This window comes from Falco rusticolus, chromosome 3, assembly GCF_015220075.1.
Source record: "Falco rusticolus isolate bFalRus1 chromosome 3, bFalRus1.pri, whole genome shotgun sequence".
Taxonomy (NCBI): Eukaryota; Metazoa; Chordata; class Aves; order Falconiformes; family Falconidae; genus Falco; species Falco rusticolus.
Window position 1 is genome coordinate 98965003 of NC_051189.1, and position 120893 is coordinate 99085895.

At 45.2% G+C, this 120893-nt stretch overlaps 1 protein-coding gene and 2 long non-coding RNA genes across 7 annotated transcripts; 1 reads left to right on the forward strand and 2 right to left on the reverse strand.

The window, feature by feature from the left end:
• Positions 1-37395: 37395 nt before the first annotated feature.
• MBOAT1 (membrane bound O-acyltransferase domain containing 1) lies at positions 37396-95414 on the reverse strand. 4 transcript variants are annotated; one of them, XM_037381209.1, is made up of 14 exons: positions 95272-95410; positions 70922-71067; positions 70284-70361; positions 66394-66489; positions 63350-63361; positions 56761-56816; positions 54493-54547; positions 51562-51745; positions 49742-49934; positions 46601-46704; positions 43759-43823; positions 42239-42371; positions 40955-41106; positions 37396-39230 (listed from the first exon to the last, which is right to left on the reverse strand). In XM_037381209.1, the coding sequence occupies exons 1-14, from the start codon at positions 95359-95361 to the stop codon at positions 39098-39100; spliced, it is 1497 nt and encodes a 498-aa protein (XP_037237106.1). In that variant the 5' UTR covers positions 95362-95410; the 3' UTR covers positions 37396-39097. The 4 variants fall into 4 exon arrangements, with proteins under 4 accessions (XP_037237106.1, XP_037237108.1, XP_037237107.1 ...); XM_037381211.1 differs by lacking the exon at positions 70284-70361 and having other exon boundaries at positions 95272-95412; XM_037381210.1 differs by lacking the exon at positions 63350-63361.
• A 157-nt stretch (positions 95415-95571) lies between these two features.
• On the forward strand, positions 95572-102423 carry LOC119145105. Its single transcript, XR_005103301.1, has 2 exons — positions 95572-99411; positions 99647-102423. It is a non-coding gene; the product is annotated as an uncharacterized LOC119145105 (long non-coding RNA).
• Positions 100101-116785, reverse strand: LOC119145106. Of its 2 annotated transcripts, XR_005103302.1 has the most exons (3): positions 115118-116785; positions 110817-111169; positions 100101-101008 (listed from the first exon to the last, which is right to left on the reverse strand). It is a non-coding gene; the product is annotated as an uncharacterized LOC119145106 (long non-coding RNA). The 2 variants fall into 2 exon arrangements; XR_005103303.1 differs by lacking the exons at positions 110817-111169; positions 115118-116785 and adding an exon at positions 113101-114325.
• Positions 116786-120893: the final 4108 nt, after the last annotated feature.

Consider the following 120893-nt stretch of genomic DNA (forward strand, 5'->3'; position numbering starts at 1 on the left):
CAAGGTAAGGACAGCTGTAAACAGGGCATCTTAAACATCACAGGGCAATGGGAAGCATAAGAAAAGTTTATCTTCTGGTATTGCATGTTAAGCAGTAACAGTATTTGATAATAATAGTTTTTAGTCTTCTCTTTAATATTCCCCATTGCATCTGGCAAAGGACACTTTTCATTCTAACAGTTTTTATTTGCCAAACATAGATGTCTCCTATCTATAAGACCACATGCACTTAACCATATATAACCAAACATTAAAAATCCACTTGCATGCATACACATCTGACTGCAGCATCCGTGCACTGGTGACACTAAGGACACCGAAATCCTTGGGTCATGTCCTTTTGCAAAGATCTCAGTAAGCAGTGCTGCGGCTTGTGGTGCAACAGGACCAGTGCAGTGACACATCCCTTGCATTCTGTTTCCAGCAGTAATGATGCTCACCCCTTTCAAAAATAATGAAGAGTTGGGTGGCATGAAACACAGGCACCTTCTCAAGCACAAACATATATATATATACATGTATCCTCCCCATTAAGTGCTTTGGTTTTGGATACTTTAGTCTGCTCCCTGACTGGTTTAAGGCAGAACAATGGCTTTCTCAGCTGGGGAACGGGCATGTTAAAAGCAAGGATCAGATGAGACCTCACCCAAGGCAACGAGTTTCACCAGGGCATTCGAAATAAATCTACACTACAGAAATCATCACTACATTTAGGATCCCACAAAACACTGTGCCTTAGGAATGGAGTATTTCGGAAAGTAGTTGAACAGTGCCAGTAATTCAACATCAACAGCCAGGAAAAAGAAACCTCAGTTCAGTGCATTGCTAAGTGAATGCAGCTGATGGCTCCCTTGCAAGCAGTGACGATTCAAATTCCTCAAAAATTGTAGCAACTTCCATTAATGTTTTCCTTTGACAGCTCTGGGACAAACTTTTTCATTCATTCACTGTTTTCTCTGAAGATTTATGTCAAAATTAGGGGCGAGTAAAGCCTGCTTCTTTCCGTGCTTGCTTTTGTTTTCCCCACTTGCTCTGCTTTATTCCTTACTGGAAAAACAAGTTGAAGTGAAAGAAGAAGCAACGACAACAGAAAACAAAACTATCAAAGCAAGTCTCAGTAAAATCACAATGGAAAAATTTGACAGCAAAAGATGATTTTTCCCCTCCATTTTGTAAAAGAACTATTTTTTCCACAGGCTGGGGAAGAGCAGAAACCTCTCTGCAATCTACCTAGATATTGCTGTCTGGATGCATATTCATATTTCAGATACTGTAATGACAGATGTGAGAAAAGTGAGATTTTTTACAGCAATTGGATGAGAAAAATGACGGGAGTGAATCAAATTTTCTTTCTTTGGGTGTGCAGATATGGCAATGTAGCATGCATTTATACTATTATCTCTTCATATATTATTCATACGATAATGTGTTTTGATTTGCTGCAAATTATAGGAGACTTAAAATACTAATTTTAAAAAACTTTCCCTGCTTGCCTGCCACTCTCTTTCTCACACACACGTCTCCTTTCTATACAATAACTCTGCTTTCCAGTGATCATCAGAAGAATATACTGCCAGAGCTAGGAAGCCTGAGATGATGCACTCAAGGGTCACTCCTGCACCTACTTCTACCAGGGTCATACAGGGGTTGATAGCAACATTTTTGTGGGGTTTTGTTTGGGGTTTTTTTCTAGCTTTATGCTTTTCTTTGTGCTGCCTTTAAGGCAACAGACTCAGGGTGAAATCTAGAAACCACAGATTTGTCTATGTCCATAGTAAAAAAATACACCGTGGACATTTCTTCACATGTACCATATAGGAGCCAGAAGCCACGACTCTAAATTAATTCAGTATCACTGTTTTATTCATGTCAGATCAAAAGTTTGAGAAATAGTATCTGGATAATGGAAGTTCATTGTTGTTATGATACAAACCAACAACCACATTAAGTCTAAAATCAGTTTAGCACAAAGCAAACTGCCCATCTCCCAAGCATCCTGCTATGAACAAATTAAAAATGCTCAGATCTGAGGTTCAGCATGAAAATTGAGGTGTTTGGAAGTTAAACCAAATGAAATCTTGTTTCATTAATTCAAGTCTGCCATAGAATTTTCTCTGCTAATGTCTACAATTTAGTCAAAGACTACTTTTGGCATTTCTATGAGTAGTGAACAGGCAACAGTAGTCTCCTCACCTACTTTATGAGAAGGAAAAGTTTTGGAGGGAGCAAGGATTCATAATTTGGACTCAGAACGGCACAAAGGTAGATTTTTGGCAGGCAGAGCAACAACCAGGGTTATTGGTCTTACAAAATGCCCAGACAACATCTGAACGCTCTTGAGAAGCACCCCTCAAAACATTTGCTCTGCACTAGTTCTGCATATCCAAACGCTCTCTTTACAAGGCAAATAAAGGGTTGTTGTGGGACTCCGTGGAGAAGCAAGATGCCACAGGGAGCCATGAGATATGGGAAAGGAAACTGCCGTAAGGACAGCGCCTGGGCAGGGGATGGGTCGGAGGGGTGCTGGGCCACTGGCACAGGCTGAAGGGGAAAGGCGAAGAAGATGGGTGCTGAAGGGAACACCTGGGAGTTCCTCAGCTAGGAGCTGGCTTGAGACTGGGATGCTCCAGAGATGCTGTGTTTCTGAAAAGGACAGGAGTAAGAATGCAAACGAGACCCACCAAAGGAGTAGGTGAGCCTGGGGAAAGTCTTGGGACAGCTACAGCCAGGCATGAAGCTCATACTAACCCCATGGTCACTGGGGTTGTGTTCTCTCAGGAAGTGTGTGTGCTTCCACACAGGACAGACCTGGCATGCCCTGCTGCCCCACACCCTGGTCACAACCAACGTGACCCTCCGCAGTGTCATCAAACAGCATGGCCAGCACTGCTCCATGGGGCTGCCACAGCATGTGGCAGCCTCGTGGGGGTTAAGAAAGGCAAAAGGCTGAGGTAGTGCTCGGTTTGCTTAGCCTGATCCTGCTGCCAGGAAAAGAAGAGGCAGAACAACCATGGGTGAGTTTATCAGAAACAAGAGATGATTTATTAAGAAAGTGTTCAACAATTACTTCTTTGAAGCAAGTTGGCACCTCGCCCCTTCAGCGGGGCTGCTTGCCATCAGCTCCAAAATTAGGTAAGCAAATCCCTCCTGGCCTTTTCCCACCAGGAAGAGTGTCATGTCTCCATCCGTGTACCCTGAACCCCGAGTACTTGATATAAACTGATAGTCAATAGCATTGTCAGACCCGTTCACCAAAGCTAATTGCACAACAGGACACATCCTGCTTCAGTTCATCGTTGTGTAATTCAGGGCCGCATAATGAGATGTGAGGAAAGTTTCCATAGGAAGAGAGATGGAGAACAGGACTTGTAGTTTAGAGAAGTAAGGAAAACAGGGTCTTGCAAGCCTGTGACACAAAAAAACCCTACATTTCTGTTATCTCCTGTTTCTCATAATGAAAGAACAAGAAAGCGCTAAAAAAAATTGAAAAGCATTCAATTGAAAACAGATAAAAGGATTTATTCATTTGTATACAACATGCAAGTAACTTCTGGAGTTAACTGTCAGCAGATAACGACTGAAGCAAAAAAAATAATCAGTAGGATTAGCCATTTATCTGGATATTAAGAATATGTATCATTACAAAAGTAACTTGCCGAGCTGTGCTATTTCCTCCTGAAGTTAGTAAACACAGGCAACAACTTTCTTGAAAATTCCTGGAGGATTCGGAGGTAGTCAACCTGAAGATTTAAAGGGACTCACTGGAAATCGTGGAAAAATGACAACTGCACCCCACTTGCTGTGTCATAATTCTACCTTACTGACAATCCAAATCAAATAAGTAGCTGATAAACAAAACAGGCTGGGAAAACAATTTTTTGACAAGTGCTGTAATGTTCAGTTTGCTCTCACAGTTCATGAGCACAGCAACACCTTGGTGCCATAAGAAAATCCAAATTTTTGTTTTCGCATTTTGAAAAAGTATTTTATTTTTTTAAAAAATATACTTACCTAACAAGCGTAGAACTCCTCAGACATCTCACATCACTTTGCACTGTAGATTTGCTCTAGGTACAAAGCACTACTTGGACCCTCTGAAAGCTGGGCCAGGCTCAAATGATCCTGACATCCCGTCTCGTCTGGGTTACCTAAAAGTGTGGACTGGCACTCTCCTCCCTGTGGGCAAAGACTTTAGCCTGAGTTTTCTGAGATGTAGTTCATTCTAGTGAGTAAACACCAGGTATTGCCTGCTCATAGGAAAAGTGACGGGATTAAGTTTCAACAGAGAAGTGTGAAGGTCCTGGTCTACCTTGCTGCCACCAGACATCAGAAGAACCCCAATGCATTCAGCATTACAATTACACAGGCTCCTGACTCCAGTGCCACTTAGTTTAGGATGTCCCAGCAGAGTTTAACTTTTTTAACAGAGTTTAACTTTCTCACAAGATGCTCAGCTGATGGGTCCTACGGTTTCACCTTTGTAAATGTATGCCAAACGCATCTTCCAGCCTTGAAGTGACTTCTTGCAAAACGCACGAGGTGAGCTACTGCATGTCTAACTGATTTAAATTCAAAGTCAACAGAATGTATCTTCTGCAATCTGCATCTTATTTACGGCTCATGCTTCCATAACATGACAACTTTGAGACATAGGCTAAAAATGGATGAAGGATTGCAAAATAGGTACTGCAGCTCATTTTACATGCCCAGGCCTGTGAAACACCTTCACTAATCTACGCCATACTTTCCTTCAAACATTCCTACCGGATTTATTAAAAGACAGATTGCAAATTTTAGGTAGAAAGGAGATTTTTCAGGAAATTGAACATAAAGGGTATCAAAAAAAGATTTGATTGTAAAAAGGCATTCATTCAACTGCAATGGGTTCATAATTCAGAGTATTAGACTAATGCTTTATGAGCACATTGTCTACAAGTTAATGTAAATGCTGTAACAAACTGAAATTCGGAGATAGAGACTATTCGCAGATTTGGCTTGGACCCTGTCCACAGAGGCTTTTTTAATCCACGCAGAAAGTTTAGTCTAACCTTTGCCAGTTAGTTCAAGGTAGCGGAGCTTCCTGAAAGATGACAGAAATGTCTTTCCTCCTTGCAGACATCTGGCAGCTGCCCCTGCTCTAGCCATAGGGCTACCTCAGACCTTGCCACATCACCTCATCGTTGCTGATGTGCTAGACCACCCGAGCCATGACCGAGGCACGGCTGCCCAGCAGAAAAGCAGTCTGTATTTGTCACATGGAAAGAACCCATGCCACAGCTCTGTGTCGCTGGCAGTGCCCCCAAAGCACTGCAAACCATACATACACTTCACAACGTGACAGCAGAGGTGTTTCAGTCCCTTGCCTTGCCTTCTGCCCCAGCCCAAGTCCACTGTATTCCCACCCCGCGTCCTTTTGCTTTTGTGTAGTCCAGCACACACAAGAAGAACAGCTGAATCAGGAACAAGCAGAGAATTGCTTTTTTTGCAGCATTACAAATGTTAACCTAAACAAACCAACAAACCCGGCACAGCAGTAATAGTGATGAAGCCACGGCACTTCATCATAATCCCATCTAGCGAGACAAGGAATTTTTGTCAATATGTTTCACGCTCAGAAAATGTACTGCTCAGCACTTAGACACTGCGCTAGCCACATGCATTCTCTTTTATTGGGGAAAGGTTCTTGCATATAGAAACACATGGTGGATCCAGATCCATGCCCTCCTATATTAAATGGGGGGGGGTGGCTGTGCCCACGTGAACACCTTGCACCAGGAGAAGGTACCAACCACACAGGCAGAAGTCCTTGAGACAATTTTCAAGGATGTTTATGTGACAGGCTATTAGGAACCTTTTTTAAGGAATTTATTCACTGGGAACCCTCAGAGGTCTGGCACAGAGACAAGTAATTATATCCCATAACAGATAAGCAGTGGAGGCAACCATCAGGCAAGTGACCAGTAGGAGCAGTCCCAGTAAGGAGGCAAAAAAATGTATAATACACAGTTATGAAATAACTTACCCACTTGAAAAATGTCTTCTGAAGCTAGACAGTGGGCTCTGAGATATGCCATGGAGCATTAGGGTTTATACCACTGATAGACTAAATCATCTCTAATACTGTGCAGAGTGCAGCGCTCCTTCCCCTTTAGGCATCCTCCAGGTCACCCACCGCTCTGAGCACCTTACAAGTCTCTGCTCTGCTCTAGATTTCATGCATTTTCCCTTCACTATCCAAGGTTATCTTTCCATATCTCTAACAACTTCCATAGCTGACTTCAGTCCTTTCATATTGCAGATCCTTTCATCATCTCAAGCTTTTTTTTTTCTTTTTCTTTTCTTTTCTTTTTTTTTTTTTAATTAGATGAACTGAAAAGTTGTACAAAGCAGACTAACTTTCCTTCTCTGGATGAAGACACTATAATTACACAAGGGAGGTTGATAATTTTAATGTCATAGACTCTAACACATTATTTACATTGGGTTTTTTTCTGGAGACTGCACTAGCACCTGTGATTTATTCAAACTGTTTCCATGGATGTCCTTCATCTTTTTGCACTATTTGTATTTGGTTTTGAGCAACCTACCCACCTGAATTTACCAAGTTACTCTGCAGTTGTAGGGCCGGATTGGACGGGGCTTGGAGCAACCTGGTCTAGTGGAAGGTGTCCCTGCCCATGGCAGGAGGTTGGAACCAGATGCTCTTGAAGGTCCCTTCCAACCTGAACCATTCTATGGTTCCATGGTTCTAAGTTCCTCACAGTCTTCAGGAGCTTTGAATAACCTACATTTTTTCGCATCAGCTCAAATATTGTTGGGTGATTAATGCAAATGTTAAGTATCAGCTCTCAAGAAAAGATCATTAAACAACACATTCTCATGGATTAAGCACCCACAAGAGTTAAAAGGCAGCAAAACCTGCAGTCAGCCTCAAGCCAAGTTTAGTCGTGGCAAAGCAGGCTTACCACCCACTTTCAGTTTTCTTCCATTATCTACAGCTCCTGTAAACGCGTCTAGCAATATTGTTCTATCGGTTGCCAGTAAGTAATAATTTTACCTCTAATGAAAGTTATTTGGCTGTTCTCTTTTACTGAACTTGAAGCTCTTTCACCCTCCAATGGCTCAAATGAGCAGAAAGGCTTTGCTGTGCAGGGAGGCACTGGGATGGCCGGGTTTGGGCCAAAGGGTGCAAAGAGCTGAGACCATGGAATTTACTTAGCAATAAAGCAAGATGATCTCTCAAGCAATCAGCATTAGCTCCCGGGAGATGACTTGATACCCTCCTGAGAGCGCTGTGGGACCGCAAGGGTGAAGCCCTGCAGACTGAGCTGCTGCTGCCTGCCCACGCCAGCAGCCTTCAGCTTGGCTAGCAGCCTGCCACAGAAATACTTACGTGAGGTCACCATCGCCTTTAAAATTGGGTAAGAAAGAAAGGAAACAGTGTAAAACGTCACATCCAGACAAGAGAAGAAAACAAAGGGATTTTTTTTTTCCCTTACAGCAGGAAAAAAGTACTCACAGGAGCTTCTTATCCTTTCCTCCATCATTTTTTTTTTTATCCTTCTCAGGTTTCTTTCATGCAGGGAAATAATTCTCTCCTTGTTGACACCTATGCAACCACAGATGTGTCAGCATGAGCTGACTGGGTAGAAAAGAAAAAAATATTTACCCCCAGCATTTCTGCGATCTGCTGCATTGCCTTTACTGCCATGATTTATCGGGGCCTGTTACATATTTTAGCTTAAGCTTCTCAGTCACACAAATGATTTCCTTTCAACAAATGAGAAATACCAGTGAGCTGCACAAGTTTGCGGGAAAGAAGGTGAAGGGGGAAACAAGCAAAGTTTCCCCCCTCCCCCTCAAAAAAAAAATCTGCCTCAAAAATGGGAGTAATACAGCGGGGGCCAACACCCAGAGATGGGTGCTGAGAGATGCTGGGGAGTGGCGGGTACCCCAGGAGCATGAAGCACCTCCACCTCCTCTCCTGGCCCCTCATACCAGCAGCTCCCTAGCAGGACCCCGGAGCCCCCTTCTCCCCGCTGCTAACAGAGGGCAGGCGGGGGGGGGTGGGGGGTGTAAGGGGTTGGGGGTGGGTGGGAGGGGGGGCGACGGCTGCAGAAATGCAGCATCAGCACGGAGATTAGGCTGTCAGCCTCCAGAGCACTTCCCTGCAAGGGAGCAGATAAGAGGGAAAAGGTGAATGGGAACACTTGTCACAGCAGATGGCGGCTTTGATTTGCAGAAGAAAGCGGGGAGGGGGCAGGAGGGGGATAGGGAAGGGGAGGCTGCCCCTGCCCACCTGGGCCCCGGGGCCCCCCTGAGCCCCCCCAGGATGCTGCACCCCCGGCCAGCCACCCTGCCACTGCACCCACAGTACTTGTTGACCTTCCCTGCAGACTTTGTAAGACGAAGTGTGGGGTTTCGGCAACCCTGGCCGCATTAGACGCTTTATTAACGTTATGCTAATTAGCTGGAAAGCCACACATTGATTTTCTTGAAAGGATTCAAGGATCAAATATCCGTGAATAGAGCTGGCAAAACCTAATCTACTAATGGATTTAACTTAAGAGAAATAAAAAGCTCAAATAAAAACATGATTATTTGGGGGCTACTTAACTAACACTTATCTTTAGAATACTTTTACAGAATTTCCATATTCCATAGAGGTGGAAAAAATGTAGTTATATTTTAAAAACATATTTGGCCAATAGCTCCAAACAATGCCTTTTGTTTTCCCTTCTCTTCTCTTCTCTTCTCTTCTCTTCTCTTCTCTTCTCTTCTCTTCTCTTCTCTTCTCTTCTCTTCTCTTCTCTTCTCTTCTCTCTTCTCTCCTTGTCTCTTCTCATCTCTTCTCGTCTCTCCTCTTCTCTTCTTGTCTCTCCTTGTCTCACCTCTCCCAGTCCCATCTCTCCTCGTCTCGTCTCTCCTCATCTCGTCTCTCCTCATCTCGTCTCTTCTCACCTCATCTCCTTTCCCTCTCCCTCTTCCTTTCCCCATGTCTGACTCGGTACGAGCTGCTCTTGACAGCCCTGAGTCCAGGGTGGCAGGGTCAGACCAGAAGAACAGACACCCCACAGCATTCCTCCACCTGCAGAGGGGTTCATTTTCTGCCGGCCTGCTGTGGCTGCACACCCATTAGCTGGGATGGCATTTTACCTTTTTGCATTGGGGAAAGACTTGACCCTGCACCTTTTTGTGCTGCAGCATAGTGTTTCCTCACTGCAAAAACCCCTCCAAATTTTGCAGATTGCACCTTGAATTCATAGGGCTGGACTCCAGGGATAGTGGCAGGAGGGTGCACAGCCATGCCAGGAGATTGAGGAACACATGTCCCACACTAACCAGGGCTAGCAACAGGCAACACAGGGACCCTCCTCTCGCTCAGCAGTATATCTCCGCCTGATATAGACCACCGTTGTGTCCAAGAGCCCAAGAGCCCTTGCCACAGGCAAGGCTGGCATGTGCTGTATAAGCACAGCAGAAGAAACTGGTCTAAACTAAAAAGAAGTGAGGCTTAGTGGGAGACAGAAGACCCCAGGCAAATGCAGACAGGAAGGAAATACAAAGAAATAACAGGAAAATAGTAGTCAGCTGGACAGGCAGTCACTCCAGCACAACCACAAGCCATTGTCCAGCCCTTTATAGATACCATTATAAAGGATAGTTTCAAGGCGTGTTGGACAGCAATGATAAGGCAAGTTTGGATTTGGCTGCAGGGGATGCATCCTGAGCACAAAAGGCAGCAGGAAAGAAAACAGAGAGACACTTGTTTGAAACTTTAACAAGGCAACAGGGAAGAAAACACAGAGTGCCTTGTTTGAAAATTTAACAAATGAGCAATAGAGAGCAGAAAGTTGTCTGGCTGGAGGTGGAAGTAGACATTTCATGAGTATGCAAGAGATGGTGGTGACCCAGTGAAGTGTTGGCTAGAGAATGAGGCCTTGAAAATGAAGATATGTAACTGATGTTCAGTGCAGCATGGGAAGACAAGCAAGCGGAAGGAATCCATTGAGACAGACTGGCGCACGGTCAGTGCAACAAGCCATAGAAAATTTGGATCATGATGGTCAAGTGATTTGATGTGTTGGAATGTCTGGGTAGGTAGGTGACCTGGTAGGCAGCACACCCCCAAAGTTTCAGAAGGTCACACAGCTCCAAAACAGAATTTTTTAAGTCAAGACTACCAAAGTCATTATGCAATGACACTGGTGCTATTGCATTGGTCTCTTCTTAGGCATAAATACAAACTAGCGGATCTGCACCAAGGGGCACTTTGTGCTAGGAACAAAATCAAAGCTGGACAAAATCAAAGCTGGTATCAAGTGAGCAGAAATCTCCCTCTCCATTGAACTAGACAAGGCACTGTGCAGGCTGCCTCCTGGAGCTTCTCCATGCTGTTTTCTTTCAGTGACTCAAGATCAAATGTGCACAGTTCGCTAGTAAAAAGACCATTATTTTAACTGTCAGCAACAGCCTCAGCCTGTGCTGCCCTTCTGCCTTACACACCACTAACAACCAAAGCCGTCCAATGTGAAATTAGCTGCCAGTCCTCAGGACGCTGGGTGTATCAGAACAAAATCAAGCAGGGTATCCCACGTTGGGCTGGTTATTCAGCGCTTGCTGAACAAAAAGAGGTATACCCTTAACTTCAGTTAACACAGTGAGCAAATATAACTTTAAGCCAAACCTTTCACACCTGGGTGGTGTAATACGGTGGATTTCTATATTACCGCTCCTGACATACAATCATTCTTGAAAACCTGGAGCCTGCTCCCCATGTGAATTTGTCTGATTTTCTTCATGTTTGTTGTTTTATTGATAAAACCCCTTTTAGCTAATGAAAGGCTGCCTTTAGATTACATTGTTGTCTAAACTCTGAGGTGTAGTGATTTTACTTAGTCACCCCCAGAAACGAGATTACTCTCTGCCGCTCAAGAAATGACACCGGCTGCACTGTCACACAGCTCCAGGGCAGCGTGTTGCTCCAGGATGCTTCAGCAGAGAGAATTAATTTCAGAAGAGTTACACCAGCCTAAAACCCAAGCAATGCAGGGGCAGGTCAGACCCATTGGGTTCATGACAATGAAGTTGTCACTTTGCAACCTAATCAGTCTATTTGGCATCCCTTCCATACGTCAAGCACTCATGGCAGGGTATTCTTGGGCTCTCGGACTGGCACCAACTCTCGGCCAATAGTAAAGCTCCAGCCCCAGCTTCTACTTAAAGCCAATGTTTTCCTCCCCAAAATTCCCTTAGAAAAAACTCTGCATTCTTCCTGGCTTTGATACCTTAGGCTAAAATTCACCACACTTGGGAATGCTGGATTTGACAACCCTAGCAGGCTTCAAATAGGTTTTGTTCACTGCAGCAAGTGAACCACCACCACCTTTGAGGCAAACTTTCGAGAGACAATATTCCGTGACAGGGCTTATGCCTCACAGTACTTACATTCTGAACCCACCTAGTTTATGGTCAAGATCTGGCACGTGAATAAAAAATTGCATGTCTTTTGTGTTATTAGAGGGTTATTTTGCTGCTTTCTCTACAGATGGCTTGTGATACTCACAAAGGAACCATCACAGTGCTAGAAAACAACATCATCAAAATGCTCATGATGTTCAGCTCTGTGACTCCTATTTCATGGGACTTCAGGTTTTGCAGACATTTGGCTTTCTCAGGCTCAATCCAAATCCAGGTTTTGGAAGACAAGAGCTGACTGCACATGAAATCAAAATGATAATGGTGGCAGGAAATAATTGGGGGAGATGGCAAAAGTGATGCTCGCCGTCTGGATGGAGGGAAGCCTTGCCCTTTGTTGCCCGGCTGGAGAAGGCCTCCTGGATTTCCAGATGCTTTTGAATGTTCCAGCAGCAGCAGGAGCTATGAGTGTTTATTTCCCCTTCTCCTATCTGCTTGGTGAGGAGATTTCAACCTCTTGTCCTGTTGGACTGTGTCGCCATTGTCTGTGCTTTTCTCATCTCCAGACTGGATCGCTGCCATGTGGTCTGCTCAGCACTACGTCTGAGGACCACTCAGAAACTTCAGCTAATTGCAGCATGCAGCTGCCTGCTTACATATCCACATTTCAGACACAAACCATAGAGCGCAGATGGCACACAGGCTGCGCCAATTTTCAGTTCATTTCCAGGTGCAATTCAGGCCTGAGTTTCTAAATCTCCTTGTGATTTGAACCTGCCTGTCCCCCCGAGACTACCTCTGCCTGCGAATGCTAGGGCCACCACTGCGATGAGCCGAGGCATCCGAGCTGACTATCCCCGGAGCAGTGCCTTTGGAAATGGCTTTTTTTCTCCACAGAAGAAGGCCCACAGCTCTTGAATTTTCTCCCTTGTGTGGTGAACCTCCAGGGCGTGTTATGAAACTTGTCCCTGTTGTTAAGCTTTAGTTTAATATATTGGGATGGGCTAAGAAGGGAGGTTTTGATGAGGACACTTTTGCTTTCATTGTTGTCATGGCAGTATAATTCAGCAGGGGATATGAGTTTTGATTTGTTTTTATTTTAACTGTAGCTAATGCAATCTAAGATGGTGCACAGCATAAATGAAATCAAATAAATAATTACAATTGCTTCAGGCCAGTGCTGTTTACTGGAGAGCCAGGGAAGGAAAGACAAGAGTAGAGTACTGTTGCACTGGAAAGAATTAAGTAGGTATGGCCAAACGAAAGGGAGCAAGCCAGGTTACCTCCTATAGCTCATGCTATGGGATGCCACTAATTAGTTTCCTTGCAAGGGGGTTCTTGGGGCATGACCTGTCCTTCAAGCTCATATTCAGAGTTCACAGCAATGTGTGATGGCTGCTGGTCTGGGGAGGCAAGGACAGAGATACTGACCAAGGCACGCTGTCAAAAAAAAAAAAAAAAAAAAGAGAAAGAAAAAAAAGAAAGAATAACCAGTAACAAAGTATGGAGTACAATAACAAACCACAACAGCATTAGATCCCAAAGCCTTCTTTGTCAAAGAATTATCCCACCTTCCTTTTTCTTCTGATTTTTGTCGTGTCCCCCCCCTGCTTCCTTTGTGTGGCTGTCTCTGCTCATTTTCTCAGGTTCTTTTCAGCTGGGTTCGTACATTGCAGATTTGAACTGAGCTGTCAAACTGAATAATGCTTCTGGAGAAGAAATGAAAACACCTAGAAAGAAGAGAGGCAGATTGCTGAAAATAACCAAAGGTCTGAGATGATATAGCTGATTCTGTCTAAAGGCACATGTATGTACATATATACGCACATAGGTAAATAGATCATGATTGCAAAAAGCATTTCTTTGTGTATATCCACAGTCTGGAAACACATCTACTCCTTGTATGGGCAATTATATCCCTCCTAGCTAGAGATCTGCGGATCTTTCCATTTAATAAAGCAGCCACAATGCATGGTGGCTGTTGGGTACGCAATGATCACTGCAGCCCTTCCGTTTCTGTAGCCACATGTGGCAGGGAAGGCTTCTTGCCTAGAGCTCATAGGAAAAAAAACTATAGACAAAACCCACTGCAGAACTCACCCCAAGAACCAGGAAAGGGGAGAAACCCAGCTCCCCAGAGCATCTACCCAGGAAAGGGCAGATGTCAGCCCTTTGGAACTGTCATTTCTTTACCTGTAGAAAAGCTTTGGTGAGGGAGTTTTGCTCTCCGGTGGTGCAGAGGGGACCAAAAGCTATCTCAAACATGCAGCGAAGGGCTTTTGTTTCCTTCCTAGGATGGGGGTTGGCATAGTGCTGGAAGAAACAGTTTTATACCATCTGCTTCCCCCTCTGGTTCAGAGGAGAGGCAAAGGACAAGAATGCCATGCACCACTCTCAGCAGCACGATTTACAGCACATCAATTTAAACTCCTGCCAGTAAAGCATCAATACTGCTAGATCATCATGTCTTCTATCACCATGTCCATGACTACGTCTGTAATCACACGGATGCAGTAAGGTAAAGGTTCGTATCCGTAGGCTCACATGTTTGTGTTCCAGGCCTTTCTAATTTTGGAGGGGTTGAGTAACACCATTTTATTATGATTACTTATGGGTTAGTTGGGCTTTTCTTATTGATTTTCTTGTTAGCTCTTTTTAAATACTGAAGAATTTCTCAGTGACATGAACTCCACAGCTTTCACAACATGCACATAGTCTTTGCCTAGCCTTCAGTTGTACAGAGATGTCTTAAAAGGACTTTAAAAATCCACGTCTGGCTCTCAGTCTCATTTAAAACTCTGTCTCATGACACGTCTGTAACTGAATCCCCATCCCAGACTACATCTGTTCCTTTCTTCATGAAAGACTTTTCCCACCATGACCATAAGCCTATGGGAAATGTATGGGTACGTACATACATTGGAAGTACCCCCAGCTCACCTACACCATATCAATGGGGCTGGCATATGCGTGCAGCGCACACCTCAAGATGAGCTATGAGTGCGATGAACTTGCTGGGCACATAATCCATTGCCACTGTCATAAAGTAGTCAGCAATAATCTCAATGTCTTCAACAAGTCCTTCCTTAAAGACAGCTTCAAAGTTGGTTTGCTCTTCAAACTCCAGAACGAGAGGTCTGGTCTTATAACCTTGTTTCTATAGGTGCAGCTCTCAGCCCTGTGGGGCCAATGTGATGCCACTAACTCAAACTCACTCATTCGTGAGCTCACGTCCTACAAGTCCAGAGCTCAACGGGAGGAAAGGAAGCAAAAAACACTGCAAGCTCGACTGGTTATGTCAAGAGCAAGAAACCAGGTCTACATTTTGCAGCCAGAGATCATCTTGCCCCTACGAGCTCCTGTGAAGACCTCCATAGCAAAACCCACCTCAGGCAAGTCCTGCACCAACAGGGTCAGCATCTGACAACGCTGAGGGCGATAGCCTACCTGACATGGTCCTACCTGACAAAGTCATTTTGGGTGCTACTTGGGTCAACCTCATTAGCAAAGCTTAATTGGAGAGGCAATGAACAATGCCAGAAGAGGAGAGAGGCTGTGGTTTGAGAGAGACTCTCAAAGTGGCGTTGGGTCTCACTAGCTGCCAGGAGAGCTCAGGGCAGGTTAGGACCCGGGACTTGCCTGGGCAGCAGAGGATGCTGTTTGTGGAGCCAGCATCCCCATGCAGCTAGGCTTGTCAGAGCTGTATTCCTGCACCACAGACCCTGGCCACCGCACCAAGCCAGAACAAACACGGACTTCCCCTGGTGAGAGTATTATAGCCTTGGCAGGAGAGGACCTTGTCTGGAGGTTGGTATGAGTCAATTGTCAGGGGCTTTTGTGTGCGTGCACGTACGCGTGTGTGTGCGTGCGGGTGTGTGCATTAACAGAGTATGCTGCCAGGGACTGATTTTCAATGATGCAAGTCTCCTCTAACTGATAACACTCTAAATAACAGGTGAGTGACTCCTGGCAAGAAGGAGATTGTCTGACCTCATTGTTTGCCTTTTTTCCCCCCTCTTTGTTCTTCACAAATAAAGGTTTTTTAATAAACTGAAAGGTCCTCCGCTCCTGCCTGATGATAAAATGAAAGGAACCAGTGAGGTATGGTACAACGTGGCAGCAAAAAAAGAGAAGCTCATCAGAAAATAACAAAGGTGCAAGTTAAAGATAAGGCAGCTGTCAGAGATTAATCCTGCTGGCCTGATTGTTTTCTTTAATACCAAGGCCTGCAATAGCAAGCGATAAGTTTGCTGAGTAATTTGGTTTTTGGTGAGGAAATAAAATTCAGGTAGGCCTCATAATTGATTTCCTTTTCTTTAGTTTTCTAAACATTAAACAAAACAAAACAAAAAAAATCATACCGCCCACTTCTGCTTTGACTACACTTTCCTTTTTTCAAATTTGCTCCAAGGCTGTGAGCTTTCCCTCAAGCCAGGTCTATGGGAAGAGGGCAAAACTCGGAGGGCAAAAGCACCCTCTCCTTCTCCAGCATCCTCCTGAGAATACTTTTTTTCATCCTAAACACTATCTGCAGCTCATGCTGAACGTGATTAATTCTGCCTGTGGTTGGCTTCATTTTACTGCCTGAAAGTGGGCAAAACATGAGCTGGTAGAAAAAGCAAATCTCCAAAGAAAGTCGGTTCTGCCTGTCACCCGTGGGTAATAGCGGTACCTGGCCATGCTTGGTCACCACTTGTGGAGGGAGCAGTGCAGAAGGATGCTGCGGTCCTCATCAGGCTGGAGAAGAATCACTGCTGGCAGGCTCTGGAGGGGGTCACTGCCTGGGGTGCACCCCCAGCAGCATGCCAGGGCTCCCGTCTGGTCCCTGCCCCTGGACCGGGAAGGGGGAAGAGTAGCCAGCAGGAGGGGTGCTGGTGAAAATCCACTCCCCACCCAAACCTTCTTTTGGGGGTGCATGCTGCCAGCTGGGGGCAGCCAGGGCACTCCACAGGCAGCAGCTGTGGGAGGAAGCATGGGAGAACAGAGGCTGAGGGAGGAAAACCTTTCTACATCAGGGAGTCTGCAGCAGTGAGGCAGAGCTGCTCTCCAGTGAGGGGATGGTCCTGAGAGACGGTGTGAGTGTGAGTGTGCCTCTGAGTGTGTGTGCCCATGCATGTGCAGTGCATGCACACAGGAGGCAGCAGCAGCAGAGCCTTATTTACTGTGACAAAATGAACAGCCCCCAGGATGCTCATCCAGCAGCTAATTTCTCATCTTATCTATTATGTGAATGAGATGGGAAAACAGTTTCCTGTTTTTCACAGATATCACTAACATGAAAGATACCAAATGAATTCCCTTGAAGGCCATGCAGCCAGATCTAGCCACAGACTCATTTGTTTCAATGGAAGGAATTAATGCAGTCAGGGCTGCCCATTGATGGGAAACAAGTCTATAAAGCTCTCTATAGAAGCAAAAGTGCTGCCACCACCTCCAAAACAGATTAAGAGCTTGGCGGACACTTTCTCCCTGTCCATTGACAGCACACATGCAGGCACAGGCTTGTGCACCACACAAGCATGTGCATTTAAACCTCGTCATTTCCCTTATTCACAACAGATATTTCTAGTGCTATAATGCAGCACCGGTGCTAAATGAAAAGGGCAATCTGGACCATGGGGCTACCCCCGGTGAAGGAATCCTTTGCCTCATAGGAGCTTCTAAGGGTCTCACACCAAGTGCAAGAGCCAGAAGTGATGGGTATGCTGAGCCACCGGTCCCCAGCACCCTGAGGTTTGGGTTGGGCTTTGGAAAAAGTCCCGTGGTGGGGGCAAACAGAGGGGCTGGACAAGCTATATTAAAGCTAAGATGTCATCTCTTTTAGAGCACAGGCTCACGCAAAAGCCTACTAAAACCCCAGGCCTGCCCGTATATGTCCACAGGCAGTCAGTGGCCATGACCTTGCTGCAGCGACGGCTACGCAGGTGTGGGACATGACAGAGTGACAAGCGGAATAGCGCGTTAGTGTTTTTCAGGCCATTTCTGCCGATTTTATGTTGGTTTTCAGCTCTTTACTTTTCCCAGCAGAGGGAGCACGGGGGCTTGGATGAAAGTGAAGGGAGGCGGTACCAGTCCCGTGGCACAAATCAGGCAAAACCCCTAAGCCTGAGCACCATATCACCAGAGTTGTCCTCTTCCCTGAAAACAAGTCCCACAGCCCTGGCACCCAGCCCGGTGCTGTCAGGGGCGGGGGGGGACGACGGACTCCACAGCCCAACGGGAGGCATGTGGGGCTGACCCACCACCCATGGGGTGGGAACAGCAGCCTCGCAGGCATGGGAAGGGGGAGATGGCGGCACTGCCATCGCGGCCGTGGCAGTCACGCCGCTGGGGATGGGCTGCCTGCATGGGGTGGGCTCCTCTGTGCTTGCTGCCCTGTTGCAGCTCATGCTCACATCACGGTGCCTACTGCCACAAAAGCTGTGTCCCCACGACCTCCGTGGCCCTCGCCTGGGGAGGCCAGAGCTCTGAGAGGCAGCGACCCTTAAAAGGCAGCTTAAGAAGTTTATTTTGCTCCTTTTCCTCTTTCAGAGGCACAAACGGAGGAAGGGGGAAGGGGAGGACCCAGCCTCCTCACCCACAGGACGAGCCCTCAGAAGGCAGCCCCGTCCCAGCCCCTGGCTGGAGGGAGAAGGGGGATGGACATGAAGTACCATTTTTGACGGTATCAGGGTAGGATACACCCTGCTGCATCACACTGTGCACAGATTCACCTCTCTTAGCCACAGGCAATGGGCCATGACCTCCCCCCACAGTATCCCTACCTGCTTCCCTCCTTTTTAAATTCTGGCTCTTGCCCCTCCCACCTTTTTTTATTCCTGGCCCAAAGGCAGTGGGAGTTTTCTGCCCTGCCTCAGCCGACAGCACCTCTTACCCCGTGCAGGCTCAAGTGGATCCTCTGACCTGCTATAGCTGGTCCTTTCCCCTGCAGTAAGATTGAGGTTTGACCCACAGACCATGTACTGAGCACAGCCAGCATCCCTGCCTGCTGCCTGTTCGTTGCTAGCAGCCGATGAATCGGGATGATGCCCAGCATCAGAGGCTGGGTGACAGTGGATAAACAACTTGCAGAAGGGAGAGTGAGAAGGAGAAGTGGGAAGAGGAGGAAAAGAAAACAGAAGAAGGTTAAATGAAATGAGAAGAGACAACTCTGGTACTTTAGTACACTAAAAAGAGATGCTTCAGTCACACTGCAGCAAGGCACTAGGGTAGGAGAAATGAAAATAAATTCAGCCTACAATCCTAATGAAGTAAATTCCAGAGTGGGCTGAGACCTTAACTGATATAAATGAGGATCATTATCTTCACTCTGCTATTCTGCTCAGCACGGGGCAAGGAGTGCCGAGGTAGGAGGGGACAACCAGGGTTGTGACAGTGTGACATACAGCCCTGCCACCCTGGTGCTGTCCTGTGACAAGGACATTCAGCAAAGGGCCAGAGACAGCTCTCTCTGCAAGCCGTGTGGGCCACCTGCAAGCCTCAGCCATCCCAGGGTTTACCCCAGCTGCCGCCCAGTCAGGAGAAGGGTTTCTGGATGCCACGCTGGCAGGAGGAACGGTGGGTCTCTGAGGGATGGCTCTGAGTTGTTCCCTTGTGTGTCCCCCCAGGGCACTGGCAGCATCAGCCACCTGCTGTCTCCTCTGCCAGCAATGCCTGCTCGGGCTGTTGGGGTCGGTCCTCACCACCCTGGACACTGGGTTGAGCACTGGGAGATAAAATACAGCAGGTACAAAGCAAGGCACTTCTCACTTGCCTGCGATGGCTCATTGCTTACCCCAGGGTGAGTGAAGCAGGCGTGGTTTCGATGCATCTTGCTGTCATACAAAAAGAAATAAATGAAGCTATACATTGGCGCGAAGCAGAGCAGTGCATGGGCTCAGCAAGGTGTGGCGCTGGGAACAAACCTCCGCCCTCGTCCCAGTAGTGGGGCACAAACTGGGTGCAGGCAGAGCAGGTTTCAGTCACCCAAGGCCACCTCTCCCACCAGCCAGCCACGGCCTCCTGACACAGCGCCTGGCCGCTCACCCACACCCGTGTGATTTACAAGGCTGGGAACTCACCACCACCAGAAAGTGAAATGACCTCAAGATTCATCGTATTCAACATTAAGCCCAGAGGCTTGCTGCCCTGGCTGCTAACCTTGTCCGAGACCTCCTGCAGCTCTTTTCATGCTTCTCTCAGAAGGAGTGATGACAAGGACATGGCAATACGGCAGGACCCCTCTCTTGGTCCTCTCCATCACCATATCTACATATTAATATCTTATATCATATTTGAAATCAACAACATAAATCCCTCTTTGCTTGGATCAGGCAAGTATGACAGATAAGCAGGCAGTGACTTACACAGTTTCTGAACATTTACCCCAAATAAGAAGAGCTGGAACCCAGACAGGTCTGAAAAAATAAAGACACAATAAAAAAAATTCACTGTGGTGTTATGTAGAGGAATGAAGCTGGGTTAATTAACAATATATAGCTGTGGGCTGGCTTCAGGGGCAGTGGGCTGGCTGCCGTGGATAAGGTGCAGCTGTGGCTGGTTCCTGCCGAGTAGTTAAATAGCTCTAAGGGGGAGGGAAGAAGAGCAGTCAATGAAGAAAGACCTGGAAGAAGCAGAGGGAGGAGAGAGAGTGCCCTGGAGGTAGGAGAGACAAGGAGAAGGATGCAGTAGAGGCAAGAAGCAGAGGGACTGGCCTGAAAAGGATGAAGAAACAGCCCAGACAGTAGATGAACTGTTGAAACCTTGTGGGGGATTGGTGGCTGTGCCAGGGCAAGGTGTGGGAGCTACTTATTGAAGTTAACCTGGTATGGGGTGGTAAAAGCCTTGTTGCAGCTTGATAGTTTTAAAAGTGCTGTAACAGCATTAAATCAAACTCTTAACAGGATGCTGCCTTGGACACTTCTCTGAGACCCAAGCAAAAGCCTCTTGTCTGGGCTCAGTGGAGACATGTACCTCGTATAAGCAGCTCTGCTGCAGGTACAGGGCAGTGGCAACAAAATTTCAGACCAGATTTCTAATGAAAAACTGAATGCTTTAACCGAATTAATCTTTTTAGTAATGATCCCACTAAAAGCCTGATTTAAAAGACACTGAGTTCAGCTTTTTCAGCCTGGAATGTGTGGGTATTGTGAGGTCAGATTCCAGAGTTTTGAAATGAAATTTGAGAATCTAATGTCAAAACATTTTTAGGTGGTTCATTTTGAGTTTTGTACCATTTGTATTACTTTACCAATTACATCAGGATAGTTCTGATAACTGACATCAAGGAATACCGTAAAATTGTAATAATTAGCTCCCAAATTAAACATATCTCCAAGTGAACTGGTTCTGAAATGCTACAAGGCACACTTCCAGAAGTGAAATTTCAGAGAAAATATTTAAACAAACATATTTCTGGTTCAAACAGGGTAGAAATAACACACCCAGTCAACTGAAAATTCAGTTTCAGCCATCTGTGGTGGAAGCTTGCCTCTGAGCACTGCTCCCGAGCAGGCAGGCAGCACACTCGCTTTGCTGAGGATGCAGGCTGGCCCACGCTGGGGTACAAGGTCCTCTCCTTCACCTCTCCCAGTTTGCTCCATGGGGCTGTAGGGTGAAGGAAGATGGATAAGAGCTCTAGCAATCCACTTGTTAAAATGGTCAGCGTTTCATCCTACTTCAGCATGCAAGACTGCAGTGTGGCTTTTTACATGACAGAAACCCAATCCAGATGCTCATCTTCACCATCGTGCCACAGCAAATGACTCATCTGCAATCCCAGCCAGACCTGGGGACAAGAGTTAGGCCAGAGTTCACACGAGGTTTTGGATATCTTTGCTTTTCTTGGTAAGGCCAGACCCGAGAGAATTGGATTTGTGTGGCGTTCTTCTAATTCACACATTTGTGAAGCTGTAATGTGGTTCCTCGATTGCTTCACAGCAAGGGTAGCAACATTTGGACAAGCACAGTGAAATCCATCTCAGGCTACCATGTCAAATGAACTGACCTTGCCTTGAAAAAATTTTTCCTTATCCTGCTTTGAGAAAAAACTGTCCATAGTATCCTGGTGGAGGTGTATGATCCAAAGGGGTCATGATGGAGGTGCCAAACCCTTCTTGACATGAAGTATGCCTTGCATCAGGAGCACAAGCCATGCAGCTGTGGTGGTACCTCCTCCCTTCCAAAAGCAGCAGCAGCTGCTTTCACTGGGAGCACTCAGCTCCTTAGCATGTGCACTAAGCCCTACCGAGCACGTTTCGCAAGAAATTTGCTGAAAGTGCTTGCAAGACACCAGCACTTTCTAGACCAGTTAACAGCCTTCAGGGAAAAGCCCCACAAGCTCCAGGATAGCTGGTATCAAAGTAATCCAAAGTATCAGCTTGGGAAAGACCCTATATGTACTACATCTCCATCACCCAGTCCAGGGAGGACCAGAGTTACCAGTTATCCCCAGAGCTCTGCCCTGAGGGCCTCAGGCCACTTCACAAGCCATCCCAAAATGAGCCTTGTCTGGCAGGTGCCCCTGCAGCAGCCCCCACAGTGCTGTGTCCTCAAGTCCCTGCCACCGTCGGGGAAGCATCCTGACTTATCCCAGCTGAAGGTCTGACTCCTGGGACCCAATTTCACTACTGAGGAGGTTTTGGTGCCTGAGGTGCCCGAACCAAAAAAGCTGAAGAAACAAAGGACATCACAAAGATGGATCTCACCCCTTTGAATGGGATTTGGTTCTCTGAATACAATTCTCTTTTGTTTTAAAATCTAGGATGAAGATGGCTTCAACCCAAGCAGTGTGCCTAACCAACATCAAGAAGAGAAGGAAAGATTAGGAATGGCTGGATAAAACCAGAAGGACCCAGCCCTGATATTTTATTTATTAAAATCTGCACAATTTTAAGGGGGATGTGGTAGCTTACAAATGTGAGAAGACCAGAACTCTGCCCTGAGGAGCTGGTTTACATTAAATTAAGGCAGACCAAGCATAAACAGGCCTGGGTAACAAGAACACCTAGAATTTAAATAGTAAACATTAAAAAAAATACTAAAAAAGTAGCACTCGAGGCCATAAGTCATCCTTGAATTGACAGCAGTTCAAAGGAAGCTTTTCCAGGGGCAAGCCATTTCATAACTGCCTGCTGTGGGTTTCTTCTCCATCCCCCTGAAACATCTGGCAACTGCTGGTGCTAGGACTCGGAGCTCGGTGAGCCGGCCACCAAGCCACCCCCTCGGGCATCTGACCTCTCCTTCAGCCACCTCCTCTCAGGTCTGACGGCAAAGGAGGTGGGTCCCCAAAAGGTGGTGTGAAATGGGAGGGAAAACCAGAGGAAGAGTCCACCCAACTGCAAAGGGTCAAGGTGGGAAAGCCTCAGCCAGTCATGAGTCAGGCCCTGGACAAGGATGCTAAAAATCTGGATTTCATCCCAGCCTTGACCTTGGACAAGTTCCTCTGCCTCCATTTGCCTATTTCCACTCCCACATGTAGTCTGCCTTCGTTATGTTGATTATAAAACTGTTTAGGGCAGCAACTGGCTCTTGCTATGCACTTGTGCAACACTGCTCACAACAGGATCCTAATTCTCGCTCAAGTCTGCTGGCACAGCTGTAATGCAAAAAAAAAAAGAAAAAAAAAGAAGAAAGAAATAAAAAGGTGTAAGCACTTCAAAATCTGGAAAAATGTTAAAAGACAGGCAACTGCAGGGAGTTCAAATGAATTTCAGCTAAAGCCCTGATTTCCAGTGTCGTTACTAATTATTACATGCAAAAGAAAAAAAAAAAAGCAAAAAAAAAGCTTAGCAAGCCCAAACCTGCCTTTGAATCATCTTTCAATAAAGGCTGGGACACATTTTCACCTGCAAACAATAGAGAAATTTTGCATTAAGCACATTTTAGTTGGAAAAAATCAAACTTTTCAGGATTATCCCTCCTTTTTGCAAAAAAAATGACATCATTTTTACAAAATTAGCACGAAAGTTGTTACTGAGTGGGTTTGGTCTCTGAAAAAAATATTTACTTTTAGTAAATTAAATATCTCAGGAGCTTTTCTGCTAACAAATTTCATTAAAGGATGCTGTGGCCTGTTTCACAAGAAATAAAAAAGACTATTCTGATCCCTGCACAATGAAAATAACTTTGAAAGTTCAAAATTTGATGAAGCTATTTTCCCGACTCGAGGCCTGCTGTATTTTTCACGCGGTGTTGACAAGAGCTAAATGAGAAAGAAATTCTTTTTCCATCATCTATTCAATCTCTGCCCTCTCTAATGATTAGCAAGATCACCTGTGTCACTGGTGTTTTCTTGTTAAATAGAAACTCATCCCTTAGAAACACAACTTGAAACTATCAAATCACTCCTCAGCCGATGGTAACAGCTATCTATCTACGCAGCCCTCAGCTGGTTTTAGCCAGCGACGTGGAGGTAAGAAATGCTGTGTGACCATCCAACTCCAGATGTCTCATCCATCCTTTAAGATCTCCTCTCCGAGATAAAGGCACAAAACAGCTGTGATCACACAAACCCACCGGTAAAGCCAGCTTACACCTGATGCTTTGCTCTGCCTTGCAATTAACTTTTAAATTAGGAAATATATTTTTTAAAAAATGTTTTCAAGGGAAACGGAATTCTCTGTTTATGGCTCCCCCTAACTGAATTACCCAGCACTCAGAAAAAGCTGAAAAGCAATAGGAGAAAGTTCAAAGGCTCGATATAATTTTTGAAACTCAGATGAAGCTGTTCCCCGCCACAGGGAAAATTTCTCAGCATTACCTTGTTGGTTTATAAAATAATTTCTTTCAAAGCCAACAAGCCAGGAAGGCTGAGGGGCACGGTAATGAGCAAGACTAGGTGGGAAGTCATCACCTCTGCTAGCACCACGTTACGGTCTCAGCCTGGCCAGCTGCTGACCAACACCGCTGCTCTAATTGCCACTCAAGAGCCTCTTTGGAAGCAGTTCATGGCCTTGGTCTAATGCCTGGGATGGGTAACGTTAGCTAACGCCCACACTGGCAGCCTCAAAATAGCAATCCCAGCTTATCCCAAGGGATGGACCATATGAAAATCTTGCATGCTGGTCTGGGGTGCCTCTGAATGCAAGCGGTGCATGCGCTGCCCCAGCTGCTGCGCTGGCTGTGGGCACCAAGGGCTCCCCCCTGCCAGGCGCCCCGTCCCACCGCTGCGGGCACCCCCAGGCCACAGGGCAAGGAAAATACTCAGTGCAAGCTGGAGGCTAGCTGGCCATGGACCTTCTCCCTCATGGATGTTTGGCCTCTTCAGGAAAATCTCCAGCGGACTTTGGGTGCCGCTTTCAAACGGCTTGAGAGAAAAGGCAATGCTTGCAAACGCTCCTCACTAGCATTTTGGGGTCAGAAATACAACCAGCTACAAAACCCAGGCAACATTAACAAGCACCCTGCCAGCACCCAACCCCTTCAGCACCTCACCCGTACTTGCAGAACAGCACCCAAAAAGTTTGAATTCAGGAAACTTCCATATCAACTCCTCTAAAAATGCCCTTTCGAGACACTAAGATGTTGGAGTTCCTGCTGGGAAGCTGTGGCCTGCAGGGAGGGGTTGTGTGCAGCACTCCTATGTGTCTTTATCCAGATAATTTTTCTTGTGAGGGGTTTTTTCTGCCTCATTGAAATGCCTGCACCATACCCCTGCCCTTAGCGTAACCCTTGGGGCACTAACAAAGAGCGAACACTGAAGAGCCCATAATGTCGTGGAAATAAAAGATGAAAACACCACTTACGAGAAAGGGAGAAAACAAACAAACAAACAAAAAAACCCAAACCCCCAGAACCTGAGGTTTTACAAAAAGCTGCATAACTTGTCTTTGGGGCTGGAGGAGAAGCAAATGCATTTGACTCATTAAGGAGAACTAAATCCATCTACATGGAAGCTGCAGTATTTTTGCCATCAGTACCTTTTCACTCATACAAATTATAATTTAGCGATTGTATATCATTGACAGCTGGTGATGCTGAAAATACATATGTGCCTTCTTATATTGAAGCTGCTGGTCTGCTCATGTTTGCTTTGAGGTACAGAAAGGAAATCTTCCGGGTTTATTTCACACACGCTGGAAAGATTAATTCTTCTACGTTTACCTGTGAAAAAGCAGGGGAAATGGGGGGAAGGGTCCCGGCGCTCTGCCCTCATTTTCATTTGGTTTTGCAACTGCAGCTGCCAGGTGGCTGGTGCTGGGTCCGGGCTTTGTAACGCCGGTTCCCAAATCCTTGGGGGAGCACTGCCACCTGCCGGCCCCGCCGCCCGCGCACCGCACTGCCCGGCCGCGCAGCGCCCGCGCACCCCACCGCACCGCACTGCCCGGCCGCGCAGAGCCCGCGCATCCCACCGCACCGCCCTGCCGCGCAGCGCCCGCGCATCCCACCGCACCGCACAGAACGGCACCGCACCGCACCGCCGCGCACTGCTCGCGCATCCCGCCACACGGAATAGAACCGCACCGCCCTGCCGCGCAGCGCCCGCGCATCCCACCGCAACACACAGAACCGCACCACATCGCCGCGCACTGCCCGCGCATCCCACTGCACGGAACAGAACGGCACCGCACCGCAGTGCCTGCGCATCCCACCGCACTGAACAGAACCACACCGCCACGCACCACCTGCACATCCCCCGCGCATCCAGCCGCATCCCACCGCACAGAACCACACCGCACTGCCCGCGCATCACACCGCACCACTCCGCAGGCCAGTGTGGAGGCAGCCGGACCACCTGTCCCCCCGGCCCTGCGCCACTCCAGCCCTCCCACTGCATCCCTGCATTAAGCTGGGGCGGTCCGGCACGGGGGTCTGCACGGCAGCTGGGGACTCCCCTTTGGGCCAGGTGAAGGAGCAGGGCTTGCAGAAGGGTTCGCAGCCCCGGAGCAAATGCAGTGGAGGGGGTCAGGGAAGGGGCTGCTCAGCTTTTCGGCACATCAGCCCTGTTCGCTCACCGTTTGCTTCCCTTCACCACAATATCACACTTGGCGCTTGAACACTTAGTGGGACTTGGATTTATTAATTTATTTTAATTACAGCAACCCACGGGTGCCTGGCTAGTTCCCACACCACTGGGTTGATGCTCCCCTCTTCAGCCCCGAGCTGGGCACCCAGCTTTCCTGCTGGTGAGTGAAATCCTTAGGGCAGTGGGGTGGGAGGCGGTGGTACTCCTGGCTGTACACCCATGGGTGATGTCCTCCAGTGGCTGCCCGAGGAGGTGGCCAAAATCCTGTCACCAGCCATGACAGCCTGGTCAGGTACTGGAGGCCTGGACCAGGAGCTGTAAAGAACAAGCTCTGGGAAAAAAAAAAAAACCAAACCAAAACCCACAAACTGTTTTCCTCTGAGTGTTTGTGTGTAATTTCCATAATAATTGTGTCTGTTGTCTGCAGACATGAATTCATTACAGCGGGAGGTAAGAGAACAGCCAGCATCAATATATGTTTCAAATTCCTTGCTACAGCCTTGATTTATAAGGCACAACCTGCAACACTGACTAGCTGGTTGCCTTTCAGTGAACTGAATTTAGCATGATAGCTGAGAGGACTGAAAAACAAATGGACAAATTTTGGTTTTGAAGCACACTCTCCCTCCGTATTTTTCATTTTTAAGAGTTACTAGCTGTGTTCTGGCTATCCCCCTGCTCCCCCCACTCCATCCCCCTCCTTCCTCCTGTGCATGCTCCATTGGCACTTGCATTAATCCAGGCCCGAAAGTACTAAATTGTTTCCCAGTAATGTGGGTACCCAGGGGCAGAATATTCAAGGAACAACTGAATTAACCATCTGCGAGCCTCCACGCCAACCCATATAAAAGCCCCCTGCCCAGAGCAGTGGCGGTGATGGGCACAGCCCGGTCCCTCAGCAGACCATGCAGCACCAGGTCCCGTGGGAAGCATCCGTCCTCCGCAGGCACCGAGGGCCACGTGCGGGGAGGCTGCCGGGCACACACCCACGGGAGGTGGGCTGTGGGCTCCCACGAGCGGTCTCTGAAGAACACCAGTATATAGACAGAGGTGTAATAAGAAGAAGGAGGTCTGCACAAAGGAGGAGGTCTGCAGTCATTATAAATGGACCTTCACAGCAACAACAACAAGGAAAAGAAAGAAAAAAAAAAGCTTTCAGGGAGAAACAGAAAATAATGTTTTGCAATTACAGTCCACAGCTGCCGCAGCTCCAGCACGCATGCTATACACAGGTGCAGCTATTATAGCAATGAATAGCACACACTAAAGGTGCCATCCATATGGGTAATAATATGAGGGCTGAAAAGGTATTATCATTTGCAGCCTGATGCTAGAGAAAAAAAAAAAAAAAAGTAGGTTGTCTCAGTCATCCAGGTCTCAGCTTTAGCTGAGGCTGTGGAGTACTGGGTGAGCAAGTGGGTGCTGGCAGGGAAGCTCCTTTCACCAGCGGGCTGGGGAAAGCCTCCTGAGACACCAGGTAATGTCTGAGACAAGACCACGGTAGGAAAACTGGCAGCTTTTTCCCTGTCTTTGTTGTAAATAGCAAGTTTTTAGAAGTTTCTTCCCTTCCTGTTGTTTAAAACAGCTGAACTGTGAAAAGTACTTGGGAGCAGAGGAAAGGCAGGATCTCTCCTCCAGCCTCTTCCACCCAACATCCATGCTCGGGAAGTGCCACTTTGCCCACTCAGCAGCAGGGCCCCTTACTGGTGTGAACAAGGGAGACCTAGACACAGAACGACAGCTGTGGGACCCATTCATCAATATTTTGCCCTTCCCCACCCCCATCCCTACATCAGCCCCACGCAACACCAAGGGGGTCTGGACCATCCAGAGGTTCCCCCCAGCCCCAGTTACACCGCTTCTGTCACCTGTCCCCAGCCCAAAGCGGCTGTGTGCTGTTTGGCTCCATGGTGACTTACTGCAGCTTGCGGCCCCCCTCCCCTGGCATAGACCTGTGACTCCAGAGGCACAGGACGGTCGTTTCTCTGCAGCCAGGTTGCCCCCCCCCCCCAAGTCCTGTCACCATGAGATAGCTTTTAGGAAGGCAGAGGGTGCAACTCTCATTTGCAGAGTTAGCAACCCACTGCAAGCAAGGCAAGACGCCTTCCAGACTGTTCTACCACACACATCCTTTCTTTCATTGGGAAGGGGAGCTGTTACAGACAGTTAGAAGAGAGCTAAGCAAAAAGCAGAAAAGGGGTTACCCAGTGCAATCTGGCATCCTGGCCCATGGTGAGTGGGTTTTTTTATTTCTCCTATCTGTAAAACACTAAACATTTTTCCACTGGCAGTGAAGATGCCTCAGTTGCAAATGTAAGGCTAACAGCAGGTTTGCCTTTTCCTCACAGAGTTCTGGGCAGTTGCCCACAGACCCACAAGCATTCACAAATCATAGACCCCTGACTTAGCATGCAACACGGACAGCTTCCACGGGTACAAAGATGTCCTCATCCCCCCTCGCCTCTGCCAGCTCTGAGCCCATGCCAAGGTCCCTGTTGCCACCGAGCCAGCTGATTTAAAGCTAACGTAAATAAATCCACACAAGCGGCATCCTTTTGACTTGCAGTCCAAACACAGACCAAACCCTTTATTAATTATTTTTTTTTGACCTTGCATAGGAAAACTACATTGCTTGTCACTTCAGCCTCAGTGCTCCCCCCCCGCCCCCTCAGCTTCAACTGAGCTTTTGCAGAACGACCCCTGCTCCAACAAGCCAGGCGGTGGGCACAGGGCACTGGGGACTGCCCGACCTAGCAGCATGGGGCAGAGGTGTGATATGCCCAGCGCAGCTCCATCCTCTGACCCAGAGGGATGCCAGGGAAGAGTCCAGGTGTTTCTAGACTGGTAGTGCCAGGAACCCGCTGAACGCAGGTGGGGGAAGTGGTTGTCCCCAGCACCAAGGCAAAAGCATCCTCTGGATTCCTGAACAGGCCCCAGTTCACCAAGGTAGGCAGAACCAAGGCCTTTTTATAGGCCTTTAAATTGGAGGGAGGCGTTAAAATTAATTTGAAAACTTTGCAGGAAGCTGGCATAATGAAAACAAAAGTGGATTGATGCACTGGCTGGCATACCCTCGTCCTGGGAAAGAGCTCAGGCAGCCGCTTCCAGAAAAGCTGGAGCCTGCTGGAAGGGAGCACAAAATAGAAAACATTGCTCAAAGGAAGCTTGCAGACAAAGTGGCCATGTGGAAGAAATTATAATGATTAGTACAGTACCTGAAGTGTGCAGGGGACTACAGAAGACTGAAAAAAAGACCCAGAGATTTGATTTTCCACTGCCTTTCATCATCAGCGGTCACTTCATACTGGTGCAAAGCAGGAGCGCAATCTTCACGGCAGAGAACAAGTGCACTTTACGTTGTCTTTCTCTCTGTTTTCCTGCTGCAAAGATCTCACAGAAAGTGGCAATCAAGACTATTTGTTCCTGAGCACTGGGTCTTGGAGCCTAAGCTACGACATAGTCCATAAACAAGAGATAGAGGGAGAGGGAAGCCACTGAGAAGGGCTGCCACATTTATCTCTGGCAAGGCCGGAAGAGGGAATAGGAATAAATGGGACAACATCCAGTGACCGGCTGCAGAAAAAGCACAGAGTTACAGAAAAGAAAAACCTGTTTCTTCTCTTAATTTGACTAGACTCAACAATTTTCCACAATCAATCTCTTCTAATATCAAACTCAATTACAGCCTTAGATAATAAAATTTTAAGGCTGTAATTCAGACTCAGCCAACTCCCTATATTCACCATAACAGGTCAGCAGCAATAAATAATAAATATAGATTGCTAGACAGACAGGCAAAACAGATATGAAATGCTACCAAGCCCAACCAGCAGCTTCTGGTGGTATCAGCAGCTTCTGGTGGTGGCACCAGCTCTCAGCAGCCGGCAACACCTACGGGTGTGCTGGGGCTGCCCTGTGACAGTGCCACCGCGTTTCAGGCACTGCGGTTTCTCTGGAGTGAGGAGGGTTAAGATTTCACTTCTCGTTTTCTGCTCCCTGAAAAGCTGTGGTTTGAATTAAAAGGCTTCTCACTCGGATTTGCCATGGAGGGGAAGGTGTTTCTGCCAGGTCTCACTGCAGGTCCTCGGTGCAGGCGAGCACCAAACTCCTGATGAGATTTTCCTTACTAATAAACTAAGCAACTTTAAAAAGATCTAGATGACCTTTAGGGTTACAATAATGGCAGAAGGGGCATGTCAGGCATAGGTTTCCCTCAGTAAATTAAAAATACATACCTTCATCTGCAATTTATTTGCTGCATCAAATGCAGAGCGGCTCAGATTTGCATGGTGTGCTTCACTGCACCACGCAGCCACAGCCAGCGGTTTGAACAGATACAATAAATCGGAACTGGTGGATACAGGGATGACAAAAACTCCAGATGTGCTGAAGAAAAGCAGTGACTGAGCCTGACCCCTGCCCAACGCACACAGGTATTCCTTGCTTCTGCTTTGCAGCTCATACAGCGGCGTTACGATACAGCTAAGTGTCTCCCATGGGCTGTACCTCTGTGACAAAGGAAGTATGTTCAGTCTCTCTAAAGTCTGGCTTTATAAGGCTTCATAAAGACATCGGGATGTAAAGTAGTTCTATCTGAATGTGTATTTATGTTCTGTGATAATGTTTGAACCAAGCTTCTAACAGAGGGGAAAAAAGACAGAAAGGGGCAATGTTCAAAGGAATCGGCTACTTCCACCTAAAACAAAAAGCAAGCAAACAAAACCAGAATAAACCAGAATAGATCTTTTAATTTGTTGTTTTTAAAACAGAAGAGGAACATTTTGTATCTGGATATCCAGAATATTCTTCAAGCTCAGAAATATTTATCATCTGACTTACGTGCTCTTGCAGGAGTCTCTGAATTCCTTTGAGTCATTAAAAGGATTTTGTCCTCAAGTCATTCCTGTTAGGGGAATATTCCGTTTAGAAACTTGCCTCCTGCTCAAAGGTCACATGTGGAGTTCACAGTTAAGGTCCCTTCTCACGGAGTTTCAGGTCACTGCCCTACCCACTGAAGAAACAGAGATCTTTAACAATTAAATAGTTCCCTAGGCTATGTCCATACCAGGCAGTCCAGGAGTGCTCCCAGCCTGGGATGTACGTGCCATGACTGGTTTTGCTCCGGGAAGGTCTCACCCCACCTCTCCCTTTCCCATGGGAAGGGAAATTCCCTGCAAGGGTCAGGAGGGACACACCGTGCCCTCCCAGTCCCCAGGACAGCAGCTGGGGTCTCTGGCCACAGAGCCAGCCCTGCAGCCTGGGGCGGCTGGATGCTGCCGAAGGGCTGGGAATGAGCCCCCGAATGATCTCGTGTGTATGTACCCGGTGTAAATCTGTCCACCGCTTCAGGCTTTAGCACCCAAGAATCAGGAGCGACCTGAACGATGGGAGGAGTAAGGGCATTTCTTTGCCTGTTCAAAGATGACACAGTTCTGCTTGTAGAAAGCAGGTTATTTTTCCATTCTCAGGCTTTTGATATTAAGAATTAGCTATCCACTTTCTAGAAAACAGGGAATTAGTCTTTCCAGACGATGTGTTTAACAGAGAAGAAATGAATCTTCATGAGCTCAAGACATATTCCCTCTTCTTCTCTTAGCCCCTCACCCCCTGCCTCATATCTCTTCTATGCAGTTTTTCAAATAGTTTAATAATATTCACAGGGACATTAGATTAATTGGATTTTAATTCCAAATGACTGTGAAAGCAGAGAAGTGAGTCACCAGTCCATGCTAATGAGAAGATCTATTAAGGACCCTTCTCTGATAGACACATAGAGTAGGGTTATAAATATTTCATATTCAATTAATTGAATTTTGCCCCCTGTTATATGATGCTGCCCTGGAATGTTAATCAACTGGGACCAGAGAGAGAGAGAGAGGAAGAAAGAGGGAAGGAAAAAAATGTTAAAGAGAGGCTTTAAACAACATCAGAGCCATTCCCATCCCCAAATCCTCCCAGTTCACACAGCACCCGCACATCAGAGCTGAGGCTTTCGTACCAACTGCATCTGGTTCCACACACTGGATAAATTAATGTTAATTAATCAGACAGTCACTTTATGAAGAACTGTGCGCAAAAGGTTATTCGAGCCCTGCTGCAAATAGATTTATAGGTATAATTGCCATGTTGAATGACCCTCTGAACATAGGCTCATTAAACTGGCCATTAGTCAAGAAGTCTAATTGAGGCAGGCCAATAGCACGCTGCTGGGACCGTGTGGCTGGCTGCAAACACCGCTGCCAGCTCTCTGAGTGCCACCGATAATGCCGCTCCCCGTCCTTCGTCCTTCGGGCAGGCTCTGCCGCTGCGGCTGCTGCCAGCTGAAACCCTGGGCGGGAAGGAGCGGGCAGAGAGGGGAGCTGCCATGCCCGGCATGGCTCCCGGCCTCGGTGCAGCTTTGCATCATTCGCAAAACGCATCAGGGGACGGGGCGCAGCGTGGCAGCAGTGTTACAGACAGGTGCCGTTCCCAAAAGCCTTCCTGGCCTTCGCAGCTGGGAACAGCTTGAACATGCAGGCTTCAAAGGCGCCGAGATCAGAAGGTGAATGCAAAGACACTAAAGATTCTTGATGACGTTGCATATTTTAAGAGCATCTCTCGATTTCATTGGGGTGGGGGGAAGCACGGGAGGCTCCAGCCCAGGACTCGGAACACCCCGGACCAGCACTCAGGCAGGCACGTACACCCGGAGAGCCAGGCAGCCGTGGAGGCTGCAGTCCCCTCCGGTCCTGCGGTGACAGTGGGGGGGCTGCGGCCAGCCCCACGGTGCTGGCTCCAGCAGACTCCCCCAAAAGCAGCAGGCAAACCTCACCACCATCTTGGGCAGCAGAGACTTGAAGCCAGAGGCTGGCACTTCAGAAACCCGCCTCGTGCTCCTTGTGGCACAAGCTGCCTGCTCAAGGTCCCTTGCCACAATCTCTCTGTCCCTCCAGCCCCACCTACGCAATTATCCCTGCCCTCTGCTGCCTAAAGCGATCCGTCTTTCTGCTCACGATTTGTGTGAGGATCATCTCTTGTTTCATGCACCTGAGGGGCCCTGCCTCCCAGTTTGCACATCAAGGGCTGAAGTTGCAAGCAGCCCCTCTGACAGACACATGCATGCCATGGATCACACGCGTGTGCACAGTGTGGGAGAGGGAAGCAGCATCCCAAGCAACCCTGAAGCATCCCGGGCATCCCCTCACCTGGCTGCCCTGGAGGAGGTGTGGACCAGGCCAGCTAGGGGGGGGGTCTGTGGATGTCAGAAAATGGCTTTTTTGTCCAAGCTGCTTCCTGAGACACCTCCATGGGAAACCTGCACCATCAAGATGTCATTTAATAAGATTTGGGCAAAAAAGTCCACATCACCCACAGACAGGTAAATCAATGAACAGACTTAGAACGTGTTCACATTATCTGTTCCTATACCCACATTATTCACCACACCCTTTGAGGCTGCCTTTGGTTGTGTATCTCCCTGATCAGATATAAAACAGCCACGTAACATGATCTTTCTCAAACACAAATAAAACATTTAAAGCAGAAAAACTAAGGTGCACTCATACAGAAGCCATCAAGGCAAGAATAAATAGGAACAAAGAGAAATCCATGTGACAATGTCACCATCTGAAGATGTTTCTGATACAGAGAGTTACCAGGTTCCATCCCTGGACAAGGCAAGGGCTGCTTAGCTCGTCTGGGTCCTGGCAGTGTTTCCCTTCACCCTGTCCCACCATGACTGGTTTGGTCTCGGCAGGCTCCAAACTCTTTTCCTCGCATTGATGGGCACGGTATGTACCTGTACAGCACCTGATGGAGGGATGGGGAAAACCAGCTGTGTGCATGGCACGCTCCTGGACCTGCTGCCCACTAGCCCAGCCGGGACATCACAGGCAAGCTGCACAGCCCCCCCGCAGGGAGCAGGGACCCACACTGCGTGGGAAAGCCTCCAGGCAAACCCAGGGTCTCACTTTCAGAGCTGCTCCATGGAGGGACAATAAATCAGGCCTGAGGGCAGTCTCTGGGCACTTGTCAGCACTCATTTTCCCCCATCCTGTGGTTCCCTTCCACAGACCATATTTGAGTCACTTAAGCAGCAGTGTACCCCAAGTTGTCAGGGCAATTAAGCACCATCTTTCCAACCAACAAAGCAGCATTTCCTCCCGTAATATTTTTTTCTAATCCACCTAGCTCCGCAGTTTCTCCTGCTCTCCTGCCCCAAAGCAAACCCCATTTGTTACCACACAGGTGAAAAGCACCAGCCGTCCTGCCGGCTGCCCTGCTGCAGAACCCTCTGCCCCTGCAGCATCCCCCACTCAGCACACCGGAGAAGCTTCACCGAGCATTGGCTGCAGAGCCCAGCGAGCCACAGAGGGCACGGCTCAGAAACATCACCCAGCCAGCACGCGGCCCCGCATGTCACACCAGCAGCCGGGAGCCCGCAGCTTCCACCCTTCACGCATGTTATTACTGTCATCTCTAAGAACAGGAGCAGCAGGCTGATGCTGCACAAAAGAATCTGCTTTTAAAGCGCAGACTGTGTATTTGTACTCCCACCGAGATGCCAGGCACGGCTTCCCGCTTTGTGTCGCAGTGGAATGCCTCTAGTCACCGAGAGCTGGAGTACATCGGTTCAGTGATGTAAGGAAAGGCAATGGTACCTCCAAGGATATTTGGTATTTCGAGATGCATCCGTGTGTGTCACTTCATCTTGGGCAAGGACAAGGAGACACGTGCTCTTCCTCTGCCCACAACATGTGCACTACAGGCATTCCTCCTAACAGACTCTGCAATCTTACAGCTTCCATTTCGTCCTTTTACTACTGCAGCCAGCAGAATATGTTTCTAAAGAGCCCAGCTCAGGGATAAGGAGGTAAAGGCTTTAAATATTAGAGACACTGACCTTACTGACAGGAATTTTACCACTAGAATTCCTTGGGTGCTGTGTTTTCAACCTGTATTTCCAAGAATACAGAGCTAGTTTGCTGAGCCTGCTTTTACACATGCCGAGAGGTAAGAGCAGGTTTATACAAACACCTACCAACAGACTAAAAATCTGTGGCCGCCTCATCCACCTACATCATTTTAAGTGATGCAAAAATTCCAGCTATGTGCAACGTATGCATGCAGAACAGAGCAGCCAAAAAGGGAGGAAGAATATCTGCCCACCTTGTATCCCACCTCTGTGCTGCCTCCATTGCTTGGCATGCTCCAAGGGGACACGAAGGAATGTACTGAAGGAGGGGGACAGCTTACAGGACAGTAAAGTACTTTGTGCTTCCAGTCCACTGGGGAAATTGCTGAGCTGTTGCTTCTTTAAATATCAGACCCATAGTTAAGCTGAAATGAAGTTTTAGTCTCCATTCAGCCCTCTCTCCTAAGTGTGTCTCAACTTCTTGTTTAGTTTTAATGCAGCTAAATGTGCTAAAAAATAGCAGCTAGAATTTGCCTTCACTCCAAAGGGGTGATGCTGCTGGTGTCTTTTTGGTATTCCTATATTTAAAATCACAACTTTGTCAATCCAGTGCAATCTACCTTTTTCACTTCTGCCTGATAGTCCCACACTTCTCTCTTACAAACCGCCAAGACTGGGTTTGTCCTCAGAATCTCTCTAGAAGCTTCAGCTCCTAGCTTTTTGCAGCACAAGGAAAGCAGAGAGGGATTATAAACTAATAACATGTTGGTAATCACAGTAACATATTTTTGTCACTAAAGCACACCCTCAAATCACAGTATTCCAAGGAGAGACCAAGTAATGCAAGACCAGTGCTCAAGTTCCCAACATCACACTTACAGAATCTGACTTTCTGCCTTGGCTCTGAGTTACACATTCCCAGGCAAAGCAGATACACGCTACTAGCATGGCTCTCCTCTAAATAACAGTGTCTGTCTGCAGTCTTCCCATAAACCCCAATTCTCTCCCGCTGAGAAGAAAAAGAGAGGAAGACTCACACAGTGGATTGAGACAGGTAGCACCAACGCCAGCAGCCTTTTTACAAAGGACAGTTTTACAGCGATGTAAACCCCTCCGTGTTAGCTTTGCAGAGCTGCCAGGTTTGGCTGCACAAGCTGCCTAGTCTGCAGTAACACAGTACAGCAAAGATTTTAGATAATTTCCTGCCCCCCTAACCCCCAACTTTAATACAACCGGCAGGTTTCCCTGCAATGCAACGTTTCAAAAAGACCGTTTCAGTTTTAATTCACTTAACATACGAAATCCACATGAGCAGCCCTCGGGGAAGCCCAGGGTTCCTGTTTTCAGGGGGAGGTTCAGGCTGAGACAACGTGGTGGGAGAACAAGGGTTTGCTCATGAGCCCTGAGTAATCCATCATGTTGTGGAAGCTGAAACTACAACAGAAGTCGATGGCATTAGAGTGAAGCAAGTTCCACTTAAGTGAAACACTAGAAAAGAAACCCCGTGGATAATATCTGGTCTTTCTTGAAGGTACAGTTTGGGAAGGGTGGCAGAGCATGGGCTGTAACGGGCAGATCTCCGGGCACAGAACAGCAGATACAAACCTACAACCCATTTCGAGTGCATTTGTTTTCCTAAAGTCAACCTGCTGGAAACATCTGCCTTCTGCTGGCCACAGCCTGGCCTGGCTGTGCATTATGGGCGTTACGCCAGCACTGCCGGCACTCGCGGTGAGTCATTCCAGTTTCTGGGAAGTGAACGCTAGCTGTCTTCAGCCCACGGGACCCCACGGCCAGCAGCGCCCAAGCCCCTGTCCTCCCTAGGGATGCACCCTGGTGCCCTCCCACCAGAAACAGGCTGGCACAGCCAGACCTGCAGGGAAACCTTAGATGGCCAAGATGCGCCTGAGGCTGGTGCCACACGGAGAACAGGTGCATGAGGACAGGTAAAGACTGGCCAAATTAAGGATGAAGTTGCCAGCAAAATGACCAGGGGTCGTCTTTCCTCCGTTTCAGCAGGAGCAGGCTGTAAAGCCCAGCAGCTCTGTAAAATCCAGCAGTCCCAAACATCTCCCCTCACACCCATCTCACATCCATTAGACATTTCCAATTAATAATGCCAGGCAGTGACACAAAGCAATTTGTTTATTCAGATCAACCTTTTAATCCCATCTCGCCTTCAAAATAAATTACCAAATAAACTCTTCCACGAACTATGCTCTAAATCAGGAGGTGGTCATAGGAGAAAAGCTTCCCACCGGAGAAAAGAAATTTTTAAAAATTAAACTTTTTTTGGGAACTTGTTTTAGTTTGACTGATTTGTTCCTTCCCAAAATGTTAGGATTCTGCAACATTTTAACCTGACAAAAAAATCAGAATACAGTAACAGCAGATTCTTTGCTCAATCATACATCAGTCAAATGATCATAAAACAGTACCAATACAAGGGAATTGCTTCTACAAAATCCTGAAATAAACATTCCTGGAAAACAGTCATTTTTTAAAATTTATTTGGTTTTGATGTGTCGTACCGGCCTGTTTTACTGGGGTAAGTGGATTTTAAAAAATAGTTAAATAAAAAAAACTGACACAGCATTTTGCAGCAGGTTATCTCAATGCACAACAAGCTCTTAGAAATTAAGCCTCAAAATATCTCTGTAAGCCAAGAACTTTACAAGCAGGGAAACTTGTATCAACAGGCTAAGTAAAAAGTCAAGATCATACAAGAACTTGCTCTTGACTCTTGTGACGATCATATCACATCACAATATTTTGTAGAGAATGATTTATGATGACTGTTTCATGTTAGTGTTATCCTGCTGGAAAGTAACCCCTCCGTAAGATGGGATGGTTTTGAGTAGAACAGTCTGATCCATTACAAACCTTTTTCAGATTTAACCTGCTAACTGTGAGCTTTCAAACACTAAACCCACGTGGATCCTCAGTTATTTTCATACCAAAATGCAAGTGCTGTATCACGCTAAAACTGCACAGTAAGGCTGATGTAGCAATGAGCACCAGCTGCGTCATTAGAGAAGTGCAACTCTACAGATCACAGGGTGTTTGTACCATCTTTTACTGTAGGTTGGGTTCCCCATCCCCACTTTTTTTTTTTTTTTTTTTTTTGCTTTTACTTGGCTTTAGATTTTGGCTTAGCCAGTTGCCAGTGCTCCCAGGCACCTACTCTCAAGGGACTTGTCTTGCCCTCATTACCAGCAGGTGTCACGTTGAAGGATGTGAAATATCCTTGCTGCCAAGCTCAGGCTGCAGCCCCTGCTCTGGGGATTGCTGGGGAAAGCCCCGCTCCCTCTTTGCCCTGCCAGGGCAGAAGTCAGTGCCAGCACCTTGAGCAACCCCATGTCCACAAGTTTCCTACTTGCACCGTCTCTCTCCACAGTGCAAAGCTCCCCCTGCCAGCTGCCCGCAGCGCCAGGCTATCAGGCAGCTGGTCTAACTCCTCCCTTAGCGGCACCCTGCCCCTCTGACCACAAGATTATTTGTTGATTAATAGTCGTCTATTTCTGTAAAAGAGCAAAAACGCCTCTCCGTGTGAAAAAGTTTAAATATATAAAAACACTTCATAAAAATATTTATTAAAAAAATCAAAATGCCCCATGAGCCTGTAAACATTGCCTGTAAAAGCTCTGTTAGCTGGAATATTTGGAAATATTTGGAAAGAGTCATTCAGGCTCTTTTCTGCCCTGTCCAGTAAGATTTTAAGATAACCAATACAAATGCCACTTGTCTTGTACTGCGACCCTCATCCCACCCGTTCTTCTTCCTCCTCCTTTTTTTCTGCTGTAGCAGTTCCAGTCCCAATGCTGGCATTTTCTTTCGAGGCATCATTTGTCTTTGCTTTTAACAGAGTTCAGCACGGCCTGATTCTGAGCCTTTCTTGTGGGGTGGCTTTGAGGTCTGATTGGTAACACGAGCAATACCAGGATGCTTAGGATGTGCATGTGAAAATACATAGACCTGGGAACAAAAGCAGAAAGAGAATATTACATTTTTATTGGTAATAACATTAACTGCAACCTCAGTAAGCCCATGCAGAATTTATTGCTAAGGGGTGAATGCGGCAGGTATGAACCTCACCTAGAAAGCACAAAAACACAGCCTTGAATTTTACACAGCCTATGCCTGTAGTATGCTGGCCTTGATGATAATTTTGCCGTGGATGTTAATAAGGTAAGGAATCAATGGCAAACTCCGGAATCCACAGCTCAGATAAACACATGTAATTCAACTCCAGACTTACTCAGCACATCTCTCTTTTGATGTTGAGAGTGTAGAAGGCTACATCCTGAAGAAACAAATTTCATGCTTAGGACATCCAACTTGTACAAGTTTTAAAAAAATAAAAGTGACAGAAAGAAAAAATAAATTCATTCCAAGTGCTGAGATCTGAAATAAATCAAAACACCTAACTTTTAACTGGGGAAGGTCAGGTAATGATGTTTACAGAAGGGTTGTGGTTTTGAAGGCAACTACTCGGAGATATCTTTATTTGGGATCTTTATTTGTATCTTTTTATTCAATAAAAATGTAAAATATTTTTATTTCCAATGATTCAGTATACACAAGATTGAACTGATATAAAAAATACTTAAACCAATTACACAGAGCTCTGGCAGCTTGGGAAGGATGACATTTGGGAACAGTGCAGTCCAGCTCTTAACCCTGGGATGCACCTTTCTAGGAGCTCCTTTATGCTTCTTACCATAGTTCTTAATATCGTTGCAAGGTGCTTAAGACCACTGCTAGGTGTGCAGTGCTCCAAAAATTCACGCCCTGGGCAAAGGCCTACAATTTCCTTGCTTAACAGTCTTTAAGATTAAATGATAACTCTGTTCAAAGTCACTACAGCAAAAAACATTAAGGAATGAAACTAAGATTTGGAGCCACTTTCATATTGTAAGTTTTCTGTGTTGAAATCAACTGTTTTAAGAAACAGGAACAGAAAATGCCAAAATTCAACCCCCTTCAAACAGACTTACTGACAGCAGCTATCTTGACTACCAATTCTATGTCTTTTATGTTAGAGGGAATTGGCTTTCTTCATAACCAAAACCTGTTAAGTCTATGTTGACGGTTCGCTGTAGAGTGAAAGAGAAGCAAAGCAACACAGTCCAGTCTCCCTTTTCAAATTACTTTCTCTATTTCAAGGTATTTTTATTAGAGTATATCCCATATACTCTGTGACACCAGTGTTTTCTTATTTTTAAGGAACCTAGGGAAGTAGTCACTTCTTACGGAAGTATTCAAAAAGAAAAGCATACTCGTTTCAAGAAGTACTGCACTACCAGGCACCCTCCCTATCTCCTGCTGAGCGGTCACATCTCCTGCTGGAAACCTGCTCCTTTCTCATCCAGTCCTTCCTACCACCAGCTCACGTCATTCCTAGCCCGTCCAGCCCTGGCCATTGTCAATGGTTGAGACTCGACTGCTTTGAAAAAGGAAACTGAGTCACACAAGGACACAGAAAGACTGAGAGGTACAAGTGAAGTGCTCTGCCTTGGCATTACCATCATCTTATGAAGTTACAGGAACACAAAATCACCCCTTAACACATTATTAAGCATCCTGTTGGAACTCCTGTTGCATGTGATGAAATGCCAACTGCTCTTCCGTGTGGTTTGGGTTATTTAACAAAAGCCTGCGACAGTCTGGAGAATAACAGTCAAGAGGAGAGGACTCACTTGTAAAACTTAATGGTGGGCTCAACAGCCAGCATAACAAATGGTGCAACAGTATAGCACACAGCCAGCTGAGTGACAACCCAGGTGACGGCATCATAGGCTATCTTGAGAGGCACTGAAGAGAGGAAGTAACGTCTGCAATTGTTTCTTATCTGCAGGTCAGGGAAAAGTAAACAGAAAATTACAGAAGTTCATTTCTTCAGCAAAGTCACGCGGATGCATTGTAGTGTGTGATTCTCCATGTATCATCAGCATTAACATTACAGAAATGTTCATACACCAGTTGGAAAGCACTGAGGGCAGGGGACAGACGCGTATTAACTAGCATATCCCAGATCCCACAGTCAGCCAGCGGCAAGCAGAGAAGCATCCCCAGCCTCCTGTCCACAAATCATGGGAGCAGACCCTCCTCCTGGGTTATCTGCTCAGACCCTCCTCCTGGGCATCTGCTACAGGATCTTTGGGGAGGGGGATCGTTACGATTCGATCCTTCTCCCTCCTGGTTTTGAGTTATCACTGGTTATAAATGGTGAAAGAAAGTTACTTTAAATGAACAAATAGGTGTTTACACCTGCAAGTGTGTGCTGTTCCCTAGAGATTTTGGGTTAGCTTCACGTCTACGAAATCCTCATAAATGAAAGGCTGAAAGATCAGCAGTGATAAATTTAACAATGTTGCCTGTTCTGTCTTTGGTGACTCTACCCAAGATGAAGCCCATAAACAGAGAGACCAGTTCACTGCATCAATTGCATCCACACGAAAGAGTTTCAGTTTGGGCTGGTGCTCAACCTGTAACAGCTTCTTGTGGAAGACTGGGCCCAGGGCCGAGTCATGCCAGCATGTAGGCAACATGACCTAGGAGAAGTCTGGACTCTGCCATGAACTAGGAGGAGTCTGGAGACTTCACCATGACCTAGGAGAAGTCCAGACTCCGCCATGAGCTAGAAGTTTGGACTCCAACATGACCTTGAATCCCAAGCTAATCTGACTGCATGGACATAGCTGGTGGCACTACCAACTGTACACCCACAAGCAACGTACCCTGTGACAAGCCAGCGACAACATCGCAGCACATGCAGAACCGGTGCAGGTTATAACTGCTGGGGGTACTGCGTAATTAGCATCAATACAGAACAAAGTTTTGGTGAACATCAAGCCTGCAAAGGCACAGAAGAGGGCTCAAAGCAGGGACAACCTGCTTGACCATGCCAGGGTGGTCCCTGCAACTGGCAACTGGAGAGTATCTAGCATGGGCCTTAGGAGAGAACAACGAAAGGTACATACTGCTCTGGCTGCGAGTGTGATAAGGATTCCAGTGAGAAACGTAAAATAATATCCAGGATAGATACCATGCCACAGGGCCGACAGGATGAATGTTAAAGCCGTAGGGTACCAGGGAGCTCTGTCATAGCAGACACTGCAAAAACAAAAACAAAACAAGATGAGGCTGAATACAGCTGGACAATGGACACTGCACTTCAAATCATCTCTGTTTTTAAGGTCTGTTTTAGTCTGTTTTCTTAATGGTCTTATATTGCCTCCGTTGCAGACCAGGGTGAAGCACTCTCCATTTAGACGGTGGCTTAGATGGAAAGAGGAAGGGTGTTTTTATGCACTGAGTATCCAAAGAGTGCCTATACAAATATTCCCAGTGCTCACAGCGTTTAAATAAATAATGGGGCAAAGGCCAGGCAAGGCTTCATTTGCCTTTATTCCTCTATCTGGAACCAGACACTACCCTTCAAAACTCTGATGGCAGATGAAGAGCGAGCTGAAAGACAAAGAGACGCGACCTCAGCCTTCAATGGTGAGCAGAGGTATTTTTAAGCACTGTTATTTGGCAGATGCTGGGGACAACAGGGAGAGCCATAAGCCATTGCAAAGCAGAGCATTCCTGCTAAATTTAGCAGCCCAAAACCTCACTCTAAAGACACAAGCAAATGATACCAGTTCAAAAACACACCAACCAGTCTATGAACTCTCTGAAGTTTGACTGAAATGCTGTGATCCAACGAAACGAGTCAAGATAACGCACTTGTTACCAGGAAGATCATTTGAATCATGAAAAATAGTAGACATTGACTTTTAAGATGTATATATTTAACAAGAAAAATAGTTATGACACCTACAATAAATCTGCGTCTGCATTTCAGACACCACATAGAGTGTAGGTTGAGCTTTAATCATGTCCAAAAGTGTAACAAGTAACATGAGACAGCTCAACCTACAAAATTTGGACTTATGCTTGTATTTATATGTGCCTTAACAGTCACGGGTTAAAATCAGATCCTCCCAGTGCTATCAGAAGTCTCCTCCATATCCTAACCAGGGGCTCGCTGGCAAACATCTTCTGGTAACTCCGAACCAGACCACACTGGGGCTCTGAAGATTCCCACCGCTTTCCAGTTACAGTTGAACTGGATCCCAGTGACACAGCAAGGCTCACTTCCAGTAGCAGCACACACGGGAAACATACCACAGCAAAGTGAAACAGTACAGCAGGAACAACCAAGGGAAACGGCAGCCTAAAAGATGCCATCAGAATGCTATTACTTTTTATTAGGGAAGATCTGAACCGTTCATTTATGACTGTGCTGCTCATATATAAAATGTGGGCGGTTTACATCTGCAGCAATAAAACTTTACAGCACTAAACACCCTTGTATTCCACCAACTGTTACAGACGCAGGGAACAAAAGAAAGAACAAGAGGCTCTACATTTATGAGATACCCCAGTCAGTGGTGTTCTAGGCCAGCTAGAGGTTTTGGGTCTCACAAGCATGTCACTGTCTCATTCCCCTTACCGTTTTAGCCAAGCAGCTGTCTGAATGTTCCAGTTCTCAATGTACATTTTAAAACTCGTCGCCGTCTAAGAAAGAAGTTCACATGAAACGTTAGCACTGAAACCTGTAAATTAATACTTGCATTTTAAATTAAAGAGGAGATACATGGAAAATATTAATTCTAGTGGCTAACTGTTGTGAAAACTGTGCCACAGTCCGTCGTTACGCTAATATGTTTTGGGAGAGACATTAACTAGGCTGATTGCTCACCGCTAACACTTGGCACTTGCTGTAAAATCTCACTTTGTTTTGTAAAATTAAATACAGTGTTTGGTTATTTTTAAAATTATGGGAAAACTGAAAAGCCTTCTTGTTCTAAATGCTTGGTCTTCCCTTCAGCTCATAAACAGCTTCATTTTTGGAAGAGGTAAGTTACCACCCTTAATGCAGTCTGGACTGCCCTAGAGTGCTATTAAAACAAAGTGTCATAAAAATGAAAAGAAAAGCATTATTATTTGGAGAATGAAGGGGGAAGACTGAAAAACACGGGACAAATAATTTTAGGACTAAATTTAAAAGCCATTTCTCAGCCCAGTGCCCAGCTTGAGAAACAAGAGCCGGGGTCCTGGGAGCACAACCTGTACCTCCTCACAGCACCAGTTTCCCCAGCTTTCGAGGATTGCTGGACTCCATTCAGCATCAGTTCCCCTAGTTCTGGTTAACTTCACCTCTGGTGGTTTCCATCCCCGCTCCCCTTCATTCCTCTCCCACCGACAGAAGCCTCCAAGGACCCTCCTCACCGAGCAGGGGCACGAGCCAGTGACACCACACTATTTTCCAGTATGGGCTGAAGGCAAGGGCACACTGAAAAGATGGATTAAAGGCAAAGGTTCCGGGGGGAATCTATTTTGCACTTCCACACAGAATCCTGAAGGCTGGTACTTCGTCCACTGTGTTTAAAGAGTTAATATTAGCAATTCCAATGCAGTACTGCCACATTTTAACTGTGTTACTGCAACAAGAGAAGCCAAGGAAAATATAATTTCTCTTCCAACTAATATTGTCGCTCTCTTTTGGCCTCCTTTAAGCTCCCTTGTTACATTACCAAGAGAGAAAGTAGTCACTGGCTGTCAAAATATGTGTGCTGCCAAGGCTTGCAAGTCTCCCACAAGCCCATCACATTTTAATGCCCTCACCACCTCTGCCATGTGCTTATCTTCACTAGGATCAGGCCATTTCTTAGCCACATTTAGCACTCAAGTTCCCAGCTGTTAAGCAATTTTGCATATGCAGGTGGCTGTACCTGCTGAAATGCACTGTAGGCATAAACTTCAACTCCCAGAATCGTCATCAGTGCATAAAGTGGCAGTTCAAGGCTTACCCAAAATAATGGTCCCTGTAACCTCTTTCAGTCATTGCACACATGATAAAATTAATGGAGAGCACTGTTTTATGCTCCTGGAAATCATTTCTTCACCCTCATCTCCATTGCCCACGTGACCAGCAAAGGAACTGAGTTTTGAGGAGCCTACAGTTCAGTGGGGAGAGAGGAGCAAAGGCTCCTGTTTCCTTAATTTGTCTTGTCTAAAGGTTAGTGTTGCCTGCACTTCGCTTTCCTCCTTCAAGCAGAAACTACCTCAGCCCATCAGGACCCATCTCCTGCCCCAAAACTCAATCGGATACTGATTCAAGATCTCAGTGTGGTACCCAAGGGTGTTGCCATCATCAGGGACTGCACAGTGTCTCTGGGCTGTGTATTTGTACAGTTCAAGGAGAGCTGTACACTGAGGATTAATTAAAGTAAATAATAATAATAATTAAAAAAAGACAGAGAAAGGATGTTGAGAAAGAGAGAATGAAAGAGATACTTCCAGTTGTGGCATCTTGCAGTGAAGAATTACAGGGGCTCTTTCATTTTTGACAAGAGCTATTAAAGCACATTTGCTCAGTCAGTCACAGATCATTCAGCAATAAAACAGTCAACTTATTTTGATCTGCTTTTCCTTTTAAAATCGTAACTAAGGAATTACAGGGGGTAGCTCCTCCTATTTCTAAAGAAAAGAAGCCTTGAGAAAGCAGTCTCCCACACATAAGCATTTTCACATCTCACAAGCATTCACAAAATCTTCTTCGGGGCAAATAAATGACATCGGCCATCTTTTGCGTTAGAGAAACAAACATAAACAGCTTACAAAAGGCTGATGGACGTTAAAAGCGTACTGCAGCCACAAGAAACGTGTGACAGCTGTTTTGAGAAACAGTGCTGTTTGCTGGCTGGAGTTCTAGGTCAGCAGCCACCCAAGCGTCACAGAGCCCTGCCAGTCCCATCCAGGCTGCTCAGCTCGTACCTGGTCCCCCCTCAACCCCTGCTTTCCTCCACCTGCAAGAGGCACTCCAGGCACGTGCAGGGACCGAGCCCTTGCAAGCGTTTGTGCGATGCCTGCTCGTGGCTGCCCCTTTCACTACCACCACCCGTCTCAACTGGGTGACGAAAGTTTAGGACCGTTAGAAGTAAATAAACAGAACACACCACAGACAGTGGAGAATCATCGCTGTGAGCAATTCACTGACCTGCTGAACCCAGCCGCAACCTACAGTGATTGACTGCTCATTCATTAAACATCTGATATAATAATTTATTAGCCCTCTATAAACTACTCAGAAATAAAACCTGAATACAGAGTGTGATGAAGCCTGCATGACAGATGCTACTTCTCTGCCCAACAGATAAAATACAAAACCTTCTCCTGTTAAAGACGGGCAGCCTGGTGGCACGGACTCATTTTCCTCCCAGCAAAGCTCTCCGCCATCATCATGCCCATTTTGCTGGAATTACGCCAGTGCAGCCACTAGTTTAACTCACTTCAATGTTCCAGATATTCAAATTGGACAACAGGTCCCAGCGGAAAGAGCCTCTCTCATCGACTCCACTGAATCCATAGCCAGCTGCATTGTTGACTGCATCTGCTGCAATGTCAAAGCAAAACAGGTCAAATCAGACTGCTGGAGGAGCCGAGTCCTCTTCCAAGTCAGTATGGCACTAAACACATGTTCAAGCCAGCTTTGTGGCAACCAGCATCCTTCTTTCAAAGGGAAGCTTCCTCTTGGCAAAGGGACATTGCTATAAGGCAACACAAGAGCCATTTCTTCAAGAGTAAAGACTAGCTACTCCCTAGGCAGAAGAAAAAAAAATGATAAAATAACAATGGCGAGAAATCACTTTTCCTATTATTTCACCTTTATTATCCATCTGAGGCAGATATACAAAACTTGCCATAAAATGAATGAGCATTTTCCTCAAAAGGGTACCTGGATATCACAGCCTTTTCCAGAATTCAGAAAACCTGCAGTGTCTCGAAGACACACTTACCATTTCTATTAAGGCTTCCAACACGGTTGTTTTAATTAAGCCTTTCATTCAGACTTCCACAGACAAATCCTTTTGTTAATCCTGTTGCTCAGTGCCTCACTGAAGTACCTCACACCATCTCCACAAATCAAATATTGAGTAACTTCAATTACAGGCTTAACTACTTTAAGTGCAAATAAAAGCTTGGGTAACGGCCGCGTTCCACATGCTGCGCTCCTGCTCCTTCCCAGGAGCCACCTCACCACCGGGTCTCAGGGTTCTGCTCTTAACGTGCCTATCCCAGAAATCCTCTCTCGGAATACTAAGGATTCATTATCTCCAAATCACAAGGTGCAGCCAGCACTGAGGATTATTGGAAGAAAAAGGAAAGTGAAAATACAGGTAAGGCTTTTCCCTTTAGATCATTTACAAAATACAAGCCTGGTTAAGTTATGCTCTAAGTAAAGTCAGCATCTCTTTCCCAAGAGTGAAAACTGATTTTGCTTTGCAGATGCGATGAGTACAGACACAAGCTCATGGACAAGCACTAATGCCCAAACCAGGGAAAGAACCTAATTAAAATCAACAAGACTAACAACAAATAAGTGAGAAACCTTCCCTAACCCAAAACTTTCCATTTTATTTTCCACTTTACTAAATAAGCTAGATTTAAACTGATGGGAAGAAAGGTCTCCAAGAGTTTTCCATTTTCTCTCTGTTTCAAAAAAAAAACGGCACCCAAACAACAGACCTGCCTGAAACTGGTCCTGCCCAAGCTCAGAGACTGGAGCTGCACGGAACTGTCACCCCAGAGCAGGGGCACTCTTGGGTTTGCTCCAGGGGTGCCAGGGACCACTTACAGCATTTCTTTGCCAAAAGCAAGAAACCAGAAATCCAGGGACCTAATAATACAGCAGGCCCACCAGCCTCTGGCTTCCCGAGCTGCTGCCTGCAAGCAAGGCATGAAGCACAGAAGAATTGCAGTTGCCCCCACTCAAACTGCTCACAACCCCCTGAGCTCTGCACAGCCCGGCAGAGGTTTCCCGGCTGCCTTGAGCAGCTCTGGCACATCGCTTGCACGGCTCCTCGGATGCAGGCGCTCAGACCCAGATCAGTTTTATCGACAGCTCGGAGTTAGGTTTGCAGCCATGGTCCCATGGCTATGGCTAACGCAGCAAGAAGCTGGATTTTCCGTCTTTCCATGGATCTGGAGGAACTGAGCCATGCCACTCTCGCACAACAGCGTGCCTGTCCTTTTCTGAGGACCACGCCACCAGGAGCTAAACTGCAAATGGATAAAGTGTCTCTGTTCTGCTGCCTGGATCTGCAACGTGAATAATAAAGGCTGCACCCTCCAGTATGCAATGCATGCTTTTCCTGAACCACCTCATTTTTAAGATATTTCTACGGCCTCTTATTATGGCTCAGTCACGTTACAAATCCAAGTTCAGTTCACTTCTTTGATAATGGACTTTTAGTTAACTGATAATGCCAGAAAAAAAATGGAGGCAACGATTTAACATTGGATCCCACAAAAATAAGTTTCTGAGCAAGCAATTCTTTATCCCAAAGCCTTTCCCATCCCAGACACGCCAGCCCTGGCTGTCTTCCCTCAATCTGTCAGTTATATTCCCAGCAGTTTAATCACAGCCTCACGATAAATTTTCTGGCTCTTTCCATCCCATCTCAATGACACTTTCAGCTTCAGGTACATGCATTGCTGGCGGGGCTTTCAGGATCAACCCTACACACATGGTCTTGTAATAGCAGCAGAAAAAATTCAGCCTCTCAATTTTTAGCCTGGCCTAGAAGGATCTGACTCCTCACACATGGATGGGAAAGGTGGCATCTAAAATAGGAAGAAGGTAAAACATAAAAAGATTATTTTGACCACCAGTCTAGCTGGTTCCCAATAAAAACAGTTTGCTTCTCTCTAGAATAAGGCCCCTTCGTTCTCTTTTTCCCTGCAGAGATTCTTGGGTCCTTCCCATCTTCTCCTTTGTTCCCCGCCTTCCCCATAGTTCTCCAGTCCTTCTTCTTGACAACTCCAAGCTGATGTGTATACCGGACCCCACAGTGCCTTAGGGGCAAAGCCTGACTTCAGCCCCCCAGCATGCACCACCGTTTTCTATCACAGGTGCCTGAGCTAAAGATGCCTCCAAAAGAAAAAGAGAGGTCTGTCTGCACCGCGACGGGCTAGCAAAGCCTGAGCCAGCGTGACACATTTTAACCTCCCAGCCCCACTGACCTAATTGGCAAATTATGAATAAAACACAAAAATCAAGGTTCAGAGGAAGCAAATATTTTTTTTTTCCTAAGACAACCTGTAAAAATTATTCTGGTACAATAACAAAGCTTTAAGCAAGAGGGAATTGTTACATTGACTTTACTGGCAAGAAGCTGAAAAGCAGACTGGTCTCCAGAGGCAGAGGGTGTCAGACAAGCTGGAGGAAATTTTATGCATGTTTTTCAAAACTTCTGACATCTTCCCACTTCAGTGGGGTCCACTGCCTGCAGGAACACATGTACATCTCCCATGTGAACTACAGGTCTAGGGACTAATCTATTTTTTTTCCGTCAAGTGTTTCAGACCCCCTTCTCCTATATATGAACTTCTTTGTTACCCAGAAAAATAAGTGATACAGCCAGACTTACCTAACGTCCATGCGAAGTAATACTTTGGTTTTGCTGCCTGTGTTACAACATACAGGTAACCAAGTCTTGATAAGAAGGGTGTTTTATCAAGAAATTCATTATCAATAATATATGCCATAGGAAAGCTCTTGGTAAGCGTCAGGAATAAGATGAGAGATACTAGTGTGATACACAGCTTGTACATCACTGCTCCCTAAAAAGCACAAACAAAAATGAAACATTCATTAGAAACATTTGCTTACAAGGAAAACAAAAAGGCAGTGCTCTTGACATACACAACCAAGGTACTTCGTGAACCAATAAAGTTAGCAGTGACAAACGATAATAATTAAAAGGGGTAACAAAGAAAAGGCCACAGTCAAAGCTTTGGTTGGTTTACTGGATAGGTAGGAAGGATAATTAGAAGTCAAAATTGGTGATGAACTTCACAAGAGACTCCTACATCAGCTAGCGGAGGTCCTAAATTGAGAAAGGAAGCAAACAAAAAACCCTACAATGGAAAGCAGAAATCTTCTCTATATGTACTGTCACGTCCTGGGACTGAAGACTGGATTCTTCCTGGAAGCCAAAAATATTGATATTCTGAAAAAAAAAAAATATTTAAAAAAATCAGTAGGTCTTTCTGCCCCACTACCAGAGGTCTTGCTAAAAATCACTTGTCCAAAAAGTGTATGTCTTATACAGCATGCGTACCCTCCTATGATATAGGGTACTGCTACTCCATGGTGTTTGCTGTTACAGCTCCCCAGCTTCTATACACTGTTACTGACCATCATGTCAATAGTTTGAAGCTCAATTTCAAATACGCACCAGGAGTAAACTCTCCTTGATTCAGTCATAATTAAAAAGGTAAATCTGGCACTTGGGTACCATGCAAAAATTGATTCATGTTCTTAAAAGGCTAATAAAAATGCAATATACTATCGAAATGACAATGCCTTTTTTGATCCCAAACACTCTTTATATGTTCTCCATATTCTAGAATAAACCAATGTGCAGTTATCTTTAATGCAAATTTTAATATTCTCTGGGGACTTGCATCTAACACAAATATAGGCCTTGTTCTGACCTCAGTTAGACCAATGCAAATTAGAAGTAACGGCCCTGAAGTCAGCAGACACAGCTGTGTGCAACAGGGATCACGTACGCACAGGCACGTACTCGGCTTCGGAGCAGCCGTGCTGCATGCAAACTGCACCCTCACTGTCACCTCCAGATAGGAGAGAGCAAGCTGGTCCTCATGACGTGTTATCCGTCTTACAAGAAGATCATTGTATAAGAAGGTTTTAAGTACTATTTAAAAAAATATTAAAAAAATTACTGTTAATAGTATGTGAAAAATGACCTCCAAGTCATGTAAAATTGGGAGATTCTCTTGCACAGCACGTGGAGAAGCTACAGTGTCTGCCCAGCTGTGACTCGTGTACGTCGAGTATCTCCTGCACTACGGGTGAGATCTGACTTGGGGTTTTTTTCCTGACCTTGGCTCCTCTGCCTGGAGCTGAACTGCAGCTCATCGTTGTCAGAACCTTTTGTCAGACCGTTCCCACTGCTGCACAAAGGACACCCTTCACCAGTGACCCATTCTGCAAGCCAAACGCACTGGGGAATTCAAGAGGAAGACCCTAGCCCCTTCACCCCGACCCTGTCATAACACCAGCAGCCACGTCACAGTAAAAAACCACTGTATTGTTTACTGGTTTACATTAGATGTAAAAAAAAAAAAAAGGTTTTTCTTCTTAGCTTTTAATTATGAGAATGATGTGCGAAGCTCTGCTCTCCCGCCCTTCACAATAAATCTTTGTCATTTTAAAACTTACAGTTGGAGAAGGATCGGGAAGTCTGTCATAACCCTTCTGCTTCCAGTTCACTTCTAACAGTTTCATGTGCACGTGCCTTCCTTCAATGAAGGCTATATAATCCTTGTAATTGCTGCAAGGTCCAGCGATGATGCTCATAAAATTGAGGAGATAGCTTAAATACTCCAGTAAAGAAGGTCTTGACCTGTGAAAACCATCCACACCCACCAAAACAACAGGGAACCAAATGAAAACAAGGTCAAACACAGCAAAGGCTTCCACGAACGCTTTTTGTTGCACCACCTGCCTCAGCCCCAGCTCCATCCTGCCATCCTCCCTCCAGCTGAAAGCTCACTAGGTCTTTTGGAGCAGATCCAGCACCGGGTCTCGTGTCCCGGTGATGCCTGGCAGGTGGCAGTCAGACCAAGGGTAACGTGGATGAGCTTCAGCCACAGGTAACCAAATGTTACTGATTTGAAAAGTTATAATCTCATTACTAGGAACATCTTAGCTAAAACCAGTCATACATACCCACTCTCTAACAAACTGACTTGCGCATTTTGAACGGGCTAGCAGTAGCAGGAGTGAGAAGCTGGTAACTGGTTTGGGACATCTGTCCAGTATGTCAGGGACCAGTAACAGCTGGCAGACCACAAGCTGGGGGACGCTGGTCTCACCAAGCTGTGGAAGGCAGTACCTTGCCTGGTTATGCAAACCCCAGGGCAGGGAGTGTTTAAGACCAGGGCTTTCAGGCCTGAGAGGAGCTCCCACCCACCCTTCAGTCCAGCCTTTTGAAAAATGGGAAGTGTGCTGTGAGACACAGAGGAAGAGAATGAAGAGGCATCTGTCCTCCTCTGCAAATAAAGGAAGTAATTGCCCCTATTGCATCATGAACAGGAAAAGGAACTCATGGGAAAAAAACACATAAATCAAAAGACAGCTGAAGATGAAAGTCAAAGAAAGTGCATCGTGCTCGTTATTTCCATTTTGCAAGTTCCTTTGGGGTTTCTACATTAGATGTACAATGAAGACAACCCACTGCCCTTGCTACAGAGCAGTAGGATGGAAAAGGAAGATGCAGAGGCCTCTCCCCCCTACTGTAATTTGTAAATTGTCAAGCTACTTGTATTTATGTGATGGAATCACCAATGTCTAAACTCTGAACTGATACAAAGTGCTCTCCACAAATGTGCTAACAGTCACCATCCAAGCAAACGAGGAGCCCCCAGCTGAGGGCAGCAAGCAGGGCACAGTGCTGCCGGGTTCTCCTGGCCAAGACACAGAGGGACACACATAAAGCAAAATCCACTTAAAATCATTTCGGACCAAACCATAAATTTCTAGCAGAAAAACTATGCAACAGTTAAACATTTGCCGTTGCCTACTTCTATGCTGAAGCAGAATTAGTTTGAATAAACAGTTAGCTTAGCCAGGATTTTCTGCGTTCACTCTACTGGTTATTGTAGATGTTAGTGACTGAACGACATGTTCTCTGGTGGAAGCGTTTCACAGAAAGATGCAGCAAACAATCGGGAGTAAGGCTCATCTTTCTGTCCTGCAACACTGGGTCCGTGATTTGGGCTTCCGAGCTCTACAGTAGGATTAAAAATAAAGTCATTAGTTTCAACTTAGATTCTGCACATGGTTGGGTGGAGAGACATGAGCAATGCATGAAGGAATGTACAGAGGATGAGTGAGAAACAAAAACAGACCAAGAGCAGGAGGGAAGACAAAAGGCTGTATTACCAAAGGGGATTTAAAACTCTTCAGTTACAACTTGTCTGCCACTGACACTTGAGCTATTGGCATGTACTTTTCTATTATGAGCTCATCTACTGTACGAGAGGGGGAAAAAAAAAAAAAAAGCCTGTTTGGTGAGAATTTGACTAGAATTAATCATACGGTCACAAGGGCCCAGTGCCATTAAACATTATGCTATGAGCTTTAGAAATAGACACAAAGCTATGGGTCACAGCAAAAGTTACACAGGATTTTTGCTTTTCAAGAAATTATTCCTTCCTTACTTTTAGAAGCTCATAGGCGGGCTTTCTGATGGCTGAAGCTTCTGCCTTGGAAATGAATGGAATTTCCTCGGCCCTAAACAAACGCTTCATGCTGAAAAGTAGGTATGGTTCTACGACTAGTTCTGTAACGCTAGTCCTTCTAAAAAAAAAAAATTCACCTGCATCCTGCACTTGAATTGAGAGACAAACTAGAATAAAAAGGGCACTCAAAGATGTGATTTCTGTGCAGTTTCCCTCTGAAAACTGAAAAGACTAGATACATAACGTGAAGGACTAGAAGTATTAATGTTACAGAGGGAGATAGGAAAAATAAAATTTCAGTGTCCAAAAGTTATGGCAAAGCAAAGCAGTACTTCAAACCAAAACGGATTTTTACTATGCAGCAGTTTGCTGACGGAGGAGGAGTGTTCTGTTTGGAAAAATAACATTATCACAGATAGGATGAAGACAACAGCCAAAAAGTCCATGTAGTACAGTCTTAGCCTGAATGTAAGAGCTGATTCAGTGAAGACTGGTTTGGTTGCATGTGGAATATATATTTAAGTCAATGGGATGTTGCCAAGCACCTCAGTGCTTTATCACAGGGTGATGAAGGCAGGAGTCCTGCGTTGAATCAAGGAACATAGCAGAGAAGCTATGTTTGTGTAAGGAGGGCACTGACAGCAGCATTGCAAAACCAAAACTGCTCAAGCAAATAGAAGTAGGTAGAACTTTCGGCTTATCATGGACTGGAAAGAAGAAGGGAAGATTTTCATGGCTGGGCCACTAAGTTGGTCTTGACATTGCAAAGGAAAAAAAACACCCAAAAATCAAAAACCAACCAACCAATCCCTCAAAAAAAACCTGAAACCCCAAACCCCCACAACGTGAACACTGAACTTCTTTGCATGAAACTGAACAGAAATCACTAGGGGAATTAAACTCTTACTTTACGGCAAGGCGATTTTGCTCAGCAGTGAGTTCCTCAGCTTGTCGCCCTATTCCTTGAGAGAAAGAAAAGTCACATTAGATCTTTCCGAAAGCCAACCAGCAAAAGCTATCCCCAAAGCCTTATGTTTGCATCCCACACTTAACTTTCTAAAGCCATAAATGTCAAGCTTTTCTTTGTCACAGGCAGTCATAATACAGTTCGATTCCTAACCTGTAGGTCTAGTATATTATGTTCTACCCTACCTCTTTACCCATTCCTTTACCTCATTCCGCCCCTCCCACCCTTGCTACGCTTCCCAGAGAAGCGGCCACAGTATTCCCACATGCACAACACAGCCCCCAATGCCACCAACTGGCAGCAACCCCCAGCAGCCTCTACCAACCGTCCCAGGCTGGAAAAACCTCCGTTCCCAGAAGCCGCTGGCTCATTTAAGCTCAAGCATCCTGCTGGCTCCTTGGTGAGAAATGGAGCATTTCACAGCAGGAGGAGCGGGCAGGGGCAGAGAAACAGGCTCTCAGGGAACAGAAGCTCCACTGCTGTGAACGAGCTGCCTGGCTGCTGCTGGTGTGAGCCTGAACACACACACCAGTCATAATCTGGAATTGTACAAGGTCCAGACTGGAAGGGCAGCCTCCTGTTGAGTGCACAAGACCTTTGGGGCCAGAGGTAGAGCACAGACTCACTGTCCCAGGGAAGTGATGGAAAAATCTTGTATGATGGCTGGTGTGTAAACAGATGTTGCTCATAGAAAATATCTCAAAACCTTCACTCCGAAGCTTTAGCTGTGCAGTCTGTGAGGAATCCCACCAGCTTCAGCAGAACTCACTACGAGATGAGTCACTCACTTGATGCTGAGCAGGCAGATCTACAGCTTCACCAGACCAGGGGCTGGGCATCAATTAACACTGCTGTCCTAAACGTACTGCCCATAATCACCAACACACACACAGGACCCATTTCCTAAAAATACTGCTGCTAAGCTGCTTATTTCCATTCTCCCTCCACTATTTCAGTTTGTAAATACTACTGGGGAGGGTGTGAGTTCCAGGGAAACAATTAAACGCCTGATTACTTAAGGGGCTGGGTATTTTGTTTGTCTGCTCCCATTTATGGGCAGCTGCGTTAAATTTTTACAAATAGAAATTTGTCACTGGTGCCCGGACTGCAAGCTGCTCCCATTCGATCAACCACTCCATGTATGAACGCTCACAACATCGTGAGCCTTTTCCACCACCACTAATCTGTAGGATTTCTGGTTTGCTTGCAATTCTCCTGCCTCTGCTGTTATCTTTTCCTTTCTGTCTGTTGGTTTACCTTCGATATCCTAGGTGTGCACTGAGGCTGCACACCGCCGTGGCACAGAGCGATACCTGAGCCAGCTAGCTTAAATAACGAACCCAAGAAGTCCCAGCAACATGAATCAACAACAAGGTTAATTAGCCGAGCTTCAGGCTGCACCCATTATAGCCAGCTAAAAGCATTACACCCACTTGTGTAAACTTGGCTGGCAAACAGTGCCAGCGCCTGCAGGCTGTGGCATGGCCATCAGCTAAATCCTAAATCGTAACAACTCAGTGCAGGCTTTAGTCACCCAGAGCTCACAAAGCAGTGGAGCTTGGACCGTCAGAAATTCACGCTGCAGCATCAGAAGACAGGAGCAATAACGGTACCTGACAACAACCGACATTTCTAGTCTTTGCACTGTACTGGACACAGGCATTTCATTGGGAAATAATAGCGCTCTTTGTCGTAGCGCAGCACAAGACTGAAGACAATGCTATTTTCCTTGCAACTGTGCTTCTCCCTGCCCTGGGAAAAAGCTATTGAATTCCATCTCTTACAGCTCGTGGAGTATATTGTCACTGAATAGAACAGTGACAGCACGTTTTTGCCACATTAACATTAATGACTCAACCTATGTGCAAAACACAACTCTAGATTTTTGAGAACCAAGCACAGCTTCAGAGAGCTGAATGGAGATGCACTGTATCATCTAAACAGCAGATACTGGTACCAGCTAAAATCCAAATTGGGCCCCAGGGAAGCAGAGCACCCAAAGGGGAACAGAGTTGTCTTCGTTACTGCAAAGACAGTTTGATCCTAGAGAACTGAACAAAACTGGAAGTTTCTCATTTTCTTCCACAAAGCATTTGTCTTCTTCATTTGGAGCAACTCACTGAACTACATTCATCCACTCTGTAACTCCAGAGCACACTGGCATAAAAAGGCTGTCTTCAGGACATGGCAAGAGATTCCTTTTCTTACCATCATGTAACTGGCACGCAAGTGTTGTGATCTTCTGTGTAATTATCATCAGCGGACTATAACAAAGACAGAAAAAACAGTTACATGTCTTGTAATACCAGTTCTTCCCGACCTCCTTACTGAATGCCTTTACCCCTTTAAAAGGCATCACTGTATTAGCAACAAGTGGAAAACATCCAATTAAAACTGAAGGAGGAACTCAGGCATAAGACAATTGCCTGGGTTCAAAACAACACCACAGTAACTTGCACAGGAATTTTTAATTGGTAAGCGCGCACAAAGCCTTACTTTGTGTCTCCCCATCCTGCAGCGGTGCAAATTGTAATTCAGAAGCAATCACACCCTAGGAAACACCAGCCCCTGCAGCCCGCCAGGCTTCCTTTCAGGCAAAGGCCAAATTCAAGCTCCACGTGATGCAACGCCAGAGTACAGCAACGCTCCGTAATAGAACCTTGGCTCCTGTTGCTGTTACTCTCCTGTTGTTCATCTCCCCAGCGCCCTAAAAAAAAGTCAGCCCTGCAGATACACATGCCTATTTCCCCGCATGAACAGCCCTACCAATTCGGACTGCATGCAATTATCAGCGTAGGTGTCAGCACAGCAGTTTCCCACTAGCTGCTTGGCCGTGCAAGTGCCTGTGGACAGCCTGCCCGAGGTGTACCATCCAGCTGGGAGTGTCTGGGGTCAGGAGCCTCACAAAAATGTGTGCTAGCTGCACTTGAGCCACACTCACAGGCTACAAGCACCCAGCAGCTTTGGTGCAGCCAAAGCAGCCGCGCAGGAACAGCTGCTGCATTCAGCAGTTCAGCAGGCTGCTTACACTGCCCGCATCCACCTTCGCAGAGCTGCTCAGCACTGCAGGCAAGCGCGAGCTGCTGCAGCTAAGGGATAGGAGAAGGCGGCAAAATTCAGCTTGGTGGCACCAGGAGCTGGTTCCCATGAGGATAAAGGACACAGCCAGGAGCATTCAGAAGAAAGAAGATGAGGGGAAAACCATGGGGACAACTAACCAGTCCCCCACTGCAGGGGCTGGAGGGGTAACTCATCCATACGCAGCTTCTACGGGCTGTGGAGCCCCAAACACAAAACCCAGCGCTGAACATCTGGCATCTGGAAGGACCCACGGTCGGCAAAGCGAGGGATGAGCACCTGCTAAACGCTGCCTGTCCCCACGTCCCCGCTGCTGGGGACAGCAGCACAGGGTGCCCAGAGCCCATACTGCCTACGAGACCTTCACAACGCCATGGCCAGGCGGCTGTCACGGGCGGTGAGAGTACACCACTGTTTTAAAAAGCATGAAGAGTGGCGAGTATATGTAAAACCAGTTCTGTGGAATATATTGGTCTCTGCTGAGGATTAATACAACAGACTTTTGCTCAGCTTGGTGATAAGTCACCAACACAAACCGCACAGAGGTTTCTCCTTGAGCACAGATGATGTCTTCAACATGGAAATTCAAACCTGAATTTGTGCTTGTGCAATTTACAGAGTATGACCGATATATGGAACTTTTTAAAGATATGTAGATGAATATTATGTATATTTAGATGAATATTATGGCTATTTATTTTAATTATAATATATTTTCTGGAATTCCATTAAATAAAAAAAGCTGAAGGCTTTGTTTTAGTTTGAGGACTGTATTTTCCCCACCCATTCCTCAAGGGAAGGAGAAAAAAAAAGCAAAAGTTACATTCAATGATATCTCTGTCTAAAATAACACCAAATATTCGTGTTCTGCGGAGATTTTCAAGAGGTTCTGAATCATCCTCAGCTAAATGGACCTACTGTTTACAATCAAATGTAAACCCGATGGCTAAGATAAACTGCAATCTACTTATCCCACTATGATAAACCAAACTGATTTTCAAGATAATTCGTTTGCTGAGCATGGTAAACACAAGAATACTGGAAAAAGACATTCTTTCATCATAAGTGGTCTTTTTTTTTTTTTTTTTTTTAAATACTAAATACGGCTGGTCTTTTCCGAGAGTCCACAGGTAATTCTGCATGGGTAATTTGCATTTTCCATCCCAAAACAGAGAACATATGATATCAGCCAATTTCTTAATCAGAAACTATTTTTATTGTTTCAGCAGCTTCTGTGTGAAATGTCAGTAAAAAAGCTTGCTCATAAAATCCAAAACAAGCTTAAATATATGCAGATCAGGAATAGAACCGAAACACCAGGTTTGTACAGCAGCTCTCCTTGGGTCACTAGAGCATCGATGGCAGCTGCAGAATGGACTAATTCAGCAATGACTTTTCACCCTTCAGACAACTCCAATATTGTGAAAGCGTCATTCTAATTTTTATTCCAATTCAACTTTCAAGAAAAGCTATTTGTAAGCTGTTTTCACCATTACCTTCAACACCCTATTTTTCAAAGTAGATTTTCCCATTCAGACAAAATCTAGCTTTGCTTTCAAAGACACCTAAATCCCAATCCTTTAAGCATATGAAAAAGCAGGGCTTTTTAATCCTGAAGAGATAGAGGCTGTCAGTGAACCAGCAGTTCTACTCCAATAAACACAGATTTTTATTTTGTCAGTGTTTGACCTTTTAGCTTTACGGGTGAACACTAACACTTGTTTCAAACTGGTTCAATTTGTTGCATATGTTTCTTATGGCAAGCGCTTCATGCCAATATTGAACAGGGTAACTTTACACCTCAGGCTCAGAGCCAAACCCGTATGCCTGTAAGAGCCTACGTTTAGACACTTGTCTTAGAAAATTGGGCCCCCCACTGTAAGCCAGAGAGAACCAAAATGCAAACAATCCTGATGTGCTGAGGAGCTGAGGGAAGCAGAAGCACAGCCTGCACTGAAGTTGTACAATGTATAAACACGGGGGAGAGAGAGGTTTTCTTCACCTATATTAGGAATTCATCAGCTCATTGACAGCATGCTGTAACCCAGCAGAATAAGTCAGCCTTTAGTGCACTTTAATCAGAAAAGACAGTTTGCCTCCCTCAAACCCCAGCTGCAAAGGAGCCAAGCGGGCGCAAAAGAGATGCTGCTGCAGGTGGGAGGAAGACCCACAAAGTGTACTTGAGATACCTTCAGCCTTCAATCCCGCCACCATCGTATTACACGTTTATGTATCTCTTCCATACCCTACTCAGTATCTCCTCCACACCTTACTCAATCTCTCTTCCATACCCTACTCAGTATCTCCTCCACACCCTACTCAATCTCTCTTCCATACCCTATTCAATCTCTCTTCCACACCCGACTCAGGAAGATGGAAACCTGCTGTACAGTGGCAACGGTATGACACTCTCTAATCTTTCACAAGACCAGTATCAGGTATTATTAAATGCCTCACAGAAAGGGTAAGCAAGGTTTCGGGTGAACAGGGAGCATCTTCCTCCCCGCTCAGCTGTCCACTGTCCCCCCACTGACTTGATCCCACAGGAGGACCAAGCCTTCGCTGCAAGAAAGGGTAGAGCGCAACAGAGCTATGGCAGTGCCAGAGCTCTCCCTTCTTCTGGCACCCCTTTGGGGTGCGGAGACCCCCCCACTTCCACACACACGCACCTGTCCCACTGCTCCCTGGGGACTTTCTAACCCCTCCTCATCACACAACAAGTCTGGTTTTGTTTCTTCAGAATGAAAAATAGTCCTTTCCCCCAGATTTGCAGAGCAATGCACGAGGATGTAAGTCTTGAAATAACATTGAAAATTAGATAAGAAAAATATATTTAATTTAGGGGGGAAAAATAACATAATCATTTCCTAAATACACACGTGAGTTTTGATTATTAAAACTTAGCAATGCCAGAGTATTGAATCGGCATGTCTATTCACCCTTTCAGGCAAGCTCTGATTTTAAACAGCAATAAAATGCTGAGCAAGTTAATATATAAAACAAAGCATCATATCACATATAGTCAATTGGTTCTGACATGGTAATATTTTAAACCTTAGACTCTACTGGACAAAGTCAGTAGCGCTACAAACAAGAAGGGAAGTTAATGAAACGATAAAACTTCCAATAACCCTTCTTTCTCCCAAATTTTGAGAGATGCACAGGTTATCGGAGTGGGGCAAATCACTAGGTTGCATTGAAAAAGAAAATCTACCTGCTACATTTGCATTTACAGATGAAGAGTGAAGACCTACCCCTGGGAAGGAAGCGTTTGAAATAAAGCACATTTTAAAAGCCTGAACGATGAACTCCATCGTACTTCAACACCTTCTGATCACTTTGCAGCCACGTGCAAAGCACTGATTCCACACCCTCTCCTCTTTGCCTGTCCTGCTAAGCACCACAGTTACAAACTAGCACAGTTTTTCATTTACACGTGGTGTGACTTCCCCCCAGCTCCATGTTTTATATATTGGCTAAGGGTTTACTCTCTGGTTGTAGCTGTATTGTACCTCCTACGCAAAAAACATAGTGGCCAACTTTTAATAAAAAAAATAATACAATAATCATCAATAACTTGTCCCAGGGAGTCAGTATGAAATAGGAAATTTCAACAAATAAAATAAATAAAAACCCCTGTCTTTACCCTATATTAGATGCCTTGAAAGATAAACATAAGACAAAGATGCAACAGTTTTCACAGAATGCTCAATAGAGGGTTTTACCCCAAATTAAACCTTCCAAATGAAAACATGCCAGTTAATGTTTTTTAAACATTATTTTTAAGATAAAGAGATAAAAAAAAATTAAATGTGGCTTGCCCCAGTGTAATAAATTTGCCCAGCAGCACAGGCCAGTGGAACTAAAGCTGTTAGTGTCTGTTTGCAGGCTATTGTGCGGATCCTCCCTGTATCCCAGGCTGGCTTCTGCACCGAGCCAGCTCCAATGCTGGCGAGAGACAAGACATTTGCCGAGCAGAGCCTGCCTGACCTTAGGTAATCCCGCGGAGGAGTCTGGCACCCGCTCACTAGAAATAGTTTCCACTGACCTGATTTCACTAAGCGAGGAGGTGGAGTCAAAAGGCTTATTGCCGACAAGACTCCAAACCAGCAAACATTTATTTCAGGTTTATCTCTTCAGCCCTGAAACACCGACGAGAAGTTCACCCGGTCACCCTCTGCTATGACATCAACGGTGCTGCTGAGGGCATCGCCAAGCCAGACACCACAACGGCTTCACTGGCAGTGGGCTTTTACTTCTGCTTTCCACAGCAAAATGAAGAAGTGCTGAAGCACATCGAGGTACAACACCGCTCTGAACACACTCGTGCCTCTAAAGCAACTTCGAATTTGCTTCATGGTGAAAGCTCCCGAACAGCACTGCCAACGCCCTCACAATCAAAGCATTTTACTTCACTTCTGAGGAAGCATCCTGGGATGCACTAGATATGTGGAACTCTCTAGTAGCAACTGCCTGCTTGAATTGTGGCTAATTCCCACATTGCGAAAATCTTGCAGGGCTTCTGTGTAAGTGATCTCCGTGCAGTTTCCAGCAGACAGACGGCCAGCGGAGCAGCCAAGCAGCGAGTGGGCACAGCAAACAGACTGGCCCCCCTTAACCATCCTCACCTACGCTGCTCTGCTGCCTCTGGGGACTCGCTGCGGACCAAAGTTACCCGGAGCTGCTGGAACACACACTGCAACAACATGTTGCACTCCATATATTTAAAAGACAAGAAAATAAAAACAACCAACTGAACCCACAGGTCCAGTTAGTATTTCTGCGCTGTGTTTTATTACGGTAACAGAGCAGATCTGTGTTTGTTTCCATCAGTAAAAGTATTTCCTTTGTGAAAAACAGCTGTTGGACCTTTGTTCCTTTCTTTTATGGTTGATAATAAGCCACTGAGAGGGGAAAAACCAGCCACAAAGCACTAACCACCCCACAAAAATTCACTGCCTGGAGTGACACTTGTTGCTGAAGCATCTGCCTATATGGCCTCTCGAGAGGGCTCCTGCAAGGACCATCCCTCTCCAAGTGGATTGCTGAGAACGCTGCTGCTGATCTGCAGTTGGGATAGAGAGAACACATAAAGGTGTCCGTCCTTTCTGCAGGGTGATGTCCACCCAAACACTCCTGTAAGAGGTTCAGATTTGACATCTGCAGGGACGAAAACTGCTCAAGTCTCCCTCTCCCTATGACCACCAGAAGACTGAAAGCAATGCCAGGGCACAAGGTGGTTGTCACAAACCCAGTTCCTTTTCCGTCAGGAATGGCACCAAGAAACTCACATATGCAGGATCACTCCCTGACATTCACCAAATGAGCTGCAACATTAGGAAATTTTGCTGAGACACTGCAAGAATTCAAAGAGGAAACCAAAAAGCCCTCTGGTCTTAAATCAGCAAAGGATTAAAGCAGACACAACGTGATACAGATGAGGAGCTCCGCTGAATTCCATCCAGATGTTCATATGCATGTGGCATTTGCTCATGTAGCTTGCTAGATTGAAACCATATCTATTGCTAGTTTCCAAAAGTCAAGATCCTTTGGTTTATTTTAAACTAATATTTCCCTAAAGCCATAATATTACTATACTTAGTCTGAGCCTGCAATACAAAAAAAAAAACCAAACCCACAAACAAAAAACCAAACACAAGACAAACTGTATGTTAGTATTACCATTTTTATAAAGTTGTATAGAAACCAGGCAACTTACCAGCATAATCCTCTTAGCATAAAGAAGAAGAAATAAGAGAGAGAAAAAGAGAGATAAAGAGTTAGGACTTAGTTTTCCCAGGTACAATGTATAAATGCCATGGCAAACCAAGCAAAATAAAATATGCACGTCTCTCAAAGATTGACTTGAATTAAGGGGGAAAGCACAGCGTTGCAGTATTTTACAATTAGTGTTCAAAAATGAATAGCTTTCTTTGAGAAACTAGTCAAGAGAAAATTCCTAAACTATGTCACCACATTTTTGTGAAATAATATAAATGAAAGAACTTTGATAAAAATCTATGTAATTTTAATATTATTTTCTTTAAATGTAATGTGTAGCAAACTGGAACTGGTTTTCATTAAAACCTGGCATGTAGTTAAAAAAAAAAAAACACCAAACAACATGAAAATGGAGATTTCACCGAAGTACTATGCATTATATAAAATCCTCTTAAATCAAGAAATTGCTGCAAACAGCTTGAGTACAGTTTTGATGTGGAAGTCAGTAACGAAACCCACCCTTTGCATGAGTTAGAGGAATTAACTAGTCACCAGCACGGAACAAGTGTCCTTAACACTGAAGTGACGAGTCACAGTTTCATCTTCCATTTTCCAGTTTGCTTAAGACATGACTCCAAAGTTAGTTACTCTCTCCACCTCTACCTGTGTTTTACAAGCTGTGTTCTCAAAACGGGGAGACTCCAAGCAAATGGCACAACCATCTATTACTAAAGAACCAACCAAAGGCATCTGCAAGCACGCATGAGAAGGGTTATGCATGCAAGCTGTTAGGTGCACAAAGCAGGTCAAGAGAGCAAACGAGGTATGCCAGCTTGCAGCACCAACACTGGGAAACACTCCTGTAATGTCTGGCTCGTCACCGTAGGGAACTGACATGGCAAGCTGATGGCACCAGGACCAGTAACGTGCCTATTTGATGTGGATTAAAACATCCCCTTTGCATTCGGATAGCACCAGAGACTTAGGGGATACCAAACACAAGTCAGCAGATAACAGGCTTTTTGCTCCCTCTAAGATTCCCTGAAATGCGGTATTTTGCCTTCTCAGCACATATCCCCGGGCACACTGGCCCAAAAGGGTGGGAGGCTGGAGGGAGATGGGCATCACTCTGTGGATTCTGTCTTGGTTGTTTCTGAAGTCCTGAGGGAGAACGTCGAGGCCATCCCTCTGGCCAGGAGCCTGTTTCAATGCTTCCCTATTACCACATGCAAGAGATGAGGAACCATCAAACACGGGAAAAGGAGCAACAGGAGGTTCAGCTGCTGCTCATACATGGAAAAAATGTGATCAGGGAGGATATTTTGTCTCTCTGGGTCATCACATCTGTTTAGGCATGTGCACGAAGCCTCAGTGGGCACATAGCAATTACAGCTGAAGAAAAGGGGTTTTAAGACAGATTTATGATGCTGACCTGGCTTTTAGCACTTTGGATTGCAAGTTTTTATTAATACCACTACAATATTTTTATTTATTCTTAGCTTTTAAAATATGCCATGAAGATGTAGTTCATATCCATACTACATTTGGCAGTTCTTTACTACCTGGTAGTTTGATGTTTGACGGAATTTTAGAAATTGTTTTATATCTTGAAGCATCAGAACAAAATCAAATAACAGATTCAGTTCAGGTGTTAGTCTTTCAGTACCATTTTTATCCTCAAGCTCGTCATTAGATAAGACTAGCTCCTTTCTCATCAAGAGAGCAGAAAAATGCTACCTAGTCCATAATACAAACAACCACCACTCCTCTTCTCCTCCCCCCCAGTCTCTGCTGGATCTGTATTTCGTGCCTTCAGAGACAGCCAGCTAACACACTCACTCAGCACATCCAGGAGAGCTCGCTCACGTTTCTGTCTCACACACACAGAGCCACAGCATTCTGATCCCATTCACCGGCTTTTTGGTATGTCATGCTCTTTCAGAATGTGCTTTTGTGTATTAAAAGAACTGCAGAAAAAAATGATAGAACTAAACGGATCTAAATGAGCAAGTTCCCATTTCTGCCCCCTGCTCGAATAAAAAACCCTCAAAAGTCTCAGAGGAGCTTTCCCCCTATCTCCTGAAATTTCACTAAATGCTTAAACCCACCAGCTCACACAGAGACACATGCACACAGGCAGCAAAAACCTCGATGCCTGCAAGAAGACAGAGGCCTGGAAGAGGCATCTACAATTTACTGTGCTGGTTTACAGAAATGTTTCATAGTACGTTCCTAATTTCTCTGTATTCAGATGTTCAATTAAGCGAGTAGAATACAGATTAGCACATTGTTTTTAAATCATAAAAAAGCATCCCCTCCTCTCATAAACAACATATACAGGGTTAGCTGTCTGTACTTTTGCAAAGCATCCTCTACTGCTTCAACAAAACCAGAGATACATGAAAAATGCCACTCCACAGAATGCAGGGCATGTAAAAAGTTGTGCTATTTAAACAGCAGCAGCAGCCACAAGCTGCCCCCGTGAGAGAACCCATATGACTGGCACTGACAGCAAAAGCTGATCTCGTGTCCCTCTGCCCAGGCTACCCACCTCCCAGCTCCCCCCACCACTCACCCCTCCCGCTGGCTGGAGTGCCCAGCGTGGGAAACACCTTCCCAGCTGGGGCAGCATCATCAGTCAGAACCAGGGAAAGGGTGACCCGGAGCCACCAGCTGTGCCTAGGAAGGCGGGAGGAGGGCAGCCCACCAGGGACCAGAGCACCCACTGTGCTGCTCACCAGGGCTGTAAGCACCCCTCCAGCTCCAGAGAGCCACTGTGCCCACCCACCCACTCCCAGGCTGCCCTAGAAAAGCAAGCTCTACCTTCCCAACTAGATAGTGCCTAGCAAGAAAACAGCAGAAACAATGAGTCAATGCAAAAATCTTGCAGTGTTTATTCCTTCCTTAAAAAAAAAAAAAAAAAAAGGCTTAAAGGAAACAAAATTGCAGGTGCTCCACAGATAACACACAAAATTATTCTTAAAACGTACTGAATTCAACTAATATTAATTGACACAGGACCCAGCTTGCAGACTCACTCACCCGGAAAAATCTGTAGTGAGAATACCGTAATGAAATATGTATATTCGGCTTATGTGGCACAACGTGAGGTATCCCATAGCTACGACAAAGGAGTACCTAAAAACATAACACACAGAACACATCGTTACCAACACAAGTACCAACAAGAACTAGAATCCCTCAAATTGGGATCGAGCTTGTTTAGGAATGGAGTTCGATTTTTGCAAATTAGGTTCTTCACAAGTCTGAAGCTATGTTACACGATCTGGCAGAAATTTTCAGAGAGGACTGATGATTTTGTGTGTCCAGCTGAAACGTTACGGGGTGTCTCCTCACCCTGGGGCTGGGGGGCAAGAAAAGAAATAGGATCACTTCAAGTTGGGCGTTTCAGTTTCAGAGGTCCCACCCTCACATAATACTTCGAAATTTCTGACTCAAGTATTTGAAGCCAGATGATATTGTATGTGTGTTGCTGAAGTTATCCACTGCCTCTTTCATCTGTAAATGTTCCTTATTTACATGTACAAGTCCTTCTCAGATATACCAGAAAGCAAATATTTCAGGTTGAAGATATTTTCTCTCTTCTGATTTTGTGTAAAGGCAGATAATGACACCTGACCTAATTTTTTCATCTCTACATGCTGAAACACACCACCTTCCAGAAGGATCACCGAACACTGAGGTTGGAAAGGACTTTGCAGCTCATCGAGTCCAACAGAAGAAGCATTCCTTATGTGGAGTGTGACGAATTCACACTCTGCTTTTCAAGATGACCACAAAATTCTGTTGGGCAGGACAGTAGTGTGACTCTTGCTAAGCTGAAGGGTCTGAGGACTGGATGTGTTGAGTCTCTGGGGGGGGGGGGGGGCGGGGGCAGACGCAGCCTTTCATCACTAACTTCTCCCCGTATTTACCTGAGCAAGAAAAAGAGGATATTGGGGAGGTAAGAAGCAGATGGATATTTTGAAAGTGGCTGACAGACAAAGCAAACTGGACAGTGCAATGGAGAGCTGGGACACCAGAATGGAAGACTCGCATCATGTGGACAGACCAGGACCAGGTCTACTGGTGCCCCCTGCATTAGCAGTTAGCCACGTAGGGAAGAAGATGCAAAGACCCACAGACTACATGTCTACAAATGACAACAAAGGAGGCTGCATGTCCTGCACACCCAGCGGAGCTGAGCCACGGGGGGTCAGGCAGGCTGGTAAGGGTCCCCCCAGAGCCATGGGAGGATTGGTCACGGTGGGAAACTAAAAGTGAAATCAGATAAGAGGAACAGTCAGCAGATGCCTGAAAATGAGCCAGGCTTTTGTCACATCATGGCTGGCTTTAAAAGAAATGAGTTTTAACTCCGGGGGGACTAATAAACTGCAGTGTGAGTGACAGTGATGGATTGCAAGGCAGGCTGCAGGTCACGCAGCCCGCAGCAAACAGCTGGATGAAAGGCAGACTAAGGGGAGACGACAGCTTCTTTAGGAGATTCAGAGCAGAATTGAACTTATTTTATCTGAGTCAGGCATCCAGTCCAGCCTCAGTGAGGTCCTTGAGCTCCTTCTCATCAATGGAGAATGGCAAGCACCCCTACAAAGGCAAGTCACCCAGCTCAGACATGGAACGGTGATAGACGGGATGAAGCACCTAAAATAAGCCTCAGTGCTTAAGTGTAAAACACCTAGACTGAAAGGGAGGCGAGCAGGGAGAGAGATACAGAACTGCTGCTGCAGCTGGGAGCATTTCTGGTGCCAGATTAATTTGTCTATTTATAGGCCTTGAAGGCTGGCAGCCTCACCAGAGAGCAAACTAGCAGAAAATAACCAGGGAAAGGAGCACACAGGTTAAACTATGTAGTTTATTTCATTTGTTTGCTTCCACTCGCATTTTGGGGGGGAAAAAAGCCAAGTCTTGGAGCCCCACTATGAAGGATCCCATGCTCTTACAGAGCCCCCTCACCCCTCACCCCACGAACTGGTCCAGCCCTTAAACTGGCATTTTTCAAGCTTATTCTCAAGCAGCTTGAATACACTGTTATTTTGCCAAAATTAATAATGTGTATGTACTTTGAGTCATGCTGCTAAGGCTAGTAGAATACAGTAGAAAAGTCCTCACACAATCCTCCCAGCCCTCCCTCCTAAGGCTTTCTGGCACGTTGCATTGCCATTTTACGTTGACTCAAATTTGCATAGGACTATCTCGCAGCAGTGGGCGACACTGCCTGAACCAGCTTAATTTGCATTGCAGTATACAGATATTTTTTCCATTGTGACTAATTGGCTGAACAGCGAGAAGTGAGGAAGTTTCCTGCTGAAACCGTGCCCGTTTCCCTGCCACCACCTCAGCTTGTCTAGGAAGGTACAAGCACGGGATGATTCCTTCTCTGATCTACAACCAGTAAGCCCTACATTTCCCCCAAGTGATGTGCAGGGAAAACAACCAGGAGACATGTAATACACTGTTTTTTCTTTTTCAGCACCTTTTCCTTCTGGTCTCTGGATGACATTTCTTTCATAAACATTGTCCAATTACTTTTTTTTTTTTTTTAATTACTAATTACCTCTGGACTTCCAGGCTTTGCACTCTGTGAGGGGGTGGAAAAAACCTCCTTGCTTAATACCCATCTTGCTGGTGCAAGATGCCAGTGACTGCTACAGACAAGCCTGTTGCTTACGGTTCACATTTCAAAACAATCCTAGAGAAAACCTGAGCGATGGTTCCCATTTGGATATCAGAGAGGGGTCGTCCCAGGGAGTGATAAAGAAGAAGGGGAGATGACTAACTGAGCATCAGCCCCTCAGAGAGCCCTGGCCCTGAAGACAAGCGAAGACAGGGTTTCTGTACCCCAGCCCAGACTGATGTGGGGGTGAGCATTCAGCAGCACCGACAGAAACAGGCACATGGCACAGAGACAGAAATCACCCTCACAACCCCAAACCCAACCACAGTGTTACCCACGTGCTGCGAAGGAGCCCAACACAAAAGAAGTGGGAAGAACTGCCAGCTCATCCTTCTAGCCTGCTATAAAGAAGCAGTTTTACAAATCAGAATTCCTGTTTGTGCGGATCGATGGGAAGCAAACGCCTCTCACCTACACAATTTTAAAAATTCCAGGTGCTGAACTCTATTGGAGAGCACGGTACCCACAGGAGAAGGCTCCACGCCTGAGCGGAGCTCCTCCACATGAGCTTCCTCTTAGGCAGTGGAAGAAGCAGATATAACTGCTGTGTAGTTTTCATTTTCACATGAAAGCACTTCTTGTCTTTTGCCCAGGACGGCACTGGTATGATAAAGCACTTTAGGAGTCTTAGGTGCTTTCCTTCCTCTAAGTCATTTGTACAGGGACAAGAAAGATCCCATGGTAGAGAACTTCTCATGATGATGCCATAAGCTTCTGCTTCAAAGCAATGACATTTCTGGTACTTTCTACTTTTTCAAGCTCAAAGCCCAGTACCAAATGCAAGACTTAATTTCGTAGATGACTAAGTTAAGCTTGCAACAGTGACCTTACTTGAACTACCTAACTCAAGAATAAGTGGAAAATACCTAAAGGCCAAACAGCAAGGGGGAAAACACATTAAAAAGTATTACCAAAAGTGATCCTCAAGGACACAAGACCAAGGAGAATATGACTTCATTATGTTTAAGAAACCAGAGGTTTGGGCATAAATTAGTAAGCCTGCAAAAGCCAACTTCTGAGGCCAGCAATTTTGTAGGGAAATGCAATATGTCAATGCAAAAACCACAAATGGAGAATACAGCTGCTTCTGTAACCAAATGAACAAAGCCCCTGCAAGCAACTGGGAAAGAAAAGCAGGCAAGAAGAGAAGGTGGTCTTAAGGAGCCCTCATGCTTCTCCATGAAAGGAGAGAAGCTGTCAGAGAGGCAGCTCCAGACTTGCAGCCACATCAGCTCACCTGTGGATGTTGGGAATACTCGCCATATTCATAATGCCATAGTTCATCATCACCAGGACAAAAAGATGAATGGAATACCTTGAAGACAACAAAGTGAGCATTTAGATAATTTCTACGTGACCTGGAAGGGCTGGCAGTTCTGAGCAAGGGAGTATTTTTCCATGCAAATGACATAAATGCAATGTCACATCAGGGTACCAGTAAACATGGTTTATCACAATGACATCTTTATAGCCTGAATATCCAACATAGATTAATACTTATTGACAAGATATCGTCAATGCGTTTCACTGGGAGAGAGAGCAGCCTGGCTCAAAGGGTGCATCCAAACTGGGCACAACTTCTCCCAAAGAGACATATTCACAGCAGACTGGTGTGGCTTTAACTTCCAGAAAAAACATCACAGATTAAATACTCCACTTACAAATACTTCCATGGCTCATTTTACTTTCGGGGTTTGGGATGGTTATGCTGGTTAGGAATTTGGGGTTTGGTTTGGTTTTTTTTTGTTTTTGTTTTTTTTTTTAGGATAACATAGAAGGAGTCTTAAGACTACAAAGATGTAATCCAGAAAAGCTGATGTAAAGTTTAGAAATGTTTTTACCCAAGCCTTGTCTACATGGTGACTAAATACTCACCACCCAAAGCAGAAGACAGCAAAGTATATTCCAAAGAGGGTGGCAAATGCATGGCGAACAGCGGAGCTGGCGTGACTGGGACCCAAGTAAATACGAAACCAAAACGCAGCCAAAAGGGCAAACAGTTGACAGGCTACAAAATTGATCTGTAAAAGAGAAACAAAACAAAAAAGGGTTGTGATTCTTGGAGAAGGAGGGAAAGGAGTCTCTCCATGCTCAGAACAATAAAAAGTGGAGCCAGGAAAAGTGAGGGGAAAGCAAGAGCAATGGATCTTTTGATTCTGAGCATTCTCACTTGTGAGCCCAAACAGGACCTTCCTTGGCCAGCAACAGAGGAGTTAAAGGAGCATGTGGCCACCCAAACCCTCAGCCAAGAGGAGGAGCGGTTCCATGGGGCAGGCCGGCCAGACCTGCTGCAGGGAACGTCACCCCCTCCTTGTCCTCTGCCTGGCAGGCAGTGCCCAGGAGCAGACTGGAACTCTGATGCACTGTCCCAGGGCCCTGCTTTCTCCCCAAAACAACCCCCAAAACAAGGGCAAAATCAACAATCCTGGTGTGACGCTGTTTCCTAAGCAATAACCAGACAGCCACCTCAGCTGTCATCCTCCACTCCACGGCACCCTCCATGCAGGCCTGACGAGTTCCCATTTTTTTGCAGTTTCAGAGCGCAATGAAAGCCACTTTGCCCTACCATCATGCAGACAGCTAAAGGAAAATGCTTCCAACTGTTCTTTGGCTACTGCATGTCTCTATAGAGGATGGGAAGTGGTCTGGCCCCATCGCGAAGAGGCGGCAATCACGGTAGAAGCCCAAGAGAGGTATACGTGGAGGGCAAGCAGTCCATGACTAGAGGGTACTTGCATCAGACAAAAGGACAAGCAACTGCTTCAGTGCCCTCAAAGCAAAACCAACACCATGCTGCCTTCTTCAAGTCACCTTCTCTTTGACAGCAAAAGTCCCAGAAGTCAGTGGAACAACAGAGCTCAGCAGCTGTCTCTAACAAAGCAATACAGCATTAGGATACAACATCCATAAATCCAGCCTGGACCCTAGACAGCTGGAGTTTAATTCATTTATTCAGCTGCAGTCCCTCTTTAAAAAAAAATAAAAATAAAATAAAATGACCCTGAGCTCTCCAGCAGCAAGTCATCCTAGACTGAGCAAAACTAAATAGGCTGCAACATTTAAGCAATCACCTGGATTAGAGGATTACCCAAAGCCATCAGTCCAGGACAGGATGATATATCTCACTCGGAAATGCTCTGACATGCTGGCTGTCCAGAGGTGGTTGGATCCAGCCAGGCTTCTTGTCAAAACATTTACAATGTGTTTAACAAGACACTACAGTCCCAAACTGCTTTTATTCCAGTGGACTACATCCAGCATGGCGCTGCTCAAGCAAAGGCTTTTATTAAAGGTTTGTTTGCTGCATTGCTGCAGTTCCTTTATTTCAGTGACGCAGGCAGCCATGCAATAGAATAATGCAATAACTTAAATACTTAGATATGCTGAAATTTAATTCTTTGAAGTAGAGCCAATATCAATTTATTTCTTGTTCATGTAAGCAACCAGCGTTTATAACAGACGCTATCATCGAACTATACCCAAAAGCAAGTAATTCTTATTTTCCACACAAGATTTAAAAATAAGAGAATAAAATTGTGCTGGTCTCACAAAACCCAGGTGCTGTACTGCAAATCCCAAACTCATCTGGACCATTACCATACAGATACGCTAAAACCACCAACTCCTCCCTGCCCTCCTCCCACAGCCAGAGGTACTGCAGAAATGGCTGAAGAGAGGACATCCCCTGCAAGGCTGCTCCGACTGCACCCTTTCTAAGCAAGTTCCCAAGACCATGGGATGCCAGCTCATCCAGGACAATTCGTGAAGCTCAATCCCACCCCAGCCTGTTCCCAGTTAGGGTCATACTAGTACATCCAGTGCAGCTCAGCTCTGTGGCACAGCCCCTCTGATTCAGTATGAAGGAGGAAAGTGTGGAGACTCCAAGAAGCTTGATGTGGCTGACTGCTTAAAAGACAACACCACCTTTCCGTGCAGCATCACTCACAGAAGCTTTACACCAGCAAAAACCATCCAGATAAGCAAGCATTCACTTTTTTACTTTCATCTAGCTCTTCTATGTTCAGTTAGAGATGTTAAAGATGCTGGGACTTCAGAGGTTCACACACACAGCAAAATGCAAATGCAAAATCCCCTGGCAAACACAACTGTAACAGCGTTTACATAGCTAAGGCAGGTACTCACAGCAGCAGCAGCAGCAAGCAAGCAGCTCAGACCACAAGCATACATCCAGTACACAATGGCACAGCAGCCTTGCATCCATACGCTGTTGCTTGCCTACGCTACCAGCTCCTCTGAGCGTGCTTACCTGTGCTACTTGGATTAAAGTTAGCATGGGTACACCAACTGTGCCACTAGCACAGCCTCCTTCTGTTGTGCAAATTAACCAAGACGTTTTTTCCTCTGTGCTTGAGTTGAGGTAAACCAGGAGAACAGCAAAAGCACATGCTCACCTTACGTTTCAATCAGCTTTTCATTTCTAAGAGATGTTTCTGCAAAGCAGCCAAATATCACAGACACGATATACTTGGCAAGCAATAATCTCAGAATACTAGTTCACCCTTTTTGTACTGAATTAAACTGGAAAGATCCTTATGTAGGAATGGCTACAACACGCCACGAGAAGTTACAGCTATGATTCAAACCCCTAAAGATTAACCCTCCTTTTGAGGGTCTGTCAGTGACAGTGATGGTGCTGGAGTCAAAAACTCACATCAGGATTCCTGAGTGTCATACGTACGTGACGCGACCCACCACAACAGCACAAAGGAAGTGAGAAGGTGGTACCCAATGCCTTGCTTGGGAGATCGACTCTTGGATCAGGAGAAAAATAAAAGCAGTACGAAGTGCAGAAAGAGAACGCTGGCTCGCTGGCCAAGAACATTCACGCCTTTACCCTCCCTGCCGAACTGCAGCCACTAGAAATCATTGGCAGTTTTCCAGGTTCTGCCACTTCATGGCCGTGTTTTTCTGACAGACAACACTGCCCTAAACACAACACGCTGCCTTTGTTTTAATTTGCTTACCATTAAGACTTTCAGGGTTTTTTTGGTGTGTATTTACAGCAACACATACACATTACAAGCAACACTATAGGCGTTAAAGGATTCAGCAGCAGAGGGCTTGGGAGAGGGATACCAATGAACAAGAAAGCCAGGTAAACACAACAATTACCGATAAAACCTTTCTGTCATCCATGAGGTATTTGGTACCTGTTGGGCAAAAACATTGGGAAATAGTATTGGAGAATACTTCTTTTACCCTACACTCAGTACCTGAATGCAGCAAGATGACCTCTGATTTCTGCGGGGTTCAGTCTGCAGGATGAAACTTAGCTGCACAGAACTTATTAGAAGGTCTAGCACATAGTTTACCACAAGACTGACTTTCTGACTGACTGCAGAATTCACCTGCAGATTGTTCCCTTCTGAGTTCACCTGAGCCAAGCTGAAAGCATGACTAAAACAGGCCAAATCTTTTCTTAACTATAACCCGTCACAAAGAGAGGGAGGGAAGTTGTTTGTTTCTTGGGTTTGAGGATAAGACGAACGTCAAGACACCAGTAAAACTGGGGTGCTCCTTTCCAAGTGTTGAGAAAAATTTGTTCTGTCTAGCAGGCTTAACTGCGTATGTAAACCTGAGCACTAACTCCGGTACAAGACCAGACCTGGTCTGTTCTCCACAGAGTAACAGAGAGATATAATAGTTTTTCTTAAAACTACCACCTCTAATTAGTTATTTATACATAACATTTTGCACACATGCAGCATTCACATGTGTACACACAAAGACTGCCAGCTCCTCTGACAGTGACTTTACTGCATTCCACTTAAGATTAATTTTATTCTTCGCTCTACATATTTAAGGTACCTAAGTGAACAGATCTCTATGATTTGAGAGATGTTGTGCTGCATCACAAGTGAAGCAGCAGTCACACTTTCCTCCCTTTTCCCTTTCCAGAGAGAAAAGGGTTCGTGTAACTCCTTTTTGGTTATTTCCACTGTTGCTAAAAACACTTTGTCAACAGTAAATTGAGGGCTTCTAAACATTGATGAATGGTGCCCACACAAGAATAACACAGAAACAGAAATTATACGAGAATTAACCCTTCTCATTCTGACCCACCATTGTAAATCATTTAATCCATGGGTTTAGTGGGTCTATTCGGTGTTGCCATCAAATTTTTGCACGTCTGATTTCAACTTTGCAAGAAGAAAAGAAACACCTTTGCTTTTTACAGTCAGTCTTCCATGCTCTAGTGGATAAGATGTAATAAAATTAGGAATCAGAGCACATGATATGTTGCCAAAGCAAGATACTACCTTCCTTTCATTTTCCATGATTAAACGTTGGAAGACAGAAAGGCAGTCTGCAACGACATCTGGAAGACGTGTATCTGAGTCACGGCCAGCTGAAGACAGCATGGCAATGCAGAAACAAGATATCGGCACTTTTGGAGGGAGAGAAAATCTGGAACAGCTCCAGCCCCACTCAGCTGATGGTTACTGTTGTCTGGTTAAGGAATTCTTTAATATCTAATAGTGTCGACTTTAAAAGGCCAGATGGATCCAGAGCATGTAAACACCAGGTACAGACAACGAGAAAAAAAAAAAAAAACAAACAAACCAACCTGTAGTTCCTCCCTTTATCCATTCAAATTCTGTAGCAGCAGTAACTCCAAGTGATGTTTACACTGCAAAACTGAGTTTTATACAAAGCTAGTACAGGTCAAACCAACCGACCAAGCACCCATGATGTTGACAGAAGAATAACCAAACATAACGGTTTCAAGATCCCCCTATACTATTATGCTAAAATCAAAGCCCTCAGAGTATGTAAGGGTTAGTTCCATCTACTTCAAGCCTTTGCATCTTCTCCTGTTTTTAACTGGGTGAAAGCAACTTGGCAGATGTTGGACTGGTACTGTCAGAAGGGGAAGCACGAACTCCCAGGGACCAACAGCCACCTTCTCGGTCATCTCCACCAACAGGCAGGCCATATTACCTTGGGAAGTCATCTCTTCCACTTCCTAACCATAAAACCTTTTCCTCTATCTTTTATAGGGTCCCATGACCCATCTGCAGCTGGGCCCTTGCAAGGGTAAAAGTCAGTTGGCAAGTCACAAAATAAAAGTTCCAAATACTTGGCGCTACATACGTGCGCCTCGACAGCTCAGTGTTTGCAGGACACAAGCCCACTGCCAATAATGCTGAGTAGGAACAACTGTCACCTTTTGTTCTGGAGGCAAACTGGCTCCGTGGTGGAAGTCTGGGCGGGGGGGGGGGGTGGGGGTGGGGAAGCAGCAATTTGTCAAATTCCTCTAACAGGAGAGTCATGGAGCCATAGCATGTTTACAAAAGGAGACAGGTAAATGGGTTATTTGGTGCACTGAAAAATGAATGGGAAAGAAAAAAAAAAAAACCCACACACAAAAAAATCCTACAAGGAGAAAATGGAAAGTGCTTTTCCTAGCTATAAGTTCTTGAGATGGGAAATGGAAAACAGGAGAGGAGGCAAAACCCAGCTTTATACCCTTCCACTGAATCATCACAAACAGTCTTGGTCACCAATTACCGTAGTTCAGGGTAAGCTACTGATCACCCACTTCAGGACGTTTCCATGCCCCTCACCCCGTAAGCCTTGCATCTGCAAATCCCCCCATTTAAAAAAGTGGTAAAAGACACTGGAGGGTTACTAGATCACACTAGAGGAAGAGTTAAGAAGTAAGTTTAAGCATGTAGCCTGTTACCTGAGTGCTTTTACCATTTTCCTTACAATTAAGTATCAGGAAGAAATATCCTGCATTCTGTTTTGACCACAAAAATACTTTGCTTTCCCTTTACTACTTTTTTCCTCCCTTATACCAGCAGAAAAACTGATCTCACTTTCCAAATATCTAGGAGGATTTAACAAATTGGCCACGCAGTTCTCTCCAAATGGCAATTAAGTCCATTGCCCAAACCAGACACTCCTCTGTAAGCAAAATTCCTATTACTGCTATAATTCATGCACGGTGAAAATCACTACGAGAAATCACACTGCTCACTTGTCACTCGGATGACAAGGTGCTGCCGTGTCCCCCACAGCACACAACCTCCAGACAAAAACCAGGCGTGTGGCACATCCATACATGTTCACGGACAGAGGTACAAGTGTCTTAACGGCACAGCCAGGCTGCTGGAATATTCCCAGCTAGCACCCACATCCATGCTCACTTCTATGTGCAGCAGATGATGCAGCATCCTCGGATTATACATGGCACAGAAGACACCTCTCCTTTCATTCCAGGCCTTGCACTTACCAGCCAAATGAGGGAATGAAGCTTCAAATCAGAATTTCATCTGCTGAACAATGCTTTCCATGGTGTCTCAATGTAAAGATGAAATTATGACCCATGGTCAAGATATTCTGTATTTGCTACTATCTACTAACGAGCTACTGAGCATCAGCTTAGGAGGCTGCTACAAGGTTTTTATCTGGCAAATAAGAATTTCTCCTCAATTCACTAACTTACCGCAGATCTCCAAACATCTGGTTTTAGTATATGGAAAAGCATAAAGAACCATGTTAATAGAAACTACTGGCAGCAACAGCAACTCCTTCTCAAGTCAAATCACTGTCTATGGAGCCCGGCAGTGCTCGGGAAGTATTTTGGGAAGTGGATGCATTCCGCTTTGCCCGAGATCAGCCCATCTTCCAGGATGGCGTCTCTCTTGCAAAGAACGCCAGAACTACAGAAGCGCAATAACCCGTTTTCTCTGTTTAAAAGGTTATTTTGCACATAGAACCAAAGACACCTGGCAAACAACATGTTTAAGTTCACTTTGATGGAGACATTTCTACTTTGATGTTGAATAATAGACCTGCTGTTATGTTAGCATTTTGTAACATCCAAATTGTGATATTTAAAATGGGTGTGTTAAGAATGAGAGATGGAATATTCATTAACCAGATCATCTCAAAGATATCTGATACTTACTGAAATTTTTCAAAATATTTTGATCTTCCAGGCTATTTTTATAACCATAAGGACAAATATTCTCTGCAGAGATCACTCAGCTCTACACAGGGAGGGGACAAACACCCCCAAAAGGAGGGCAATATCACAGAAACCACGTCAAGCTTTGCACCGCTAGAATCTTGACTTGGGCTTCCACAAAGGAAAAGGACTCGTGTAACACCCCCTGTGCGGCTCCCCTTATTTCCCACAGCGGCATCGCTTTGCACAGAACTAGGTACACCCAGGGCCAGCACAAACAGGCATTTATTTGTGAAGAACTCAGAACAGACTGTCGCTTACACGATGCCGTGTTTCCGTGCACAGCCAGGCACTGCAAATTGCCAACAGCACGGATCAGAGAGGAGACAAACTCAATTCCAATGAGGAAATACTTGTACCACTACTGAAAAGTTGCATCTCCGGTATTACACTGAAACAACTCATTTCTCTGACTTTGCATGGTAGGAGTCCTGTGGGAGATTGTGAGGGGGCAGAAGCAAAGGTCTGAAAATAGAATTTCTCTCGTAGCGGGGGAGAGAGAGAGGCAGAGAGAAAAGCGTACATGTGTGACTAATCTACTGTCCCCTTCAGAAGCGGCACTACGTTCTCATAGCTCTGGGGTTTTTGCTGCTGTTGCATGTGGAATGTGGAGTTGGTACAGTGGAATACACCAAACTGACAGTATTTTTGCCTGTTGTGCTGTTTTCCTGGGTAAATTCTGCTGTTTTCCTACTTCCAGGGTCAAATATCCTTCCATGATTTAGAGTATAAACATGAAACAGATGTTCCTTCTGGATTACCTCTCTGAAGCCACCAGCAGAAGAATCACTAGCAGGACACCCACATATAGCTATAGAACAAACTAAACCCTGAGTCATCAGAAATTTTAAAAGAAAAACATTTAAGTCCCAAGTAAGCTTTAGAAGTTAAATCTACATCATAACACTAAGTCACACCCCTATACATTTACCTCTGCCGACTGATAAATTTAACGCGTGGACCTGATCCAAACACAGCTTCAGCTTGCTGTCGACAGCTCTTACATCGAACTGGAATGACTCTGTATGTCCAACAGATGTTTAAGTAGTGATCATTTATGTGCGGTGATGTTCTGCCACTACCTGTAACTCAGTACTGTTCTCTCGGTGAGTAATACATGATGAAATTCCCTTGCACCCAAAGTAGCCCACATTAATTCCTACCTGTAATAGAAGCAGCACTAAAAAATCAAACAAGCTGGAGCTTTTACTCATTCAGGTGGGTTTTTTTTAAAGCAGAATGCCTTGAGGTTATTAGGAGAGGTGCCTCATTCCGTCAGGCTACTCAGCAGCAAGGTAGCATTTTAATTACAGTACCTTTAACCCAAAAAGAGTACTTTAAAAAGAATTATTTGACACACCTCTGTGCAGGGGTAGTATCGCATAGTACAACATGGCAGACATGTCTAAAAGCAGAACTATATGCCATCAGGTCTGAGTGGACATTTCAATGAGAGAAGGAACAAGAGGAGAGAAATGTCATTATCCAAATGGGAATTTGGGGGGGGGGGGGGGGATGACAAAACAAAAAAACCCACACACACACACGAAAAAAAAAAAAACCAACCAAAAAAACCCACAACAAAACCCCCACACCACCAGGAACATCAGCCTTGCTTTTCCATAAGCTTCCACAAGAAGTAGGCAGTCACTGGGATCTTGTACTTCTCGTAGGAAAGATGGAAAGATGTCATCTTGTATCACCTACCCTCCTTGCTTACGCACAGATTCATGCCAATGTGAAGGGAAGAGGTTGAGCTCGTCATCACATTACTCCATCACTCCGGCTCTTCTGGCAGGGTCCGCTCAGAAGACCCCCTGACTTAAGCGTATGTAAAGTTAGGAGACAGATTCTGAAGTGAAAATGAACGGAAACAAGGAAAACAACAATGCCAGGAGAGTAAAATACAACAAAGCAGAGACATCAGTGCCTGCAAAGCCTCCTCTGAAGGTCCCTTAGAGCCCTCAGGGACCCTAGTGATGGGACTGTCCTGTGGCAGGACACCACACCACTGCTTCCCCCCTTTCTTTGCCACCTGGAGGGCTCAGGCAACCAGCTGGAGCTCAGATCCTCAGCTTTCATAATGGTTAGTGAAATACACCAGTCACCCATCTTCTTCACAAATGAATTTGTGGATAATAGATATTGTTCCCAACTGGTCTTTTCAGATATAATGAGCGCTCCCAAGCCCCAAACAATGATTTTCACACAGCTTTCAGGAGCATTGCCCAGCCCCTGCCCTCCAACGCTGACACTCCAGCCACCACAGCCAGTGGGTCAGTGACAAAAAAAACAGGACCGAGATGGGTTTCATCAGAAGTGACCCAGCTTGCATTCTCCAGCCTCAAGCACTAACTGCTCTGGAGATTTCAGTCCAGTTTCTATTTTTATATTCTTCAGTAAATAATGTTAAAGTAGCAGTGCTGAGTAGCATCAACACAGACCTGCATTTCTCCCCCAGATTTAAAGTTTTTTTAAAACCTTAGAACACAGCACAGCAAGTCCAGCACCTTTCTTTTCCCTTTGTCTCTGCAACTGACATAAGCACACAGCTGATTTATTCAAAATGCAGAGGAGGAAGACAGTATGGATGTGCGTATACCCCACCACCCTGCTGGCACGTTGTTCTGTGGCTTCAGTGTAAATTATATTCTCCAAATCCCGATGGGAGCTGCACGAATGTAGGAATGGCAGGGTCCTTACAGCAGCGTTTCGAAAGCCCCAATTCAGAAACATGCTTAACTTTCAGGCCAGATAAAAACCTTGCGCCTGCACATATTCCCCAATTTAAAAATAAAACAGTAGGCTTAAAGTGCAATCCTTCACTAGAATGGGAACTGGCACATCTAAAATAACTTGCCCCATTATTGCTGTTGCAATGCCTGTGCAATTCTATTTTCAGTTCCTCTTCTATAGAAGAATTTGCCGGTGGTCTCTAAAAACACGCAACAATACAAACAGAGCAGTTTTGTTCACATTATCCTAGTGATATCCCAATAAGTGCACACAACAAAAAGAAACAAACATCAGGAAGGGGGAAAAAAAGTGCCAACTTCACAAGTCATTCTAAACCAAAAGTTGGGCTTTTTTTTCCCCCACCGTAGAAACTGTCAGCACGGTGTTAAATTCAGGCATATTATGCTTGGAATTAAGTGGCCTGATCAAAGAATAAACCTTTCAGATATCGCAATGCTATTATGTAAGAATTTATTAGGAATTATATATGTCCTCCTTACACATCAAAAATCTGGAACATCCTGTATTTCAGTGCTCAGTCATGCTCACAGTACCTTAAAACAAGGCCACTGCAAAAAATAGCATATTAGGGCATGCTTTAAACATTTATGCAAGGACTTTGCTAGAGGAAGGGGCAGAATTTATCTGTCCTAACACTGATGTCAATACCTGAGCTAGTCCACCTAAATTTCTTTTATTGTCAATGGAGAAAAAAGGCAGCTCTAGGCTGGAATTCATCTAATCCTAAAACAGGTACCTCTACTATAAAAGTAATCTAGATGAGTAAATTTAGGTGTAGGAACGTACACTGCAGACTTGCAAAGACAAAGAGTAGCCATACTACATGCATTAAATAAAAATAAATCTCTGGGCTGTGAAAGTGGACTTGCACTTAGTTGTACAAAATGAAATTTTCAGAAGTGACCCGGTGCTCGCAGTCTCACAGTTCCTGGTGCTCCGCTTTTTGGGTTACCACTTCAAGGCACTGTAAAATGGGATCATGTTCCAGAAGCTGGTGTTCTGCAATAAATTAAGCCCATGAAACAGAGCTGGAGGGGGAAAAAAACAAGGTGCCAATCAGAAGGTACTTCAGGAAAAAAATGACAGGTATGTCTACTGCCAGATACATGTGGAAGTGTTTCAGGGTACCAATACTCCTACATGATGGGTGTAGTTGAACACAACTGGTTTCCTGCACCCAGGTGCTGCAAACCTCAGCTCTTCCTGTCCTCCTCCTTGTCTAAGCAGTTTTGCATCTCCAGAACACCCAGTAAAAGAAAACCTTTGTGAACAACAAAGAAAATGCCTTCAGTAGAGCTCAGAAGCATCACTTCAAGGCACGTCAACATGAAGAGGTGAAGAACTATGCTCTTCTGCCCACGCTCCAACCTAGCAAAACAAGGGGCACAAATCTCAGGGCACCACCATACCCTTTCCAACACTGCAGAGCCACAGAACTTGCTAAAAGCTGTACAGAAAATATTCCCAGCTACCTTTCAACATGGAATTCCCTTGCAGGCAGAAAAGGATACATAAGGATTTTGGGATGCCATCAATAAGGCCCAGGGAAAATCTGCAGTGAATCTGCTCAGATTTTTTTCTTTTTTGGTAGAGTTCATTTTCAGTCAGCTCAACCTGTGCAGATGCAAAACTGAGAGTTTTTTGACAAGAGAAGTTAAAAAAAGCATGGCACAAGGGGAGGGATAGACACAGAACCACTCTTTTTACTACTAAACTTTAGCCAGAGTCATTTATTTGACTGGGAAAACCAGTGTACATTTTGGCAATTATCTTTGCAAACATAAGAGTAAGTCACTCCCCTTGTTTCCATAACCCAAGAAAACTTCATATTCTGCAGTTGCTTGCAGAGTCCCCCATTCCCACCATGACCTTTGATTCTGCTGGCAAGCAAATTTTCTAGATAGCTTTTTCCTTCATTTTGTAGCCTACTTCCAGAAAGCTGTGTATGAGTTGGGTTTTTTTATTACTTTTCAATTCAAGCACAACTATCTTTGTCCCATTTCTTTGCTATAGGAGTGACCATGTAGGATCAGCCACCCTCTGTAACTGCCAGCTTCAGATCCTTGCCTTCACAATCGTGAAATTTCAGCCATAAAATACTGCTCTTCACTATTGCACTACAGTTTAAAAGTAAAATTATTGCTCTGTGCTGTTTAGTATAAGATATGTTTATCTAACCTTCATTCATGTGGGCTGCAGACTTATTTTTAACCCCTTCAGAACTGTGGCAGGAAGAGAAGGCACCAATAAAACGAGTACTGCAACAATATCCTGTTGTGGCTGGGTTTTCCTTCCTTTTTTCTGCTTAGAATTTGCAGCATGCTCACTTCATGCTCATTTATTTTGGATCTTGAACCATGCAAGATGACCAGAACATAGCCCCAGCTGTTTAGTTATGCCTGTGCTACAAGCACCTTACATCTACAGCAAATATCTCTGGAAGCTGAACTTTGGAGCGTATCTAATTTTAGGCGTTCAACTTCAGACGCTATTGAAAACATCTAACTTGGAGATGACAAGCGCTCAGGACTCAGTGCAAGTCAAACATCTCAACCGTCACTAAACTAATCATCTGGAAATCATTAGTACCTTTCCAAAGAGTCATGCTCTGAATGAATTCCAGGGGTTACCCCCTCTCAAAAAAAACCCCACCAAAAACCAAAACCAAAACCCCACCACAAAACACATTTCCTAGTTTCAAACTTAGCAACCAAATCAAAACAAAAACTAACAGGAAAACACAGCATGAGCAAGTGTCAGCTGGTGAATAAAGAAATGTAAAGTTAACAAAAAATAAAAAGAAGAGATACTTGGATTTTGCTATAAATTCAATTCATTTGCACTGCATTTGAGGAAAAATGATTTAATTTCCTTGCCTCATCAAAAGCACGCTGCCTTCTTTATATATCCCCCCCCCCCTAGAGTTCCATGCTTCTGTTTGCATACAGTACAGCAGAACTTTGGGTTATAACACTGATACTTTCCAAAGATAACTGCCATATCAGGAGGAAAAATACCCACCCACGTTTGTATTACCACAGTATTACATTTTTCCCCAGGTGTATTCTTGCCATGCTTATGAGTCAGCAACAGCAGAAATTTAACTTGCTTTCCTTTACAAAGGACAGTAATCATTAGGCAACAGGAATAAGTCTCATTTTTTCCTCTTCAACAGGTTGGAAAAAAAAAGAAAAAATGCTCTCACATTTTAGAATTATTACAGTGATGGCCCCGCTACGCAGTGACAGGCAACTTATTGTCCAAGAAACAAAGTACAGCAACAAAATTCCAGAAACTCCAAGTGAGCTCTTCTCAAAACACCCTATGAACTTGAGCATAGCCAGGGAAAAGAAATTAAACAGTCCTTTAAGTTGCATAAATAATTATAACTTCCCTTTCAAACATGCCCTTTACACATAAAGCCTAAGAAAACATGCTTTAAAAGAACCAGGGCATTGCACGATGTGCATAGCTGGCTTGCAAAATTTATTTCCATCTCTCTGTCGCAAGGTTTTATACCACTAATATGTGGCTATCTCAGCAGCACTTTGAGCAAGCATTTCAGGTTTGATTTTTAGCAAACTTAAGATATCTCCAAACACACATGGAGTTTTTCCCACTGTTACTGTAGCCCTAAAATGCAGAGTGCAGCAGTTTTTCACTTTCCCTGATGCTGGAAGGCACCCGAGCCATGAGCAGCGTGGACCCAACACAGGACGGGGAGAGGAGGCTCAGAAGGGGATACCCAGGGACCTGGGTCCCCACTGACCGCTCAAAGCCTCTCCAGGGCGCAAGTCAGTAGTTCCACCTGCCAGCAAATAAATGAGGCCACCACCTCTTAGGCAGAAATAGTCCAAGCAATTGTAAAGACCTGATCCTAGGCAGGGGAGACAGAGGCACACGTGCCATCTAGGGTCTTCCAAACCGGTCTGGTACGTTGCCCTCATTGACTTAGCTCAAAAACTGAAGCGTCAGCGAAAAGGGAAAAAGATGCGGCAGATAGGGAATCAATTCTCTCCTAATAATCATTTAAACCCTGACTCAACTCTATCCAGGCCAAAAAAACAGGAAGCCTAACTGAGATGCTTAGGCAACTGAGGTAATGGTGCATGTAGAATGTATGATTGATAAACAGTTAGATAACAGGCTACTAATCAGGATGTTGGAACCCTATCAAAGGATGAAGGCAGACAACGCCAGACACCTGCAAAGAGAATGTGCAGATCACAAAGTCCCCAAATACAGCACTAAATATATGCTAAGGAAATGCTCACCCTATGGACAACAAAAAGAGCCCCAACAGTTAAAGATCAGAACAGACAAGGAAGAGGATAACCAAGAGGGAAACACATCACAGAGCATCGAAGGGACCGGTTACTTTCTGTATAACCTAACAGAAAGGCTGCTGTAGCTTGGGCTCCTTGAAAGCGGGCTGCTGGAGAAGGGACATCTTTTGGGTGTTGGCGTAGCCTCCCTGCGGAGACCTGCTGCTTCCTGCTCCATCACCACGTGAAGAAGGAACTCAAGGAATAAATCCAGCCTCGAGTCAAGCCCTGGGAAGGGATGACGACTCTAGCAGCAGACCCACTCACCTGTAACAGGAGCAGCCACTCTGCCTGGGACTGCCGGCGGTGGCTCAGGATCCCAAAAGCATCAGTGGCACCTGAAGCAGACCTGCCAGAAACCAGTGCCTGTGGAGGGGACAGGCCCTGAAAGGAGCCAACAAAACAACACATACTTCCAAAATCTTTTAAGCTATTAAGTATCTTCATCTAGATACTCATGTTTTTCATTTAAACATCCAAGTCCACACTGGCTCTGGCCAAGAGCTTGGCTTCAGCAGCCTCCTGTTGAAATGGGTTTCACAGTCCATTCTGGACTGCAGGAAAAAGACCTTCATTTTAATCACTACTGAATCTGCAGCCTTCCAACGTTACCACATTTTTCCTCTTCATGTGGAGAAACACTGGGAGACAGAAGGGAAGAAGTCCTAGATCTATTTCATTTATGCTGCTCATGGATACTTCCACCATGATCCCTCTTAACGGTCACTTCCTAAAGCAAATGACCTGGCTCTTTCACTTTGTTTTTGCATGTTTAAGAGAAGTCTACCTGTAATTTTTTCCCTTTTACCTTGTGCATATTTTCATTCTGGTTTCATGGCAAAGAACAGCTACAGTCACCTTTTGACTGACAAGAGCAACTACAGTGGGAGAGAAACATTATTATGTCACCCATTTCCCACTGCCCCGGACCATTCTTTGTTCTAACCCTCATTTTATTTATTGGTTAGCATCAGCAGAACTTCTCTGTAACTTTCTTTTTCCAAACAGCTGAGCCCATTTTCCCCTCTGCAATGCTATGTTTGCAAATGGGAACCAGTGCCCTAGCAGAGAAGCAGCAATAAAGGTAACACAAAATTAAAGTTATTCTCTGAATAAAAATAAAAATAAAATAAATAAAAAAGCAAATGCTTCCTCTTTGAAGAGTCTGTCATATTTCACAATGTACCACAGCAACATGCCTACACTTTCAACATACTCGCATAAAATAGACGAAACCCACCCAGACACTGAGTGCACTGTTATTGTTGCTGTGGCAACTACAGACCACAATTTTTTGCCTCCAGAGAATTAGCATGAACACAAACATACACTCAAAGGCATAAACAGCTGTGGGTGCTAACAGTGCCTACAACTCACTGAGGATGTGTAACGCTGCCATCAAAAACTGGATTTAATTCAAAAAGTCCTGTAACTTCCCAGCCGCTCTCTCCAAACCATTTGTCTCCGCTTGTTTTTCACCTTCAATACAGCATAGTTGGCAAAACATCCTGAGAAACCCTGCTGCAGGAGAAGTATTAACGTAAGACCACTTAAACGCCACTCGCAAGTGAACAAAGTCATGCTAAAACTCCTTCTCAAGCAGATAAATCAGTGATCTATCAGCTGGAATTTGCTGGTATAAATACTTGCTGCAAACCGTAGGAGTCAGTGATTCGAACCTGCCCTCTGGGTGCGCGCACATGAGATAAACAAAGTCAATACCATGCTACTCCTTAACACTCCCCTACACTGATAACAGGGAAAAAACCTACTTTCACCAGTTTGTAATGTCATTTAGCTAGGTGTAAGAGTTAATAATTAATTTCTACTCAGCGGTCCTTTAAAAAAAAAAAGTTCAAAATAAAACCCAATACACAAGCGTGAAAACAAGCATTGAAGTTATTCAAGAAATGCTGGGAGCAGGGGGGTGGTGGGGTGGTGGTGGTGGGGGGGTGTCCTCAAACATCCCAGCTTTTTGCCTTGTCATTTTGTTCTCCCCATTCCTGCCCTATCTGCATCCCAGTGCCAAACGGCACTCGAACAAGAAACCACAAACGAAGAAAACACTCGAGCCCAATTAAAGCTTTTGTCACGAGACCAGGGCTTGGAGGAGCAGCACACGCTCACCCTGTGCGTGACAGCCAACAGCTGAACGTTCTGTCTTGGCCTGAAGTTGTTATTTAGTTGTTTAGCGTTCTGCACACAATCCAAAAGGCTGATCAAAAGGAGTATTTTCTTGCCTCCTTTCCCCCTCCCAGCTGCCCCCAGCCTGATGCCCACACGGAGCTTGAACATCACAGAATATAATCTCATGCTGATCGATACTTTTGACGGTCACTATTCCTTAGGATTGCCAGATTTTTGTTGGGGACTTACACACTCAGGACCACCTGCCCTTTGCATAAGTCATCTAGCAGGTAGCTCACCCGCTTTCGGACAGCATCCCACCCACCACACTACCAGAACAGGGTCAGCAAGACTATGCTTCTGTTCCTTAAATCAAGTGCCATGTCCTTTGTGGCATTATAGTAAAAGGCTAATGATTTCTTTCCAGGACAAAAGCTTTACAAAATCTGGGTACTCAGAAAATACCAAAATTAAAGTTGGGTTTGGCAACCTAGGTACTATCTCTCTACAAATGTGTTTTAAGAGTTCCTGAAAAGCTAATTTTTTATTTGGCTTTTCACTGCCCAAAAAGTGGATTAGAAAGTCAGGCAAAGAGGCTTGGTTCATTTGCCACATAAGGACACAGGCAAAACTCCCACTATCCAGCCACCTGGTCACCCAGGAACACCAGGTAAATGTTCAGATTCCTAAAATCCCACCTGGACAAAGCATCCAGAAAGAGGGAAACCAAGAACTAGGAATTGTTCTGGTATTTACGATTTGTTTTGTCTAAGACCAGATAGCATGGCAACAGTCATGCCATAGATTGATTGACTAACTTTTTAAATAGTTTTCAAAGTGACTACCGTTTTCTGTAAAAAAAAAATAACAAAATATCCAAGCTGGTAAAGCTGTCTAGTTAATATTTTGAATTTTGGTTTAAAAATTAGTTTTCATTCTGGTATTTTACTGAAACTTAGAGGAATGGGTGAGAACAAACTGCTTGGAAATTTGTAAATGTTTCAATTTATTCAAAAATAAGTTTACAAGGTTTTTGCTTACAATAGTGAGACTTCTGGCTTTTTTTTTTTAAAACCTGAAATTTCCTGATCATGAGGGAAGCCCAAAACACAGCAGAAAACTTATTTCCCACCCAACTCCATTAAAGATGCAACATACTGTAAGTAGCCACCTCAAAACAAAAAGTTCTAAAAAAATCATTTATGTCAGAAACTATTGCTCCTGCTTCTGTTTTTGCTGTGGTGCTCACCTACGATTTTGCAAAAGCTGTTTAAAATGCCTTAATCCAAGGGGAAAAATAAAGGACAGGTGAAAACGAACATTTCCTATCAAGACTGTAAGAAGGGGGGATGACGAATCCCACGTTGCTAGGGGGAAGGACCCCCCAGAGGGGGTCCCCTGGGCTGTTTTGCTCCAGATGCCGCTCTCCAGGTGCCTCTCAGCTGGGCAGAGGCAGGACAGGCTGACCCAGCAGAAGGAGCTGGATTCCGCAGTGGCAGAAGTGACCGAACAAGCCCGACTGGTGCCACAGCCTGAAGAAACCACCAAAGGAAGTCACAGATTGCCACCATGCCTGTCCTAGCAGGAGGGGGGCTGAGGCGCAACACAACAGTGACTCTTGTCCGGGGGTCCCACCCCAGCGGAGCTGAGCTCTGGTGCTGTGGGCTGTGCACCCTTTAGCAGCTGCAGCCCTGCAGGCTCCTGGGCGCATCCTTCAGCTTCACATTCTCAGGAAGCGACCCCGTGTACACCCCCTGGGGCTCCTCACATACAACATATGCTAGGTGGGGACAGTCAAGAGATTTGCTCCCAAAGGGCACTCCTGATCTAAGCTACACGTTAACATATACACTATTAGTAAAGGGTGGTAGAAATGCATGCATCGGGCTGTACTTTTAAGAGTGAGCCCGAGTTACTGGAAGCTCTCCTTAAGTACCCGAGCATCCCGGAGATGAGGTTTGGTACCCTCAGGGTTCCCTGTAACTACCAGCTCACATACAGAGGGCTTTCCTCACCCCAAAGAGAAACATGGTCCACCGCCATCCGACTTCTCACTTGGTTTTGGACAAGTACAACAGGTTGGATTTACCTCCATGCGGATGCCAGCAGCCTCCCCTGCCCAGGGATTACCAGCACCACTTGCAGTTTGGCAAGTCCAGCTCGAGCGCTGCCCATTCTCGTGAACTTTAACAGGAGCCATGGAGCAGCCAGGGCATTAAACACAGTGCCAGGCTGGCCAACGCACAGCAAATCCCAAGCACCAGGGGCTCCCCCGAAAGCACAGAGCCAGCTCTGTGCTCGCTGCCTACACCACTAGGCTGGAACCCAAGAGTCTTCATCACTACTTCATATTGTCTTAAAATAGCTGCAGAGCACCACTAAATCAGTGCTGGTGTGATTAATGTGCAGAGAAGGTTTCAGGAAACTTTATGCAGCACTTTAACGTTTATTTTTCCAGGTCTTGTTTAATATAAATGAAAAGGAAAGTGCTTAAAAGGGGGAAAATTGCAAGCGCCTGATTCCAGTTGCACTTTTGTCCCTTGCCAAATGAAAAACTTAATAGGACAGACTTTGTTTTCAAGGCACGAGGGATGTGGAAATATTTACACCCACAGTATCAAGGCATCAGCCACGAGGTCCAAGACTGCAGCACCAAACTGAGCGAGAACACGTTGGAAAAGGCAGCACATGTTTCCAAGGCAGAGGAAAATGTGTATTATTGCAATTGTTAGTAAGAGCTTGACCTGAACAGAAAGCAAAGCTTTGGCGACAGCTTTAATGTTTGTAAAGTACTATACCTCTGTCTCAGGACAGTCTCAGGAATATATGGAATCCTGGGCACTGCACAAGCGGGTGCAGCAAGTTAAATCCACAAGAAAGTGGATTTGCACCAAATGCACAGAAAAGCCGCACAGCCCACGAGCACCATGACCTGCCCTGCTTGCAGGCACTTGTTTAACTGGGGACCCAGAACAGGGTCAGCAAGACTATGCTTCTGTTCCTTAAATCAAGTGCCATGTCCTTTGTGGCATTATAGTAAAAGGCTAATGATTTCTTTCCAGGACAAAAGCTTTACAAAATCTGGGTACTCAGAAAATACCAAAATTAAAGTTGGGTTTGGCAACCTAGGTACTATCTCTCTACAAATGTGTTTTAAGATGTTGATTTCAAATTCATTTCTGCTTACTGTTTCTCAAATAACTAAAAGTTCCATAGATTTATTTTTTTGCAGTCGAGGGTGTCGGGCAGGGGGGTATTACATCTGAACAAGGACTGCTGCAATTCAAAATGAAAACATATTCGAGTTTTCAATTGCAAAACGACTGGCATTAGGGAATTGAAATGTAGCATAGTTCACACCAGGCACGGGCAGTTGTTGCTGCTGCCTCGGAGTAGCCTTTTGCCAGTGAAAATCAGATACTAACCCCACTTCTGTCTCCAGCAAACCTCCACCTTCAGTTATCCCACTTCAGTGTGTGTCACACTGCCTTCTTTCCTCAGCATCACACCTTCTGATGTCCCTCCTGACACCCACTAAAGGGACCGCAAAGTTCCCAGCCTAAGTCTGGTGAGTTCCTGAAAAGCTAATTTTTTCTTTGGCTTTTCACTGCCCAAAAAGTGGATTAGAAAGTCAGGCAAAGAGGCTTGGGACTAACACATCTGCTGACTAGCCAAACCAGAAGTAAAACTGAAGTCAGAGAGCAAAATAGCTGAAAAATGTGAAATTTAACAGAACAGTCCCCGATTTGGGGATCAGAATTCATGCTGATTTGTGTAAATGGAAAAAACATACACATACTTTTTTCTTTTTTCTCCTTTTTAAACCATTCGTCAGCATGCTTTGGGCAGAGAGCTATTCAAACTCAAGGAATGGTGAGAAGACATTTCTAATACTTCAACTATCCCAGGATTCAGAGGCATGTCCCACAGTCACCCCCGCCCCCAGCTAGTGTTTTATTTAAACTGCTACCAAAGTGTAAATATGCAGACCAGCTCCAATGAAAGGATTAAAACGAAAAATAAGGTGTACAGCCAGCAGCCAAAGCATCCAAAATTAATTTTAAATACACTTTTTTTTTTCCCCCTTTGGGGAAACACAGCTGCCCTCATCAATGAAAACACTGAAGTTAAAAGGCTTCTGATATAGACATGGGAAGATGCTCACACGTTGTTTTTGAGAGAGTCCTTGAACACAGAACATATATCCCGTATACCATCAAATTTGGTATTGTCTGACATGGGTCAGGCTAAGGCCTGTTAAAATGTAAAGTTTGTTGTAGGGCCCTTGGCAATTTGCATTTGGGTTGCTGCTTATAAGGCAACAGGTAACCTGGGATATCAAGGGTACTGCAAAATAACCCTGAGAAGTGAAACCCCTTAATTGTATGCCTTAACCCTTTGAACCTGAATCACTTCTAGAGATGCCTAGAGCTTAGAAAGGCAGGGTAAAACTAGATATGGGTAAACAATGCCATTAAACTTGCTTCTAATATACCTTTAAATAGTATACTTATTTCTTCACTGTATTTGTATACACATGTACTCTGTTTACAGAAATGACACTATTAAAAGTTTAATATTTAACTTCCCATATCTCACTGATTTATGGTAGCGGACAATGTCCCAAAATTGGTGATTTAGGGCACAGCTGACAAAAAAGTACACACTTTGCCAAAAGTTAGCATATAAGCATACTGGAGAGATGACGTTCCAAAATCAGATTTGGGGCATACGCTATAAGGAGGGGGAAAAAAACCCAAAACCAAAAAACCCACAACAAAACCCCAAACCCAAACCTCTTTTCCAAATGCTGCTGAAGGTATGTCATTGACCTAGCCAGATATTTTTAGAGCGCAAGTCAGCTAAATTTCAAAGTCTGCTTTCCTGGGATAGGGGGATGAATTAAACACAGTCTTTTCATCCTCTTCCAAGCTTATTAATCTTGTTACTGAATACAGCACTGCTTAAAAAATAGTATTCCAATGTTAAATTCAAAGATAAATCATCCTTTAAAGAGACATGCAAATGCACACTGAGACATCAGGACAATTTGAGCATCTAAAGCAGAAAGACATTGCCACGCTCCTACGCAGTACACGGTCTGCTAAATAAACCGTGGACAGCCTGGCCAGTACACAGCGCAGCCAGGAACGGCACCCTCTAATTCTGCACTGGTTTTAACTTAAGTTGTAATTTTTTAAAATGAAGAAAACAACCAATGTGAAAACCAGCATTTCCACATTCATCCCCGCTTCCCATAGCGAGTGACACAATCGCTGCTTATTAGATGACAAAACATTTCCCACCTCCCATCACTACAGCATCTCTGCCCCCACTATGGAAGGGTAATGATTACGACTTTCATTTTTCAGACCTTCAGCTCAACTGTTTTTTCCAGTCTTTTCTCGCAGACTGCACTCTCCCTCAGAGCACAGACCTCAAGGAAAAGCATCTCTAGAAAAGGAGGAGCAAGTCCTCCGTGCACTTAGCATAGAGGCGCACACACACACAGCTTTCCCATACCACAGCGACCTGGAGGGTGTAAACTCCGCCTGAGCGCCTTTGCCTCGGGCTCACTGGGCACTTCTCAGCATTTTCAAAGGCTCGGGGCAGCCACATGGACCAGAGGGAGATGCAGGCTGTCACCGTCCAACAGGCTGAGCACACTGACAGGCAGGAGAAACCAGAGCTCAGCTCCCCTGTGCAGCCCAGCCACCGGGTGGAGGGCAGAGAGCCGGTCAGCATCGCAGTAAGGGACTTGTCTAAAAGCAGTCCCTGCTCCACGTGCGGTCGTATCTAGCAAAACGGCCTTCCACATGCCGAGCTTCCTTCTGAAAGCGAGTGAACTCTTCCCCCTCAGCAAAAGCCCTCTCTCATTTTAACGAGGAAGGTAACCAGCCCACCTGCCCTCTCTCAGTCTAATGAGGAAGGTAACCAACCCACCTGGCCACAGAGCTCTGTGAAAGTAGATTTATTTTGTTCCCAAGGGCATCAGCACTGCAGGTCAGACCTGAAAATCAAGTCACCTGAGGGGACAGTGGTGGCATGACGCTTCCACACAGCAGTCTGGTTATTGCCTACTTGAGGGCAGTAGAAATCCCTGATGCTTGGCATGGTCCTGCACATCATAGTGGGGCAAAAGGGGTGGGGGGAGACATTGCAAAATGGTTGATAGCATCATCTCACAGGGATGATTAAGCATGATTGGGGGCAGGGGTAATTTTCAGGTGAAGCAAGCACACTTCAGCACAGCCCTGCTGCAGCTTGGTGATGAACCCCAGCAAGGGGGGCTCCTCCCAGCCCACTGCTGCTCCACGCTGCTGGAGGCAGAGGGGGACTCTCCTGGATGCCACTGGGTACCCACCCAGCCCAGCCACACTGCTGACCCCACAGCAGGAGCCCCCTGCCCATTGCAGTGGGCTCATATGCAAACCAGCAGGAACACGGGTGCCCACCAGCAGCACCCACGAGACCAAGGCCCTGCGACAAGCGCAGCACGTAACCAGATGCAGTGAAGCATCCTCAGGTCCGGAAGAGAGCAGGGAGAATTTTCTCCACAGACAACATTGCCTTTGTATTGCTTTGGCTGAATGGAAGGACAAGTTTTTTAAACACACTACTCCTGTGCCCCCTCCTAAATTAACAGCTTATAGTTAACGACAGGCCTTTATTGTCTGTTTCAGCGTTGAGCAAAAGACCTTTTTGCATCAAATCCTGTTTTCTGTTAAAAAGGGAAAAGCTGGCACGGTTAGAGGTAGGGGTTTAATCGATACAATGATGCATTTCTTACTCAACTTTAAAAACAAACAGTAGTAAAACCTGACACATAGCACCAGCCACTCTGCAAACAGAATCAAGCAAGTAAATCTCAGGCTTCTGTTGGTTTGTACCAGCATGTCTCTGCTGCCCTGGTTTCTTCCAGCCCAGCTCAAGCTCCTGGTAGTTTGGTGGAGACTTTTCCTGGCCAGTATGAACTCCCAGACCTAACTTCCCAACTTCCTTGTCGCTGAGCGAACTCAGGGACAGCGGCAGGTGCACGCAGGCTGGAGAGGCAATAAAAGGTGGCGGGGGGAAGCAGTGGTTTCTGCTAGGCCAGGGGTCAGCTGAACCACGAGCCTACGGGCAACGCCAGAGCCCAAAATACGCTGTGAGGCATCACATACAAACGTGCCTGCCCATAGGGCCGCTTTCTTGTATGTGTGCCTGCGCATCCCGCGTGTTCCATGCCTGTGGCTCGCCATGCCATTGGGCACTCGGAGGCTGAAGGAGCTTCTGCCCTTCGAAGCTACAGGTCTGTAGCTACAAAAGCAGTGCCTGGACTTTGTGATGTCTGACCAGACACCCTGCACCCAGGGGTACATCCCCAGTTAAGCAGAGCTGGGCAAGGACCCAAACTATTTAGGCAGTTCCAGCTCCAAACACGGTCAGCTCAGCACCGCAGCTGGCAGCATCCAGCGGCGCTGGGATGCAGCAGCGCCAAAGGTGCTGGGCATAGCAGGGCGATGGTATGGTGGGGGCAATGGCACAGCCTGGGGGATGGCACGGCGGGGGCAAATGGTATGGCGGGGGGGTGGCACTGTGGGGCGATGGTACGACCTGGGGGATGGCACGGTCAGGGCAAATGGCATGGTCAGGGCAAATGGCATGGTGGGGGGGTGGGACGGCAGGGGCAAATGACACGGTCGGGGCAAATAGCATGGCGGGGGGATGGCACGGCAGGGGCAATGGCACGGCCTGGGGGTGGCATGGTCGGGGCGAATGGCACGGCGGGGGGATGGCACGGCTCCGGCTGGAAGGGCAGCCGGCCGGTGCGGCTCAGCCCCGGCCCCCCCGGCCCCTCGGGGGGACGGCATCTCCGCGCTGCCCCGGGGCCCTCCGGCCGATGCAAGGCGTGACAGCGGCGGGCTACGCGTCCCTGCCAGCGAAGCGCCTCGCCTCGGGAGCCCCCCGCCTGGGGGGACACACGCAGGACTCCCCCCCTCCAACCCCACCCCCCCCGGCCCGCCTCGCAGCCTCACCTGGTCCAGCGGGATGCCCAGCAGCCCGCTCAGCGGGTGCAGCAAGGTGGAGCCGGTGGTGCGGTGCGGGGCGCCGGGCGGCTCGGCCATGCTGCATCCCCCCGACCCCTTCCCGGCCCGCACCCCCCCGCCCCGCACTGCCCCGCTGCGTCCCCGCTCCGCTCCGCGCACGCCGGCCGCCGCCCCGCCGAACCGGCCGCCGGGCCGCAGGGGGGCGCTCGGCGGGGCGGGCCGCCGCCAACGGCCGGGGGCGGGTGGGAGGGCCTCGCCATCCCGGGGCGGGCGCGGGGGGGAGGGGGGCTCACCCACCGCTTCCCCCAGCCCGGCGAGGGGCAGCCCGCCCGCGGGGGTCCTCTGTGAGACTGCTCGGCTGGGGCTACAATTGGACAGGCAGCCGGTCCGTCCCGCGGGGGGGGGATCCCCCGCCCTGCGGCCCAGTGTGCGGTACGGGAGGTGTAAACCCCCCGCGCGGCTCCTCCCGTGGTCCCCCCGCCCCGGCGGGGACGCGCGGGGCCGTGAGGGGAGCGGCGGGGCACGGCCTGTTGGCCCCGGTACCGGGTTCGGCCGGGCCCCGGCGGTCGGAGCGAGTCCTCCTGCCCCAGCTCCTGGCTGCACTAGCTCGGGCACCTGTCGGGGCCCCGGTGCCCGTTCGCGACTGTCCCAAGCAGCGGAGAGCTGGAGTTTCGCAACCGAAACAGTTTTGAGAAGGTTCTCTTACTTTTTTTGATATTTTTTTTTTCAGTCATTGCTCTTAGAAGTCCTGATGTATTTAGCGGAGGATTTCCAAGCTTTTAGCCTGTGGTTCCCATTACTGGAAGCTAAGATATGTGTGTGTGACTTGGGGAAATAGTGATTTTTTACTTGATTGGGGTTAAAAAAGGAGTAGGAATCTGAAGTCATATGTTTATCATGTAAGTGAAATATGGTCATTAAAAAAGTACTTCTGCCAGGATGGTCTTACCTTGCCCTGCACCGTGTAGGCTGTGCTGCAGGGAGGGCTCGGGCAGCCTGGCAGAGCTTGCTGTCCAGCTCATGGCAAGCCTGGAACCCGAAATACCCCAGAGGTTCTCTGCAGGCTCCATTTCAGGCTCTTTACTAGTCCCATCGTTTTCTCTTCTTCAAATAACCGCCAGCTGCGACAGCTGAAACTGTAGTAGTAGCTCGGAACGGCAGCGTGGTGTGCTCAGTGTCCCGCTTGTGCTGTGCAAGCAGGTGATGTTCTGGAAGACTCCGGCAGAAATTGTTCGGTGCGGAAGGTGTTTTACAGCAACAACATTTCTCTAACAGTATTGTTTGAGTGATGACAGTTTGAATGTATATACGTATATATACACACACGTATTTTAAGTAGGGAAAAGTAAGCAGTTTGGAAGGGCTGGGTAGCCATGCATAGGAATTCCTAACGTTTTCCATTCAAGTCTCTCTTTCCAGTTGTTTAAAATTTGCCGGCCTGAAGCTATCTGGATGGAACTTTCCATGGGCTGTATCTGCCGCAAGCAGGCTGCTTGTTGGGCTTCGGCTAAAACTGTTGACCTGCTTTTGGGAACAGAATCAAGGTGATTTATTGCACACTACAGATAGTCTCAAAGCTTTTTCACTGTGGAAATCTTGTACCTCTGGGATGGTGACTTCAAGTTTAGACATGGTAGTTCTCCTGGATTCAAGGAAATGTCTTTCATTGTCTTTGTGAAACTACCCAAGAGTGACCAATGGCCAGAATTCTGGGGAAAAAGCCACACATAATCCATGTGGAGACTCAAGGGGCTGGTATATAACACCTCTGAAGACCACAAGCATTCTTCAGCCCTTCACATTTCCTCCATGTGACTGGACTCCCATCTATTTCTGCCACTGCAGGAGCAGGGTGGGATATCACATGGCTCCAGGCATGGGATCTGAGAAGAGTGTGCCACTCTCGCTGTAGCAGGTACTCAACCATCTGGGCTTTGTGCTGTGGTTGAAACAGCTGCTCCAGAAAACAGCTGGAAGTAGAAAAGGGCTGATGGGGAAAGTCAGGAGGAAGGTGGTGATTCTGAAGTGGGTTAGCACAAGAAGGCCAGCAAAGGAAACTAGAGCAAAGCTGGCTATAGATATAAAGGAACAGAAGCAAAGGGAGCTATGGTTAGGAGGATGGAATTGGTGTGGGAAGTGTATCAGCAAGAATGGGGTGAGACAGAGGTTTGAGAAGAAAGACAAGATAGTATTAAGATGACAGCACCGGGGAGAGAGACAGGAGAAGCTGAGAGGGGCAACAAGGAAGGAAAGAAAACTAGAATTATTATTAGAAAAATTATTACTGTTGAAAAATACTATTCCTGAATTTCTGTGCTTCTTTTCTTGTTTAGCTGGTAGCTTTGAAACACATCAGCAAAATACTGTCAGCTCTACAGCTTACAGTCACGGGAGGCTGGTACAGTCCCAAAAGGAGGAGAAGGTAGATTCCTCCTCCAAACTTGAGCTGTCAGCAGGAGAGTTTGGTTTGATGTCTCCTCAAAATGCAGTCTTTGGTGCACCTCCTTCTGTGGGAGCTTCACAGGCTTGGTTACGTGGTAGTACAGATGTACAGTGCCAGCAGTGCAGTGCAACATACAGAGTCTGTGCCCCGCTATAAGAGACACTTGAACTGGCACTGCATGGAGCCCAGGGCCATTCGACAGGGCTAAATCCAACTGAGACCATGCTCCTGGACCCAAACTGGCTCAGCAAAGGTACATTCGTGATACGCTGTACTTAGACTAGAAAGCTCTCTTACACCCTGCTGTGCCTGGGTGGACCCATCTTGAGTATCTTTGCGCCACTGCTGTATTTGATTGGTAAACTAATTTGCACATGGATGTTGTATGTCACCGTCTGTTGCCCCTTCTCCGCTGACAGGACCACCTACAAGGCGTAAAAGTAGCCATATCCTGTCAGACCAAAAGATTATTCAGATTTCTTGTCTCTGACAGTGACAATTGTGGATGCTTAGACAAGGCATACAAGAAACGTGGCAAATACAGAGCAATCTGTTTACTTTGTACTCTCCCAGCTTCTAGCTCTCAGGACTTCCGAAGATGGAAATTTCATCTGGAATATCATGTTTAGTAGCCATTGATGGGCATGTGTTACATGTCTAATATTTTTTTCCAATTTGCTTATATTTTTGACCGCCACAGTGTCCTGTGGGTTCTGCTATTTAATTATGTGCTGTATAAAAAGTACTTCCTTCGGTTTGTTTTAAAGCAGCTGCCTTGTAATTTCATTGGTTGCTGGCTTGTTCTTGTGCTGTGAGAAATGAGCGAGTAATCATTGCTTAATTGCCTCTCCCATGCTATTCATAACTTTATATACCCTGAGCTGTCTCTTGGCCTCACTGAGGAGTCTAGTTAATCTCTCATTATATGGACGTTGTTGGTGTCCTTGTTATTCCTTCTCACCCTTTTCTGGTTTTGAAAGGGAGAGACTATAGATTTTTGTGGTAACTTAATGTTTCATTCTATATTCCTCTATTAAGAGTTCCTACAATCAACCCCAGTGACTTCATAATCTACTTTTTCGAAGGTAATAGATAATTTACAGCCTAACATGTATGTATAATCAAAAGTTGCTTTTTCCTGTTCACATTTATCAATATTAAATGCTAACAGTCTTTAAATTGTCCCAATACAACGTTGTGAAATCTGCTGCAACTCTATAACAAAGCTTTGATTATCCTGAATTATTTCCTATCCTTGCTAACTTTTCTCATCTCCTTTTCCAAAACCTTAACGTGTCCAACAGGACAGATTCCTTCATATTAGTTTCCAAACTCAAAATGTATTCTCATCCTTTATTTATTTCCTTTTAAACAGCTATTAATCCAGGAGGAGTATTCTTTACTTTTCTGTGATTATTTTATTTCTGTGGGTGTGAAACCTTATCCCCAATAATTTGGAAGTACAAATACACTTTCTTGACAGGATCACCCTTAGTGTTCAGAGAACTCTGATGGATTTGTGATGTATAACTTCTGTACAGTGGCTATAGTTTCCCCATTATATCGTAGCTACCTGGATATCTGCTAATTTCACTGTTTGCTGTGCAGTTTCTACTGGTTTGCATGTGGAAGTGAGTGACACCCTGTGAGTCTTTGACCATGCCTGATTGATGTGATTCCCTACGGTGAGTGTTACTCTTTAGTGGAAGGTTTTCTTTTAGAATTTAAAGAGTAGGAGACGATTCACTGGACAATGTGGAGAAGTCACAAAGACAGTCATTTAAGAGTTAGGAACTACAAGAATGAAGGTTGCCAGTGTGGCACCCAAGCACAGCGTAGTAATGTTGTAAGACATCTAGTATGATGTCATCAATAGAAATGTTAGCCTGCCACTAAAATGTTCCTTTTATCTTTGCACAGGTGTTTTAAACTCTGCCCTTGCCAACACTAATTTTGGAAGAATCCAGAGAAGATTGGAAAATGGGGGAGAGGAACCAGAAATTTGATTCCACAGTTAAATGATGATGTGGAAGTGCCCATAAGGTATCTTATATCTGTGAATGAAACTCACCAGAGATAAGCTGGATACTCCTGTGCAGCTTTTTTTTTCAAATCCTGATTCCTTTTGACATTGGAAACTCAGGCATAGGGACCATGGTGGCCTGTGGATGAACTGCAGGTCTAAAAGATACACAGTATTGCAAGAAACAAAGCTGAGCAACTGAGGGAAAGGGGTTGGGTGTTATTTTTACTAGGTAACATCGGTACAACGGCTGTAAAGTTGTAGCACTGATGGCCTTCATTATCAAAAGAGAATGTTACCTGCTGAAGGAGACTTCAGAGATCATGAAATAATGATATTTTCAAATAATAGTAAATTAGAATCATATTTATTGATGCAAAATTAAAGCAACAGAAGACAATTAATAGCACTTTACATATACTTTATAGTTCGTGAATCATTCTAACTACTTGAGAACTTTTGTGTCTAGGCTTGAGATAATTTTGCAGCCTAGTTTCTTTTCCTGCTGCTGAGAGGGATCTCTTGACTTTAATAAAACCAGTGGTTGTAAAGCAGTCACATGTAAATATAGGATTCTTTTTTCCATTTACTAGTGAATTGAAAAGAAGATGGTTTATATCAGATCTTTTTGTGAGCTCTACTACTTTTCATTAGGAACTTTTTAAGATGCAGGAGACTGTGTAATACAGCTGGAAAGTAAAAACCTGGAAGGGCATTTTCAAAATCAGATATTGCCAAAATTGATGTTTAATGAGAATTACTCCGAACTAATGTGGAAAAGGTAAAGGTCCAAGAAAATAGTTCAGGATCCAGGCAGTAACTGTTGGACATGTAGAGATTTCAGTTCAACTACATTTTAAGGAAATCGGGAGAGGTGTTTTATAAAGAATACAGAAGATGTCCAGGAGTTTTGAAATAATGCTTTATATTTTAAAACTATTTAAATAATCATGTTTGTGTTTTTAAGAAAGGATTTGCAGAAAAGTCATGTAAAGGCAAATCGTAGCGCATGAAAGTTTTTGATATTAACGTTCTTTCAAAATTCCAAGCTGAAGTTTATAGGAGCCATCAGTGTATCACGTACAACTCTTCCTACCTGTGTCAAATGAAAGCAGAACACAAAGACAGTGTAATACAGCATAACTTCTCAGCTGCTTTGCGTTGTACTTCACTGGCAACGTTGGTTTTTTTAGTATCATCCCAGTCTTCGCAGTGCAAGTACCTTAGAGTTTGTTCTCTGCTACCATCTACAGGGGAAACTGTACAACACAGAGAAATGTCATTTTAACTTTGCCAGAAAGTTACAGAAATAGTTCCAGTTCCTTATACCATAGTTTTTTCCCAGAAATCCTTTTTGCAGTAAATATAATAGATAGGGAAAAAAAGATGTTGAAACCAGTTAAGACTTACAGTTAGCAGAAAGCTATTCTAGTGTTTTTAAAGCTGTAGGTGTAACATAATTTTATATAAAGAAAAATTAAACTTGTATGAGCAAACAAGCCCTTTCAAATGTAGTTAAAAGTCTCATGGAAAAGATTAAATTGCACTTCAGGAATGATTCAATCCTGGTGCATGGATTTAGAGAGCCAAGATCTACAAAGTTTTTTGTCCACCAGTGCTATCAAATAACACTGCTGGCTAAACCCACTGTTCTGCAACATGTATAACCTGAATAAGGTACCTGGTAACACTAGCGCTAACTGAACACTTTGTCCTACCCTACGCTCTGAAAGAGGTCTAATTGCGTGTGCAACTATTCTAGTTGTGGACAGTCATGACTCTTTTCAAATAATGCCCAAAGGAAAAAAAAGAAATTAGGGACAAGTGTGGTTTAAAGCTGATTAGTGTTTTTTAAGATGACTGATATATTAATTATGTAACTACAAAAAATTCTGGATTGTAAAGATTTTCTAATAGATTTGTTTCATACAAATGGCCTTCTTTTACTTTAAATTGGTACTTCATTACTCTATTGGAGTGAATACCTGTAGAGATCAGGTCAACACGTGCTCACTTAAAATCTCATCCAGGCTCTCACTGGCTCTTGTTTTGATTACTGACACATTTTTTTCCTGCAGCATTGGTAAATTTACCCTTGTCCCAACAGAATGCTACTGCAAAGTGTATTTCCCAAATTCACCTCTTTGAACATGTCACTCCTGTTTTTGCATATTCTGTTTTGCTTCGTCTGGTGTCATTCTTCCTTTTCTAGGTTCCCGTTGTCTATCCATCCACCCCAAGACAAGCGTTAGCCCTTATGTCAGACTTTCAAACAGGCACTGCTGCATTTTCTTCTGAACTTGCCCTTTTACAATTAGGAGTTGACCCCAATAAACACACAAGATTAATATACTATCCTCTTTTTAATTACTTCTTAAAACTTCTTTTCTTATTGTTTCAAGGGGGGAAAACTCTTTTCTACTGAAAGCTTGTCAACAGAGAGTTGTGCTGAGATCACAGCGTAGTCACTGATTAGTGCTGTCTTATTGTTTCCTTGGCCTCCTACGCCAGCTGGTCGATATCCAGCTTTGAATTCTGCCTCCTACTTAGATCAATTAGCCCCTTCAGCCGGGGCTGCGTGCGTTATTCTGGGCTTGTGTAACATCCAGCAAAATAGGGTCTTCCTCTATGAACACAGCTGCTTGGCACGGTGATAATAAACACAATAAACATATTACTGCTGTGATTATTATTATGAGTATCATATTTTACACACGGGGGAAAGGCCTGAATTCAATGCCCAGTAAGCTCCACCAGAAAGAACATGACCCAGTTAACCATGAGACCTTTAGGTGGATTTTCATCGCTGGCAAAGGCAGGACCCCTGCTGGCTGATCTGTAAAACATTGATTTTTTTTATTATTATTTTTTTTAAGGGCAGCCACTTAACAAACCCTCCCAGGTGGGTCTGTTCCTGTCACTGCCTCAAGCCAGGGTCATCAAAGAAAGGCTGTGGATACTACAAGGAAGAGAAACTGAGACCTTCACCTTCAAAGTCTCTTGTCAATCACATCTGTCAGCAGATATTTTATACCCCTATGGTGAATATTGGCACAGCTGGTTGTCCTGTAAGTGCAAGGCTCCTTTTGTAGGAAAAAGGAGACCGGGTTAAGGAAAAATTTAGATGAAATTCAGCATTGTCTGCTTTAGCAGCTGCTCAGAAAGAGTACCATGCCTACAGTATTAAGTGACTGTATGTGAACAAATTCCAGGTTTCTTACCAGTGCAGAAAAATATAAAGTAATCATCTACCCTACCTTAAAGCTGGGTGTCCAAATGAGTGTTTAGTTTGATTAGTGGTCCAATGAAACCAACTTTATAACACAGCATGCATTTCCCACAAGGCTAAAATGATGCAGATGCATAAAAACCTGGGCCTGCAAGTGCCATTGGAACAGTGCAACGGGAGAGTACACAAAGATTATTGCACTGAGGGGCTTGGTGTTATCTGGATAACATGGTTGCATGTATTGAAAAGATGTTTGAATATTACCCTGTCTGCCTCAGTCCTGCCTTTTAGCTCCACTTTCAAAAGTCAGCTCCCTTACCACTTGCAACAAGCCCTTTGCCCAAGCTGGCAGAAATGTGATGAGCTGGATTTTGCTGGATGTTTTTCACTGCACATATTACAGAAATGGATTGATTGGCAGTGAGCTAGATTAAGTCAAACGTTAATTAGTTTCAGCAACTATTGTCTTGTTCAGGTGATGACTCTGTTAAATACTTTGGGGAATTTTGAAGTCCCATGTGAAAGAAGTCTTGGAAATCGCTGATATAGCTGAAAGTTCCACTCATGCATTGCTGCAGCGGAGATTCACTGGCTATAAGGCCAGAAGTGACCCTGGTGGTCACCAAGTCTGAACTAGTGGGAAAGTACGATGTATGAAGCTTCATTTTAGAAGGATTCAACTTTCCTTTAGTTTACCCACTTTAGCTTTCTTTCCTCTAAATCAGTTTTAGACTTCATTCAAAGAATATGTATGCATTTTTGGCGCTTAATCTCTAACTATGCTATAAGATGCTTTCCTTACATTTAAGTCAAAGTTTTTCTTAGTTTCTCAGTTTGTTTTATGTATTTTACACATATCTGTGTCAGTGAGAAGCTGTTGAATTTCACTACAAAAAAATCTTATCTGACTTTGTACTGTAGAGGTGGCCAAGGTATCATGGACACCTGAACTCTCAGAAACCCATTTGGTACACATAGTAATGGAGTTTGTCTCAGCAGAGAAAATCAAAAAATTCAGGCGTTAAAGATTAAAAAAAAATAAAAATCCACTCTGATGAGGTAACATAAGCTTTTTGTAACAATTATATTTTGCTTGGACTAGAACCTAACTTTAAGAGAGGCAGGGACTCTAGCTTTTGAATTGCAAGGGAGAGAGAAGAGTTACAATCCTAGCAAAATTATTCTAATGGATAATTGCCCTGAGAGACGGAGAGAGGAGAGAAAATGTAGAGGAAGGCCTGACCCTCCTGTCACGAACAGGTAAAATAAGAGTTACAACTTCTTAATTTTTGTAACCAAAAACCTGACAATCTTTAAATCAGAAACCAACTCTGTTATTAACTTATTAAAACGGAAACTCCAAATTAAAGTCACCAACCTAAAAATCTAAAATAACACAAGTACCTTCCCCGTATCATTTTCTCACACGGGCAGTACCTGACATTAACAGAAGGGTGCTGCAGCTGGTGATCTGTACCCCAGGATGGGAAGATGGGTGGTCCCTGCAACCCTTTCTTTAGGTAGGTTGCAGACCCCTCTGTAATGATAACTTTCAGAACCTTTTTCCTTGCTTTCCTTCAGTGTCATTTCTGAGGTGCAATTAGACCTGCTCCAGAGCCTCAGTTGATGGGGGTCTGCTGTTTCCAGTCGGTTCCATAGGAATATTTTCTTTCCTCTATCCCACTGTTAGAATCCCTGGTCCAGTACAGGCTTTCTTCATATGAGGTCTTTGCTTCTGTCACTACCCAGGCAAGACAGCTTCTTCTGAAGTATATGACCCAATTACTGTGCTAACAGATGGGCCAGTGTGCAATGCACTTGCCAGCTGACTGCTTGCAAACATGTTTTTAAACCAATGTCATCATAATTTGCTACATAGGAACTGACAAATTGCATTCTACTTAACAGAGTATGATCCGGATCTGCTGTAGCGACAGCCTCCCATACTGTTAATGAAAGATCTCCTTTTCCATCCCATGCATAGCCAAGGTTGGCAATAAGGGTGATTGCTATTACACAGTTATTGAAGTCCTGTAGTTTTCATTGAAGCCTGCTGCTTGTCTGAGTTATCTATAAGAAGGCACTTAGGCTTCTGATCTAACCTGAATTTATCTTCTCTAGCTAGGCTGCAGGTACGGCCTACCCACTGCTGCTCTAGCTCACAGCTGCGTGCCACTGCGGGCAACATGTATTCTAGCTTTTCTCAATTTGAGGTTTTCTCAAATGCCACTACTGATGTCAGGGGCCTGGCCTGAGATTTTAGGGACAGCTCCCTGATGTCTAGAAACCAAGTGGTGTAAGGATTTTGGTTTAAATTTAAACCTCAGAGGATTGCAGTTTAGGTTTATCATGTAAACAGAGGGATGCATCCAAGTGCTGTTGGTCTTGAGAAAGACGAGTGGTTCCACCTCCCCTGCTCCACTGTGTCTACCAACAGGAAGCATCTTCTCCACACGCAGGCTGTGGAACCAGTGAAATGAAGAGGTAGTGGGACAGTGTCTGAAAAAGAGCCACACTCCTGACTCCAGTCCCAGGCCCCCATGTACGCAGGCAGAGCCCTCTCCTCAACCACTGCAGGGGAGCTTATTCAGTCACTGTGCTGTCATGGCCTGACTCTTCCCACAAGTCACTCCGGCTCCTGTGATGTGCAGAAGAAAATTATAGGGTGCAATAGAGGATTAATACTGCCAAAAGTACATTAACTCTGAGTGTCCCTGCTCAGCAGTCCCTGCTTCCCCTTTCCACTGGGTTTGCCGGCTTTTCCATGTGGCCCTGCATTGTAGATTTGACACTGGGGGAGGGAAGGAAAAGCCAGGCTGTTTGTCCTTTCTGCATTAGCAAACCACACCTTTGCACAATTATCTTACATCCTGCAAGGTTTTTCTGGGCATGGGAATGGAATGGCAGGTTGGTAACAGCATCCCAGAGTTTTACATTAGACTTTTGGAAGGCTAAAACTAGCCTGTGCCGTACAGGATGGTAAAACATGACCTAATGTTGCAATTCCCATGCTAATTTGCCTCTGCCTTATTCAGCTTGGATCAGGTGTACAGATAATTAAGAGCTGACTGCTTGCTCAAACTGTTCCTTTGCTTTCTCACACATGCTGGTATCACAAAATAAAAACTTCTATCACAAAGTCCATATTTGTTGCCTTAAGATCTCTGCAGATATAGCATCTATCTTCATTTTTGGATATGATAAAGAGTGCCAAACACACAGATAATCCTGATATTCCTAAAGGAGATAATGGAAAGAAAACAAGAAAATGAAAACCACTGAATAATTAAAAGATTTGTTGTGATGTAAACTTATTCCAGCTCACTAAGGATTCTGAACAAGTTGTGGATCCAAAAATCTCACTGTTCCTAAAAGCAGAGTCCTTTCAGTAAGTACTAACTCTCTGTTGCATAACATACTCATTGCCATCTGCAAATTGAAATACTGGCAGGAATATTCCTTGTAGATAAACAAACCTGAGGCTGTCCCGTGCAGCAGTGAATAGCTTTCAAGTTTCTGGCACCATCTTCGGGGTTCCTCACCTGGGGGCTGAGTGCAAGAAAAACCCGGCTACTGCTTCACAGTTATAAGGCAATGACAGCAATTATTTCCTAAGTACATGGCTGTACTTGAAGTGTGTTTGGCTTACATTTTACACAGTGCAAAGTTCTGTAACTTGGGAGATAGCCTACATTACTGCTGAAAAGTAAAACCAAATAGCTTTTAGCACTTGAAGTTAATTTCTGAACTCAAGATTGTCAACAGGAAAAGCAAGAAACTACAGACTTGAAAATACTTATTACTCCAAGCAAATATTTCAAGAGCATATTTAACAGCTAAAGTATAAAGAGGAAAGTCTATTGCAAATAGTTAGAAGTGAATGCTGAGTATTATACATGGTCAGGAGTATAACAGCAGAAACTTCTAGATGGTTAGCAGGCATGCTGAGTAGCAAATAATTGACCAGCTGGGCTAATAACAAATAGAAATAGATTAGCTGTTTTTTTAAAAAGCAGTGCTAATTGTTTATTTTTACTCTATAAACTATGTGTATGTGTATGTCTTTGGCCTAAGGAAAGTTGAGAACCTTGAACTTTGTGGAGGGCTCTTCTCTCCGTTTGATATATTGGAAGAGATGAGAATAAGTTTTAACTTCTGCTTTACTCCAGACTTACAATCAGACTTTACCCCAGATTTAAAACCAGTCACATCAGCTGCTGCTTAGGTTAAACTGGGGGGGGGTGGGGGGGTGTTTCTCTCTAATACATTGCTTTTTAGAATTAGGTGAATATAACAGACTTTGGTGAGAATACAGAACTGGCCAGGCAAAAGCTTCTTTTTCATTGCCAGATAGCTCCGTTTTGACATTGTCCCCTTGTAGTTCACAGTGATACTGGCTCAGGACATTCCTTTATCAAGGCTTCTCTGGTCTTGAGAAACCACTCCATACTCACAGACATCTGTCCCAAAGAATGTGATGCTGAAGCCTAAATGTCATCACTGAGCATCTGATTTGTAGCAGCTCCTTAAATATATGCTGAATAATTTATTTTTGAAGACAAGATCCCATGTTAACAACAAAATGGACAGTATTCAAAGACACATTTAATAAATGGAAAATGGATGAAGAGAGAGCAACCCGATGACAAATAAAAAATAATTAAATAAATAGTAGGAAAGAAAGGTCAATGAATTGCTGTTGACAGGAAGATACTTTTGCAGGGCCTTGTTAGTCTGATATATGTATGATATTTATGTTTACTACTAAATGAAGATAGTAAAATTTTTTCAAGGCCGTAAATATCACTTCCCATAACATTTGTGGATGACACAGATTTGCCTCATTAGAGTAACTTGAGCGGACAGGGCAACTTGTACAGCGTGGTCTGAGTAATTCTGGGATGACCTGGACCTTTTCAAACAAACTGTAGCAAAACATCAAATTGCACAAGAAAGAGAAGGCGCTGCCTCCGGCAGGGGAGACTGTAGGCTGGACAGCAGTGACTCTGCAAGGGCTGCAGGAGACAGGAGCTGAACCAACTCTCCAAGTGCGATGCTGAGAATTGGCACGGCTTGGAAAATAACGCAGAGGGAAGTGGTTGGAAGGAGGGAGCTGAGGACTAAGGCTACGCTAGAAGCCTACATAACTGCCTTAGCTGTACTTATTTAAAAGGATATTGAAAATGGGTGTTGATACAGAAGAGAGCAGCAGTATTTGTTACAGAGCTTTAGAAAATGCGTTATGAACAGACACCTGAAAAACAGTCTGCTATAAGAAAAATCAGGTTTGATTACAGTGTATAAGTATCTTCCAAAGAAGGAGGTACTGAATGGCTGTAGGCTAATGGAAAAAAAAATTAAAATAACAGTCAGTGATTGGAAAATGGAGCTATGTACTTCAAAACGGGCAGTAACCTCAAATGACTTAAGAGGAATACATTCTCAAAACAAGTGGGGAACATTCCATCTCTTTTGGTATTAAAATCAAGTTTTAATTTCTTTCCAGGAGCTGCAGTTTAGCAGTCTAAAAAGCACAGGTCACTGGGTGAACTAGTAGGATATACCAGTGACATTTAGGAGTCTGTAACATCCCCTCCAAAAGAGGGTGGCCACATTTGAGTGGTTTACCAGGAACGGTCCTGGACCCACAGCGACTCCTGAACTATGCCCAGAACTGTTTTGGGACAAAACCATGCCAGCAACTGCTCTGATAATTTTGAAATTAAAATTAAAATAAATAAAATAAAATAAAATAAAATAAAATAAAATAAAATAAAATAAAATAAAATAAAATAAAATAAAATCCATGTCCAGAAGTGTTCCCTGATGCTCTTTAATTTCTCAGTAAGCACCTAAGTCTCTGGACAAATAACCTCACTTACAATTTTTCTTCTAGGCTTGTGTATTTCACTTTTTCTTGCAGAAAAAAGCACAATTTTTGTAAAAAAAAATTATTTAAATTTAATAAAATTTTAAAATAAATAAAATATGAAATAAAGGCCATTTAAAAAATTCAGACCTAGAGGAATTAAGGTGCAACACCTCATGATTCAATAACACAAAAAATCAGCTCTTCCTCAGCAAAACTAAGTGAGACAAAACTCAGGGGAAAGAATTGCTCATTGGAAATTTTACGGGTGCAGCACACTGCTTGAGCCTGCCACCCACTGCGGGCAGCGCAGGGCAGGGAGGGCACGGAGGGCAGGGCAAGGATGGCCATGGTTAAGGCGAGGCAAGGCAGGGCAATGCAGTGCAGAGCAGGGCAAGGCAAGGGAGGGGAAGGCAGGGCAGGGCAGGGGAGAGCAAGGATGGGCAGGGAAGGGGAGGGCAGAGCAGGGTAAGGCAGGGCAGGGCAGGAGGGCCGAGCAGGACAGGGCAAGGCAAGGCAGGATGGGAGGGCAAGGCAGGGCAGGGGAGGGAGGGCAAGGCAGGGCAAAGCAAGGGCAGGGCGGGTCAGGCAGGGCAGGGCAGGGCAGGGCACGGAAAGGAAGGGAAGGGAAGGAAAAAGGAAAGGAAAGGGAAAAGGAAAGGAAAGGGAAAAGGAAAGGAAAGGGAAAAGGAAAGGAAAGGGAAAAGGAAAGGAAAGGGAAACGGAAAGGAAAGGGAAAAGGAAAGGAAAGGGAAAGGGAAAAGGAAAGGAAAGGGAAAGGGAAAAGGAAAGGAAAGGGAAAAGGAAAGGAAAGGGAAAAGGAAAGGAAAGGGAAAAGGAAAGGAAAGGAAGAAGGAAAGGAAAGGAAGAAGGGAAGGAAAAAGGAAAGAAGAAAAAGAAGGAGAAAAGAAAACCCACCTCCCTTTTCAACACCTTCCAACCTTTGCTTTCTAAATGTACCCTGCTCAGATGGTTAATGTTGCATATGTGGTGCCAAAAGATCTCAAGATATGCATCATCTGAACCTAAATTGGTCTTGTTGGAACAAAAGATGAGGAAACGTCAAAACTGAAAAACAGAGGACAATTTTTGTTCCTTAGCCTGCAGCCCATTCCCTGCCTGTTAACAGCAGGGTTACTTCTGCTATTCCTTTCATTTACATCCCAATTTAAACTGTTAAAGCTTGTACATCAATTTGATGCAACTAGTCAACTCTGTATAAAGGGTAATTTCATTTTAACATTGTCGGAGACTATCTTCGGATGCCTGGGAGTGAGCAGGTGCATTAACAGTTTTAAGTTGTTATAATTTCAGTGAGCACAAGAAGACGCTTTTTAAACAAACAGCCCTGCTTTAGACAAAGAGCCTCAAAGGCAGTCAGAATCAAGCTGTATTGCTCAGTGTTGACTTTATTAACATACTCTCTTGGCATTCCTGTGAAATCAGTATTCACTGAATTGCTCACTGTCCTTATACTTGTACTAGCACAGCTGATTTTTTTTAACCTTAAATCACAACCAGGCTAAATAGACACCACCAAGTAAACCTAGCTATTAAAAAAGCTTGACTGCACATAGTTATTAGGTTTGTAACTATTTTCTCAGTAGCAATCCTTGCCTTCCTAAGTACACAATAATTTAAAATGATCGTAAACTGGCAGTAAGTGGAAAGGAATTCTGAGCAACAATTGAGAAGCCTTGAATATGTGTCTGTTCATTCATTCTTTTTCATGGGGTTTTTTGGTATCTGAGTAGGGCTTTATAAATTGGAAGAGAGGAGAGAGTTGTCAGTGAATTGAGGAAGTGTGTACAGGTAAGGTTATGGCCAGTGCATCTGGAAGAAAAACAAAACCTACAGTTTGTTATAGGGGAGCTGATAATTAGGGGCTTGCTCTTTCTATCTGTCATGACACTTCCATTTCAAGGTCACATCTGACTTGATCTAGTCAGGTTTCTAGCAGGAGACTGACCTGCATAACTGCCACAGGCCCTGGAAGCCGCCTCTGCTTCTGCAGCTCTCTGCTAAGTTAACGCCAGTATCCTCCATCAGTAGTGTGCGAACCTGTCAAGTATACGCACATGATGCTTGGCTCTTTGTTCTGCAGCGTGGCACCCTTTCAGCAGCTTCTGGGAGTCCTTAGATCAAGAAAACAATCTTCAGGCAGCACATTTGATAACACTTCTCAGGCTTTTTGTGTATTTCAGTAGTGCTGCCTCATTGGGTAAATCAGGAGTATGCAATTATCCTGTTGGTTTTCCTGCCCTTCACCTCAAAAAGATTTCTTGTATCTCTCAGAGATTGTGTATTTACCCTTGGTGTTCCCTGGAAGGCAAAGAGACATAACATTTGATACAACACTGATGAAGTTCTTGACTAGTTTGTGAAGATCTCCCTAATCTCAGTGCAACAGTCTCCAAAGTTTCCAAGCTCCTAAGGTTTCCCATCTGTCTCACAAGCTTAGAAATGGCATACACATGATGCAAAATCAGATGAATGTGAGATCTGAAGAAATCTGCTGTTTCCCAACTGATTTGCTGCCATATCTTTCCCAGAAAGACAAGATCTTCCCAGATGAGTCAGACAAAAAAGTGTCCAAAGGACCAAAACAAGAACACATTTATACCCCAGTACAGCTAATTCAACTTGCATCATACATTTTCTGAAATTGAAATGCTAAATTGTTTATGAAAAACAGAGCACAAGCCTCTATTTTCTGTTCTGCTAAGTTTAGAATTTAAATGAGACGTGTATTATCTTTCTTCTCATTATAATAAGAAAGATATTTTACACAAAATTAAAAAGAAAAGAGCTAGAATCAGAAAAGCATTTGCCTTCTGTTCACCTTGATAAATAATAATAAGCTTTGCAAGTATATGCTTCTTTCAACAGCTACGCTCTTTAGTCTCAGAATATTGATGTCTGGCTAATGAGGATTTTCATGGACTTGAATCTCTGTTTTTGTAAAAGATGCATACCAAGACTGATCATTTTGAGAACGGAATCCTAAAATCTTTATGCATGACCAGATTGTGTTCAAACCTGGGGACACATTGGGACCAGAAAACCTGACAAGAGGTTTTCCTTGCAGGTGAGGACTGCATCACGGGAGACACCATTCCCTACTAGAAGTACAGAGCAATTTACATTAGTGTGTTATCTCAGAACTGCCCATTCCACAAGCTTCATCATTTTCTAAGCCTTTGAATGCCACATCACAGCACCCCTACTTTTGCACATGGAAGTTCTCCAGAGGAAGGGAGAAAGATTTGCTCATCTTTGTGATATTACTCAAGACTCTTTCCCTTCTCACCACTGTCATTCACAACCTCAACAGCCAACTATTCTAATATTTATAATCGTCATCCTTGCAATTGCACCCATGGAGTGCAATGACACTTGGTTATAAAGAGATTATTTGTATTTTAAAGAGATAAAGACTGGTGAGATCAAAGCCAAGTCAACTGCAATGAAGTTGTGGCAGAAAATAGCATGGTTGGTGGGAGGAAGTTCTGAGAAAAGCCAAACTAAGTAAATAACAAGAAAAGCAGGCAAATAGGAATTTGCCAAGGATAGGTATGCATGAAAACTGAAATCAAGAGACTGATCAGTGGCTGCTCCTGTAGATGTTTGTCCCCACTGCATCTGCAGCTGGTTCTTCCTTTGAGTTTGGGCCAGATGGTACCACCCCTACACACACATTTTACGCAGAAGAGTCCTGAAGAGTGGGGCAATGCCAGCTGGGCTCTGCTACATCAGCTTTTACTGCCAGGTCTGAGGAAACTTGGATCTGCAGCTGTACTCCAACAAACCACGCACAGCCCAGAGCCACAGCAGCAAGGGAAAGCATCAGGCCTGTTCAGATCCTTTCTGCAGCCAGCATGGTACAGACACAACTGCTGGAACACGCAGTGCTGAGCGGTTTGTCCAGCTGTGGGTCACCCAAGAGGGGACCTGTGGGGGCTGCTGTGCCAATGGTGCAGAAGCTGAAAGGCCAAAGCTGCTTGCTGAAGATCTCACCGGTGGAAGGTGAGATCTCGGTTGCAATTTTCTCTTTGACCAGCAGACTCCACTGTGCTGCCTGGGATGTAGGGGCAGCCAGGTCTCCACTGACCTCAGGGCTCCCAGAGTCCCACCTTGGAAAGCAGGAGTGGTAAGGAAGACCCAGAGGAATGGGAAGTAGTGTGGATCACCTGCTATGTAGAGATGGATGAGGAAGTATTGAAACGTGGCAAAACAGCAAAAATTCCACTGACCTTATTAACTGAACTCCTGCAAAGCGCAATGAAGAAAAAAGCTGGAGTTTCCTGAACTCTTGGAGCTGGTGGCATCTCAGCCCTCTTTTTTCCAGGTGCTTGGATCATCCCTGCCTCCATGTTGTCCCCTCCCTCGTGTTGGCACAAAAAATTTCTGTGCAGCTCTGCGGTGAAACGGATCAGGAACCAATACAAGCCGAGAGTAACCCAGCCCAAGTAATAGTTGGCTCTGACTCAGATCAGTTCCCCAGCCACAAGCAGTGGGAGGGGCGGCACAGCGACAGGAACAAGTGATAAGTGAAAGGCAGGATGGCTGCTTCTGGTGGCAGTGAGAACTTCTGCCTGCTCAAGTTGTGCATGCAACTACAGCCTAAGAGCGGAGGCTCTTGAGGTCAATGCTTAAGACTGAATCAGCTGTAGGGTGATGTTGGAGCAATGTTGGCTTGCTCTTCCTGTACCCCATGTTCCTGTGTTCTCCAAAAGGTACATGATTTGAAAGCAGTGGACAGAGCAGAAGGCCACAAGCCAGAAAACAGGAATTCCCCAAATGTCTTCATGAGCATCATGCTCTGTTAGCACCTAGCTTCTGACAGGGAAGGCAGAAAATAGTCCCACAGGAGCAGCTCTGACCACGTTTGGAAACCCTGTGCTCTTGCTAACTTGGTTTCCACTGTAGTCTAAATAGAATGGGTTTCTGAAGCCTTTATATGCTGAAATAATATTCAATTGAAAGTATTATTATTTGTTGTAAATACTCCCAATGCTGCCAAAATGCATGTCTCTCAGTTACGCTCCTGTGATGATGAAGTACGAGATTTTGGAAAAGCTGCCAGGTATTGGAGAAGTAAGTCCATATTCCTCCAAAAGCTATATTGACAAAAAAATTCAAGCAAAATAAAAATGCTAACTGATGTTATATCCAGGCATACTAAAGAGGAAGATAAGGATGAATATAACTCTACTTAGAAACCCACTGTGAGTTTATAAATCCGAAGTGGACCTATGAAAAAAAAAAGATAAATAAAAAGCACAGTAAAGAAATGCCTCTTCACAAGGCACAGAAAAATCTATGATCTCAAAGCAAATTTTACAAAGATTCTTGATGCAACAAGAGTTCATGAAATCTTAGGGAAGTTTGAAAGTGAAAGAGAAGAAAAGAATTTCCATCTCCAAAAGGGGTAACAACTATACCTATCAAACCACAAATAATAGGAATGATGAAAAAAATCAGAACAAAGCTTGTAATTTTGGTAGTACGGTATAACTTGTGCAACTCTGTACCTTTCTAAAAGAAAAAGATGTTGGTTTTCTGGTTAATAAATAATAAATCTAACCATTTTGCCAAAGCCTGTAAATAAAGAGTCAGTTCCAAAAGTCAGCACATGATGAGAAACAGCCTCAGCACATAGACTCTTTAGGCAAGCATTCAAAAAAAGTAAATACAGCATGCAATTTATCTGATCTGGACGAGCATGGAAAGAAAACCGAACAAACCTGGATTGAATTAAGACATTCCACTAGTATAACTTTCCTACAAGTTCCCTAGTTAAAGAAGGATAAAGGAGACCTTGTGTACACAGAGATGAAGATCTTCTAGCTACAGAAGAGACAGCGCCCTAATAAAGTAGCCCTGCTCCTGTCTCCTGTAATAGGAGGCTATTTTGAGCTGGATTGATGGAGGGGACTCTGCGGTGCCTGTCTTGTAGGCCCTGAGCCAGGGAAGGAAACAGTTCCCCGGCCACTCAGCCATGGATGCTCTTCCTCCCTCTGCCACCCGCCCGCCCTCGTCCCCAGCCCCGGCTCCCACCATGCAGCTGCATGCTCAGCAGCCGTTCCTGCGCTGCCCAGGGAAACCTACGGGTCTGAACCAAACACCCCAGCTCTTCCCATGCAGGGCATGAAGAGAAACAGGCACCCAAGACTGAGAGCTGGCCTTCCACCCCCAAAAAAGAGCCCCCAGATGAGCGGGAAGTTTCAGAATAGTCCTTACTCTGCCTTCTCACAGCGAGTTACTTACTGAGCAGAAGCTGAAATTTCTTTTCCTTGTTTGCCCGCAAGGGATATCAGAGGCATGGGTTCAAATTTGTCTCCCGCCTGCTTTGGAAAGTGGGTTTGAACAAGTATCTCTGTCCTAGGATGGTGGGTGGGCTGTGGGCACTCCCTAATCGAGCTGTTCCACTGCCAGCCGGACCACCGTCAGCACAGCCCCTCAGCAGGTGACTTCAGGTGACTGAACCAGAGACCTGGATTGCACCCCTTGCCCCAGTGAAGAAAAGCAGAGAAAACTCCAGAAGATGAAATTGAAACAGATTCCTATCAGAATGCCCTGAAACTGCCTCTCAGACAAAAAGTCCCTAAATAACTTGAAACAGAAAACCTTGAAGATAAAAATACACAACAGTGAACAAAACGTATATTATCAATACTACGTACCTGACCTTAATAACCCCTTGAAGCCGGTTCTTCCGAAGCAAAGAGCATGCGATGCTCAGGACCCACGTGGGCAGCTGCCCCGCAGACCCCTGCACGCTCCAGAGGCCGGGGCTGTGGCAAAGCGATCCCTGCTGGCTGCGGAGTCTCTTCACAGACATTTAGGCTTGATTGTTACAAAGGGGTTGTTTGGTCTTTTGGAAGGCAATCGGTTCAGTTATACAAAAGCTGAAAGAGTTTAAAGATTGAAGGTCTGAGTAGTAGACTTAAGGGGGTTAGATGGCTTGAGAGCACCTTTATTTTGGGTTGCTTTCTATTTTAAATAGCACTTGATCAAGATGAAGGAGGTTGCAGATGATTGCTGGGTGAGGACAGGGTGCAGGAGGCTACTATGGACATTAACTATGTAAAGTTGGGCCGAATTGATAAAAGAGTTTGGAACTGGCTGTAGAGGAACAGATCCCGTGTCTCTTCTGCCTCCTAGGGACATGCCTTGCACTGGGCCATGTTCTCAGAGGGTGAGAACTGCAAGGTGTGCTGTAAACCCACAAAGAGCAAGGCAGAAAGTTACAGCAGAAGGACCGTCGTCTAGTGAGTAGCCAATCCCCTAATCCTGCAATACACAGACACTTAAAGTCACCTTGTGATAACTAGCCTGCATAAGGTCAAGTATACGTCTCTGTCTTTCCATGATAGGGGTGTAGCGCCCTTCCAGCTCCTCAAGCAGATAGGCACATGATGTTCCTCACTAAAATCCTCCCCAAAGCAGCACTGTGCTGACATACAGAATTTACAATGCCTGCGTGATTTTTGTTGTACTTTTGTAAATAATATTTGCTGCAAATCAAAATGATATGTTTACCAATGTATGTAGGGAGCGAAATATAGAAATGGAAGACATTAACAAGTTTATAGATATAAACAGGAAGCTGCTTTGACATAAATACATGATGACATGCAAAGAATTGAGATTCTCATGGAATATCAACAGACTGTGATGACCTTGACAACAGTTAAAAAAAATAAATCATTAACCCTGAAAAATAAACTCATATGACCCAAGCAATCCTTTCTCCACTACAAAGCTCTTTTGATAACTAGGATTGATGGGTGTTACACAGATATAATGAGGAGATGCTACCAAATGATGCTGTGTTACCGTATGCTCTAGTTGGGTGGTCTACTGTTTCCCTGAAACCACTGAAATAGGAGGGATGGCTAATTGGTAAACAAGATTGTGCCCATGTCTAATTATTTTTTTACAGCCAAGTGACATTTCAAGGTTGATGCCTTTTAAAAAATAAGGGATGATAGTCCTGTAAATGTTTCCAGAAACTGTTAAGTAAATACACCCAGTAACTAGACCACGTGTTGCTCATTGCAGTCATTTCACTCCTAAATACTCAGATCACCTTCTTAGTAGAAATTACAGAAAAAGGAAGTCAGTTTCGTTTGTTTAGTTTCATTTCTGTATTTTAAAATATGGTCTCTAGCCTAGAAAATATCATTATAACTGTATTGGGTTTGCGTGGCAAGGTTTTGGTAGCGGGAGGCTACAGGGGTGGTTTCTGTGAGAAGCTGCCAGAAGCTGCCCCCATGCCCGATGGAGCCCACGCCAGCGGCTCCCAGGCAGACCCACCGCTGGCCACGACCGAGCTCAGCAGCGATGGTGGCAGCGCCTCAGGGATAACGCTTTTAAGAAGGGGAAAAACCCCTCTGGAATGGCAACTGCAGCTGGAGAGAAGAGTGAGACTATGTGAGAGCTGCAAACACCCAGCTCAGTGCAGGAGGAGGACACAAGGCGCTCCAAGAGCCAGAGCAGAGATTCCCTGGCAGCCCGTGGTGAAGACCATGGTGAGGCAGGCTGTCACCCTCAGCCCATGGAGGTCCATGGTGGAGCAGATCCCCACCTGCAGCCCATGGAGCCCATGGTGGAGCAGATCCCCACCTGCAGCCCACTGAGGTCCATGGTGGAGCAGATCCCCACCTGCAGCCCATGGAGGATCCCACACCGGGGCAGGGGGTGCCCGAAGGAGCCGTGACCCACAGGCAGCCCACACTGGGCCAGCTCCTGGCAGGGCCGGTGGCCCAGTGGGCAGAGGAGCCCAGGCTGGGGCAGGGCTGGGGACGCCGCAGGGATCCCCTGGGGCCGGCTGGGCCTGCGGGGCTGTGCCCTGTGGGGGACCCACGCTGGGGCAGGGGGGGAAGGGCTGCATCCCTGGGAAGGACTCATCTTGGAGAAGGCCATGGAGAACTGTCTCCCAGGGAGGGACCCCACGCTGGGGCAGGGGCAGCGTGAGGAGGAAGGAGCAGCAGCAACAACCTGTGGGGGACTGACCGCAGCCCCCAGGCCCAGCCCCCTGTGCTGCTCAAGGGGGAGGAGGTGAAGAAATTGGGAATTAAAGCCCAGGAAGAAGGGAGGGGTGGGGGAAGGTGTATTTCTGATGCAAATGGTAACAAATCAAACTGATTTCCCCAGTCGGGCCTGTTTAGCCCCCGCCGGTAACTGCTGGGCGATCTCCCTGCCCTCACCTCGACCCACCAGCCGCACGTTACATTCCCCCTCCCCTGAGGGCTGAGGAGGGGGTGATCGGACAGCTTCGGTGGGCACCTGGTGTCCAGCCAGGGTCAACCCACCACAATAATCCCTGTTGATTTTATAAATGTCAACATGGTTAATGAATCTGTCCAGGTTTTAGGCATTTAATTCACAAGGGTTCATTTCTTTTAGTTGTTTAGTTGGACGTTTGTTTACAACTATGAGTTCCAACTAAAAGGGAAAAGGGTCTAATGACATAAACAGTGTTCAAAGGTTGTGGAATCGTATGAGATTATTTCTGGTGATGTCCCAGACAGCTAGTCCCCTGCACAAAGGCAGAATCTGCTGTTACTTTACTGCCAGCTTCACCTTATTTATTCTCAAATTGCTCTCCAGAAGAGATGCCTATGTATTATTCCCTGGGACGGTAGGCATGGCTATACTTAAGGTTATCCAACATTTCTCATCCTGAGACTCAGTTTTTCAGTCATCTGTTGCCTTCTAAAAGCTAAGTCATCAGGTCTGAAATTCCACAGAGATGATGGCCTCAGTCTGACTTTTTGGCCAGAACTATTAAACTGCTTGACAAACAAGACAAAGGAACACAAGCTGTCTTTAAGAAATCTGGCAGGCCTTTCTTTGAAGCAAAGCCTTGAAATTTGGTCAAGGCTAGCTCTGATTTTTCTGAAAATTATTTTCTTCTGATAAGTAAAACATGCTAAACATCACAGCTTACAATTGTTGAGCAGAGATCCACTAATATTTAGTAGCTGCTTCAGATGTCATCCTAAGGTGGCAATCATGAGTGGAGGGAGCAAGGCAAAAAGCAGGATCACAACCCAGGCTGAAAAAGATCAGACTTCAGCTTTTTCAGGTATCTTCCTAGGAGAATCCTGTGGGAGAATGTCCTGGAGAGAAGAGGAGAGCAGAAGATCATTTGGTTTTCAGGAATGACCTCCTCCACGCTGAATATCAGTCCATCCCAGTGAGCTGGAACTCAAACAAAGGCAGAAAGAGGCTGGCACAGATGAATAAGGAGCTCCTGACAAAACTCAAAGGTAAGAAGGAAGCATGTAAGAGGTGGGAGCAGGGACAAGTGACCTGTCAATAATATGGAGATGCTGTCCAAGTGTGCATGGATGGGGTTAGGAAAGCCAAAGCCCACCTGAAGTTGAATCTGGGGAGGGATGTGAAAAGCAGGAAGAGCTTCTCTAGGTACATCAACAGCAAAAGGAAGGTGAGGGAAGATGTGGACCCACTGCTGAATGGGAAAAGGTTCTTGATGACAAAGGACATGGACATGGAAGAGGCTGCAGTACTAAATGCCTTCCTTGCCTCAGCCCTCACTGGCAGGGCTTGCCTTCAGGAATAGCAGGTTCCTGAGAGATCAGTGGGAAGATCTCAAGAAAGGAGGATTTACCCTAGGTAGAGGAGGATCAAGTTGGGGCACATTTAAACAAACTGTACATACACACATTGGGGGGAACTGGTGGGATGTACCCCTAGTGCTGAGGGAGCTGGCCAATGTCACTGGGAGGCCACTCTTGATAATCTGTGAGAGTTCACAGCGACGGGGAGAGGTTCCTAATGACTAGAAGAAAGCAAATATCAATCCTGTCTTCAAGAAGTGCAAGAAGGAGGCTTGGGGAACTACAGATCCAATCCAAAACATCAGCCCCACTTCAGTCCCTAAGAAAATGATGGAAAAAATTATCCTGGAAACCATTTCCAAGCACATGAAGGACAGGAAGGTCGTTGGGAGTGGTCAGCTTGGATTTATGAAGACAAAGATATGCTTGATCAACCTGATGGCCTTCTGCAGCGAGATCGACTGGTTCAGTGGGCAAGGGGAGAGCAGCAGATGATGTTATCTTGACTTCAGCAAGGCTTTCGACGGTGTCTCCTGTAACATCCTTGTAGACAAATGGATGAAATGTGGGTTGTGTTAAGTGGACAGTGTAGTGGGCTGAGAATTTGCTGAACTATGAGGCCCAGAGAGTTCTTATCAAGAGCACAAAATCCAGTTGGAGGCCAGTCATTAGTGGTGTCTGGTAGGGGTCAATACTGGGGCCCACAGTGTTTAACATCTTCTTCAATAACCTGGATGGTGGGATGTCACACTGTCAGTGACGGCAGGAAGCATGTATCCCACCGCTTTCAGTACTCCTCCCAGATGTTCATTTGCTCTCACGCAAGTTGTGTTCCAGATGTGTGATCAGGAGCACATAATCCCATCCCCTCGGATGCTTGTGAAGCCAAGCTCCAAAATTTGAGCAACTGAGTTCTTAAAGATTAAAAAGGTCCCTTTTAGGACTTCAAGGTGGTTTTTTGTACAATCTCAGTTCTGCCCCTTGCATGTATGCACGATGCAGTCTTTTGTTATGTGAATGTTATTCCCGCACAGTTTTTCATTCAGTATGAAGGATTGGCAAGTCCCATGTAGGAAGTAGTTGTTCAGTATTTTCTGTCTTCATAATTATTTCATATGCAGGGCTATACGTTTATGTAGTCCATTACTATACTTTCTTAGAGACATTATTTTTTAACTTGGGAACTTTTTTGTAGTCTTTATTTTTACGCTGTTCAGAATCTTCTTCAGGGGAGAAGTTCACATTGGAATCCGGGTCTCCAGGGCAGCTTTTAGCCATTTTAGCATCAAGACAAGGCTCAATCTTTGTTGTCGCTTCCACTGCCTGCAATGACGGTTAGAATCCCAAAGAAAGCAATCCTTATTACATAGGTCCATCCATTTTCAGGGCAAACGCAGCCTTTTCCCTAAATGACACTGTCTGGGTAAAATGGCATGTCATCATACAGATAAAGA

Coding starts and splice junctions, on each gene's coding strand:
- MBOAT1 (XM_037381209.1), bottom strand. CDS start 95,361: ATGGCCGAGCCGCCCGGCGCCCCGCACCGCACCACCGGCTCCACCTTG. Junction 71,068..95,271: donor TGGGCATCCCGCTGGACCAG/GTGAGGCTGCGA, acceptor TCTCTTTTACAG/ATCAATTTTGTAGCCTGTCA. Junction 70,362..70,921: donor GCTGTCTTCTGCTTTGGGTG/GTGAGTATTTAG, acceptor GTTGTCTTCAAG/GTATTCCATTCATCTTTTTG.